This window comes from Haliotis cracherodii, unplaced genomic scaffold, assembly GCF_022045235.1.
Source record: "Haliotis cracherodii isolate W230 unplaced genomic scaffold, xgHalCrac1.p SCAF_7, whole genome shotgun sequence".
Taxonomy (NCBI): domain Eukaryota; kingdom Metazoa; phylum Mollusca; class Gastropoda; order Lepetellida; family Haliotidae; genus Haliotis; species Haliotis cracherodii.
The window spans coordinates 32,808,321-32,927,500 of NW_027266330.1; the positions used below are offsets into that span (position 1 = coordinate 32,808,321).

The 119,180-nt window shown below is 40.2% G+C and overlaps 6 protein-coding genes across 10 annotated transcripts in view; 2 read left to right on the plus strand and 4 right to left on the minus strand.

The window, feature by feature from the left end:
- Positions 1 to 5,323: 5,323 nt before the first annotated feature.
- LOC139448807 (uncharacterized) lies at positions 5,324 to 26,257 on the minus strand. The gene is made up of 4 exons (XM_071230338.1): positions 26,201 to 26,257; positions 11,624 to 11,884; positions 10,168 to 10,848; positions 5,324 to 5,611 (listed from the first exon to the last, which is right to left on the minus strand). The coding sequence occupies exons 1-4, from the start codon at positions 26,255 to 26,257 to the stop codon at positions 5,324 to 5,326; spliced, it is 1,287 nt and encodes a 428-aa protein (XP_071086439.1).
- An 11,874-nt stretch (positions 26,258 to 38,131) lies between these two features.
- Positions 38,132 to 38,590, minus strand: LOC139448808 (uncharacterized). Its single transcript, XM_071230339.1, has one exon. It carries the CDS (start codon positions 38,588 to 38,590, stop codon positions 38,132 to 38,134), a length of 459 nt encoding a protein of 152 aa, XP_071086440.1.
- Positions 38,591 to 45,556: 6,966 nt separating this feature from the next.
- LOC139448809 (uncharacterized) lies at positions 45,557 to 57,687 on the plus strand. Its single transcript, XM_071230340.1, has 14 exons — positions 45,557 to 45,923; positions 49,276 to 49,335; positions 49,876 to 49,976; positions 50,858 to 50,903; positions 51,453 to 51,559; positions 52,192 to 52,243; positions 52,487 to 52,593; positions 53,178 to 53,229; positions 53,564 to 53,670; positions 54,256 to 54,307; positions 54,642 to 54,748; positions 55,281 to 55,332; positions 55,667 to 55,773; positions 57,682 to 57,687. Exons 1-14 carry the CDS (start codon positions 45,557 to 45,559, stop codon positions 57,685 to 57,687), a joined length of 1,323 nt encoding a protein of 440 aa, XP_071086441.1.
- Positions 57,688 to 83,088: 25,401 nt separating this feature from the next.
- Positions 83,089 to 83,742, plus strand: LOC139448810 (putative uncharacterized protein DDB_G0282281). The gene has a single exon (XM_071230341.1). It carries the CDS (start codon positions 83,089 to 83,091, stop codon positions 83,740 to 83,742), a length of 654 nt encoding a protein of 217 aa, XP_071086442.1.
- A 7,328-nt stretch (positions 83,743 to 91,070) lies between these two features.
- Positions 91,071 to 97,518, minus strand: LOC139449094 (uncharacterized). The gene is made up of 6 exons (XM_071230569.1): positions 97,435 to 97,518; positions 94,832 to 94,869; positions 94,252 to 94,372; positions 93,322 to 94,084; positions 92,213 to 92,343; positions 91,071 to 91,148 (listed from the first exon to the last, which is right to left on the minus strand). The coding sequence occupies exons 2-6, from the start codon at positions 94,844 to 94,846 to the stop codon at positions 91,093 to 91,095; spliced, it is 1,086 nt and encodes a 361-aa protein (XP_071086670.1). The 5' UTR covers positions 94,847 to 94,869; positions 97,435 to 97,518; the 3' UTR covers positions 91,071 to 91,092.
- Positions 97,519 to 102,333: 4,815 nt separating this feature from the next.
- Positions 102,334 to 119,180, minus strand: part of LOC139447680 (uncharacterized) — a 35,147-nt gene continuing 18,300 nt past the window's right edge. For 2 of the 5 annotated variants that reach the window (XM_071229110.1, XM_071229112.1), the window contains 24 exons: positions 117,351 to 117,389; positions 116,337 to 116,457; positions 115,143 to 115,917; positions 114,839 to 114,969; positions 114,577 to 114,623; positions 113,911 to 113,953; positions 113,709 to 113,791; positions 113,059 to 113,125; positions 112,327 to 112,430; positions 112,131 to 112,194; positions 111,877 to 111,929; positions 111,483 to 111,531; positions 111,108 to 111,217; positions 110,617 to 110,698; positions 110,264 to 110,310; positions 110,059 to 110,101; positions 108,509 to 108,594; positions 107,862 to 107,916; positions 107,093 to 107,154; positions 106,413 to 106,458; positions 105,969 to 106,078; positions 105,045 to 105,108; positions 104,681 to 104,743; positions 102,334 to 104,137 (listed from right to left, as the gene is read on the minus strand). In XM_071229110.1, the coding sequence (XP_071085211.1) occupies positions 103,446 to 104,137; positions 104,681 to 104,743; positions 105,045 to 105,108; positions 105,969 to 106,078; positions 106,413 to 106,458; positions 107,093 to 107,154; positions 107,862 to 107,916; positions 108,509 to 108,594; positions 110,059 to 110,101; positions 110,264 to 110,310; positions 110,617 to 110,698; positions 111,108 to 111,217; positions 111,483 to 111,531; positions 111,877 to 111,929; positions 112,131 to 112,194; positions 112,327 to 112,430; positions 113,059 to 113,125; positions 113,709 to 113,791; positions 113,911 to 113,953; positions 114,577 to 114,623; positions 114,839 to 114,969; positions 115,143 to 115,917; positions 116,337 to 116,457; positions 117,351 to 117,389 (3,036 nt within the window). In that variant the 3' untranslated portion in view covers positions 102,334 to 103,445. Of the gene's footprint in view, positions 104,138 to 104,680; positions 104,744 to 105,044; positions 105,109 to 105,968; positions 106,079 to 106,412; positions 106,459 to 107,092; positions 107,155 to 107,861; positions 107,917 to 108,508; positions 108,595 to 110,058; positions 110,102 to 110,263; positions 110,311 to 110,616; positions 110,699 to 111,107; positions 111,218 to 111,482; positions 111,532 to 111,876; positions 111,930 to 112,130; positions 112,195 to 112,326; positions 112,431 to 113,058; positions 113,126 to 113,708; positions 113,792 to 113,910; positions 113,954 to 114,576; positions 114,624 to 114,838; positions 114,970 to 115,142; positions 115,918 to 116,336; positions 116,458 to 117,350; positions 117,390 to 118,928 lie in introns of all 5 variants that reach the window. The other 3 variants (XM_071229114.1, XM_071229113.1, XM_071229115.1) reach the window with 3 other exon arrangements.

Genomic DNA, 119,180 nt, shown 5'->3' on the forward strand with positions numbered 1-119,180 from the left:
GATACACACAGTATGGACCAGACAATCCAATGATTGAGTTAACGCGCCACGCACTTCGGATACGATGACTTGCATCAACTAAGTCAGTGAGCCTTACCACACGATCCCGTTAGTCGCCTCTTTCGACAAGCATCGAGTCTGGACCAGACAATCCAGTGATTGACAACATGACCATCGATCCTTGCAATTGGGATCAATGACATGCATCAACCAAGTCACCGAGCCTGACCACCCGATCAATGTTTGTGTCTTTAACGCCGCACTCAGCAATTATCCAGCTGTATGACGGAGGTCTGGACCAGACAATCCAGTGATTAATATCATGGACATCGATCCACTCAATTGGGACACGATGACATGCACCAACCAAGTCTGCGAGCCTGACCACCCGATCCCGTTAGTCGCCTCTTACGACAAGCATAGTCGTCTTTTACAGCAAGCATGGGTTACTGAAGACCTATTCTACCCCGAATCTCCGCGGGTCACAAAAACAGGTAACTACACTATATCAAAAACTAACCGTCAGAAAGATATCCCTTCAACGTTCTGTGGGCATAAAACATTGTAACAGTTTGATCATTTGGAATCAGGAAATAGGGCGATTATTTATTAACGACCAAACCAACATATCACAACAAACTCACCCAACAAGCTAACAGCAATATTGAACCAACTTATCCACGACAATGTTTACACTGACAGCTGGGCCAACATGTAAATTAACCAAAGATCATCTACCTAAAACTGCCGGGTAATAGAAAGTATAAACTTGAAACCTGGATTTGACAAAAAACAACAACAAAAAACCCCAACTCAAACACAACTGGAATGTATAATTTGCCCAAGCACTGCAAACTTAAGGTCCTAAATACAACATTGATCAAAAACATCACCATCGAATAACCATTTCTAGCTATACCATCGACCTAAAAGGACAGTGAGTACAATAAACTACGGTTATAACGAACTCAAAGGGACCACAAATTTTAGTTCGTTATAACCATAGTTCGTGATAAGCATATATATAGCATATATACAGCAAATGGCCGGGACCAAAAAACAGTAAACTACGGTTATAACGAACTCAAAGGGACCACAAATTTTAGTTCGTTATAACCATAGTTCGTGATAAGCATATATAGAGCATATATACAGCAAATGGCCGGGACCAAAAAACAGTTCGTTATATCCGCCAGTTCGTTATAAGCGTGTTCGTTATAAACGTAGTTTACTGTAAATAGTTATACCAAGGATTTCCGTCCGTCATTCCGAGGACATGTGTTTGTGTGACCTAAAACTTGAAAACAACTGAATAGATTCTTTTCAAACTTGGTGAACATTGTTTATACCTACAGGTGAAGATAGAATTCACTTTGTGGATTTTCTGAAAAACATTACAGCTTTTTAACATTTTTGCGACATATAACTTGAAAACTACTAATTTAGGGAAGGGTTTCCATACTGATAGAAGAGTGACTATGCTTGTGCAAGAGGCGACTAACGGGATCGGGTGGTCAGGCTCGCTGACTTGGTTGATGCTTGTCATCGATCCCAATTGCGTGGATCTATGCTCATGATATTAATCACTGGATTGTCTGGTCCAGACTTGATTATTTACAGACGGCCGTCAAATACCTGGAATATTGCTGAGCGCGGCGTTAAACAACAAACAAACAAAGCAAGGTGTTTGTGATGACAATCACAGGATTGTCTGGTCCAGACTCGATTATTTTACAGACCGCCGTCATATAGCTGGAATATTGCTGAGTGCGGCGTTAAACAACAAACAAACAAACAAATATAGCAAGGTGTAATCACACGGATGCTTGCTTAGCACGTGGGAGGTAGGGCAGTTACGTTTGCTTGGCGCTATCGATCCATCGCTTCAACTACTTCCCGGTCAACGCCGAGCAACGAGTGAGATACGGGTTTTGTATCGCAGCGAAAGGAAATAGATGCCTTTCGCATCGACAGGCAACAAAGCTTTACAACTTGCCATGCTTCAAATACCATCAGTTTCATGACAGTGAACGGTATCGTCAAATTGTTCATAGAAGTCACGAAGGTGACAGTGAAGCCACGCGACAATCAAGTGACTTAAAAGTGGCAATCCTATACTCACATCTTGTCTATGAAATAAACCACGGACCTATACAACCCACAAGTCCGTGAATAAACACATTTGATTAAAAAACTCGATAGTTAAAATTTAACAAAAAGGAGCCCAGAGATTTTCTTCGTTAAACTAGACTTGCCGAATATTATAGACTTATTACAGACTTATAGTTACAGGGTCTGTGTGACGGACTATGCTCATCAATAATGTTGGCAGTTGGAATTAAAATGTTGTGTTGTCCCGCGAGGAGCGCCCCGCGGAGCTGTGGCTGCCTTCCTTGTGAACAATGCGTCACCGTCTCTCAGCTTGTGAGGTATTTAGGTCAAGTACTTGCGGCGTGGTAGGGAAGGGAGCTAACTCGTATTGCTACTTTCGTAAACATAGTGTGTGTTTAATTTCTTTTAAAACATTCTTCATTATTTCTTGTACAATTAAACCACAATTCTTAAAATAATGATAAAATGTTATAATCCTTCTGGTAAATTACAATCAGACATGTAGTCATTTAATAAGAAACATATTTGTGTTGGTATTCAAAGTAATATAAGGTATGTCTGAGTACAATGCATTTTAGTTAGTAAAGATACGGCGACGCGTGTTAGAACTGGTTGAAAATTGTGTGAGCTATACTCTTCACTGCTACTCGGCAGAAAGAATTGATAATAGCTGGGGAATGTTGGTCGTCACCCTTCCTTTCATTGCAATGTTTGCAGGCTCTTGAAAGTTTCAAGGGCTTAACGGTTTCCATCGAGTACCAGAGAAACTCTCGGGGTGTGAAAAACATGGGCATGGGAAGATATCAGCTCGGACGCACAAGTGTTGGGAGCTCGTCCGTGACAGGACATGTTCGCGTGTGTGTGAGGGCGGGGATTTGGAGGGGCGATAACTCTTCAGCGAAGACTGAATCGTCCTCGGTTATAAATCTCCATGGTAATAACGAAACGTTAAGATTTTTAGATCACATCTGAGCGGTGAAAGCACAGCCTTGCCGTGTGTTTGTATCCCAACATATTAGGTCAGTGCGGTTGGCAGATGGTAAAACAAAAACTAAAATGAACTTGCCCTTCAAATGAAAATAATTTCGTACCAATAATAATGTTTAATCAATTAAATTTTACGTGTCATTTCACACTTACATATACATCAATTTTACCACAATGTATATATAATTGTAGGAGGTCATATACTGTGTGATCAATTGGAAATATGAATATTTTGATTTAATAGTTAAACAATTAAATTAGTATTCTAAATAGCACAACCTAGAATGTAATACAATATATTGTAGTTACGTAAGATACCCTCTCCGCTGTTGAGCTGGTTGAAAATGCATGAGCTATCTCTCTTCCCTGCTTCTCGGCAGTATGAATTGACGATGGCTGAGGAAAACAGGGTCATCACCCGCTTCCTTTCATTGTAATGTTTGAAGGCTCTTGTAAGACTCAAGGGCTAAAATAACTCCAAATAGGCAAAAAACTTTTCTCAGGCTCGATGTACTCGATAGGTGATTAAGTATATGGTTGGATGGAAGAGTGGGGTCGGGCGGAAGAGAAGGAAGGCTCGTATTTCCAGCTGGATTAGATTAGAAAGAAGTGTTTATTGTAGCCTTACATTATAAATGTTGTATATGTATCAAATAATGCGAAATCCGGTATTTGTTTTTCTATGTTGTAAGATAAAATATTGAAATTTATAATTGAAATTGAATTATGGAATAATCACAGTGATTTAAGACCAATGACACATCAATTTAGGATGCGCATAAATTATGTGCATATTTACTGTGGTAATCACCGAGATTAGGACTATGATTCAAAGACGGAAACCATCCTTTTCAGCAAACCTAGGTGCAGCGGTACCAATGATACATAAATTAAACCACAATGTATATATAATTGTAGGCGGTATATATATTGTGTGATCAATTGAAAATATGAATAATTTGATTTAATAGTTAAACAATTAAATTAGTATTCTAAATAGCATAACCTAGAATTTAATGCAATGTATTGTAGTTACCCATGATACCCTATGCTTTGTTGATTTGGTTGATTAATGCATGAGCTATCTCTCTTCCCTGCTTCTTGGCAGTGTGAATTGACGATGGCTGAGGAAAACAGGGTCATCACCCGCTTCCTTTCATTAAAATGTTTGTAGGCTCTTGTAAGACTCAAGGGCTAAAATAACTCCAAATAAAAGAAACTTTTCTCAGGCTCGAGATATTTGATAGGCGATATGTTTGATGGTGGGGAGTGGTGGGATAGGATAGGGTGGTGGGATAGGATAGGGTGGGGAGTGGTGGGATGGGATGGGGTGGGGAGTGGTGGGATGGGATGGGGTGGGGAGTGGTGGGATGGGATGGGGTGGGGAGTGGAGTGGAGTGGTGGGATGGGATGGAGTGGTGGGATGGGATGGGGTGGGATGGGATGGGGTGGGGTGGGGAGTGGAGTGGAGTGGGTTGGGGAGTGGGTTGGGGAGTGGAGTGGGTTGGGGAGTGGAGTGGAGTGGGTTGGGAAGTGGGGAGGGAAGGGGAGTTGAGTCTGGGAAGAGAAGGAAGGCTCGTATTTCCAGCTGGATTAGATTAGAAACAAGTGTTTATTGTAGCCTTACATTATAAATGTTGTATATGTATAAAATAATGCAAAATCCGGTATTTGTTTTTCTAAGTTGTAAGATAAAATATTGAAATTTTTAATTGAAATTGAATTATGGAATAATCATAGTGATTTAAGAACAATGACACATCAACTTAGGATGCGCATAAATTATGTGCATACTTACTGTGGTAATCACTGAGATTAGGACTATGATTCAAAGACGGAAACCATCCTTTTCAGCAAACCTAGGTGCAGCGGTACCAATGATACATAAATTAAACCACAATGTATATATAATTGTAGGAGGTATATATATTGTGTGATCAATTGAAAATATGAATAATTTGATTTAATAGTTAAACAATTAAATTAGTATTGTAAATAGCATAACCTAGAATTTAATGCAATGTATTGTAGTTACCCATGATACCCTATACTTTGTTAATTTGGTTGATTAATGCATGAGCTATCTCTCTTCCCTGCTTCTTGGCAGTGTGAATTGACGATGGCTGAGGAAAACAGGGTCATCACCCGCTTCCTTTCATTAAAATGTTTGTAGGCTCTTGTAAGACTCAAGGGCTAAAATAACTCCAAATGAAAGAAACTTTTCTCAGGCTCGAGATATTTGATAGGCGATATGTTTGATGGTGGGGTGGAGTGGGGTGGAGTGGGGTGGGGTGGGGTGGGGTGGGGTGGGGTGGGGTGGGGAGTGGAGGGGTGGGGTGGGGAGTGGAGGGGGGTGGGGAGTGGGGTGGGGAGTGGAGAGGGGAGTGGAGTGGGGTGGGGAGTGGAGAGGGGAGTGGAGTGGGTTGGGGAGTGGAGTGGAGTGGAGTGGGTTGGGAAGTGGGGAGGGAAGGGGAGTTGAGTCTGGGAAGAGAAGGAAGGCTCGTATTTCCAGCTGGATTAGATTAGAAACAAGTGTTTATTGTAGCCTTACATTATAAATGTTGTATATGTATAAAATAATGCAAAATCCGGTATTTGTTTTTCTAAGTTGTAAGATAAAATATTGAAATTTTTAATTGAAATTGAATTATGGAATAATCATAGTGATTTAAGAACAATGACACATCAACTTAGGATGCGCATAAATTATGTGCATACTTACTGTGGTAATCACTGAGATTAGGACTATGATTCAAAGACGGAAACCATCCTTTTCAGCAAACCTAGGTGCAGCGGTACCCCTGATACATAAATTAAACCACAATGTATATATATATCTGTGGGATGTCATATACTTGTGATCAATTAGAAATATAAATATTTTGATTTAATAGTTTAACAATTAAATTAGTATTGTAAATAGCATAACCTAGAATTTAATGCAATGTATTGTAGTTACCCATGATACCCTATGCTTTGTTGATTTGGTTGATTAATGCATGAGCTATCTCTCTTCCCTGCTTCTTGGCAGTGTGAATTGACGATGGCTGAGGAAAACAGGGTCATCACCCGCTTCCTTTCATTAAAATGTTTGTAGGCTCTTGTAAGACTCAAGGGCTAAAATAACTCCAAATGAAAGAAACTTTTCTCAGGCTCGAGGTATTTGATAGGCGATATGTTTGATGGTGGGGAGTGGTGGGATGGGATGGGGTGGGGAGTGGTGGGATGGGATGGGGTGGGGAGTGGTGGGATGGGATGGGGTGGGATGGGGTGGGGAGTGGTGGGATGGGGTGGGGAGGGGTGGGGAGTGGTGGGATGGGGTGGGGAGTGGTGGGATGGGATGGGATGGGATGGGGTGGGGTGGGGTGGAATTGGGAGCTGAGTAGGGGTGGGGAGGGGATGGGAGGAGGGGGTAGTGTGGGGAGAGTGGAGTGGAGTGGGGTGTGGAGTGGGGTGTGGAGTGGGGTGCGGTGGAGTGGGGTGGAGTGGGGTGGGGTGGAGTGGGGTGGGGTGGGGTGGAGTGGGGTGGGGTGGAGTGGGGTGGGGGGGTGGGGGGGTGGGGGGGTGGGGGGGGGAGTTTAGTGGAGTGGGGTGGGGAGTGGAGAGGGGAGTGGAGTGGGGTGGGGAGTGGAGTGGAGAGGGGAGTGGAGTGGGTTGGGGAGTGGAGTGGAGTGGAGTGGGTTGGGAAGTGGGGAGGGAAGGGGAGTTGAGTCTGGGAAGAGAAGGAAGGCTCGTATTTCCAGCTGGATTAGATTAGAAACAAGTGTTTATTGTAGCCTTACATTATAAATGTTGTATATGTATAAAATAATGCAAAATCCGGTATTTGTTTTTCTAAGTTGTAAGATAAAATATTGAAATTTTTAATTGAAATTGAATTATGGAATAATCATAGTGATTTAAGAACAATGACACATCAACTTAGGATGCGCATAAATTATGTGCATACTTACTGTGGTAATCACTGAGATTAGGACTATGATTCAAAGACGGAAACCATCCTTTTCAGCAAACCTAGGTGCAGCGGTACCCCTGATACATAAATTAAACCACAATGTATATATATATCTGTGGGATGTCATATACTTGTGATCAATTAGAAATATAAATATTTTGATTTAATAGTTTAACAATTAAATTAGTATTGTAAATAGCATAACCTAGAATTTAATGCAATGTATTGTAGTTACCCATGATACCCTATGCTTTGTTGATTTGGTTGATTAATGCATGAGCTATCTCTCTTCCCTGCTTCTTGGCAGTGTGAATTGACGATGGCTGAGGAAAACAGGGTCATCACCCGCTTCCTTTCATTAAAATGTTTGTAGGCTCTTGTAAGACTCAAGGGCTAAAATAACTCCAAATGAAAGAAACTTTTCTCAGGCTCGAGGTATTTGATAGGCGATATGTTTGATGGTGGGGAGTGGTGGGATGGGATGGGGTGGGGAGTGGTGGGATGGGATGGGGTGGGGAGTGGTGGGATGGGGTGGGGAGTGGTGGGATGGGGTGGGGAGGGGTGGGGAGTGGTGGGATGGGGTGGGGAGTGGTGGGATGGGATGGGATGGGATGGGGTGGGGTGGGGTGGAATTGGGAGCTGAGTAGGGGTGGGGAGGGGATGGGAGGAGGGGGTAGTGTGGGGAGAGTGGAGTGGAGTGGGGTGTGGAGTGGGGTGCGGTGGAGTGGGGTGGAGTGGGGTGGGGTGGGGTGGGGGGGTGGGGTGGGGTGGGGGGGTGGGGTGGGGGGGGTGGGGGGTTGGGGGGGGAGTTTAGTGGAGTGGGGTGGGGAGTGGAGAGGGGAGTGGAGTGGGGTGGGGAGTGGAGTGGAGAGGGGAGTGGAGTGGGTTGGGGAGTGGAGTGGAGTGGAGTGGAGTGGGTTGGGAAGTGGGGAGGGAAGGGTAGTTGAGTCTGGGAAGAGAAGGAAGGCTCGTATTTCCAGCTGGATTAGATTAGAAACAAGTGTTTATTGTAGCCTTACATTATAAATGTTGTATATGTATAAAATAATGCAAAATCCGGTATTTGTTTTTCTAAGTTGTAAGATAAAATATTGAAATTTTTAATTGAAATTGAATTATGGAATAATCATAGTGATTTAAGAACAATGACACATCAACTTAGGATGCGCATAAATTATGTGCATACTTACTGTGGTAATCACTGAGATTAGGACTATGATTCAAAGACGGAAACCATCCTTTTCAGCAAACCTAGGTGCAGCGGTACCCCTGATACATAAATTAAACCACAATGTATATATATATCTGTGGGATGTCATATACTTGTGATCAATTAGAAATATAAATATTTTGATTTAATAGTTTAACAATTAAATTAGTATTGTAAATAGCATAACCTAGAATTTAATGCAATGTATTGTAGTTACCCATGATACCCTATGCTTTGTTGATTTGGTTGATTAATGCATGAGCTATCTCACTTCCCTGCTTCTTGGCAGTGTGAATTGACGATGGCTGAGGAAATCAGGGTCATCACCCGCTTCCTTTCATTAAAATGTTTGTAGGCTCTTGTAAGACTCAAGGGCTAAAATAACTCCAAATAAGAAGAAACTTTTCTCAGGCTCGAGATATTTGATGGGCGATATGTTGGATGGAAGAGTCTGGGGTGGGGTGGGGTGGGGTGGGGTGGGGTGGGGTGGGGTGGGGTGGGGTGGGGTGGGGTGGGGTGGGGTGGGGTGTTGGGAGCGGGGAGTGGAGTGGAGTGGAGTGGGGTGGGGAGTGGGGGTGGAGAGGGGGGTGGGGAAAGGGGTGGGGAATGGGGTGGGGTGGGGTGGGGACGGGAAGGGAGCAGAGTGGAGGGGGGTTGGTAGCGGAGCGGGGAGGGGAGTGGAGGGGGAGTGGATAGGGGTGGGGAGTTGGGTGGGGAGTTGGGTGGGGTTGGGAGCGGGGAGAGAAGGGAAGGAAAGCTCGTATTTCAGCAAACCTAGGTGCAGCGGTACCCCTGATACATAAATTAAACCACAATGTATATATATATCTGTGGGATGTCATATACTTGTGATCAATTAGAAATATAAATATTTTGATTTAATAGTTTAACAATTAAATTAGTATTGTAAATAGCATAACCTAGAATTTAATGCAATGTATTGTAGTTACCCATGATACCCTATGCTTTGTTAATTTGGTTGATTAATGCATGAGCTATCTCACTTCCCTGCTTCTCGGCAGTATGAATTGACGATGGCTGAGGAAAACAGGGTCATCACCCGCTTCCTTTCATTAAAATGTTTGTAGGCTCTTGTAAGACTCAAGGGCTAAAATAACTCCAAATAAGAAGAAACTTTTCTCAGGCTCGAGATATTTGATGGGCGATATGTTGGATGGAAGAGTCTGGAGTGGGAACTGTGGTGGGGAGTGGGGTGGGGAGTGGGGTGGGGAGTGGGGTGGGGAGTAGGGTGGGGAGTGGGGTGGGGAGTGGGGTGGGGAGTGGGGTGGGGAGCGGGGAGTGGGGTGGGGAGCGGGGAGTGGAGTGGGGTGGGGAGTGGGGGTGGAGAGGGGGGTGGGGAAAGGGGGTTGGGTGGGGGGTGGGTAGGGTAAGTGGAGTGGGGTGGGGAGTGGGGTGGGGTGGGGACGGGAAGGGAGCAGAGTGGAGGGGGGTTGGTAGCAGAGCGGGGAGGGGAGTGGAGGGGGAGTGGGGTGGGGTGGGGAGTTGGGTGGGGTTGGGAGCGGGGAGAGAAGGGAAAGAAAGCTCGTATTTCAGCAAACCTAAGTGCAGCGGTACCCCTGATACATAAATTAAACCACAATGTATATATAATTGTAGGAGGTATATATATTGTGTGATCAATTGAAAATATGAATAATTTGATTTAATAGTTAAAGAATTAAATTAGTATTCTAAATAGCATAACCTAGAATTTAATGCAATGTATTGTAGTTACCCATGATACCCTATACTTTGTTGATTTGGTTGATTAATGCATGAGCCATCTCTCTTCCCTGCTTCTTGGCAGTGTGAATTGACGATGGCTGAGGAAAACAGGGTCATCACCCGCTTCCTTTCATTAAAATGTTTGTAGGCTCTTGTAAGACTCAAGGGCTAAAATAACTCCAAATAAGAAGAAACTTTTCTCAGGCTCGAGATATTTGATGGGCGATATGTTTGATGGTATGGTGTCGGGTGGGGAGTCGGGTGGGGAGTCGGGTGGGGAGTCGGGTGGGGAGTCGGGTGGGGAGTCGGGTGGGGAGTCGGGTGGGGAGTCGGGTGGGGAGTCGGGTGGGGAGTCGGGTGGGGAGTCGGGTGGGGAGTCGGGTGGGGGGTGGGGAGTGGCGAGTCGGGTGGGGAGTGGGTAGCGGGAAGTGGAGTGGGGTGGGGTGGGGTGGGGTGGGGTGGGGTGGGGTGGGGGAGAAATGGGGGATGGGGTGGTGAGCGGAGTAGGGGTGGGGAGCGTAGTGGGGAGGGGAGGGTAGCGGAGGGTAGAGGAGTGGGGAGGGGAGGGGAGGGGAGTGGGGAGGGGAGGGGAGGGGAGTGGGGAGGGGAGGGGAGGGGAGTGGGGAGAGGAGGGGAGGGGAGTTGGGAGGAGGGGGTAGGGTGGGGAGAGTGGAGTGGAGTGGGATGGGGAGTGTAGTGGGGTTGGGTGGGGAGTGGAGTGGGTTGGGGAGTGGAGTGGGGTGGGGTGGGGTGGGGTGGGGTGGGGTGGGGTGGGGAGTGGAGTGGGTAGTGGAGTGGAGTTGGTTGGGGAGCGGGTTGGGGAGTGGGGAGGGAAGTGGGGAGGGAAGGGGAGTGGGGTCTGGGAAGAGAAGGAAGGCTCGTATTTCCAGCTGGATTAGATTAGAAACAAGTGTTTATTGTAGCCTTACATTATAAATGTTGTATATGTATAAAATAATGCGAAATCCGGTATTTGTTTTTCTAAGTTGTAAGATAAAATATTGAAATTACTTACTGTGGTAATCACCGAGATTAGGACTATGATTCAAAGACGGAAACCATCCTTTTCAGCAAACCTAGGTGCAGCGGTACCAATGATACATAAATTAAACCACAATGTATATATAATTGTAGGAGGTATATATATTGTGTGATCAATTGAAAATATGAATAATTTGATTTAATAGTTAAACAATTAAATTAGTATTGTAAATAGCATTACCTAGAATTTAATGCAATGTATTGTAGTTACCCATGATACCCTATACTTTGTTAATTTGGTTGATTAATGCATGAGCTATCTCTCTTCCCTGCTTCTTGGCAGTGTGAATTGACGATGGCTGAGGAAAACAGGGTCATCACCCGCTTCCTTTCATTAAAATGTTTGAAGGCTCTTGTAAGACTCAAGGGCTAAAATAACACCAAATAAAAGAAACTTTTCTCAGGTTCGAGGTATATGATAGGCGATATGTTTGATGGTGGGATGGGGAGTGGGGTGGGGGGGGGGAGTGGGGGGGTGGGGGTGGGGTGGGGAGTGGGGGGGTGGGGTGGGGGGTGGGGAGGGGGGGGGGTTATTTGGGACGAGAGTGGGGAGTGGGCAGGAGGGGGTAGGGTGGGGAGTGAGGAGTGGAGACGAGTGCGTTGGGGAGTGGAGTGTGGAGTGGAGTGGAGTGGCGAGTGGAGTGGGGTGGGGAGTGGAGGGGAGGGGTGGGGTGGGGTGGGGAGTGGAGTGGAGTGGGGTGGGGAGGGGAGGGGAGGGGCGGGAGTGGAGTGGGATGGGGAGTGGAGTGGGGTGGGGAGTGGAGTGGGGTGGGGAGTGGTTTGGGGAGTGGGTTGGGGAGTGGGGAGGGGAGGGGAGTGGAGTCGGGGAAGAGAAGGAAGGCTCGTATTTCCAGCTGGATTAAATTAGAAACAAGTGTTTATTGTAGCCTTACATTATAAATATTGTATATGTATAAAATAATGCGAAATCCGTTATTTTTTTTCCAAGTTGTAAGTTAAAATATTGAAATTTATAATTGAAATTGAATAATGGAATAATCATAGTGATTTAAGAACAATGACACATCAATTTAGGATCGGGTAGCCCAGTGGTTAAAGCGTTCGTTCGTCACGCCGAAGACCCTGGTTCGATTCCCAACATGGGTACAATTTGTGGAGCCCATTTCTGGTGTACCCTGCCGTGATATTGCTGGAAAATCGCTAAAAGCGGCGTAACACTCACTCACTCACTCACTCACTCACTCACTCACTCATAAGGTCGCACTCGCCAATATTCAAACTATTTGACGGCGATCTGTAAATAATCGAGTCCGGACCAGACAATCCAGTGATTGACATCTTGAGCATCGATCCATGCTAATCAAATGCGATAACATGCATCAACCAAGTCAGCCAGCCTGACCACCCGATTCCGTTAGTCGCCTCCCACGACATGCACGGGTTGCTGAAAACCTATTCTATCCCGGATCTTCACGGGTACAGTACAGGCTTGTCAGATTGTCAGGTCTAGACTCGGTTATTTACAGACCGCCGCCTTATAGCTGGAATATTGCCGAGTAGGGCGATAAACTTCAAAGAAATGATGTTACTGACGACGGTCGATCGTTGTGTTCAGGAATATTCAATAAATGTCTAGGTGAAGTTTTGTAACAATGAATGAACATGTACAACGAGTTTTATATTCCTCGTTCCGTTATAAGGAAATCATCTCTGAAAAACCTCGCATGTTTCATTGTAGCGTGCTACGGGGATAACGTCTAGATCTGTTGGTTGCGTTCTGTCAGAGTGTACCACAAATACATCGGCAGTAGTTGTATAACCTCATCTCTACACCCTTTAGCACGCCAGATACATGCACCTGTGACTGTGGGTTCGATTCCCGGTTCGCCCCGATTGTATTTAGTTTTGATAGCGACTTACCAGTGATCGCGGGTTTCACCAAGAAAGATTGTAAATATCTAGCAAGACCTACATCACTTCAGGCTTTCCTCCCACATCATGCTGACACGCCGTCATACGACTGTTAAACGAGGCCTTAGCCCCAACTCAAACTCTTACTGAATCAAAGGTTATATCATTTCCTGTCCCGCTCAGTCGATGTTATTTAGAACATATTCCTTCTTTTGAAAAAAAGTTATTGTGATGTTGACCTTTCAAACCAAATATTTAAATTCTAATAAAACCACAAATATATTGTTACACGTAGATACTGTGATTGCATATGATAAACATTATATATATATATGCTTTTTTTCCTAATCGAACATATTTAATATTTAAATGTCCCTATTGCCTGAATCGATGCTCATGATGTCAATCACTGGATTGTCTGGTCAAGACTCGATTATTTACGTCATACATCTGGAATATTGGTGAATGCGGCCTTAAACGACAAACGACAAACAAACAACAACACAGATCAAAATCTTCACGGGTATCTTGCGCAGGTGGTTGGCATTATAAATAATAATAATAATAATAATAATAATAATAATAATATGTACAAGTATTGGGCATAAAATGCTGATAACGGATAACTTCAATATTCACAGCATTTTAGGCAGGAAACCCGACTGCCCGACCGAGAGATTGTATTTTAAGTTTTTGATAACTTCATGATAACGTCGGCCTGTAAATAATTGAGTGAGTGAGTTTGGTTTTACGCCGCTTTTAGCAATATTCCAGCAATATCACGGCGGGCGACACCAGAAATGGGCTTCACACATTGTGCCAATGTGAGGAATCGAACCCGGGTCTTCGGCGTGACGAGCGAACGCTTTAACCACTAGGCCACCCGACCGCCCCCTGTAAGTAATCGAGCCTGGACCAGCCAATCCAGTGATGGATATTGTGAGCAACACACAGTGAGTTCGGGAAACAACATGCTGTCAACCAAGTTACTGAGCACCCGATCCATTGTGTCACCTCTTACGACCAGTATTGGTTGCTGGGGACAAATTCGAAGCCAGAATCCCTGCGGGACGATCCTAGCATGGAGTGAGGCTATCCGCCACTGACAATAGTGGTTGTGTTGCACAACATTTTGATAGTGACAGAAACAAGCAGTGATTTCATGATACCAGGTGACATTAAACCTAATCAAGACATTTTACGAACCCTTCGGTCAATGAAAAGTGATTCTTCTCGATTCATGTCTGATACAAGGAAATTGAATGCTACTGCTAATTAAGGCTAATAATAAGGGCGTGGGCGCCATCGCAATATTTTACATTTTGATGTTGGGGCTGTAAATGAACGGTTGCCAGTTGATGATCAGGAGTAGTGGACAGTGCTCCCCTACCTTTGACCGCTGAATCGGTGTTAATCAATAATCACCCACTGTTTTTCCGCAAGCACAGGGCATCAATGACACCTCTTGCTTCTTGGCGTATGTGACTTGTCAATACAGGGCTCATTTTCTGTGAATCCTTCTTATTATCCCCCGCCCAACAAAGTTGGCGGGGGATATAGAAACGGGCTCTGCCCGTCCGTCCGTCCGTCACGTTTCTTTTCCGGAGCATAACTCAGAAACCGTTCAATATTTTTTCATGAAACTTTGCAGGTCTGTCAAGTACATGCTGAACTGGTGCCTTTTGCTTTTTTTGAAATTTTAGAAATTTATAAAAAAAAATTCGTTTCCATGGCAACAAGATGGACTTAGGTTCCAAACGCTTACTTTTTTACAATTTCTATGACAAGTTCCACCTCGGTTAAAAAAGGTTAGGGTTTGTTTAGATTTAATTATGTCAAAAATTCTGCAACAGGGGCGGGGGATATAGCCACGTTAGTGGCAAACTCTTGTGTTACTTCTGAATTCATCACTTACTGACAATCAATTTTTAGACACTGGGATATCGGCCAAGCAGCACCATCCACTCAGACACGACGAAGGCCTATCACAGCACAAGGCTTATATCTACCAAATGCAAGATACAAGCTGCCGAGAAAAAGTTAAGCCAGGGGCTAATGCTGTCTCCAAAGCAGACTTGAAAACAGACGAATGAACGGGGTTTACCCTTCCCGCGAACACCAGGTTTTTCTGCTTGTTTGTTTAACGCCGCACTCAGCAATATTCCAGCTATATGACGGCGTTCGCGAACACCACCGATTTTCAATGATCCTGGCATACAATTTTCATCATTTGTAGCCTTTTATGCTCAATGGAATCTTGTTCGAATTTTTATTTTTATTGTACATGAACGAACGCCTTGTGGTCGATATAGAGAATACCATAACACAACATACGGTCACAAGGGTGTATCCAATGTGATACAACCGGCTATCCAGTTCAGTAAATAAGGGTGTGGCCAAACCCAGACACCATCCAAGAATAACCTACTTCACTGAATATCTCAGGATTTTGTAATAGTGATGATCTAAAATGCATATTTATCTAGGAAGCTTTGCCATTGTTGGCCTGTCACAAAATAGATTTTTAGCTCGCAAGGCGTATGTCGCGGCCAGATTGCTCGTCGTGATATAAACGTCTTCTCCTAAAAAAATCATCTGAATCATTGAATCTTGAACTTTACATGCTTAGTTATTGCCATTACTCAGCCATTTGAGTTCAAGACCTTCTCGTGTAATTAGTGGGACTCAACCTACATGTGTCGCCTTATGCTTGGTTGGTTGGTTGGTAGGGTAGTTGGTTGTTTTGTTGTTTAACGCCGCACTCAGCAATATTCCAGCTATATGACGGCGGTCTGTAAATAATCGAGTCTGGACCAGATAATCCAGTGATTAATATATGAACATCGATCCACGCAATTGGGATCAATGACATGCATCAACCAAGTCAGTTAGCCTGACAACACGATCCCGTTAGTCGCCTTTTACGACAAGCATAGTCGCCTTTTACGGCAAGCATGGGTTGCTGAAAACCTATTCCACCCCGGAATCTTCACGGGTCGTATCCTGTTATGCGGAATGTAAACTTTTCACCTTTGCACTTCGATCAAGGTGAAGGACGTAATTTCTTAAGACCTTTTTTCGGATATTTTCTTTACAAATTTGATAACATTTGGTAAGCGTGTAGCTAGTAGTGCAGCTGAAATACATACGTTCGTTTATTGCGATGGTTTAATGGTCCACCTATATTTGTTCTCAGCACTAGGACCATGCTTAATTCTAAAAAAAACCAACACTGTAAACATCATCTCCATGGAAGCCGCTGGACCAATGAAGTTGAAATTTAACATGCTTGTACCAACCAATGTTGTCACCTGAAATTTGTTCATTTATTTGAATCCGACTTTCAGTATGGCCCCCACAGCAGCTGCAATGAAATGGCTATGATGGTCATTATGTCCCCCCACCTACCCCTACCCCACCCACCCCGAAATATGTCCATAACTTGAAAACCGTTCGATGTTTTTCAACGACGTTTGTCATATGCATTGCTCATCAGCCTAACTTATGTCTTTTGCTATTTTCCATTTTTTCAAAGTTTATTTGAAATGTTTCCATGGAAACAATTTCTACTTTGTCTCAAATGAGTGTAGAGTTCATTTCCGGGCCATAACTTCAAAACCGTTCAATATTTCTGTCTACAAAACTGCACATATGCATTGGCCATCAGCTAATGCCTCTTGCTATTTGAAATGTGACAAAAATTGTATTTTTTAACGTTTCCAGGGAAACATTTTCAATTTCGTCTCAAACGAGGGTAGGGTTCATTTCCAGGCCATTTCTTAAAAACCGTTCTGTTCTTGTGTTTCTATGGAAACTAGTCTCAAACAACTCCAGGCTTTGTTTTCTGAGCCATAACTCTCAAACAAATGAGTATTTTTGCTTGAAACTTTACTTGTGCAATGACCATGTGCTCAACTATTCCTTTTTCATATGTCTATAGTTTTTAATTTGTTGTCTTTTCTTGGAAATAATCTGGACTTAGTCTGAAACAAGTAGCGTTTGTTTCCCGCCCAAACTCGATAGTTTATGGTTTGGTTTGGTTTGTTGTTTAACGCCGCACTCAGCAATATTCCAGCTATATGACGGCGGTCTGTAAATAATCGAGTCCGAACCAGACAATCCAGTGATTAATATCATGAGCAACGATCCAAGCAATTGGGATCGATGATATGCATTAACCATGTCAGCGAGCCTGACAACCCGTTCCGTTTAGTCGCCTTTTACGACAAGCATAGACACCTTTTACGACAAGCATGGGTTGCTGAAGACCTATTCTACCCCCGATAGTTTATGGATATTTTCGATAGTTTATGGATATTTCTGCATGAAACCATTATCATTCTTGGCTAAATTTGTTACTACAGTTTTTCGGATTGCAAACACGTTTACAGTAGCAACTTGAAATAATATATACAAAGCAAGGAAGGGGAGACACATGTTTTCGAGTAAAAACATATTCTGTTATTTCTTTCACGACGTAATGAAATGTGGATTGTGTGGGACCCAATACTTACATGTACGTTCCAGTTGATATTGTATATTTTAACCATGATTTTACTCACTATGATCATGTTTCGAATTTCTCTGATCTTGAAATCCATTTACCTGCTCCTATGTGGATCAGTGAAGCTGTAACATCACATGATTATTTCCACGAACACCCGAATTTGTTCAAGAGGTTCGATTTCGATTTTCAACATGGCCACCATTACAGCCATATTGGAAAAAACTATTTATGGCAAGTACTCAGCTGTTTGTAAAGTACATAATACAATTTTGTATTTGCTTAATTAAGTATGGGACTCAGCATATATGTTCCTTTGTTTAATGCTATATTTTTTTAACCTTTTCAGACCATTCTCTATTGTTTTCAAAATCCATAACTGACTGTTGTAAACTTCCTCTTCTCTCAAATTTCCAGACTTTGGTGAACGTTGGCATGTAAATTTCCACTTACGATGACAACATATTTTGTTATTTGATATTTCAGTCTAGTCCTCAGTACTATGCAGACATTATTGGAACAGCTATGATGACAACAACTTTGTTCAGTGTCTGACCGCCCCCGTGGTCTAGTGGTAGAGCGTCCACCCAGAGAGAGGAAGGTCGATGATGTGATCCCCGGCCGCTTCTTCTAAGACTCACTGACTTATTTGCTTTATGTCATCGTATCCCAATTGCGTGGATCGATGCTCATGATGTCAATGACTGGATTGTTTGGTCCAGGCTGGATTATTTACAGACCGTCGTAATATAGTTGGAATATTGCTGAGTGAAGCGTTAAACCGAAAAAGAGCTTTGTATCCGAAAGTCAATATATGGCCATCTGCCTATCATATTTAAACACCTATATACTATAGTATTGCTTTGTATCCATGTGTTGAATCGAACTCGGATCTTCGGGGTAACGAGCGAACGCTTAAACCACTAGGCTACTCTACCGCCACGTTTAGTCAGTAGTAGGACAACACAATGCGTTCGATTGTTGGTGATATTTGTTAATTTGATTTGGCTTTAACACTTGTCTAAGGTCACTGGAGTTTGGCATGTATATTTCACATGATTACACCCCATTCTGTTCAAATCATTTAAGTGTTGAAGTAAAAATTAACGAAAACCCAAACTGCTTTCCTTAAGAATCGCGAGGCTCATAATGTATCTTGCTTGCAAGGAGATTCAAGGACCCGTGGATCCTGATTAGAAGAGGTCTTCAGCAAACCATGCTTGTTGTAAAAGGCGACTGTGTTTATCGTAAGAGGCAACTAACGGGATCGGGTGGTCAGGCTCGTTGACTTGGTTGATGCGCTTCAGCGATCCCAAATGATATTAACCACTGGATTGTCTGGCCCAGACTCGATTATTTACACACACATAGCTGGAATATTGCTATAGCGATAAATCAACCAACCATTCTTCATTTTACCTCTTCGAATATGTTACTAAAACTCTACATAAATATTTAGCCCACAATAAGTGAAATAAACCAAAAAGATATAGAAATTTGAGAAAACGTTTTTGTTGAAGATTAAGACACATTTTTGCAATGCAGTTGTTTTTCGTGACGTTGATATCAGTCCTCAGTATTGATGAAGACAAAGATCAAAGCTGACAGGAACTTTTATTGCCATCTTTAACATTTTTGTATTATCTATTGCCTTAAGGGACGCCATGTGACGTTACATTTTTGCATAAAGACCATACTGGACCATGTATGCAAAGTCATGTAGAATAAATGAAAATGCTATTTTCTTTGAACTTTAATTGGAAGTTGTGCTAGAGACTAATATGTTTGACCTGAATCAAGACGTTTTACTATTTTCACAACATTTTGTCAGGACATTAAGAGAGGCAGTGATATCTTGCGATACATCGCTCCCAGAGATGTCGCCACGGCTAGTGTGAGTGAGTGAGTTGGGTTTCACGCCGCTTTGAACAGTATTCCAAATATACCATGGTGTTTCGGGTTGATGTGTAGGGAATGCTCGAAGCGATGCAGGTCTCAGACGTTTACCACTTTGGTACGGGTGCTGACAAACCTAGAAATATAGTCGGGGCAAACCGGGACTTCACGATGATATACTAGTATTTCTGGAGTGCCCAAGGGACACAACTTTGTAGAGCGAACTACAGGGCCCGGGACGCCTGGGCGTAATTATTTGAATAATTAATACAAAATCATCGATCGTAATAAATAGGATGCATAACTCGTTCAAATGCCATATCAAGCATGAAATTCATTTTCTGTCGGTCGCTTACGCACAGGTCAGGTAAATCCACTTGGAACATAAACTTCATATGAAATGGAGAAATTACCCTCAAGATTCTGTCAACATTCCATCTGAAACTGGCTGTCTGATGAAGCAGAATCTATTGCTGTCCCAGACTGTGAACTTTAATTCTATTAATGTTCTAAAACTCATAAGCTGACATGATTGTTAGCTGATCACAATTATACCAAGGTTGGCAACAAGTTGACTGATCCCCGAGCAAGGATATAGCTGTTGGAAACACAGGTGTGTGTTTTTTAATTATTTGTCAGTATCGTGTGTAGTAGTCGCGTACTTGTGTTGACAATATATCACCAAATGAGTTTATCATAGCTCTACGAATTTGTATACTCAAACGTATATGACACTCCAGAAATAATGAAGGTTGAGGCAGAGGGTTGAGGGGCGACTATGTGTTTTAGTGGAAGATACAGTATGAAATCACAACAGTCATCTCATCTTGATAACATTGGAGTGAGTGAGTGAGTGAGTGAGTATGTTTTTACGCGGCCGTAGACCGGGGAACATCACGGCGGGGGAACCAGAAATGGGCTTCACACATTGCACCCATGTGGGGATTCGAACTCCGGTGTACGGCCGCGGCGGGACGAGCGAACGCGTTAACCACCAGGCTAAACCATGGCCCTTACTAATCATTGGAACAAGGCTTCAAGAGTCTATATGTGATTATATTGTGAACTTGTTTCAATCTTAGTCAGGTGGTTCCAGGCAACATGGTATCGTAGCTATGATTGACATGACAAGTGAAGTAAATTCATTTATTACCATATGTGTTATTGGGGAAAATACTGTAACCTTTTCTGCAACTTATTTCTAATTTAATATTGTGGCTTGTTAACAAATCATGACAAACCCTATCGTTGATAGCATTACTACAGTTTGTCATATGAACGTACGACTAAACCAATTCTGCAACAGGTATCTCACTGTGAAGAGCAATTAGTAGATGAACCAATCACAATTCAGTGTTTTCCAATATCAAGATATAATTAATGGCATCCCCACAACACTAAGCAATTGAACATCAAACTGATCCAATCCTCCTTAAACTTCGTAATACTTGTCTAAACATCACAACATACTTTGAAACATTTTAACCTCGAAAGACCTTCGCCAGAAAACATTAACTTTGCAATGCATGGGAACTTCACCGTATGCAATAAGGGCTTGTTTCTACCAGCATCGTCAATTCTACATTTTGTACATACCATGAGCTACTTGATCAGCCTGACATACCCACATGAAATCACCTGAAGATAGAAAAATCAATTTATGCAGAACCAGTGTTAAATTTGAACATATGTTTCGAATGTCCTGGAAATGTTCTGTGAGCGGAGGGTCGGGGTTGTTGTTATATACCCTGCTGACACGCAACAATAAGGGCGTACGCAAGGATTGGCCCGGCTCGGGGTATACTGTGTAACTATATGATTGAAATAGTCTTAAACACTTCAACCTCATTTCATCTGCGTGAGTGAGTGAGTTATAATTTTACATCGCATCGGCAATATTGCAGCCATATCGCGATGAGTACAAGTTTGTTACAGTAAACTACGGTTATAGCGAACTCAAATTTTAAAGGGACCACAAATTCTAGTTCGTTATAACCGTAATTCGTTATAAGCATATATACAGCATATATACAGCAAATGGCAGGGACCTAAAAACCAGTTCGTTATATCCACCAGTTCGTTATAAGCGTGTTCGTTATAACCGTGGTTTACTGTATTATAAAAGTCGACAAAGGACAGTTTAACAGTGACCGTAATATCACAGTGTAGACATAAAACATAGCTGAGCAATATTAAAACAGAGAAGTTTTCAGTCATTTAGGTAATAGAGAGTAAACCCAGGCTGTAGACCACTGGCAGCCAAAGCTTGACCACCTAACTGGGGATCATGGGGACTTACAGTGCTTTGTTACAAACCTTAATGTTAACAAATTACTCCTTATGTAAACATACTTTACATCAAGGGTTACGGGTTCACCCTTGTTACAACTATTTTACAAAGGCTATTTTTCGATACTCTGCAAGGTAACCTCGTTACTATCCTAATACCGTAACGATTGAAAGGGGTACTCCGCCCAAGCAGCACAGACCAGGTTGTAGATGGTGGTGAGTTGTTAGAATGGTCCATTAACAGAGTTTTAGGCGTAAAATAATGGACAGTAATACGGATATGACAGGTAAGCATACATAAGAATCATATGCTATTACAAACGACAGGGATTCCAATGCAATGATGTTTGGTTAAAAAAACGTAGGTTTCCCAAGTACCGTGCCGTGTCAAACATACGGCCTGTAGAGTATTTCATGTCAGATAGGAACCGACCATTCGATCTTCTGGTGGAGCTGACATAAGTTCACAACGGAACTTCGTACCAGGTGAGCTGTAAATGCTATCTTTCGATACATTTTATGAATAAATCGTATTGCATTGTGAATAGATTCCGCATGACGGGTGACGCACGCCGTACAAAGACGAATGGCAATACGTCACATAAGCCTTTCGGACATCTTGCATGTATGGATAAAAATTAAGCCAAGTAGAACTGTCTGGGGAATTAATGAAGGCATGTCGTACAGTGTCCGTAGCTACACCTACGTACATATCTGAAAGAAATCGATGTAGTTTTTTAGAAGTTGTCCAGACAAATTGAAATGTCGAAGTAATAAAAGGCAATAACCCCGCCGAAATGAAAAAAAACAACAATAATATATATTATACAATATATGGCCATCTGCCTATCATATTTAAACACCTATATACTATAGTATTGCTTTGTATCCATGTGTTGAATCGAACTCGGATCTTCGGCGTAACAAGCGAACGCTTAAACCAGTAGGCTACTCTACCGCCACGTGTAGTCAGTAGTAGGACAACACAATGCGTTCGATTGTTGGTGATATTTGTTAATTTGATTTGGCTTTAACACTTGTCTAAGGTCACTGGAGTTTGGCATGTATATTTCTCATGATTACACCCCATCCTGTTCAAATCATTTAAGTGATTGCAGAACAATAATTGCAGTGTGCCCAACAACATGTTGAAGTGGCCACGTGTACAAAGTTTAATTGAAATCAGTCCATTAGTTTGGAAGGAATTGTTCGGAAAGTTACGGACAGACCGACAGACGGGCGGACACGCTGATTCCATTATACTTCGTTGCGGGGGTACAATGAACTAATAATCTAACGATATGATATTCACGAGGGTTTTCAAAGGAAATTCATAAATAGATATGTACTCATTTAGATGTTGAGACCTGTAAATTACAAAATGGCGACTGTGAAACCATTTTGGATTTCTGAATGAGGTTATATTACTGATAGGGTTAACTATCTAAATGTCGACCACTCAGAGGACTCCATTCCGTTGGTATATATATATATCCTTTTAACGAAATCGAACAACTCAATTTTGACCAATCAGATGCCTTGGTTATATTGCCATGATGGTAAGAAAAACCTATTCGGTTGAGTCCTGAAATACATTGTACCTATATACCAAATTTAAACGAAATCTCTGATTATCGATTAATCAGCTCTGCAGATGCCTTTTCCGTTGTCATGGGAGCAAGGTGGTAACGTAAATAAAGTCATATTGTTCAGTGTCCCTAGAAACACCTTTGTAACTAGATATTAACAAAATCGTCAGTTATGACCCATAAAGAAAACCTGTAAATAACGACCAAGTTGTCATTGTTGAGATGGTGTTAGAATATGAAAGGTGCGGTGTACTTACACAAGTTCCATGGCTCTAGGTTTTGTTGTTCCTGAGAAAACGCGCACAGTTGAAGGAAAAATATATTCTTTTACGAATAATTAGTCTTCACTTTATTCACGGGCCTTTATGTACAAACGAAACACAATTTAGGTGCAAACAATAATATAAAATACGACACATTCCTTTGCAATTTTTTAGAAAGCAGTTTTAACATAATTGTATATTATCAAAGTTAGAGCATTTGCGTTCTTACAGCATTGGCGTAAAACAAGTACTTTTCTGTATTCATATTGGTAATAGGGTCTTGCGATGACAGTAGTGTATTAAACTTCAGAATATTTGGAAAGATGTAAAAACTTTGCCTTAGATGGGTATAACATAGAAAAATTAACAAAAAGTGATATTCATTTTCGATATTGTTTAGGTTACAAACTTGACACTTTCTAAATTCACGAGAAATATTGAAATGTCGTCCACGTTCAATTTCTACATTGTGAGAACTGAGCCGAAAACGAGTCAATGTGGTCCTGAATTTATTTACAATTATACTACTAAAATAGTTCTTACATGAAATCGATGTTTAAACTGTGCATAATCAGGCATTTGGGGGCTTTCGCATAGATCACTATGCCAAACCTGAAAAAATTTTAACCTCTGACATAACATAGTAGTATTTAAAAATGCAGTTAGAAAGTACCAGACATCACCAAATCCTCATCTGAAAAATAACAGTTTTAAGTTCGTCACGCAATTTACGTGGCCTCGTTCATAGTACAACTGTAACATATTGTAACATTTCGCGGGTAAACGAGATTCCTGCATATTATAAAGAGAGAGCCAATATTTGACACATTTCAAAACAGCGAGCGACTGAATAGAACATCTGCCAGACTCGGTTCTATGTCACTGAACCCAAAATTTCAGCCTCTTATAAAAGTATTGATGCTATCTTTGTATCAAAACATTTGAATTAAAACTGAGGCGAGTATGGTTTAAAGGAATGTATACTAATTAACAGGACCATGAACACCTTTCTTGCCTGAATTGCAATATTATTTAAGCATTCGGCCTCAGTAATCTATTGCTAAAATACAAGCCAAGAAAACTGTATCCAGTAACAACTTCATACGCATTTCAATCATAATATCATTTTTGTCATAACGTGATAAACGTCCCCTATTTTGGAAAAAACAACTACCCATTGTTTAGAACTCAGCGACGAGAAATAGTCCCCCCAGTCTTGTATATCAATATGGTTGGGTCGTTGCAGTTGCCCAGACACTAACTTTTTGATGTTCCAGAAACTCTTTGAGTCTACCGCTGCTGCATTTTCCAGGACACTCCTTTTACGTTGTACAAACTGGTCTTTCTTGATTCCACACAGTTATCTGTAGTCATTGCAAACCTTGTTTTACTTAATAAGGTATGAGTTATCTTTAGTTTCTTCTCAATGCATTTAAATAATGGCACCGTTCATGTTTTTTTACAGAGACATTCATCATCATCGGGGAACGTGTCATGAGATACTAAACCATTATCTATCACACTACACCTTAAATGTCCAATAGGGGGCACGGGTGGCCCAGTCGTCTAAGGCGCCACGATTCGCTGTGCAGAGTTGTTTCCCTTGGGCACGCCAGAAACCTATGATTGTGGGTTCGAATCCATGTTCGCCTCGATTATGTTGCTAGGTTTGTCAGCACCATACCCGTGCTCGTGGGTTTCACCAAAGTGGTAAACGTCTGAGGCCTGCATCACTTCGGGCTTTCCCCCCACATTAAGCTGACACGCTGTGATATGACTGGGATACTGTTAAAAGCGGCGTTAAAACAAACTCACTCACTCACTAAATGCCTCATAAATGTAGAGTCATCGATTTGGTAGTCAGTTCCAAATCTTCCATTCACAATATGTATGTTCAGAAGTGAACACATTTCCAAAAGAGGTTTTCCAAAGTTATTTAGTAATTTATCACATGAACATCTTTCCATCTCAAATTGTGTAAAAATATCTACTAAGTAATTATTACTTTCAATATGGTGAATAACATCGTTCTCCACATAGTCCCGCGTCACACCGGTTCTACTGTTCATGTAAAATGGACCCGTAAAGTTTCGTGGTAGAATAGGTTTTCAGCAACCCATTCTAGCCGTAAAAGGCGACGATGCTTTTCGGACAAGGCAACTAGCAGGATCGGGTGGTCAGACTCGCTGACTTGGTTGATGCATGTCATCATGTCCCAAATGCGTGGATCGATGCTCATGATGTCGACCACTGGATTGTCTGGTCCAGACTCGATTATTTATAGACGGCCGGCATATAGCTGGAGTATTGCTGAGTGCTGCGTTAAACAACAAACAAACAAACAAATCTAACTACAATGATAGAAAAAGCTGGGTACTCTTTTATCCAACAGAATAGTAATAGCATGTTCTCTGTATATCTTACCAGTGAATCTATTATCAAAAGTATTTCTCCCGAATACCTTCCGAACTGGGAACTTTCTGTGGCTGGTACACAAAAAAGTTTATTTCTGGAAAATGTCACTTAAGTAATTTTCTATTTACTATGTTTCATATAAAGCAACAATGTCATGTTCAGAAACAAAAGAAACAAAGCTCAATGTCGGACATTTTGTTGGTTAAATCTTCTATATTCCTTGCAATGTAAGATATGCTTCTGCATAATCTTTGACCTTGACGGCAGCACCCGCTCCTGATCCACAGTTGATGTTCCACTTGAGTCGCGATCTGAAGCCGACGACTGATGCTCATCACCTACCTGAGTAGTAGCTGGCATGTCCTCAATAACAGGCCTGCCATTCTTATAACAGCACATCTTGTTCCCAGATCTAGCCAAGTAAATTTCTCAGACACACTGTCGCTTATGCAAGAAACCGAGCAAACAGCAAAAAAGTATCCTATATTTCCATATTTCCAATATTTTACATTAAGTGGCGATATGTACGATATTAACCCTTAATGTAAAAAAAATATTTTTGATACTTAGGGTTGCGGGTTGTTACTCTTAATGTAAACTTTTTTACATAAAGAGTGATTTTAACATTAAGGGATGTAACAGTGCTTTTGCTTCCTGCATGATTCCCAGCAGGATCTATGCTGTCGCTTTGGTCACATTGCACTCTACCAGATGCCACGAAACTTTGAGTTCATGTACTTGGGTAAAAAATGGGTTGCCCACTCATTTTAAAAGAATGCACTCTAGGCGTTTCTGTTATTTATCATTGCCTCTCGGTACGTCCGTTCACGTGCCATTAGAGTATTGTCGATAAGCTATCTGAGCGTTATCTTCACATTGACATTAAAAAAGTTGGCGAAACCATTAAGGTGTAACTGAGCTGTATGTGGATTCACCCAAGGGGCTAGACAGCTAACTAAGCGTACGTCCGATGGCCTGTCGTTCACATCACAGTGTGAGTTAAAATTTAACGTCGCATGGGCATTATTTCATGCATATAGTGACGAGAGCAAATTGATATATTCAAAAGTGAGTCATATATGCAAGGTTATATTTAAAAACAAACTTACTTTGGCATAATAATATTCATATAGTTTAACACATGGGCTATAGACCATCAGCAACCAAAGCCAGGCCAACTCGCTGGGGATCGTGTCACATCGTTGTGGCAGCTTTTGACAATGTGCTTTCCCTTTTAAAACAAGGGTGAGTGAGCGGGATGGCTGGTGTGGGGTAGATCATCGGTGCGTCGTGTGAAGCCCATTTCTGGTGTCCCCAGGTGTGATATTGCTGGAATAATGGTAAGAGCGGCGTAAAACACACTCACTCACTCACTCACTCACTCACTCACTCACTCACTCACTCTAAAACCAGGCGTTATTGGCATCCTGACCACCAAGGGACTGAACCTGTACATGTGTGTCGGGGAATCGGGATTTGAGACAGAAATATAGTACTCAAAACAAGTTAAGGAACACCCAGTATTGGAAGGCTGTACGTATCCAATGATAGCCACGATAGGATGTCATATGAAAAAAATAGGATGTTCATTCTTTTGAGTAGTATATAGTTTCGAGATTTTCATTTGCCCAACACATTTGTTTCAGGTGATCAGCGAATTTGAGTGGTGTTTGGGAACTACAGGTGCTAATTTCACGTTGTGACATATCTTCATAATATGAAACTGAAGGTTCTCAGAATTTGCATGAAGTGAGTTAAAATTTTACATCTCAAAGGCAATATTGCTGTCATATCACGATGACAAGTTTTGTTATAATTAAGCATGGCAGTTTAGGTTTCTTTGTTTGTTGGCGGTCTGTAGATAATCGGGTGTGGACCAGACAATCCAGTGATTGTCATCATGCGCATCGTCTCCACGCATTTGGGATACAATGACATGCATCAGCCAAGTCAGAGAGTCAAACCACCAGATCCCGTTAGTAGCCTCTTACGACAAACAAAGTCGCATTTTTCGGCAAGCATGGGTGGGTGAAGACCTATCCTACCCCGCATCTTCACGGGTCGTACCAATTCGGTATGTACGTATGCTTACATGAATGTATGTATTCATGGCATGTATGGCTGTATGTATGATTACATGGTGGTATTTATGATTACATGGGTGTATGTATGATAACATGGGTGTATGTATGATTATATGGCTGTATGTATGTACATAATAGGTTTGTGTGTGTGTGTGTGTGTGTGTGTGTGTGTGTGTGTGTGTGTGTGTGTGTGTGTGTGTGTGTGTGTGTGTGTAAAAATGTACGTAAGCGTAGATTACAAACTTAATGCCTCGGTCGTTTGAAGCCAGAAGGCAGGGGTATTCCGGGAAAGGAAGTCTACTCTCACAGTCGGTCACTAGAGCAGAAACTTCTCTAGCGGAATAAGGCGAGTAGAGCCGAGTAAGCTGGGGGATTATCGGCTGTTGTGTGAAAACAATGCTTCAGAAAGATCGACGTCCTGTCCCTGCGAACAAACCTACAGATTACCTATAGAACGCCAAAAGTGTCTGTCAGGTTTCTTAATATTTACTTACTTTTGCTAAACGGACAACTTTGCCCGTTGTCTAAATAATTGCTGGGTGGCACCTTTGATCTTGTCTCCAACAATGCGTGTAGTAGAAGTAAACGATGATCAGGATGGCCTGGAAATAAACAAGATTCTTTCTTGTTGTATATCAACTGTCATGGAGTTTTGTTCTGTAATTGTATCCCAGTGTATCCACAATTAACTAGAATGTTTCATATCTACAAAAATATATACAAGCTAGAAATTTGCCCACACCAAATATATATTTGCTTAAAAGCGTCAGGGTGGCTTATCAACACATGTATATAGCACCTGAAATTTAACATTATGATAGCGTCAGCAGGAATAATAGAGGTCATAAGCCATAACTTTATTTGCTTATCTGGCGAAAGACGGTGGCATATGAAGATCATACATAAATATGTTAAAGTGACATGGTCAGAAGGCTAGATTATTTACAGCTATACAGTGCAAATATTGTGTCCAATAAAAGAAAACATCGATAAATTTTAACACACTTATTTTTGTACTATTAAATAAACTGTGAACTTTGAAGACATTTTCGCTTATCTTATCTATCTCTGAAATCAACGAGCATAGTTGCAGTCCATCCTAAAACATAATCAGGTCGGCCAGTTTTGACTTAACAATTGCCTTAAAATGAGTTTATTCTTAAACATACCGAAAGCGATTGACCCTATAATATATAGCTTATAGCTGTCTCGCGGATTGTCATGGGTAATTATGTATTTTATTTTATTACTGGGGAATGTTCAAATTAGTTACTGTCATTTACTGCAACTTTATAACTGTCAATCGTCTGAAAAGGACCATAACTTTGGTGATATATCGACTCCCTGTCTCTATGTCTTAAGCTTTTAATCGGGAACTGCGGTCACAATTTATCAACTTACTCATCTGTTGTTGCAAACGTGATTGATTTTTTAACACAATAAAAAATCTAATTGATCATGAACTACTGAGGCAGCCAAGCACCTGTATAAGATATGTGAAAGCAGCCATGTTTCATTTACATGAGTGAGTGAGTTGGTTTTAACGCCGCTTTTAACAGTATTCCAGTTATATCACCGTGTGTCAGCTTAATGTGGGAGGAAAGCCTGAAGTGATGCAGGTCTCAGACGTTTACCACTTCGGTGAAATCCACGAGCACGTGTATGGTGCTGCCCATCTTTTCCGGGGCAAGAGAGTTAACTGACTATAAAAATCCAGTTTCTACCCTTGCCGAACTAGGCTGGTATTATGGAGTTACATTTTGGCTGGACTAACGAGTCTATGCATAATCCAATCTAAATCGCGCAACGAAATCGAAATCCGGTTCGTAAAAACTGTCATGCAGATTTCGATCGATTGCAGGATTTGCAAAGCATGTGCACCGCCAACTCGTTGTCAACAGAAATTTTCAAAATCCTTTCATGTTTTTAATCAAGGTGCTCACGAGATTTGATGCATTTCGCGATTTAAGACCCGTTTTATCACAATGTAGATCTTGATTATCGAGCAGATCGTCCACTACTTGGCGCCGCCATTTTGTTTAAAGCAAATGCAAGTGATACGAGATGTGGAATCTGATTGGTCCATAGGAGAGGCTTAGAAGGGACAAAACTGGTAATAACCACTGGTGGCGCTACGATCGAGCCCAGTAATTCCAGCCTAGTTCGGCAAGGGTGGAAACTGGACTTTTAAAGTCAGTTAACTCTTTTGCCTTGGGAAGATGGGTGCTGCCAAACCTAGAAACATAATAGGGACGAACCGTGATTCGAACCAATAATCATAGGTATCTGGCGTGCCTAATCGCGGCGCCTTAGACGACTGGGCCCCCTATGCCCCCTTGTACATGAAGTCCAAAAAGCTGGCAATTATTTCGTCGCGATATAACTGAAGAAATGCTGGTGTGACGTGACATTTAAACTTACTCACAGACAATATATTTTTCGAGAAAGTGTAGCACAATTTTATAAAGTTTTATTTACAATTTGATTAACTGTAATAATATGAATATCAAAATTCATCATCACTTGTCAAATTTACTAAAATAGTTTGATCGTCTTTGAAAAAGAGGTTTATCCCAACTTTGCCAACACACTGCAGAAAATTAACAGTCACTATAAGTGAATGGGTGAGTGAGTGAGTATGGTTTTACATCGCTTTCAGCACTTACATGTACTGTGTTTATACAAGCACAGAAGTCATGCCAAGAACCCACAGTAATTAGTAATAATGTGTGGATAAACTCATAAATTTAAATAATTAAGGCACTTGCAGTGACCAGTTAACAAGCAATCAGTGAGATAGTATATAAATACATTCAAACAGCAAAACATCCATGTCATGCCATGGTCAACACTCAGTCCTGAACATTCACCCATTGAACACGCCTAGGACGTCATTGGCAGACGTGTGCGTCAACGTTAAAATCCACCCTCCTCTGAACTCTCAATGCTTACTCTTACCAATGAGTGGAACAACACGAGTCAAGCTGAGATTGGTCGACTCTACAGAAGCATGCCTCGAAGAATTCGTTCATGTCTGGGCTACAGAGGTTGGTCTACCCAATATTAGTGACGTTGGCCGCAAAAAATAATTTTTGAATTTGACCCCGATCTCTTCAATCAACTAGTGCGCCAACGTCTCATCACACCATCCTTCAGAACACACTCGATCTGATCGCCTACTTCCCAACAAATATGATGATACCATTTCCATTTGTCTATCCCTAAAAGATCAGAAGATGTGTCTTGATGATTACCGCTATCCTCTGCGTTTTTTGGCATAGTATATATCTGAATTTAAAAGCGTCATGGTTTTCTATATAGAAGAAAGAGGTTGTGGCTGTCACTGAGACAAAGTGGTGCGGACTACTGGATCAACTTCTTAACGGACATTGCATCCAGGGCATTGCATCCAGGTTCTGTTTCACTCAGCTGAACTGAACTTGACCAAAACGGCAATGAATGGAACCAGCACAGGGTTAGGCGAACGGGGAAAGCCAGATCTTCTCTATTTTCTACCGGACGAATATGGTAGGGTTGTGAAGTCATAAACACTTTTGTCCATGTTGTGCGAGGTATTGCATTGAGATAATTTTGCAGGTCATAGGTAGAAAAATGTTACAATATATGTATGCAATATTACGCCAACAATTATTTATTATAAGATTGGGGAGCTTTGTGGTTAAAACATCAGCGCGTCACGCCGAGACCCGGGTTCCGACCCTAAAATGGACAAAATGTATGTCGCTCATTATCGGTGTTTCCGGCTGTGACACTGCGTGAAACCCAAGTGATTCGTTTCAGGCACAGTTAATTACACTACCGAGGTTGACGCACGAGACATCCACGCTATTCAGTTAATGTGCACCATAACAAGTCGTTCAGGATGTGAAGAAAATTCGAGAACGTCTGCCAGAATCTTCTACTGCACAACGGGAAGACAAAACCAAAGGCTACTATGCATGGCTAGTGTCAAAACTCGATTCAGACGTATGGGGGTCATAATGTGATTTTAGAGCAAATATGCCTTTTTAAAGACTTTGATAAAAATACATTTATTTTTACATAAGTTAAGCATTACGCTTTTAAGTTCGACGTATGCCTCTTATATGAATCTGCAGCTGCAGAATGAATGTTATGATTGCAAAGAAAACAAATGCAAACGCATTGGTTTAATGTCGCTTCCGTGTCTATGTAATTCAAAGAAACGAACATTTGTCATCCTCAAAACTATTCTCTCTTTACCAAGTTCTTCTTGTCCGAACTGATGTTATACGCTGACGATTTTTTACTTTACACCCCATCCCTTCCAATACGAATTACATACAAAAGAAAACACGCTGAAAAATAATGAATGCCAAACAACAAGCGATTCAATCGCGCATGTAATGTTATGTGTTAGGTAACCTTCTACACCAATTACGCTTCTGAACAATACACAATCTAACTGATATAATGGATCTGTATACACTGACATGAAGGAAATACTAGTATCTACCATTTCCCAAATGCTAATTGTCATGTTTGTGTATGTCTCTTATTGGTTCTAAATCACTGGTGTTAACAAAGTAAAAGAGAACAATTACTGAAGCCCACCTGATTATTGAGATCCCGATAAGGTTACCTTGGTCTAACTATTCATTTAATATTATTAAAAGAGAATATGTGCATATATCCATGCAATACATAGAAAGACATTAACTTGGTACAGATATACATGTACATGCCATACCAAGATTAAAGAAAGCGTCATACAGCTTAGGGATTGGTCCAATAACTGAAAAGATGACTGACTTATACGACTGTATGATATTTGCTAAGCTAATTTTCATAATCAAATCTTTGGACATAGTCCAAATGCAGAGGTCATATCAACAATATCTGCTCGAAGGCACTAGAAGTGGTTTTCGGGCATTCCCAGACTGAGCGTGGAAGTTTAACAGACGAAGGTCTTTTTGAACTGATTGGGACATTAGGTCCAAGAACGTGTGTGTCTACTTTACTGAGTATCTTTTATTTTACTGGAGTTGTTGACGAACTCATGTCAATGTTAATATGTGAACAATATGGCCAGGAAGCGGAAATTCCTAAATTACTCATATGCAGGTTGAAGTATGTTTAATGTAAAAGAATATAGGCTCATCGTTCATCCTACAGATCGAATACAACTACGGAGTTGTGCACCTGCATCTTTACCCTGTGGTGAAGAGGTGTACTTTCATAGCTGCAATTGTTCCTTTTGAACACATCATACTCTGCAGTGTATCGGTGATAATGTGTTTGAATATTTGTTGGCGAACGGAAAGTTCTCCTTGACCTCGGCTGAAAGTGGGTCACTCTGCTGAAACGTTAGGGTTGGCTGCGGTTGGAGACCAAATGGGGTACTCTATCTGCACCAGTTGCAAATGTCTGCACATCGGTCAGACATATGTCCTAGGCACCCTCTGAAAATAATGAAGTTGTTCAAACCTGTGACACGTAGATTCGAAAGTATAACATTATAAGTGGAAAGCTATTATTTTATCACTGCAATAACTCTGTTTGATACTCGTGTTCAATCAATCAAGTTTGTTTCGTAATTCCCATATGTTCAATGGTACAGTTATAAGAAAAATAATATTTTAGGACACATGTTATATTTGGGATAACACTTTCTTAGTAAAGTACAGATTCTCGTACCTTTTCAGGTTGAGTCCCGTCCGGGATTCGTACCCACTATGCCAAAGTGAGGCACCTAACCGCCAGCACACAAAGTCAGCGATCTAAACCACTCAGCTTCCACAAAAATGAAAGTCCGACAACTGGTAGTTTAGATCACGTACTTTGTGTACCCCTCTGACAAGTGTAAATTGGCACGGCTCCCATGGTCGAAAGCTATGACGAACAATGCCATTTAGAAAGTAGTTAAATGTAACAAATGTTATATTTTGGCTAACACTTTCTTAGTAAAGTACATATTCTCGTACCTGTTTGGGTTAAGTCCCGTCCGGGAAGGGTACCCACACTTCAGAGTGAAGCACCTAATCGCTAGCAGACAAAGTCAGCGATCTAACCCACTCAGCCACTGAGGCTACCAAAAAAGGAAAGTCCGACAACAGGTTGTCTAGATCATGTTCTTAGTGTAATCCCCTGACAAGTGTAAATTTAATGAAAAACTGTTCCTATTGCCTGCTGTACTTGAAAGGCAAGAGTTTCACATGCTTTAAACCATATTAACCGTGAGGAGAACGTAATTCCAAGATATTTATAGTACGTTACCGTCTTTATCTTCAGATAATCCGGTGTCCATGCTTCATACTTGGTTATTATCAATATCATTTGATTTATCACCATTTACACACAACTCTCAGACAATATGTATTTAAGACATCTAGCTGTCACTGCAAGTCCCGAACAGTATACGAGAAAAGTACAATGTGAACGGCAAATAAGAGTAACATCAGATCTTCAATATTTTGGGTAACAAATATACCATGATCGCCATACATTTCCACTACAAGCTCATTTATATAGAATATAAACAAGACAGGGCTCAAACGCAGCCTTGTCATGTCCCACTAGAGTTGTTAACAATTGAAGTTTTATAGCAACCAATCTTTAACCTGCTTTTACAGATGCATACATACTTTTTAACAAATTGTACATTTTACCATGGCATCCTTTTTGTAGGAGTTAATAAAGCATTTGTTTCATGTCAGCATAATCAAACGGCTTCCTAAAATTAATGAATGCACAATAAAATCAGATTTTGGTTTACAGAGATATTTAGAATATACATTATTTATCAGAATAATTCGATGGTTTCAGTGACTAAATCGCAACTGTATGCGTAATTTAAATACGTAACTCTAGATTTTGACTTGCAAAACATAGAAATTATCTACAGGTAGATGATACTGGTATTAAATGTTAAACATCAACAGACTTTCATCAGGCAATGCATAATAAACGACGATCACACCTTAGTACGCATATAGGATATAGAAAGTAAAACACACAATATGGTGATTCACGTGCTCTATCATTACACTTGTTGTTGTTAAAATAGTCATACATACCTGCTCATCGATTGCTGAAGTGTGTAAGTATAACTGTGTGTAAGTATAATTCTTGTTGTATGCAACAAATCTACACTAAAGTCTTCACTGTTGATCTATGCGGAAGCTTGTTACCGATGAATAGGGCCAGGACATATGTTAGACTGATAATGTGAAGGTTTTGAGTTTCGTTTGTACCATAGGGGGAGTAAACACTGATGCCTTTCGTATCAAGTTCTGGTAATGTCAAATGTTTGGGATTCACCTCCTTTGCTTGCACTGACAAGGGTATGCGTGTCATGAAGCTTATGTTTCCATCCGATATGCAATCGCCTCGTGATCGATCTGAGGTCGTTGCGATGGAGGTTTGGCCTCTCCAACCCACCTTAAAACAGAAGCGAAATTATACTTTTGAAACATAAACTTTCCCCAAACTAACAGGAGTAAAATGTGTTACAAAGATTTAACTGTAAATTCTCCAAACATTGTTTCAAGGAAGAAACACAATATTAACCCATGTTTTTGATCCATGTGTGCCCTTTTTGTTAACACCAATTAGCACTAATATATAGCTCGCTGCTGTCTATTCAATGAATTAACAAAACAAAGAAATTGGAATAATACCCGACGTCGACGTTTGGATCAAAAACATCCGGATTTGTTTTACATCCGGCGATTCTGCCATCGACTCTGGAAAAGGTGAAACATCGTCAAACGCTCATATATCATTATAAAAAAAACGCACAGGTCGTATGTACTTCATTGAACCTGATGACACAAAAAATCCGGAAAGTGTTGGTGGCCTGACATTCGATTTGCAATGTCTAAAACGGCATTGTTTTCACACTTGTTCACAAATGTCATTGAGTAAAATGTTATTCAAAATTGTCAACATTTTTCAAGTTCGAAAATGGCGAGATTCAGCGCTGCCGATCTGAACAGCGCCATAGGACGTATCCAAACAGGGAAATCTAAGACTTCTGTTGCACGCCACTTCAACGTCCACCACAGCACCATTTGCCGCCTTTGTGACTGATACACACAGTTCAATTCCACTGCAGACTGTCCGAGAACCTCCCGACCAAGAGTTCCCCCCCCCCCCCCCCCCCACACACACACACACACACCACACCCTGCACGTGATCGCTACATTCGACTGTTCCACCTACGTCATCGCAATGCCACAGCCAGGGAGACTGCAGGACGAATCCCTCGTTTGAAGAGGAACCATCTTCGAGAGGCTAGAGTCCGACCCAGAAGACCAGTTATCTGTTTTCCAAAAGATTCACCGACAGCGACGCTTGCGTTGGTGCCATACCTTACAGCCTTGGAATTTGAGAAACTGGAGACGAGTGTGGTTCAGCGATGAATCACGATTAATTCTTCACCGGCGACATGGAAGACAGCGTGTTTATCGCATTCGAAATGAGCGTTTTGCCCAACATTGTGTACGTGAATTCGTCACACTCGGTGGCAGTAGCGTCATGGTGTGGAGGGCCATGTCCTACACCACGAGATCTGATTTGGTTGTGGTTGAGGGAAATTTGACAGCAAAGCCCTACATGAATCAAATTCTGCAACCTCACCTTCTTCCAACCATTGACCGCCAGAGGGAGCTGTTTCAAGAGGACAACGCTCCGGCGCACACAGTTCTTGTCACGGTAGACTACCTCCATAAAGCCAATATCAACGTCCTGCCCTGGCCGTCGAGATCTCGAAATCTCAACCCAATGGAACACCCCTGGGATGAACTTGATCGACGTGTACGTTAACGTCAGAACACGCCGCAGATACTCCAACAACGGGCACATCGTTACAAGCAGAATGGCCCTGAATTCTGCAGGATAGAATTCGTACACTTATCCAGTCAATGCCGAGGAGATGCAGAGCCGTGATTGCTGCCCGGGGCGGTCACACGAGATACTGAGTTCAGCGCAACCTTTTGACCTCATGTGACATGGCAGTGAACAATTTTCAATGCCTTAGTACAACGACAACATGTGACTATCGAACTCCAAAATGTCATACAATACATTTACTGAAAAAAACTATCTGTGCGTTTCTTTTTTTGAAGAGTGTATATTAGCAAGTATGAATCACGACTAAAGTCTTACCACAAGCTAGATCCTTACGCCACTTTAAGTGCCCTTTCCCTTACAGTCTCAACTCCAAGACTTCTAAATTCCACCTCTGTTTACGAGAGAACCTCTGTACCAACCTGAAATAAAGCATAGTATAGGTCCGATAGACCATAGATCATAGGCGTACGGAAAACGGAAAAGCAAACAAACTGTTCCATACCTGGTTGTCATGGAAGTTCATTTTCAGGCTTGAAAATTGAATTGCATTATTTCTTTCACATAGGAACATCTTTTAACGATAAACTTAATACATTAATTTTGTTGTTCACTGATGTAGGGCTTTACACAATATACGACTAAAGGCTGCTTATGTACATCATTTGTTCGATTAAGTTTCATCTATCACTTGATACTATCATCATCTATTTTGCCTAATATATATATTACACGAATCTATTATGATATATCTATATAATCTAGTTGTATTTCATCCAATTAGCCTACTGTGCAGGATTCGCGATAATTACAACATTTCCATTTGAGCAAATAAACAAATGTCCAAAAGAAACGATACCACGTGTTTGAAAGGATATTACAAAAAAAAACTAAACGATACAGACATTTCAAATTGGTATATGACTTGTGAGTAATGTTTTCACAGTATGTGTACAAAAAATCATTGTAATCAATCCTTTACAATCATGAGGACAGACATGTAAAGACGCGGGGGGTCCAAAATGAAAATTTCATTTGAACACAGTCGCTGAGTCATGTCTAGTGAACATGCCGGCCATGGGAAAACGTGAATGTTAGCCTTTGCTAGGAAGTTCTGGGTCAGCCTTGCCGTGTGAGGCCTCGCATTATCGTGCTGGAAAATGATACCATTAGGCTGTTGTTGGATGAATGGCACCACAACTGGTTGTAAGATATCATCACGATAACGCTGCGCATTCAGGTTTCCTCAAATAACGACGAGTCTCGTTTTGACGTCACCGCAGATTCCACCCCAAACCATTAAACCTCCGCCTCCACATGACCTGACTTGATGGATGCAGTTCGGTGCCAAACGTTCACCTACTCTTCGGCACACACGCTGCCGGCCGTCGTTCCTGAAGATGCAAATCTGCTTTCGTCAGAAAACAAGACACGTGCCCAGTTCCACGGTTGCCACCGTCGAAGTCGCCTGGCCCATATCCGTCTGTTGAGTCGGTGTGGGGGTGTCAGGAACGCTCCGCGGTAGGGGCGACGTGCTCGGATACCATGTGCCCGCAGTCTCCTGTACACGGTTTGTCGACTTATCACGTGTTCCAGTGCCGTCCGTGCCGTTAACGTCGTCGTTACGAAGCGGTTCCGAAGGTGAAGTACCCGGATGTGGCGGTCTTCAATAGGCGTGGTCACCTGTGGTCTCCCGGTTCTCGGCCAGTCTGCTGTCCGAACTGTTTGACGCAACCGCTGCATTAACCTGGTGACGGTTATGCGCGTGCATCCTAACCTTCTGACGACGTCGCGGTGCGTAGCTCCCTGTTGGAGCATTCCTACGGCTCCCCCTCTCTCAGTCGCTGTCAAACGTGGCATTTCTTTTGTGTGCTTTTTGTTGCTGTGATCCCAACGTGTCGGGTCAGTAGTTTTATACAGAAGATATGCACGTGCGTTTCGTGTTACTGGACGGAACGTCATTTGGGCAAATTGCACGCTTTTTTCTCAATTGATCAAATGTTCCCGGTTTTATCGACCGAATACGTTTGTTTTGGAACGTAGGATACGCAAAAGTACCTCTTCAGACGAAATTAACTCTTCATAATGAAAATATTTAGAAAAATGTGTGGTATCGTTTCTTTTGGACATTAGTTTAGATCAGTCGTGTAGGTCGGGATGGAATAGCATTATTACAGAATTACACAATTGTGCCTCGCTTAGGTGCACAATGCTTTCGTGATAGTAAGTACAATATATGAGAGTGCCATCCCCATTTTTGGCCGCTGGCCGCCGGGCCCTGCACATTGCACTGAGTTTTCTTCTTGCAAAGAGTGACACATACCAAAAATAATTACGTGGCCCAAAGCTTAAAATAAGCACGCATGATCATACATTTTATGGGAAAATCCCAGAGTGATCTACTCGTACAAGTTGTGAACACTGATCTGATATATAAAGTAAGTGGTATTCCGGATGCCTCGAGAGGAGATTATGCGTACATTTATCACATCAATTTAACCCCTAAATCAGTCAAAACAATCCCTGAACAGAAATTACTATTATGATGTTACATGTTCATGCTGCTTACTCGCTTTCCTTTATTTTGCAAATGGCGACTGAGCCTCGGTTTGAGCATGCGGAGATATAACAACTAAACATATCGACATATCGTAATATCGCATTACCATATCGCAATATCGCATAAGGGTCGTGTTATCGCCATGTCGAGTCGTGCTATCGCCATGTTGTTGCCTGTTATGGCCATGTCCTTGCGTGTTATCGCTTTGTCGTTGTTGACTGTAACGCAATGTCGTGGCGTGTTATCTCTTCATCGCAATATCGCGTGGATATCTCAGGGTGATATGGCGATGGTCCTAATCAGCCACCATAGCAAAGGTCAACAGCAAGCGACATTTATAGGGTTATGTGCAGAGGTCAAAAGCAAACAACATTGCTTGTGTTATGTGTAGAGATCAACAGCAAGCAACATTGCTAATGTTATGCGCAGATCTAGATGTCAACAGCAAATACTATGACTAGAGTTATATGCAGAGGTGAAAATGCAAGCAACATTACGGGGGTTATTTGCAGAGGTGAAAAGCAAGCTACATTAATAGGTTTATGTTCAGAAGTGAAAATGCAAGCAACATCACTAAAGTACTCACGGAAATGGAAAAAAAATGTTTTTTCGACCTCAGATCTTAAATAAATGCAGTTAATATACAAAATATGTAAATATTCAAACAACTAAATTAGAACTAATTGGGCCGTGGCACAAATACAGTGTATCAAATGTTTCTATGCCTTTTTACACGTAAAAGTGTGTAAACATGTGAATAAAACAGACTATTGTGAAACAGGGCATAACCAGGTGTAAGTAGATCAAGGTGACCTATGACACCTTGACGACAGGTGAGAACAGGTGCATAATGCCTATAGTCTGTTTCTGCTATGTCAATTTGGACTTAGTTTTATTTTTGAATGTTGAAAATGCCGACAAATTACCTCCTGTAAAGCAAGCATCATTACTAGAGTTCCATGCAGAGTTCATAAACAAGCAACATTACTAGGGTTATGGGCAGACGTCAACAGCAAGCACTATTACTAGGGTTATATGCAGAGGTGAAAAAACAAGCAACATTTAATAGCAAGCAAGAATAGGAAGTAGGGTTATGTTCAGAGCTCTATAACACGCTGTACTGCAATAAGCAGCAGCACTTCTTTGGTTATGGACAGAGGTCAATGGCAAGGAACATTACTAAGTGTATGTAAAGAGAAGAGTAGCTAGCAACATTACAAGGGTTGTGTACATAGGTCAATGGCAAACAAGAAAATGAACCAGGGATATGTAGAGGGATCAATAACAAGCAGCATGTCTTGGGATATATACAGAGGTCAACAGCAAGCAACATATGTGTAGAGGTCAACAGCAAGCAACATTGCGAGGATTATGTGCAGAGGTAAAAAGCTAGCAACATGTAACAGCAATCAAGAATTAGAAGAAGGGTTATGTTCAGAGCTCAATAACAAGCAGCACTGCAATAAGAAGCAACACTTTTTGGGTTATCATTAATGATATATTATTAAATTTTCTGTCCCTTTTGACACTAATGTGACTGACAAAATTCAGGAAATGTCGCCGTTCGAAATGTCACGCTTGCATCCCAAGTACCAAGTTGTCCTCCTCTCCATTATTCTCGGTGCCTTAGGTTTGGTACCTCTCAATCTCTAGACTGACATCGGGAGAGTACCCGGGTTTGCTTCAAGGGATACTGCCCTTCTGACAATCTGGGTAATGCAGAATCAAATAATACATCCTACCTCACTCGCTCTTCCCTCAATCGCTTAAGGGCAGTCGGGTAGCCTAGTGGTTAAAGCGTTCGCTCGTCACGCCAAAGACCCGGGTTCGATTCCCGACATGGGTACAATGTGTGAATCCCATTTCTGGTGTCCCCCGCCGTGATATTGCTGTAATATTGCTAAAAGCGGCGTAAAACCATAGTCACTCACTCACTCAATCGCTTAAATTTACCAATCATTATGGGATGACGTGGTTTGATTAACGTTGGGGCTCTTCGTGATAGAATTCTTTTGTGCACTTTTGCACACATTTATTTGTCTGATGATTCTCTTGTGAAGCATGTCAAGACTCATGATGAAAACAAGGCATTCCACAGTTTTCTAAAACGAGCCAAGGATGTGGGACAAAATCTCAATGTCGGTGTTGATTTTGTTGATGGTTCTCTACTGCCGGACGGTACAGAAATGAGTGTCAACCAAGCGAAGTGCCATATCAAATCGGCCCAGACTCAGTTTTTCAAGGAGAGGCTTTCTGAACGACCATTGCATTTTATTATGTTATTATATTATTTTAGTTATGCGAAGTGTGTTGAGAAGATCCTTCGCTTGGATGAAGCCTGAAAAGTGAAACATAAGGATTTCTGTCTGCTGCTCAGGACCAGTCACTCCCAACTCGAAACCGTCAATGTGTGATTTTGCATCAAAATGTGAATATCAAATGTAGATTATGCAATAATTTTAATGAGACTGTCGAACACATAGTGAGTGGATGCCCAGCTTTGGCACATACACAGTATCTTAAGCGACATGATGAGGTGGCTCGATCATTTTATTACCGTCTTCGCCATGCTTGTGGTTTTGAAACAGAGGTCCATCCATGGTACGAAACTGAATATGTAGAGGGCGTCATAGAAAATGATAAATACAAAGCCTTTGGAATAGACCCGTATACAGCCTCAGACATATCCAGGCCAGCAAACCTGATCTTGTCCTTTTTGATAAATACAGTGAATTCATTTGTATCATTGAATTTTCTGTCTGATTGAGGAAAAACTTGTTAAATATGCAGACCTCGCTTTGCTATCAGGAATACAGCCCTTCTGACAATCTGGTTAATGCACAAGCTCCAGTGTTGGGGGGTCTTCACATTCTCCGAAAAGTTCTGGGTGGGTTTGACTAGGCAGCGCTTCCTTGGAGAAGTCCCATTCACTGTAGAGGGGGCAAGGGCCCTGAGCTGATGATGAGCATAACCAGCCTGATTCTGCCAGGATCACCCAAACCCTCTTTACTGCATTTTTTTATTTTAATCTGTAAATAATAACAACAACAACAACAACAATAATAATAATAATAATCGTTCATATTCGAATCCTCAAATGGTTTGCTTGAACCAACGACGTTAAAAGTAAGGCACTGCTTGCGGCATATCGCATATGTCCTAGGGTGTTCTAAAACGCATTTCTAACCAATCATGTTCGAATCATCAAAGGATCTGCTTATACCAACGCCGTCAAAAGGTTTACTTTCCGACATCGACTATGTTCGAATCCTCAAATGGTTTGCTTTTAACAACGCCGTCGAAAGTAAGGTACCGAAACAATTGGCAATTGGGAAATGAAGAACCAAGTCAATGAGTCCGACCACACAATCACGTTAACCGCCTCTTAGACAAGCATAGTTACATCTTAAGACAAGCATGGGTTGCTGAAGATTAATTGTAACCCCGACCTTCAAGGGTAGTATACATAATACAGAAGACATTTGCAACAATACTGTGTATTTCGCTTTTGTCCCTGCAAAGCAAGTGAATTGGGGTTAATCGTGGATTTCTAGGGCGCTTCCTTCAGTATTTGCACTCGCATTTGGTTTTCATATAACCAAATATAAACACCAAGCAGTGTTACTTTTAACATGCAACTTGGAACAACAAAATGAGATATATATATAGCAAAAAAACTTGATGAAACTTTTAATAGGTTCTGTGAAGAACCTAACAAGATATGATGTTGAAAATATAATTGATTAGAAAAAAAATATCAAAATCAAAATCCAATATGGCCACAACTAAGAAAAGATATTCAAGACCTTTTGTTATTTGACAGCGTAATATATTGTTAAACAATTACTGTAACAGTATTATATTCTGTCCCGTGAAGATCCGGGGTAGAATAGATCTTCAGCAACCCCTACTTGCCGTAAAAGGAGATTATGCTTGTCGTAAGATGCGATTAACAGGCTCACTGACTTAGTTGATGCGTGTCATCGCATCCCAGTTGAGTGGAGCGAAGCTCATGCGATCAATCACTGGATTGTCTTGGTCCAGACTCGATTATTTACATACCGTCGTCATTTAGGTGTAATATTGTTGGGAGCGGCGTAAAACAACAAACAAACAAAAACACTACCATCAATCACGGCGGGTACACAACGTTTCTGCTGGGTGAACAGAGGCATATTTTGAAAGTCAAGTGCTACACGAGGTTCAGTATGGGACAGGGTCGAAACTCCCCCTAGTCAATCTGCCGAACGCGGTCACCTGTCCAAGTATTCTTCGCAAACGACGTTTTAATTCGCATTTTGTGAGAAATGTCTGATGACTTGCTGAAACAATATAAGGCAAAATGGTTGTCGTGGGTACGATAATGAACAAAAAAAGACCAGAAAAAACAACTAACCCATAAAAGTTTATCCGTGAGACAAAATATCTCATCTTATATTAATGACCTGATAGGCAATTTCTATAAATTATAACATCTAGCCTTGCAGTCGTTTTACTAAAAGTTGTCTAAAGGGCACAAAATGCATGGAAGCGGACATAATGTTGGTTAATTGTCCATACTTGAACGATTAGACACATAGGTGCTTCAACCTTAACTTTAGGACAAGAAAGATCATAGAATTCTTGGATTCTGTGTTTATGGGGGGCACGGGTGGCCCAGTCGTCTAAGGCCCCGCGATTCTCTGTGCAGGGTTGCGTCCCTGGGGCACGCCAGAAACCTATGATTGTGGGTTCGAATCCCGGTTCGCCCCGATTATGTTTCTAGGTTTGTCAGCACCATAGCCGTGCTCGTGGGTTTCACCGAAGTGGTAAACGTCTGTGACCTACATCACTTCGGGCTTTCCTCCCACATGAAGCTGACACGCCGTGATATAACTGGAATACTGTTAAAAGCGGCGTTAAACCAAACTCCCTCACTCACACAGTGTGTTTATGACTCCACTCCCACCCCACCCCCACCCCCACAGACACACATATACAATCGTTGTGAAATCAGTAAATGACCACACAAGATCAATTCATAATCAACCAGTAATATTGAAACATACATGTTTATGTCTACACTGAAAAGAGATATCACAATGGGTCAAACATGTTGCAGCATTATTGGCACACCTGCAATGTTCTTGACCTACCGGTTGTGAATAGACCCGTGACGATCCGGGGTAGAATATGTCGTCAGCAACATATGCTTGCTGCAAAAGGAGACTTGCGGGATCGGGTGGTCAGGCTCGCTGACTTGGTTGATGCATGTCATCGATCCTAATAGCGTGGATCGATGCTCATGATATAAATCACGGGACTATCTGGTCCAGACTCGATTATTTACACACCGCCGCCATATAGCTGGAATATTGCTGAGTGCGGCGTTTAACAACAAACAAACAAAAACCAAGCGTGAATACGAACTACAATTGCTTCAACTGGACCTTTTACTGGTATTTCCAATATTATGGTGCCACCGTCAACAAAAACAAACAGTTTCTTCCGCCACTTATATTACATACGCATGGCACAACACGACGGGTCATAGAAATATCTGCGTTTCTAAAATCTTAAAATAATACAGTTCGAGCAGAAAAATCAAAAGAGCGTATTTCATGTTTTAGGGAAAACCTTGCAATTTTGTGTTTTTTCTGTAGATCATTGCGGTGACGTCTTCTCGGCCTGACTAATATTTGACAAGCACAACAACAAAAACATTTGAGCTATATTATACAGCAGAAAACCGACTGTCTTGGGAGCAACCGGTAGGGCACGACCCTGACTCTTTTGCCAACACCTAATGTCACCACTGATTTTCAATGATCCATTCATACAATTTTCGCCGCTATTTTGCCTTTTAAGTCCAAAGGATTTTGTTTAAGTCCAAAATTGGTTATTCTCTGCTGTTGACGTTTAATATCTAACGAAATGACTATTTGTGAATATAATTTACCAAAGTCCATCTAAAAACAAGTTTATAATAAAACATATTGTTGCCTCACATCCCCATCCCCAAACGTTACCGTCACACTGATATTATCCCCACTCCCTATCATCCTTAGGATATAGCTACTTATCTCTTTAGCATTTAATGCAGTGTTTATCTTTATGGCTTCAGGGGAGTGTTCACGTGGAACAAAAAGCTAACGATAAAGAGTGAATTCCCCTTGGGTACAATATAAATACGAGTCGAGCTAGTATGGTATGTAGCATTGCCAGTGACTCCAGACAAGACAAGGATGTTGAGCCTTGGCCTTTGGCTGACTATCCTAGCCTTCCCCATTGTGGGGGCACAAGTCCTTACCGCACCTGAACTCAGAGCTGCTATCATCAGCAACTGTGATGCGATTGAAACGGCTTCTTCGACCATATGTCTAAATGATTCTCTAATCACGACATGTACCAACTTTTTCGTCATGGCCGAAATCTGCAGGTGGACACGTTGTAACTTTATTCCTGTCTACCCCGACTTTGCCTTGCTCGAAGTTGTAGAGCCTCGTGACTTGGCCGCGTATCAACTACTAGTCGACCAATGTGCCGGGGATACTAGTCCATTGTGCATGTATGCACGACAAATACTTGCCCTGACACAAAGACAAAATACAGGTATGTTCTATTATCTATTATTCTATTACTTACAATGTAAAGCGTCAACGTAAGAGAATAATCTGTCTTGAATATACACCGAAAAAAGATTCCGTTGGGCGTAAAATTATATGAATGGATCACAGAAAGTCAATGATGACACCAGGTGTTCGCGAAAAGGGAAAGAAGGACATCGTCCTGCCCTCCCTATAGAATAGGCGACTCTGACAATCTGCAAAAAACGAAGTGCCTGTTGCTTGAAAATGTGCAACAAGAAATGACATACGCTCTTCACTTTCGAAGAACAATCATTCTCAAAATGGCATTTACTCCTAACACAAGGATCCGCTTGTGCAGTAAGGAATCTCCTCGTTGAGGTTTCGGGCTTGTTAGGCCTTGTTGTAAGTTGTCGGTTTGCTGTTTAACTCCGTACTCAGCACTATTCTAGCTTTTTTATCTGTAAATGATGCAGCAGACAATCTAGTGATTGAGCACAGATCCACGCAATTGGGATACCATGACATCCACGGATCCTGACCACCCGATCCCGATAGTCGCTTCTTACTACAATTTGTGGTTGCTAAAGACATACTGTAACTCGAATGGGTCAGGTGTCATGTTTGGTTACTTGGTTCCTTGTGTGTCATGGCACCCTGACGACGACCGTCGAGGGTAATAATACCACAGATATGAAAGAGTGAGTGAGTGAGATGGGTTTAACGCCGCTTTTAACATTATTCCAGTCATATCGCGGCGTGTCAGCTTAATGTGGGAGGAAAGCCCGAAGTGATGCAGGTCTCAGACGTTTACCATTTCGTTGAAACCCACGAGCACGGGTATGGTGCTGACAAACCTAGAAACATAATCGGGGCGAACCGGGATTCGAACCCACAATCATAGGTTTCTGGCGTGCCCAAGGGACGCAACTCTGCACAGCGAATCGCGGCGCCGTAGACGACTGGGCCACCCGTGCCCCCCACATATGCAAGTGAATAAATAATCAGTCTAGAGTATCCACCGAAACAGATCCCATTTGGCGTAAATGGTAAAATAGCGATGAACGGTGTATGAATGGACCACTGAAAATCAGTGATGACACCAGGTGTTTGTGAAAAGGTTAACATGTCCTGCCCCACCGGTAGCACTCGCCTCTCACACAATGCAGCACAGCAGTTTTCCTGCCAAGTGACGGCCGCCTCTAAACAAATTAAACAATCAAGTGACTGATGATCAAGAAAATCCAGTGATCGAGTGAAAATTTAAACACGCAAACAGAGAACTGTAATTAAAGTAAACAATCTGTCACTAGTTGAAACAGGCAGCGCTAGTTAAGATTTGAGAAAATAAGAGATGTGTAATGTGTCACACGACACGTTGCACCATATGGATTGGAACTTGGTTGATATGCCATCTTGAACCATATGGGAAATATAAAACGTCAACGCCAGAGAATAACTGGTCTCGATTATACACAGAACCAGATTCCATTGCGCATAAAAGGCTAAATAGCGGTGAAAATGATGTGAATCGATCACTAAAAAGTGATGAAACCAGATGTTTGCGAAAGTTGTCCATCTGACCCACAGTCCTGAAAGTGTCTTCTCATTTAGAAAGTTATTTTCTCCACAATACTCACGGGCTAAGGGGACGTATAGATCCTTGCAGTCGTAGTACATGCTGAAACTTCGTTGTCGTTATTGTTTTTAGGTGCGCTAATTGTACTTCATATATCTTTGGAGCTACACGTCCATATAGTTTTTATAAACTTCACCTTTGATATTTATCTTACTGTTTGACATGGCATGATTTATTTTATGAATGTGTAACTTGCTTTTGCCAATGGATGATATATACTGAACAACAAAAGTTCCTGTGACATTGAATAACATTTAATGCAAAGTTATGTTTTTTACCAAATCTAAAACAATTTCGGTTGGCAACAGATAAAAGACTCCTGTAAGTGTTCAAATGGTTTAATTTGCCATACTGACTTCAGAAAATGCGTGATTTCATAAAAAAAAAACATGAACCTGCCAAAATGTCAATTTACAAATCAATAGCGTGTGTGTCCACTTCTGGTTGCGATGCAAGCAATACGTGGTTGACGTCGAAGGCGCCGATCCATCTCATCCCACATGTGCTCGATTAGTGAGAGATCAGAGGAGCGAGCCGGCCAGGAGATGAACTCACGTTGTTTTGTTGAGGAGAATCCTGAACAAGTCGAGCAATATGAGGCCGGGTGTTGTCATGTTGAAAGGTAATGCCTGGAACATGACGACGCAAAAACGGTAGAATAACAGGGCCGCTGTCCATTGATATTTCCCTCTACCACTATCAAACGGGTCCTCTGTCTTGCTGTAATGCCATCCAATACCATAACACTGTCGCCCCCGAACCGGTCTTCTTCCATGACACACTGATTGACGTAACGTTCACCTCGACTTCGGTACACTCGAATCCGCCCATCGCTGTGGCTGAGGTGAAAACGAGACTCGTCAGTGAATAGAACTCGTCCCCACTGCATGGCCGTCCAGGGTAGACGCTGCCTGAACCACTGTAAATGTGCTTGACGGTGGTTTCCTGTCAAAATGGGACGTCTGGTGGGCCTTCTAGCGACAATCCCTGCACATCTGAGGCGACGACGTACGGTTTGTGAAGATATTCGTCAAAGGCCGGAGATGCCTCTTGCAGCCAGTGTTACTGGCTGGAATCGATTTCGTGGGTGTGTTGTTCGAATCCAGTTATCTTGTCGATGATTGGTTACGCGTGGCCTGCCACTCCAAACATGGTCTCTGGCTGCATTCGTCTGTTACCAACGTTGCCATAAACACCAAATGGTGTTTTCTGTGGACGTTAAATTGTCTTGCAACATCACGTTGACTCGATTCTTCTTCAAGCATACCAATGGCTCGCAGACGCTCATTTTAGGACAGGCGTGCCATTTCGTAATGCTGAATAATTGTGTACTTTTGTTGTTTTACTCAGTGGTTGTTGTCAGCTCGATGCTCAACAATGCATGTGGAATCCCGTTAACGCACATGTTTTTATACCCATTCTTGGGTAGTGAAATGCATGGGGTTTGCATAAAAGTCAAGTTTTGCATGGAATGCATGCTTCTCTGTAGCAGTTGCGTTTTTATGACTTGATTCTATACATGTACTACAATATTGAAAACTAAACTTTACTTGTTTGAAAAATACACTAAAATATTGGTGTTACAGGAACTTTTGTTGTTGATTATAAGTAGTTGCCTTTCCCTCGCTCGAGGGTTTGCATTTCTCGGAGTCGTGTTTTAACGCTTACATAACGTTTGGAAATTGCTGTTCATGCTTCTAATGTCAATTTCTTAACCCACTTACTCACCCTTTTTCAGGATCAACGGCTGCCCCGGTCACAACTACCATGGCCACCACAACGACCACAGGACCAGGCAGTAAATAGTCATTTTGTACATATTGCCTGAAAGTATAATGGTTCATCAACAAATGTATATGTCTGACTGAAAATGCATATGTCTGACTGAAAATGTATGGATGTAGACTTGAGCCCTAGCTGAGGCACGATGAAAACAAAATGGCGCTTGAATGTCAAGGTCATGATAAATATTTGTTGGTGACACAGGTGGCTGTGCAGAGTTGTGTCCCTGAGGCATGCCAGAAATCTATGGTCTTGGGTCGAATCCAAAATTCGCCCTGATCGCCTTGGTTTGTCAGCACAATTCCTTTGATCGTGGGTTTCGCCAAAGTGGAAAACGTTTAAGACGTTCATCACTTGGTGCCTCCCTAACGCATCAAACTGACACGTGAAAGAACTGAAATAGTGTTCAAAGTGGCAGTGTCCATCATCATCAATGCACGCCTCTTCACCTTGCTCGCCTAAAACCCAGGTTCGATTCAACAGACAGGTGTTTCATGATATGGCTGAACTATTTAAGTTTTTTAGGACCATGTTCAATCACTGCTCTTTCTTTCAGTGTGCCCGGTAGGACAGGGAACTATTGCCTGTGTTACTGCAGCTGCATGCACCTTTGTTCTGGATTCCTTTGCCTGTATGGGCAATACTGTGTGCTGCGCAGTAAGTTTCACATATCTATGATTTTCTAGTTCTAAGTATAAGGAGGAACCTATATACAGAGCCATCGGGTATAGTTTAACGCCAGTCGTCTTCCCATGGTTTGTAGCTTTGTACTTATAGAACACAGAATAAACAAATCGACTGTGTTGTCCCGAGAAACATTTCACTACCCATTTTACAACTGTATTTTGAAAAGTGTGAAGTGCAGTAGGTCATGTCAGTAATATATGCTTTCAGACAGACTCCATCACAATGGAAGATATGGTAGTTGAGCCTTATTTATACTTTTTACCCATAGGCTTTGAAATAACCGAGTTCATAATTTTTATCTTATCTGCATTTGTGCAAATATCATTTTACGCGCACCAGTGTAATGTTTACATCATCGGGACGACATTGTTGACGTCATTCGAATCGAGGTATGGTTGGATGAACACCACACTAGCTGAAGATTGTTGCCGTTGTTCGACACTTGTGGCTTTCTAAGACAGCGCTCGTGATCAGTGCATTTTTTCTAAAGGGAATCTCAAAAGGATTAAGAATGGAGGGTAATACATAAATTATTACACTCGCATGTGTTTACACTTGCTCTCGTTCGGGAAATGCATGAATTCTGACATTGGTTTCGCAAAATGCGTTTCACGGTTGCTCGTATAATCCCGTCCACATTTCTGTGCAGAGAGTATTCACAAATCACAAATTCAGAACATTGTTGGTTACGTATTGAACACCGCACTGAGAAATATTCCAACCGTATTACAGCAGACCATAATCGATTTTGGACCAGGCAACCCTGCGATTTAATTTTTTTAATCAAGAGGTTTTGTAGGTGGATTCGACAAATGTAAATGTCATAAAATGTGTTTTTCGTTTGTATTCAGTCACCAATTCCAACCACAGCTCCGACTACGACTGCAGCACCGCCACGTAAGACTAGCTGTATTTTATATTTGTTTCATAGTTTGTTGTTTAACGCCGCACTCAACAATATACCAGCTATATGACGGCAGTCTGTAAATAATCCAGTGATTAACATCATGAGCATCGTAATGTGGATACGATTACATGCATCAACCAAGTCAGCAAGCCTGACAACCAGATCCCGTTAGTCGCTGAAGACGAATTCTAGCACGGATAGTCACCGTTCTTTACAGTTAAAATGAGAGGTACCTTTTGACAAGCCTTCTGGATTTGCATGCGGTATTGCAGGTCTGTTGCTATCTCAAAATAACCTTATGAGAGGTTCTACGTTCAAGCGACACCTACTGAGAGGTGTTACATGTGAATTGTAGGACCTACGTTTTAGTTAATTGTATAAACAACCTTTTTGGACTTTTAGAGTCCACATATCGCATGTGCTGTTTTCGGTCTACCGTGACATTAAAGGCGTTCAGCTTTTACCATAAAACTACACATTTCATAGCACACATTTGACTGCCATAAATTGTTATGATAATTTCCATTCTTCAATTTCAGCTTGCCCAGTCGGACAAGGAAGTATCGCCTGTGTTGCTCTTGCTCAGTGTCCTGGGGCTTCCATTCCTTCAGTGTCCTGCCCGATGGCCGGTGCCGTGTGCTGTGTGGTAAGGAAGATTTATCACACGCAATACACACTTTTCCATTCGTCAGTCACTTCATGTCCGCTCTGAAGTTGGCATAAAAATACAACAAAACTCATTCCAAAGCCACAAGAAGTTTCTGCCAAAAGCTGAGTCGATTGCACGATTCCAACTGCGTCATAGGAATTTGCCTATGAACCACTATCAAATAGTGATGATACCAGGTGTTTGCGGAAAGTTGAGCGTATCTTGCCTAATCGGTGGTACCCGTCAAAAAAAACACGAAAAGCCAAATCAATTGTTCACCCGAAAAACCCATGGGAACATATGTCAAGATAAGGATTTTCATCAGAAATTATTTGGAAACGTTCACCACACGTTTACCATAATACTTTTTGAAAGATCTACTCAGACCTTGAATGCAGTAACTATTGAGCAAGCTTCGTATGACGCTCTTTGAAATCTTCGTAAAGAGCATGTTCGATTGTACCACAGAAGTTGTGAGTCACTCAATTTGATAATTCTAGTAACATTTCAGTGTCGTTTTGTGTTATTTGTCATTGGGATATATACTTTCTGTGGGAATGTGGGAATTGTATATTCAAAACATTTACGTATCAACTGTCGGATTAAAACGATTTTATTTTGCATTTTAGGCTCCATTGACAATGGCAACCACAACCATGGCACCAACCACACCTGCACCAAGTGAGAAAAGATTGTATTTTACATTTATTCATGATAACAACTGGTTAGTCCATCCCCCACATCCATGATAGATAAAATGATGAAATAAATCTGAATGCAACGAGAAAAGAACAACAGCCAATGAACGGCGGCGACATGGCTTTTATTTTTTCGAGAAACCAAATGACCGGCAACTTTAATCACAACCATCGTTACAAATGTACACATTTAGTAGAAACATACATGGCAACTTTTATTTTCTAGTGTGCCCTGTCGGACAAGGAAGTATCGCCTGTGTTGCTCCTGCTCAGTGTCCTGGGGTTAACATCCCTTCAGTGACCTGCCCGATGGCCGGTGCCGTGTGCTGTGTGGTAAGGAAGATTTATCCCACGCAATACACACTTACCCATTCGTCAGTCCCTTCATGGCCTCGCAGAAGTTGGCATAAAAAGGCAACTACACCCATTCCAGAGCCAGAAGAATTTCTGCTTAAAGCTTAGTCGATTGCACGATTCCGACTTTGTCACTGGCATGTGTCTTTGAATCACTATCACATACTGATGATACCAGGTATTTGCGAAATAGTGAGCGTAACCTGCCAAATCGGTGGTACCCGTCACAAGCACATGTAAAGCCAAGTCAATTGTTTACATGCAAAAGCACGGGAACATACTGTACATGTCAAAATAAGATCTACTGAGGCCTTATATGTTGTAACTTTGATCTAACTACTTTTGAGCAAGGGACGTATGGCGCCCTTTGAAATCTTCGTAAAGAGCATGCTTAATGTACATCACAGGTTGTGAGTCGCTTAATGTGATAATTCTAGTAACGTTTCAGTGTCGTTGTATGTTATTTGTCATTGTGATATATATTTTCTGTGTGAATGTGTGAATTGTATGTTCAAAACATTATGTAACAAATGTAGGGTAAACGATTTCATTTTGCTATTTAGGCTCCATTGACAACGGCACCCACAACTATGGCTACAACCACACCTGCACAAAGTGAGAAAAATTGCAATTTTATATTTCTTAAAAAAAACAGCGACTTCTTTATCTGTGCCTGACTCGACCATATCCCGGATAGCTGTGAGGACGAACTATTTCTGTATTCAACGTAAATATAAAACGTCAAAGCCAAAGAATCTCCAGTCTTGATTATGCCCGAAATTAGATTCAATTTAGCGTAAAGGGCAAACAAAGAAGCACAGTTGTAGGATCTGGGGTGATATGGCTTTTATCATTTCGAAAGACTGAATGGTTTTAAGTTTAATCCTAACCATCACTACACTCAAGGCCACCTTAAGTAGAAACATACATGTCAACTTATTATTTCTAGTGTGCCCTGTCGGACAAGGAAGTATCGCCTGTGTTCCTCTTGCTCAGTGTCCTGGGGCTAACATCCCTTCCGTGTCCTGCCCGATGGCCGGTGCCGTGTGCTGTGTGGTAAGGAAGATTTGTCCCACGCAATACACACTATCTAATTTTGTCAGTCACTTCATGGCCTCCCAGAAGTTGGCATGAAAAGGCAACTAAACCTATTACATAGCCAGAAGAATTTCTGCTTAAAGCTTAGTAAATTGCACGATTCCGACTGTGTCACTGGCATGTGTTTTTGAATCACTATCACATACTGATGATACCAGGTTTTTGTGAAAAAGTCAGCGTATCCTGCCAAACCGGTGGTACCCGTCACAAGCACATGTAAAGTCAAGTCGATTGTTTACATGCAAAAACACGGAAACATACTGTACATGTTAAAATAAGATCTACTGAGACCTTATATGTTGTAACTTTGATCTAACTACTTTTGAGCAAGGGACGAATGACGCCATTTGAATCCTCGTAAAGAGCATGCTTAATGTACATCACAAGTTGTGAGTCGCTTAATGCGATAATTCTAGTAACGTTTCAGTGTCGTTGTATGTTATTTGTCATTGTGATATATATTTTCTGTGGGAATGTGTGAATTGTATGTTCAAAACATTATGTAACAAATGTCGGATAAAACGATTTCATTTTGCTATTTAGGATCCATTGACAACGGCACCCACAACTATGGCTACAACCACACCTGCACAAAGTGAGAAAAATTGCAATTTTATATTTCTTAAAAAAATCAGCGACTTCTTTGTCTGTGTCCGACTCGACCACATCCCCGATAGCTATGAGGATGAACTATTTCTGAATGCACCATAAATATAAAACGTCAAAGCTCAAGAATCTCCAGTCTTGATTATCCACCAAAACAGATTCAATTTAGCGTAAAGGGCAAACAAAGAAGCACAGTTGTAGGGTCGGCGGTGATATGTCTTTTATCATTTCGAAAGACTGAATGATTTTCAATTTAATCTTAACCATCACTACACTCAAGGCCACCTTTAGTAGAAACATACATGTCAACTTATTATTTCTAGTGTGCCCTGTCGGACAAGGAAGTATCGCCTGTGTTCCTCTTGCTCAGTGTCCTGGGGCTAACATCCCTTCAGTGTCCTGCCCGATGGCCGGTGCCGTGTGCTGTGTAGTAAGGATGATTTTTCACATTCAATTTACACTATCCCAAATCCTTGCTGCTAAGCGAATACTTTTCACGAATAGCCATGAATGTTGTTTATTTATTATTGTGTAAGTAATATGGCATTCAGCTCAGAGTATGGACTTAACTGTGCACCTGATGGTGCATGTTACATGTAAATTGCATAAACGAGATAGATAGATAGATAAACATATAAAAAACAAGTGCCCCGTTTACATGCAAAAGCACGGGAACATACTGTACATGTCAAAATAAGATCTACTGAGGCCTTATATGTTGTAACTTTGATCTAACTACTTTTGAGCAAGGGACGTATGACACCCTTTGAAATCTTCGTAAAGAGCATGCTTAATGTACATCACAGGTTGTGAGTCGCTTAATGTGATAATTCTAGTAACGTTTCAGTGTCGTTGTATGTTATTTGTCATTGTGATATATATTTTCTGTGGGAATGTGTGAATTGTATGTTCAAACATTATGTAACAAATGTCGGATAAAACGATTTCATTTTGCTATTTAGGATCCATTGACAACGGCACCCACAACTATGGCTACAACAACACCTGCACAAAGTGAGAAAAATTGCAATTTTATATTTCTTAAAAAAATCAGCGACTTCTTTGTCTGTGCCCGACTCGACCACATCCCCGATAGCTATGAGGATGAAATATTTCTGAATGCACCATAAATATGAAACGTCAAAGCCAAAGAATCTTCAGTCTTGATTATCAACCAAAACAGATTCAATTTAGCGTAAAGGGCAAACAAAGAAGCACAGTTGTAGGATCTGGGGTGATATGTCTTTTATCATTTCGAAAGACTGAATGATTTTAAGTTTAATCCTAACCATCACTACACTCAAGGCCACCTTTAGTAGAAACATACATGTCAACTTATTATTTCTAGTGTGCCCTGTCGGACAAGGAAGTATCGACTGTGTTCCTCTTGCTCAGTGTCCTGGGGCTACCATCCCGTCAGTGTCCTGCCCGATGGCCGGTGCCGTGTGCTGTGTAGTAAGGATGATTTTTCACATTCAATACACACTATCCCAACTCCTTGCTGCTACGCGAATACTTTTCACGAATAGCCATGAACGTTGTTTATTTATTTTTGTGTAAGTAATATGGCATTCAGCTCAGAGTATGGACTTAACTGTGCACCTGATGGTGCATGTAACATGTAAATTGCATAAACGAGATAGACAGACAGATAGATGGATAGATAGATAGATAGATAAAAACCAAGTGCCCCGTTATTCTTTCTGGGTGAATGAAATAGATAGACATTCAAAATTATACTGTTATTGACACAACGTTTCTTTACCAATTTAGGCTCCCGTGGTAACCACTTCAACTATGGCTCCTACAACTATGACCGCATGTAAGTCTGAAGAGTTTGATCAAGGTTATATCATCCATGCACGTGTAAAAGTTGCATAGGTTTACTGAAACATATTTGAATTGACCATTGTATTAATTAAGTCATTCCAAATAATTATTTGTGGTGTTTGCGTTATGTGGGAAAAAGCAAAAACAAATTATAAATGATTTTTGGAACATTTTAAATGGAATCTAATTCCTGAGTTCGTATTCTAGACGTGGATACGTTTATCATCAAAATTCCAGCCACAAGTCGAACAGGTGCAAAACCTAATACGCGAAAAGTGAACTAAAACCTTGACAGAATTGTATGCAGAAATATGAATTTATATTTTTCTTGCCACGGAATACAGCGAGTACTGCAGTATACCTTCATCCAGGTGGATTGCTGGATTCGCAAAGACAGAACAGTAATATGAACTATTCACTGTTGGATATATCATTCAACTCTGTTGATTCACCTCGCCCCTTCGGGACGATATCAATTCCGAAGCCTGCTGTAAAAGTGAGAACATTCACTCTGTTGTGAAAAAGCTTGGAACCATTGCCCTGGATCGTTAGGTACACGGACCTTTAACACTGGGTCGTTTACACCAGGCCCAAAGGGAATACATGTCTACGTCACTACGTATCATTCATTATTTTTTTCAGCTCCGTGTACTACTGCTGGCTTGAACTGTAGGGCTGTCTGTGCTCCTATTTTCGCCATTCCTGCAGCTTGTCCTAATGGTTCTGGACTAACGTGTTGTGTTGTGAGTTGGGATTGATGCGTTTTGTCTTCTCGTGTTAACGACTTATCGTATATATTTCTCGATATCTTCCAGTATTGTTTATGGCCTTATTCAATCATCCTAGGCGCCACAATTCAAAATGACCTATATGCGATGGAAGGTTCAGTCCAGGGATGACTTTGGACCCTTTGGACCCTCTATTTAAATATTCATTGGGCTTGTATTTAGAGACATGGTACCTTTCTGTCCCTGTTTGAAAACACGAAATTTGGTTCTGGAAAAGGACGATGATAAAACTGAGTATCCAGTGTATCCAATATACATTTGCAACTTGATTTGTCTTGATACTTTGACCTTTCCCCCAATGCCTCTGAAACTGCACATCCTATTTGACTGTAAACATCTCAAATTTTTATGCTTAACCTCGCAATTGATTGTCATCCTAATTTGTTAAGGAAAAATCAATCAGAGCCCCCATACACATGCATGGCCATTCCTGTAATTTTCGTTCAGAATTTACAATGCAATTTGGAACATGTTTAGTAGTAGTGGGCATCAAAACATATACATCGGTAAAAACGTAAACGACGATAATTTAACGTACAACTTAAGTTCTGGTTTATTGTCTTTTAAGTGACATTTCGATGTTGATTCTTGCAGCGTTATCAAGCTGGAGTGACGACTTGAGGGTGTAGGAATCGTCGCTAAATGCAATTAACCAGAAGTTGTTATCCCAAAAGCTGTACCCTTTTGTACTCGTCAACTTCTAGAATGCCAATTGTTAGTAACACATAATGTTTTCTTTTTTCAGGTGTAAAGGAGCCATATGGTGTCTGTTTTATACTGAAGTTCCCGCTACTGTCAATATCTATGTACATATATGTTGTTGATGAAATAAATATGATGTCCCATATGTTTGTTATTATGCCATGGTTGAGTATCGATTCAGTTTATTCACATATAACATAGGCCCGTAGTACAGAATACACAACAATGTGAAAGCAGTTAAAATGTTACGAGAATTCATTTCTTAATAACATGGCATAATAAATTAACCGACATAGATTACGTTTCGTAGCTTTGCTCACATGTGATATATAAACTTTGCATTTATTTGGATGTACATAGTATTTTTGTCAAAATATTTTTTCTTTCCTTAAATTATCATATTTTTACAACATACATGCAAAACGTGAAATTCGTCTTCGATGACATTTAAGGAACATTGTCTACAACCATTAACCTGTGTGAGCTGCATCCCAATTGTACAAATTTTATTCTGCATGTTGTCATATTTACATCAGATAAAAGATTTATAAGCACAACAGCTAAAATGTTCAAACGTTTGTAAAATTCCCAATAATATCCTTTTAGCTTGGGTGACGGCATTACACATATGTCGGTTCAATGCTAATGACTTGAAAATATTACACCAAGATACTTATAGTCACATCGGCAATATTTCATCCATATCGTGACTAACAAACGTTATACACAATACATACATTTAAACAATAAAAAGGTAACAAGTAGCAGAAGCATTGAAAATCCCCACGACGAAGCCCCCTTGGTTTTTCTCTCTCCCCAGGGCATGCTCTGTCTACCAAAACCGAGGGAAAGTGTTTTTCCATACTTATAAACCGAACAAAAGAAACTTAAAACATTTATCAACATTTTTATGTTTCGAATATACTTTCCATGAACCTTAGGAAACGCGCGTAAAATATCTGTTGCTGGCGTACGGTTCTTGAAAAGGACATTCTAAAAACCAGTCTGTCTCATCAACACCTCTGTAGCCTCGTGGTACACTAACTGAGCTACAGATACGGAGGTTGCGAGTTCGAACCTCGGGAATAAAAATAAATAAATTGTCATTTGATTTTACATTCATTACATGTTACAATGTAAACGGAAGTTACATTAATAAAATACCCAGGACATTATATAAAATCCCTGGGATATTATAGCAAATATGACTTGAATATCCTATAAAATCCCTGGGACATTACACCGTCCCTCTTTATGAGATTTAACAGTACTGGAAAGTAAAACCTCACAATAGGTTTTAATGCCTATAGAAAGAATTTTATAACTTAATAGCGATGCCAATGTATAGGTTTATAATTTTGCATCAGACCTCGGATGACAGGTTTGATATCGCTGTATGGGATAAGGAGTGGGGTCACAGATTTGTCGAGTGTTGATTTTGCAGCAGCATCGATCATTGCGTTCCCAGTGATTCCAACATGGCTGGGTAACCAACAGAAAACGATGTCGCGTTGCCAGTAGCAAGATCATTTAACAATTCAACAATTTCAGGTCTTTGAGTGAGTGAGTTAAGATTTAACGTCATAAGGCAATATCACAGCCATATCATGACGAGATGAAGTCAGACTTTCGATAACAATGATATTCATACAAGTCAAATACCTATCGACAAAGGACAGTACAGTAACTAGAAAATCACAGATTTTAGTTAAAACTAGTTTGAGAACATATAAAAGAATAAACTACAATTCAAAAACACAATATAAAAACGGGTTATAGATCGCCAGCAACCAAAGTTAGGACACCACACTAGGGACCGTGGGGACTTTCAAAGCCTCTGCTACTTGCACGGCTCCCCAGCAGGATTTACACCATCCCTTCAGTCGCTGTCGATTGTAGCCAATATTAACCACCAGTTTAAACTAACAAATATACTACGATTTAAAATGTGATAGCTCTGAATTTACTGTAAAAGAAGTGGAACTTAACCTCTCAGGGGGAGAATAATTTTACTGTTCTTTAACCCCCTTCAAGGATATAGCCACTAACAATCGCAGTTGTTAATTTGCAAACCCTGATTCTTTCATCACAATACTGCAGAGGATCTTCACCTGTCAATAAATATTCATGAGTGTAGCGTGAATTGCCAATACGTCATCGTCGAATTATGACCTCTTCAAATCTGGACTGACAACCCAAGTAGGTGTAATAATTGGTTTAATTTCATGTAATTTATTTATACCTACCTGGGTGTCCCACTATTTTGCATCAGATCTCGGGTGTAACATCTCATCACAGGTTTATAATCACTGTATTGGATTTAAAGTGGTGTCACAGATTTGTTGAGTGCCGTTTTAGCTGCAGCATCGGCCATTGTGTTACCAATGCTACCAACATGGCTGGGGAACCAACAAAAAACGATGACGCATTTGCCGGTAGCAAGAACATTTAATAATTCAAAAGTGGACGTTTACAAGATTGATCTTAAATTGTCTGAAGACAAGAAAGTGAGTCAAAAATGTATTTAATATATATCTAATATATTGCTTATGTTGGATTGTTTATTTATATACTCTTATACTGTTCATATGGCCTTGAATTCGGCCGTAGAAATGGAACAGTTATTTGGAAGTCTTAAAGATATTGTCCTGGATCCAGTTATGGTGGCGCTCTGGCAACAGCGTCACCATCCTTAGATCCATCTGTATATATAGATGTATACGTATCATATTTGTTTCTGAATTCATTATATTCTTGTTGATAAATAAGCTGATTTGTTTCAGATTTCTTTAATTAAGTTAATGATAGATCTACCTCTGGCATTACCAATTGCCATGGCGTAGAAAACAAAAGTTCTGTAGGGGCTATATTAACGGAATCTATTTTAGCAGTAGAAATATGAGGTTTTATTCTGATTCCAAGGGGTGGAGTAAGAAATGTTTTTTTATTATAGAGTTCTTCATAGAGGGGATTGAAAACACAGTCGAAGGCTGGATTGGAGTCATTAGAATGCAATTTAGAAATGTACTGTTAAGATAACTTAATGTGACGTTGTTTAAATGATAGTTCATCAGCCTCTAGATAAGGCTATGAACTGGATACGATCTAAAGGCTCCAAGGCAAAGCCTCAGGTCCTGATGATGAATAGAATCAAAAAATTTTCAAATTGCTTTTGCATGCTCCACCATAGATAATGGAGCCACAATCAATTTTAGGGCGGATAAGCGTCCTGTACAGTTGGAGGAGGGTTTTCTAATCCCATCCCCATTGAGAATTTGAAACCACTTTCAATAAATCCAATGCTTTCAGGCATTTAGTCTTTAAATATTTTATGTGTGGCAGAAAGGTCATGTGAAATTTGGCCTCTTTGACAACTTTGATAGGACAACGTCCAAAACTAAATCAGGGTCCATATGCGGCTTATACTTTCTACAAGCATGAATGCAGTTTGTCTTGGCTTTTGAAAACTTAAAAACATTTTCAAGAGACCATTTGTGAATTTTATTTAAACATAATTGAAGTTGAATTCAACAGTATGCATATTTTTACCTTGACAGGAAATGTTAAAATCATCCACATACAGAGATCCGTCAATCGAATCAGTTGAAACTTTTGATAAACTATTTATCTCTATGCTGAATAATGTGAGAGGCAAATACTGCCTTGTGGGATATCCAGATCCTGATTATAATGATCAGACAGGGTGGAAACCACGCGGACTTGAAATTGTCTGTCTGTTAAGAGTTGGATATAAACTGAGGCAAACGACCTCGCAATCCAAAGTGATGTAAATCTTTTGAAATACCATGTTTCCATGTAGTGTCATATGCTTTTTCGAGATCGAAAAAGATAGACACTGCATGTTGTTTGATTATTATCGAATTTTTTACGTATGATTCTATGCATACTAAATGATCGATAGTACTTCTGTTCTTGCGGAAAACACATTGTATATTAGTAACTAGATTATTGAATTCTAGGTACCAAACTAGACGATTATTTAACATACGTTCCGTGGTTTTGTAAACGCGGCAGCTTGCCAGTGAGATTGGTCAATAATTTGATGGATCAGTATGATCATGTCCTGGTTTGGGTATTGGAACAACAATGTCATCAAAAGGGGGAAACTATTTAACAGTGATTGTAAACACTTCTTGTAAGTGCTCAGGAGTTGATAATGTATGTTATCAGCTCCAATAGCAGTATTGTTGTCCTAGGGCAGTATCTGGTTCATGAATAGAGACTTCATTACAATCTTCCCTATTATCTGAATTAAAATTAATAGGTATCTTTTCCTGCTGTTTTTGGTATTTTCATCCCCCGCCCACCAAAAGTGGCGGGGGATATAGAAAAGGGTTCCGTCCGTCCGTCCATCCGTCCGCCCCGTTTCGTTTCAGGAGCATAACTCATAAACCGTACAATATTTTTTCATCAAACTTTGCAGGTCTGTCATGTACATGCTAAACTAGTGCCTTTTGCTATTTAGAAATTTAAAAAATTACCTTTTTACGTTTCCATGGCACCAAGATGGACTTAGGTTCTGTGAGGGTAGGGTTCGTTTCCGGAGCATAACTCATAAACCGTTCGATATTTTTTCATCAAACTTTGCAGGTCTGTCAGGTACATGCTGAACTGGTGCCTTTGGCTTATTAAGAATTTTTTTTTTAATTATTTTTTTTTACGTTTCCCTGGCAACAAGACTTAGGTTCCAAGCATTTATTTTTTTCCATTTTCCATGACAAGTTCCACCTCGATTAAAAAAGGTTAGTGTTTGTTTAGATTTAATTATGTCATAAATTCTGCAACAGGGGCAGAGGATATAGCCACGTCAGTATTGGAATTGAGGTACATAATTTGATGAGGAAGAATGTTCAGCCAAAGTTTCACCCAGTTTATAAGCAATATCTCTTTTAACAGTTAATAATTCATTCCAATTTTGAAGATACCAGATTTAGATCCCTTACCTTTGATTTTTTTAATCATGTTCGATACCTTCGTCATGGGCGTACGTGAATATATTTTTGAAACGAAAGCTTGCCCAGACATCCGTTTATTTTGCTTAAATGAACGCCACGCTTTAGCATTTACGATTTTAAACTTATCTAGGTTATGTACCATAGCATGGTGACGGAAATACTTTTCAGCTTTCTTCCGTGCTTTCCTAGCTTGTTTGCAAGCGTGATTAAACCATGGTTTACGGATGTGTGGACTGGCAGAGGACTTGGGAATACATTGTAGCATCACTACCCCAAAGCGGATTATGCCCATTTAGATCTCCCATAATGATACAGGTTCTTGGGGGAGCTGGTCATATAGTGCTAGAAGGTCAGAAATGTGAAGAGTGGAAGATGGTGGTACATATAGATAACATAATGTGAAAACAAAGGTTAAAGTTAACTGAACAGCCACAGCCTTAAGTGGCGTATGAAGAGGAACAAAGCTGTTTATTAGACCCTGCCTCACCACGACAGAAGAACCTCCAGTGGCTTTAACGGCTGGAGGTGAATAGTGAGTGAGTGAGTTAAAATTTAACGTCGCATCAACATCATGTCAGCCATATAGCGACGAGACCAAGTTAATATATTTACAATTTAGTTTTTTTATGCAAAGTTTTATTTAAAATCAAGTTGTGAAACATATTTGAGCATAACGATGTTATATATATAGTTTTAAAATAGCATCACACCAAATTTAAAAATAGGCATTCATTTATTCACATACATATATAACATTTTTCATACAGACAAATTTCTTTCAAATACCTGATAATATTCAGATTTATTCTTTGATAATGTGAATCCCTTGTGATTGCAAAGTTCACACAGTCAAGCAATATATGCTTGACGGTGAACCTTTTATCACAAGCTATACACTTAGAAGGTTCGACTGTGGCCAATACGACATCGTCTTAAAACGACCTCGCCATGTCTTGACTGACAACCCAAGTTGGTATGACCGATCGTTTGTTTAATTCATGAAGTTTATGGGTCTCCCACAGCTTTTGAATGAGATCCCGAGTAAAACTTTTAATAGTTGGTTTGAAATCGCTGTAAGGGATAAGTAGAAGAGAAAATCGTTTGTCAAGAGCTGCTTTAGCTGCAGCATCGGCTTTTAAGTTACCTATAATGCCTACATGACTTGGTAACCAGCAAAAGACGATGTTGCATTGGCCAGAAGAAACATCATTGAAGCGTTCTCAAATGTCTAAGATTATAGGATGATTTTAAGAGACACTTTTAAGTGCCTGAAGGCATGACAATGTATCAGAGAAGATGATGAAATTTTTAGATTGTTTTTTATATAGATTGTTTGATATAGATCAAAGCCATAAAGATAGCTTTGGCCTCAGCAGTAAAACTTTAACGAGAATCTGGTATTCTTGAGGAGACAGTTCTGGATTCAATGAGGGTGGCACTAGCAACTGTGCCACCATCCTTGGACCCGTCTGTAAAAATGGACCCGTGAGAATTTATTGAGTTCGCAATTGATTGTACGCTTGTTGATACACCAAATGATATTTTTCGGATTCTTTGAGTTGGGTTAGAGTTAGGTCTACCCCTGGCTTCAATATCTGCCAAGGAGGTGACGTCAGAAGAATGTAAGGTTATATTTAGGTCAATTGTAGCTGCGTTGATGTGTGTTTGAATTCCGATTCCAAGTGGTGGAACCAGGTTTGATAGATTTCGAAACAGGTGTTCATACTGAGGCTGGAAAAAACAAATGTATGCTGGATTGGATTTATTCGAGTGCAATTTAGTGATGCATTGCAGTGAAAGTATAATGCAGCGCAGTTCGAGCGGAGGTTTATCGGCCTCCACATTAAAAACTCTCCACGGGAGAGATCCTAAAAGCTCCTAGACAGAGCCTTGGTGGTGTATTGTGTCTAATTTTTTTAAATTGCTTTTGCAGGCTCCACCATAGACAGTGTAACCATATTCTAGTTTGGAGTGTATTAACGATCTGTACAAGTGAAGGAGAGTGGTCTGATCCCCACCCCACTCTGAATTTGAAACGACTTTGCCTTGAGGTATATGATGTGTGGTAAGACTGTGACATGACGGTCAAATATGAGGCCCAGGAATTTGGCCTCCTCTACTACCATGATAGGAGTGCCATCTGGATCCTTGTGAGGATTGTATTTACGACAAAAGTGAATACAGTTTGTTTTGGTTTTAGAAAATTTGAAGCCGTTTTCTTTCCCAATTTTTGAATTTTGTTGAGACAGAGCTGTAGCTGTCTTTCTAGTGTATTCATATTCTTACCTCAACAAGAAATGTTGAAATCGTCCACAAGAAGTGAACCATCAACACAATTGTTTCATAGGTTAGTGAGACTATTAATTTGTATGCGGAAAAGTGTGAGTGATAGTATGCTGCCTTGAGGGACGCCCTTATCTTGATCGAAATGATCAGACAGGGTAGAGCCCACTCGTACTTGAAATTGTCTGTTATTTAAAATTGAGATATGAACTGAGGTAATATGCCCCTCAATCCAAATTCATATAAATCTTTTAAAAGGTCATGTTTCCACGCTGTGTCATATGCATTCTCTAGATCGAAAAGGATTGATACAGTAAGTTTGTTGAAAATTGACTTTTTAATAAATGATTCTAAATGCACCAAATGGTCAACGGTACTTTTGTTTTTTTGGAAACCACGCTGGATGTCACACAGGTTATTGGTCTCCAGGTACCAGACTTATCGATTGTTGACCAAGTGCTACATGGATTTACAAACACAGCTAGTTAATGATATTGGACGGTAGTTGGATGGATCTGTGTTATCCCGTCCAGGCTTTGGAATACGAATAAAAAAAGCATTGTGCCACGAAGGAGGAAAATTTCCGGTTGTCAATATTTCATCAAATATATTCAATAACGTTTCCAAACATGAGTCGGACAAGTGCTTCAGGAGCTGATAGTGGATGTTGTCGGCTCCTTGTTGAAGGTGGTTCGTCAGACGGATTTATAGTTGTAAGTATTGTTGAAAAATGGTCACTTCCACAAAGGTCATCATGGACCGACCATTCGAATTCATTTAAAATACTGGATCTGTCAGTGAAAGGTCGAGGGCAGAGTATGTGCCAGTGGCGGGATGAAGATAGGTATTAGAACCATCATTGAAGATGCATGAATCATTGTTTGAGATAAAATCTTTTTAATTTTTTTTTTATTATTATTATTATTATTATTATTATTATTATTATTATTACATCCCCTTAGGGGATTATGACCATTTAAATCGCCCATGATGATACAGGACTTCGGGAGCTGATCATATCAACTCTGAAGATCTGATTGACGGATAGTTGAGGAAGGTGGAAGATAAAGTGAACACCTTGTAAACACCATGTTCAAAGTAACACGGACAGCAACAGCTTGTAGAGTAGTATTGAGTGGAGCAGGGCTATGGATAATGCCCTGCCTCACCAGGATAGATGAACCTCCAGTAGCCTTATCACCAGGAGGGGAAAATGAGTTGTAAGAACTGTACTGATTGATATCAAATAGATCTGTGTTTTTTACATATGTTTCTTGGAGACAAAAAGCTGACGGTTTAAAATGTTGAATTAAACATTGTATTTCATGAAAATACTTCTTAAGACCTCTGCAATTCCATTATATTACGTTTTGTGGATTCATGGTGGTCCATCCGAAGGAAAAATTGCATGCAAACGTGAGGAAGAAATTGTGGAGATGGAGTTACCTCCATGTCCATGTCCAGAGGACCAAAGGAGTTATGGACCTCTACTGGGACATCTGAAGGAGAGGTAGCCTTTTGTGTTTGCAGCTTTTCTTTTTGCTGCTTCTTTTTCAAGAATCTTTTTTTCCTTGTTAGAAAGTTTGACTGGCTCTGGTTCTGTTTTTTGCTCAGTAACTGTTCGGGTGGAGTCACAGACGAAGGTATCACAGCTGGTTTCACGAGTGAAGCAGTCGGAAGTGGCTGGACAGACCTGACCCATGTCAGATCCGTCTGGCAGTCGATAGAGGCAGTGGAAACAGGAGGACGAGGGACAGCAGCAGAGTAAGATAGAGTAAAAGTGGTTGTGGTAAGACCTACAACCCTCTTGCATGAAAAATAATCAGAGAAAATTATGAAGTGTTTACACAAAGTTTGTTTCTGAACATTTGTCAAGGCTGTTTAAATAGCTTTAGCTTCAGCAGTAAATATTTAGCTGTTATCTGGTAATCTAGAAGAAATAGTTTTTGAATCAATGATGGCAACTTTGCCTTCTTCCCATCTGTGACGATGGAGCGATGAGAATTGTATTTAGAGCGTAACTGGACATATTCTTGTCAAATTAATTGGTTTGTATCAGATTTTCTACAATTAGTAAGTGTAAGTTCTTCCTCTGGTTTTACTAATTGCCAAGGAGACCCGTGAAGATTCCGGGGTAGTATAGGTCTTCAGCAACCCATGCTTGCCGTAAAAGGTGACTATGCTTGTCGTAAAGGGCAGCTAACGAGATCGAGTGGTAAGGCTCGCTGACTTGGTTGATGCATGTCATTCTATCCCAAATTGTGTGGATCGATGCTCATGATGTTAACCACTGGATTGTCTGGTCCGGACTTGATTTTTTACAGACCGCCGTCATATAGCTGTAATATTGCTGAGTGCGGCGTTAAACAAAAAACAAACAAAACATGAATCTTATTAAACAACTATCATTGATGTGGAAGGAAAGTCGCCTTAGTCCACGGTATATGTACGTCAAACCTACAAAATGTTCTAACTTTATAATGATTGTTACTTAAATGTTTTTTTCAATGCACACACTCCAAATACCAAATGAGGAATACAGTGAAGTAAAAAATAAACTAAGAAATTATATGTCCATTTCAAATCTAACACAATTTAGTGTTCCTTTGGTGGCACAAGAGGAAATGAGCTAATATTTCGGTATAGAAGGTTATACAATTTATAATAAAATTAATCAAAGTAACTTATTGATTTGATCATTTACAAGAAATTAATGATTGGAACATTAAATGCATTTCATTTAAGATCACTTTGAAGTATTTCAAGAGGGAAATCAAATATAATTTTATAACGCAGAGGAATCCAGAGAAAAATACATTTGAAACTTTCTGGTTTAGAAAATATATATGAGTAAATAGGTCAATCACAGCTTACGCGCCCGCGAATTATTATTTCCACTTATATCAAAATAGTTCGTTGTTTCAAAATAAATTTAAAACTGGATTGGCAAAAAAGCCGAAGACTCATTTGAATGCCTCTCCAGAAAACATGATACAATTCTCAACAATGACACGGTGATTTAGGTATGTATTACCCAAATGTGGTCTCTTATTATCATTTAGGCGTTTCATTAAACTGAACACAAAAATATCAGAAGAGTAAACAATGTCACACATCATTGTCAGTCAAATTTTTTAACATTCAAATGAAATGATTTAGTGATGGTACAGTTCTTTTCGTATACAGTGTAGGTTATATGCTGATGCTTTCAAAATCTTAGACTTGCCCTGTAAAATAAGATAATGAGGAATAAGAGAGAGTTGAATAAATCTATTTTCTTACACACCTGTGGGTGAGAAACCCATTTGCGATAACTGATATCAAACATTTGTGTGAGATCAAATTCCAGGCCAATGATTGGCTGCTCAGTGGTGATGGCCTGAGGTAAGATTATGACGGACTACTTTCCAGACCGTAGGTCATTGATAAGTTGCTCGTGCTTCTGTCGAGTGTCCACCTACGTCTATTGAGCGTAAAGGTTTTAGAGTGTCAATAGATATATTCCCATGGGTTTTCGGACGCTTAATAAACATTCGCTAATCACAAGAACCGTAAAACATCTCATTCACTTATCAAAGACAGCTTGATCTAAAAATGAAGCCATCATCTGAGTATTTACTATGTCTGTTGACACCACAACGCTCGTAACAGCGACAGTAATTCGCAAAAAACATAAATATAATAAACATAAACATAATAGGCCGTCTGAAAACGTTTGTTGTCCGAAAACATATGATCCGACGATATATGTCACTCTTCTTCAACCCACACTTCGAAGTCGACTAAAATTCGAACTACATCACGCACACTCAACGTTTTGAATTCTGTTGGAAATTCCTCTTCTGTGATATCATGCACTGTCATTTTAGACAAAGCAAAATTACTGTGTGTTTAGATATCTAAATATCGGATATTTAGTCCAAGGATTAACTTTCAAAAATAACATATTAGTGATCACGGGAATCTGTTTTTCACCAAAATACCAGTGATAATTCTGAAACGTCGCCGAGGAACCTGGAATCGTTTAGAATGATTTGGAAAATACGCAAACTCGAACGCCGAAGTGCACTTTCCGCCATATGTTTACAAAATCACGTTTCACAATGCGGGTTATGAGACGCCTATTCGATCAGGCATATTTCAAACTCAGCTGCTATACATGCATCCCTGAATTCATAATACATCTAAGAAACAAATGACAAATGGTATTTGTCACCAATACAAATTAACAAGATGACATCAAGGGAAATGAATTAGGTGTGGAAACGAAGACTGTGCTCGAAAAACTGTACTTGTTGAAATATAAACAAAGCAAAATTCAAATTTTACACTCTCCTATTTTGAGAGATCAATTCGTCGAATTGTTGCATACATTGACTGACGCGTTTGAGAATATTCGTTGGAAAAGTAGCGTACCACGAATTATTGAATTAAAAATATATACATTACAATGATCAGGTAAATGCAACAGAAATCGGAAAAGTTTCCGTCCTGTGTGACGCCATGACTGACGCAAGGTCACGCACGACGAAGACGGTAGTTATCTGCATTTCTGACAAATTCTCTTTGTTACATTGGAAAACATAAACACAAATAACAGTACGCAGATTGTCTGATTGTTTCTGATTACTTACATGACACATTTATGTATATACCATCCCCAGATCAACGAAAACCCTCATCTGGAAGTCCCGCGTACTGTTGTCAGTGAACACGCCATTTGTAGAAGTCAGTCACCAGCACATTGTTGTACATATTTGGTAATTTCTTTGAGGTGAATTGTTTTAACTTGGCATCATGCGGGTTCTTGGATCTTATCTAGTTTGCACTATCATCATCGCCTTTGTAATCCACAGATGGAGGAAACGTTTTTAGCTTTAGGTGTAGGGTCGCATTATTTATGAATACTAAGCAGTACATGTACGTCGGATGACAGACTGTTGTATTATGTATTAATGCGCCAGTGCGATCATGAAAACAGACAAAATGCATCAATTCGATGCTAAAAAGGTGCGATTTTAGGGTGTGTCAGAAACAGATTACTGCACTCGTGCTTAACAGATACCATTTATCTTACAACTCGTTGTTTCAAAGCGTATGTAACTCGCTTTCGATCGTTTGATACGTTCCGAAAGTCTCTATGTAAGATAAATGGTATCTGAGAGGTACTCGTGTTGTGATTTCTATATATACAATGACCAAATATAATATATCATTGTAGAGTATAGTCAACAAGCAATATTCCTTAATACTTATAATAAGATTTCTGTACTGCAATGGGAGATGAACAGGCACTATGTTATTTTAATTTATTTCTGAAAAACACCCATGTACAATAAGAATGAAAAAAGGGGCCTTCATCTTCCAGAAACCCACAATCACAATATTTACATAACCTCTCCGATAGTGGTACAGAAGGCTTGGAAACAAGAAACAAAGGTAAAATTCCATATCTAAACTTGGCTAAAATATGGCGATGGTCTCTATACATAACATAATTAACATAGAATTCCTAGTTACATTAGTGTGTAAAATTCAATTTCTCCGACTTAAACAGTTTTTGAGAAAATATGTCCCCTTTTAGAAGCGGACTGATGGACGGACGGACGAACTCCGTTCCTCTATCCCCCGCCCGACGTCGTGGCGGGGTATATAATATCAGTCCATATCCTTTCAACTTGCATGAACAGTTGCATGTATGATTACTAAGAAACCTTCTGCAGCCTCATTCGGGGCACAAATTCAACTTCTTTAAACCTATGTCAGTCCCATATGCATGCATCATAAAATAAAACTGGTATCCGTATTATCAGTTGTTTAATGGTTTTTTTATTCTGGAGTAACTGAAAGACATTTGAGAGAGAACTCGGGAGAATGGGTAGCTAAGCTTCTTAAAAAATGTTGTTTAGTCAAAGGGTTCTTCCCCTTATTTACTCCCAATCTGCTCCTGAGCAAGCTATTGAAATTATTCGGGTTTGTTTCAAGTTTTAATTGTATTAAAAGGGGACAGTTCGTCGACGGTTCTGTGTTTTTAAATCATGCATAAAATAATTTCCGAGTGTGGTGTCACATGCCCGCCCGATTCAGTTCTCAAACCAAACCAAATGAGCTCCGTACAGTGAAGCCGAAAACGCAAACGTTGCGCAGAGTAAACTGGCTTCAGTCTTGGTAAATTGGAGAGAAGGTTCGTGTATCTTTCTTATGGATGAGTTACAAAATACTAATTGCCAGCTTGAGTAGATTAGAAGCCTGAGTTTATCGACGCCTTGATTACATCACAAATATGTCTCGGTCGTATGAAGCCAATGACATTCCTACCCAGGCTTCCTTGCGGCCACCTTTGTCACATCGTCAAATCTTATTCAGTCCATTCATGTGCTTTTCATCTTTTGATGTGTCTTCATTTTTGGAGAAAAAAAACCCCAAAAAACTTCAGTCATGATTTGTTCAACTTTCATTGAGAAAAAATATTTTTGTTAGTTTTGGGTAACGGTTGAGAGAGGTATGGCGTGTTACGAAGGGCTAAGCCTATGTGTATCTGTGTGTGTGGTATTGTCAATTGTGTCTCTTGATTTCTCCGAAGATTTATATACGTACGTACGTACGTACGTACGTACGTACCTACGTATGTACGTCCACTAAATGTACAGATTGTTTCATCCTGTGTTCATGAATTAGTTTTAAACTTTTAGCACGTGTTTTCCCTTGTGAAAAAGAATGCAAATAAAGAAATATAAAACAACAGTTTGCATTTACATAAGTCAAAAATATCAATAAAATCTTAATATGTCAATGAGTCAATTTCTTGTCACTATATTTACAGTCGATGCTTGTTGACTTTGTGAATACTATTAAGCAGAGCTCAACTTGATTTCAATACAGTAATGATAAGCGAAATTTCACGGTGATTGCATTAGAACATGATGACTATTCGTATATTCAACAACAAAAGTTCCTGTAACACCAATATTTTTGTGTATTTTTCAAACAAGTAACGTTTGGTTTTCAATATTGTAGTACATTTATGGAATCAAGTCAGAAAAGCATGCATTTCTTGCAAAAGTTGACTTTTATACAAGCCCCATACATATCACTACTCAAGAATTGGTATATTAACATGTGCGTTAACAGGATTCCATATGCATTGTTTAGCATCGTGCTGACATCAACCACTCAGAAAAACAACAAAATTACGTAATTTTTCAACATTACGAAATGCTACATGTACGCCTGTCCGAAAATGAGCGACTGCGAGCCATTGGTATGCCCGAAGCAGGATCGAGTCGACGTCCACAGAAACACCATTTGGTGTTGATGGCAACGTTGGCAACAAACGAATGCAGTCAGAGACCATCATCGGAGTGGTAATCAATAATCGACAAGATAACTGGATTCGAACAACACACCCACGAAATCGAATCCAGCCAGCAACACTGTCTCCAAGAAGCGTTCCTGGCCTTTGACAAATATCTTCACAAACCGTACGTCGCCGCCTCAGATGTGCAGGGATTGTCGCCAGAAGACCCACCAGACGTTCCATTTTGACAGGAAACCACCGTCAAGCACGTCTACAGTGGTGCAGACAGCGTCTACGCTGGACGGCCATGCAGTGGGGACAAGTTCTATTCACTGACGAGTCTCGTTTTCACCTCAGCCACAGCGATGGACAGATTCGAGTGTACCGACGTCAAGGTGAACGTTTCGTCAATCATTGTGTCATGGAAGAAGATCGGTTCGGGGGCGGCAGTGTTATGGCATTGGGTGGGATTACAGCAAGACAGAGGACCCGTTTGATAGTGGTAGGGGGAAATCTCAATGAACAGCGCTACCGCGACGAGATCATAAGCCCAGTTGTTCTACCGTTTCTGCGTCGTCATGTTCCAGGCATTACCTTGCAAAATGACAACGCCCGGCCTCATATTGCTCGACTTGTTCAGGATTCTCTTCAACAAAACAACGTGAATGTCATCCCCTGGCCGGCTCGCTCCCCTGAGCACATGTGGGATAAGATGGATCAGCGCCTTCGACGTCAACCACGTGTTCCACAGACACTCCAGGAACTCGAAACATGCTCCAGCAGATATGGACAGATATCCCATAGGACTTTGTTCGACGCCTGGTCCATTCCATGAGACGGAGATGTGATGTGTTGCTTGCATCGCAACCAGAGGTGGACACACACGCTATTGATTTTTAAATTGACATTTTGGCATGTTCATGTTTTTTTTTATGAAATCACGCATTTACTGAAGTCAGTATGGCAAATTAAACCATTTGAACACTTACAGGAGTCTTTTATCTGTTGCAAACCGAAATTGTTTCAGATTTGGTAAAAAAACATAACTTTGCATTAAATGTTATTCAATGTCACAGGAACTTTTGTTCAACACTTTCAAGCCTTCACCGCCTGTGAAATCCACGTCGTTGGCTAATCTGCTATGTGCACTAGAGCATGTTACTAATCAGATTGCGGCATACGGTACAAACCACTTTCAACTCTTCAAGTGATTATTATCTAGACAGACAATAGATATCACCGCCAGTGCAATCACCACCGTCTGCTAATCCGATATGTGCATTAGACAGTATTCCGTCAAAACACATATTTCGGATTGTATAGAATGACACATACACTCTTTAAAAATTTAAAGGTTTGGAGACAAACATTGTCATATTTCAAACCAAAACGGTTGCAATACAAAATCAGACTAGCATGTATCAACAGAGGGCTAAGAATCAAATGCTGAGAATAAAAGTGACCATTTTTTGTTAAAGTTATTTTTGTCATCTTTTTTTTATAACAATAAATTTCTCGATTGAATATATATTTTTAAGTAGTTTTAAAAGTATATCTATTTCGGTTTGGTTCTTTTGATTCCACTTCCATGAATATGCGTTTTCCCCAAAAAACTATATGATTGATTTAATTATTAGAATAGTTAGAACCAAACCAAACACGATACACTGTGTCAATTCAATTCTTGTGAAAGATAATTGTTAAGCCAAACTTTAAGATCATTCCAAAATTGTTTAGTTTCATTACATTCCCAAAAGACATGACTGTGTCCTCATTACAAAAGCTACAAACACTGTTGTTTACAGGATTCATTGTTAATAGTTCCTTCTTTGTGTAAATTGTTCCAGGTAGAAATCTGAACTGAAAATCTATAGGTTTTACATCCTTCAGTTTACACCTATAAACATTAAATATCTTTATCCAGTTAAAATCACAGTGAAAAATTGATAGCCATTTATCACAAAATTTAGGATTATTTTCCTTTGATATCAACTTATCAAAGTGATTTATCATCTTGACACAGTGAAATGTTTGTGGCAGGGAATTTCTTTTTTTTTAAATAATTGTCAAGTATCTTCGGGACAATTAAGTTCCACCGTGAGATTCCGACGAAATCAAAATCATGTGATTATGTCTCAAATTCAAATAGTGATACCATGTTTACCGATCAGGAGAGTGTATCCCGCCCCATGGATTACCTGTCACAAACAAAATTTAATGCAAAGGCAAGTCAAATATTCACATAAAAAAGTACGGGAATGAAGTCTACAAGTTGAAATGGGAAATTGCATCATAAACCATTTTGATTACTGATGCGTCAAATTTGAAAATGTCTTCCATATTTATTGGTCGACTCTGTTTATAAACACGTTGACGTAACCAGGAAATGTTACTCAGATTAACTAGCTTCGGAGCTTCTATTGTTTGGTAATCGAGAGGTCATCTCAACACGGCAACTCGCAAAAATATCTCGTCGCAGTATTGTCTTTGGTGTGGTATTCGGAATATTTTAACGGCGCAGAAATAAAGCTGTTTACGGTAACTAAGTTAGTGAGTTGGGTTTGATGCCGCTTTGAAAAGTATTCCAGTTTTATCAGGGTGTGTCAGCTTGATGTGGGAGGAAAGCCCGAAGCTCGTCTCAGACGTTTTACACTGTGGTGAATCCCACCTAAAGTTCGGGGCGAACCGGGATTCGAACCCACGATCATAGGTTTTGGGCGCGCCGATTGGACGCAACTCTCCAAGGCGAAATGCGGTGCCTTAGATTACTGGGCCACCTGTGCCCGTACGATGAACTGAACCCAGGACTATTGACAGCAGAGAGACAGACAAGACAGACCACACTCACTGCTGATGGCTTACGAAGACGATTATGCTAACATGCTAGGTATCCTGAATTCACTGATGGAACTGACTAAACTTATATCTGATCCAAACGTTAACATTGCCTCATTCATTGTCATTTCAGGTCAAACTCATAATTTTGGAGGAATCATTCTCTTCGCTTACAAGTGACAACACAAAACTAAAGCGACTGCTAAACTTTTCAAGTATGATCGCATCCAAGACTTGAGTTTTACCCATGGCGTAATAACCTTCTTTCTGTGGTATTCCTGGAGATTCCTGACACCATCACAATGCAAAGGGCATATGAGAACTCTAATGAAGGACAAACAAAATATGACAAATGAAAACACTATCTTGTTGGATACGGCACTTAGTGTGAAATCATGACAGACTTCATATGTAGCGACGAGGAAACGATATACATGTGCTGAGGGATATAGATATAATTTTTAGAGTTTCACATGACTATACAGTTCGACTCCTGACATTACGTAAGTTGTGCATATCATGTACACCAGAGACAAGGGCATATTTGTTGGAGGACAAACGTATCACAGACAACGATGTCTACACTTGGACATTGGCAAATAGGGATAAGGTTGCGTGTTTGCTTGTTTGTTGTTTAACGCCGCTCTCAGCAATGTACAGCTATATGACGGCGGTCTGTAAAATAATCGAGTCTGGGCCAGACAATCCAGTGATTGACATCATGAGCATCGATCCACTCAATTGGGATCGATGACATGTATCAACCAAGTCAGCGAGCGGTACCACTTGATCCCGTTAGTCGCCTTTTACGACAAGCATAGTTGCCTTTTACGGCAAGTATGGATTGCTGAAGACCTATTCTACCCCGGAATCTTCAAAGTATTGATCCTGATCCGCTACATGGTAGTAACAAGGAATAAGTCAAACGATAGTTCTGTGCTCTGTTGGAAGGCTAATGGACAATTTTCTGACTTCATTTCAAGTCAAGATATCTTGTCTTGTAGAAACATGGGCTAAAGATAGTAGTGAATTGGCTACCATCTTGCCCAAAGATATGCATTTTTAATTTATTCGTTAAAAGAAACATACGACAAAAAAGAAAGCTTGTATATCTTTAACGTGTATATACAGATTGAAAAGACTTTTTAATGTTTCTTTGTTGATGTTTTTTTTCGATGAGCCATCTCTTAAACAACGCCGTATTAAGCTATCTCTACAATTTATCACAAAACTATATTCGAATGAGTGTAACCCTGCATACAACTGTGTACTTAATCCCCTTTATGAAGATCTGTACTTCGCCTCAAATATAAGACTTAAACCTTTCATTTGTGCTGTCAATATTGATTTTGAAACTACATCTCCTTTCCGGCTGCTTTCTTATCTTCCTTGGGAATGGGTAAAGCTGCAAGAAGACCTCTCATTGACCAAACTAAAGAAATCAGAAATAAATCAGTTACAGTATCAAAAGATATATAATTAGTTAAGAAATACATACAATACTTACACATCCGTATTTACGGATGGGTCCAAGGATGGTAATGCTGTTGCCAAGCCCCACTATCGTCAGCTACTGAACTTTATCAACCAGATTACCCAATCACTCTTACGTGTTTACAGCCGTATCAAAGTCAAGTTTAACAGCTCTATAATAGATCATACAGTCTAAAATCAGAAGTCAGTTATTTTTCAAACTCTCTATCCTATCTTCAGGCCATTCAAAATAATTCGTGTCAACATCCAGTTTTACTCGACATCATTGAACTACATACTAACCTTGCTACTGGCCAATACGACATTGTCTTCTCTTTGCTGCACAGCCATGTTGGAGGCATTGTCAACTCACTGGCTGCTGCAAAAGCAGCACTCAACAAATCTTTGACACCACTTCTGGTCCCATACAGGGATTATAAGCCAGTTATTAAATGCTGCATCCGCCATCTAATGCAAAAGAAGTGGGACACCAACGTGGGTATCAATAAGTTACATAAAACTAAACCAAACATCGGATACACCTACTAGGGTTGTCAGTCCACATTTGAGGAGGTCATTAGGTTACGATGTCTTATTGGCCATGCCAGATATACTCACGAGTATTTGTTGAAATGTGAGGATCCTCCTGTGATGAAAGAATAACCATCAAAATTATCCTGCTTGACTGGGTTCATCTTTAGAGGGATAGGTATTTCATAGTTTCTTCAACAAAGGATCTTTTTAATAGTTTTAGTTTACATTTAATTCTTGGTGTTTTGAAAGAAATAGAATTGTAAAACAAATTATGTTTATATGTCTTGTACAAAAGATGACTTTTAAATTTAGGTGGAATATATTTGTACCTGAGGTGGAATATATTTGTACCTGAGATTGTTATTGGCTGTATCCTCGAAGGGTGTTAAAGTAGTGTAAAATTATAGTCCCCCTGAAAGGATATTGTTTTTTCATTCAATAAATATTTGTATCTCCTAGTCTTTTAGACGTTGAATATTTGTCATTTTAAAGTTGGCTAGAAATGCGCACAATCGCCAGCGACTGAGGATATGGTATAAATCCTTGCTGGGTTCCAAAGGTACTGTGAGTCCCCATGGTACCCAGCATGGCGATCTACCTTCAGTGGTTGACGATCAATAGCCCGTTTGTATCTTGTATTGTGTATCGTTTCACATTTTTATAGTTCCATGCTAGTTCTATATCCATATCTGTGAAAGTCTACTTTGTTTTACTGTCCTTTGTTGACAGGTTATTATATGGTCAAAATGACTTAGTTATTGATGCATAAATTGATCTCTTCACTATGTGGCTGAAATATTGCCGATGTAACGTTAAATCTTAACTCAGAAGGGGGAAAACATAGTCTGGAAGGGTGTCGTACGTCACGGCCCAGTTGCTTTGGGAAGGTTAGTCGACAACCTCCTGAGCATGAAGTTGGTAGATGGATTCAATACATATACCCTACCACATCTTTGATTATCTTAAAACGCAATTTGATAATGTGTAAGAGAAGATTCCAGGCATCGTCAAAGGCATTCAATTTCCCCAGATTATGTTTAAAAGATTCTAGGGATCTAGTGAAACTTCTCTCGACAATAGGGCTCAAATGATATTACATCAACCATCACACCAACTCCCATGCCTCATACAGGGGATTCCGGGTACGCGTATAGATTTTCTCAAGTTAGGCTCGGTGACTGGCTGATTGCAGTTATACCATACTAGCAGGGCGTGGGTAACTGTTTGTAATGTCAATAACTGGATTAGGGGTTGTTGAGTGCGGCGTCAAAAATGAAAACTTCTTTAATACTTCGTAAAGCCTTAGTTCATGCCTTTGAGCCATCCTGTAATTATTATGCTCATCAGCAGGTGGCTCACCTCTGATGAGACATCTGATAAACAGTGTGTTCCCCCTGGGAAGCCTATAAAAATGGAAAATTTGGGGCCAGAATTACCAGACAAGACCAGGATGTTCACATTTCTGTTAACTCTTGTAGCGTTCCCCGTGGTAGGGGCAGTTATTCAACCAAATCAGATCAGATCTGCTATTGTAAGCCATTGTGATATTATTTTTGCAAGTACATCGACTACCCTCTGCACAAACCCTGCTTTAGTTACGGCATGTACCAACTTTTTCATCATGGCCGAAATATGCAGGTGGACCCGATGTAACTATGTTCCACCATATCCTGACATCGACTTGTTAGAGGTAGTGGAGTCCACGGACATAGCCAGTTATAAGACACTGGTGAATTTGTGTGTCGCCAGGAACGATCCATTCTGTCACTTTGCAAGAATCATGCTTATTCTGGCCAAACAATGTCATTCAGGTAATTTTTTTAAAATTCTTATATCTGTAGGTTTGTAGTGAATTTGTGATTTTGATTATGTTGATAAGCATAAATTATCTTATCGAATCTGGTATCTCTCATTTTCTGACAGATTGCAGATCTTAAAATTCCAAAATGTCAAACAATACAGATGTCCATAACATTTAATGAGCTTGGATGATACCATTATATCAACAGAATGATATGTTTGTCCTGTTAAGATTGTGCTTTTCTAAATCCTGAAATCAAAGGTTTCCTGGCACGGTCAAGATATTCCACTACGTGACATTCCTGTCTGCAATATGCTCAATTTTAATGTGAAATGTCAGTTCCAGTGCCAGTTCCAGTTTGTCCTCAAGGAGGACCAATCGCCTGTGTTTTGCCAAGTATGTGTGAAATCGTCTTGCATAAGAAGTTCTGTCCAAAGGCCGGTACTGCATGCTGCATAGTAAGTCATGTCAGTTCACTGCATATCTATGTTGTAGTCAATGTGTAAAATCTGATTCACTAAGGCAATTTGAAGATTGTCTGACACATCTGTCCATTTATTTAACAGAGTGACTAAAACTGCAGGTGTTTATTGAATGAAAGACTATTGGACCAAATAAGTGAATTTACATAATTTAATCGCTTAATTTTATATTACAATTACGATTAATTATTTCTGCTCTTGAAAACATATTTTAAGTAAATCATAACATATTTTGACCAACATTGTTTAAAACTTCAAAAGGCCCTAAAACATTACACATATGTCAGAAGTCGGAAAAGGAGATATAAATATATACTCACACGCAAAAGAAACACAAGTGGTTTTACGCAAATAGGTAACAATCACGTTATCAATATTTTTGGTTTCATTTTGGAAGCCCCGAGTAAAAACTCAACATCAAAAACGAATCGCTAAAACGCACCATTTCAATGAATATGTGGGTATCATGCACCCATTTCTCGCGAAATCGAAAATGCATGAACTGTAACGAACTGTAGTGGGTATAAAACTGTGGCCGATTCTTGGACCTACCACTCCTTGGTCAACAATGCCACGCCTAACTCAAATTCAGAGAAACCAGGCTATCGGACGTTAGGAAGCTGGAGAGTCTGTCCAAGATGTTGCCCGTCATCTCAACGTTAACATAACCACAATTTACCGTCTCCTGCATCGATACAATGCTACACAGACCACAGATGACCTTCCTCGGGGCGGTCGTCCTAGGTTCACCACACCTCGACAAGATCGGCAGATTACCCGTCAACACCCGTTCCTAACTGCAAGTGAAACTGCTCGAAAGACCACGCTTATGGTGGTCACACCAGGTATTGACTGGCATATTGGGTATTGACCCGAAACTGTGTAAACCCTTAACATTTGCAAAAAACAATTATGTCATCTGCCCTTTAATCCATTACACTGTCTTCAGTCAAATTTTTGTCAATCTTGCCCTAATAGTATTTCTTGTCTTTACTGTTGAAAATAAATAACATGTATACTGCATACTCGACTTGCGTTTCTTTTGCGTGAGAGTATACAATGACTCATGTGTTCCTGTCATTTGCAGTCACTTGGTGATAATGAATTTGTCTGTTTGTTCTTTGACACCGCACTCCAGCTATAATATTCCAGCTATATGACGGCAGTCTGGAAATTATCGAGTCCGGACCAGAGAATCCAGTGATTGATATCATGAACATCGATTCACGCAACTGGGATCGATGACATGCATCAACCAAGTCAGCAAGCCTGACCACCCGATCCCGTTAGTCACCTCTTACGACAAGCATAGTCACCTTGTAAGGGAAGTATGTGTTGAGATGAAGACCTATTCGATTCCTCACATAAGCCCAATGTGTGAAGCCCATTTCTGGTGTCCTCCGCCGTGATAATGTTTGAATATTGCTAAAAGCGCCGTAAAACCATACCCACTCACTCCCTTTATATCCAACCAAATGATTAAGGAATGTCTGAAAGACATGTAAATAAAGCAAGACGAGTTATGAAATGAATTATGACTTAGAATACCCCTGTATATGAAATCTTTATTTTGTACCTGGACACACTGATGTCATGCTAATCTTTTGGGATTTTCTTAAGCTTCCTGGATAAAATAGCTTCCTTTTTCCTCGGATATCATTCTTATCAGACACATCAAATATAATGTAACATATTTATTTACAAAAATATATTCACGACCCACATAACAATTTTCAAAATGACTAACGTGATTCACTAAAATTCTTATTCATTCTTGCAATTTTTAAATATATGTTTATGTCAATATGAAGGTGATTACTGGCAAGCAAGGGCTCCTTAGGCAAATAAACAGTCATGCCAAATTATTAATGCTTACTATCATAAAGACTTAGAGAGAAAATTAGCATTAAGGTTTTTTCATTTCCAATATATTTTTAGAAATATATTATACTGATTGAGTTAGTGAACTGTCACATACTCTCTGTTTTATGGAAACTTTAAAAGTTGAAGGTGGAAACACTAATAAACACATTCAAAGATGCATCGATAAATAGATCTCTTCGGGGGTAAAAATATTTAAACACTCTGTACAACATGCTGAATCACAGTAAGTCACTCAATATTTTCTTCGTCTGATGAGTCTTCAAATGATGACGCTCGAGCGCACTATCTTTACACTCCGGAACAGGGACAACCTACATAGGAGAATACTGATGGTTTTGGACAAGAGCACCCAACTTAGACATCTAGATTTCTTGTATGTGCAAACCACATATTTGATAATGTCAGATAATGACGCATTTTCTATTAACCGCGTGTCTTCCTCAACTATTGTCCGTCCAAATTCTGTTGGATGGGGAAGACAAGGCTTACGCAGGTATGCACGGGTATACAGAGGTAGTAGATACGAAACTCGCAACGGATGGACCTTAAATGCATCATGTGTCGGTGGCATCAATCTGAGATCTGATTTGATTGATGCAAACACATGCTTTCTCTTTCACAAAAGAAAGAAAATAAGAAATCTCTAGCTTCATTTTTCACAGATGCTGTGACATTAAGAGATTCAAATGTGCTAAAAGATGCAAGATTTCGAAGGTGTCCCACCATGTAAATAGCAATAATTAATACCCTTCGTTTTCATCTACTGAATGTGTAACTGGCTGTTACCTCTATGAACGTAAAACCTTTGATAGTCACGACATGGCTGAAATACTGCCGATGCAACTTTAAATTTCAACTCAGTCAGGCATTGCACTTTACACAAAATTAAAAGGAACTGAAAAAACTATTATAAATAAAGGAAACGCAACATTTGGTATAAACGTCTAATTAATAATCGAACTTTTTTCTCTTAAAATAGCGGCAAATATACATAATTTGCAAATCTTTATTTTTAGTGTATTACAGAAATTGTCTGATCTAATATTGCAATATTATCTGAGGTTGTTAGATAAAACCTTAGTCTTGCATTCGACGAGAATGTATTCCGTACCATATGAACTGACATATATATTTAAAACGTGTTGTAACTTGATATGAGAAGAACTGTGTATTGTCATATGGTTTAGTATCTTATTGTTAAACAATGGTTGTAACCGCATTAAATTCTTTTTGTTAAGATTCGGTAGAAGCTTATTACATTGTATTTGGACAGTGATTAGCTGTTTAATGTAAGCAGTTGCGAGGAAGTTACTATTATGCTAGTGTGATGTGTAAACTACGGAAGATTGTAATAGAGTGTTAAAGTAACATGTAGCATATTATGTTGTGGTGGCATTGTGTGGGAATTTCCAGTAGCTCGTTAGACTGTATATGGGGAACAAGAGCATAGCTTTCGTATCTTTCACACACAAATTTACATGAGGACCAGCTTTGATATTATTGAATATTTTACTAACACTTTATTGTGTACTGCAGTTGTAATTGTTGTGCAGTAAATTTCATTGATTTGTGAACCTAGTGAAATTTGTATAACACTTGTTGATTGTATACCATTTTGGCTGTTTGTTGGTTTCATACTAGTTCTTTAACGTACATATTTCTGGGTTAACATACTGTTACAATTTTGAAATCGACATGTAACAGTATATCATCAAAACAGAATAACATTGGTTACTCTGTAGACACCTGTTACCGCTATTGCTACCATACACACCACCGCTACTACTACAACCTTATTTTGCATGCTACGAGACTTTGTTCCAGTACTGTTTGTACTGGCGTAAAATGTAAAACTTTCAGCAACTTGATATGAGAATAACTGTTCATGTCATCAGATCAACAGCACATTGTTTACTCCTTAGACACCCGTTCCCGTTATTTCTACAACCATAACTGCTTCAACAACAACTACTACCATTGCTGCGTCTACTCCACTGACGACCACAATTACTCCAATGACAACCCCCATGACTACGACGATATCAACCACAACTGCAATGACAACCCAAACTACTACGACGATGGCTACCACAACAAAGATGACAACCACTGCTACCACCATTCCCGCTATTTCTACAACCATAGCTGCTTCAACAACAACTACTACCATCGCTGCGTCTACTCCACTGACGACCACAATTACTCCAATGACAACCCCCATGACTACGACGATATCAACCACAACTACAATGACAACCCAAACTACTACGAAGATGGCTACTACAACAACAACGATTACAACCACTGCTACCACCATTCCCGCTATTTCTACAACCATAGCTGCTTCAACAACAACTACTACCATCGCTGCGTCTACTCCACTGACGACCACAATTACTCCAATGACAACCCCCATGACTACGACGATATCAACCACAACTACAATGACAACCCAAACTACTACGACGATGGCTACCACAACAACGATGACAACCACTGCTACCACCATTCCTATTCCTACGGGTCAGTTAATATTTAACATTAATATTAACAATTATCGTATTAGAAAAGGGAGGTCACTGATTACAGTTGTTTTTATCCCCCGCCCAACAAAATTGGCGGGGGATATATAAACGGGATCCGTCCTTCCGTCCGACCGTCCGCTACGTTTCGGTTCCGGAGCATAACTCATAAACCGTTCAATATTTTTTCATCAAACTTTGCAGGTCTGTCAGGTACATGCTGAACTGGTGCCTTTTGCTATTTAGAAATTTTAGAAATTTTAATTTTTTACGTTTCCATGGCAACAAGATGGCCTTAGGTTCTGTGAGGGTAGGGTTCGTTTCTGGAGCATAACTCATAAACCGTTCAATATTGTTTCATCCAACTTTGCAGGTTTGTCAGGTACATGCTGAACTGGTGCCTTTTTCTATTTAGAAATTTTAGAAATGTTTATTTTTTTATTTTTCCATGGCAGCAAGATGGACTTAGGTTCAAAACTCTTCTTTTTTTTACAATTTCCATGACAAGTTCCACCTCGGTTAAAAAAGGTTAGGGTTTGTTTAGATTTAATTATGTCATAAATTCTGAAACAGGGGCGAGGGATATAGCCAAACTCTTAGGCAAACTCTTGTTGTATTTGCAAGGAATGTCATTAGTCACGCTGCACGTTTTCGTTAGTGAAACTATTAATTGGCAATACTTATTTCAACTGATTTAATATATCATATGTATATCGTAACTTCTGGTTCTTGCCAATGAAATAAATAACTTGTGAATATTAATTTCCCCCTAATGTGGGCCCATTTTATTTTCTATAGATTCGGTTGTTGTAGTAGGCTAAGTGTGATATGCACACCCTGTTAGGTTGGTTTCGTGCCGATAACCATTCTCTAAAATGTAGGCCACTTTTCCCCCGTTATATATGGGGACCCAAAGTAGGACCCTATCTGGCAAAGCTTCATTACGTTTGCGTTGTGTTGATAATTAATTCTTAAAGAGGGCAGAATTTTTCCGTCATAGTGGTTGCAATAGAAGGGACCACATTTATAAATCGTGATTCTCCGTAACTGATATCCATTTTCTTGTGTCCACATTTGTTTCCGTCGCTAAAGGTGATCGAAACGGTTGGCCATACATTGGTATATATCGCAAGAACAGCGTCGGAACTGGTGTTTGGAGCATAGAAATTTCAATTAAGACAGTGTGTGCGGCTATTTCCAAACTGCAAACTGGACTAAGAGGTACAGGAAAACCAATGTACCAGCCTACAAAGCACAGACCTAAATTTCATGTGTTTGGATCTGAACACCAAGGGACCCTCTGGTACACGCCAATTTCGCAACGGTGATATCCCGCCAGCAGTTACTTACTTTGGACGGTGTTTGCACAAGGAAACAATTTGAGGACTCGAATGTGGACGAATATGTTTGCGTACGTTTGTGTGCGCGCGTAACTTATTTCTGATCATTTACACACTTTTAATCTTTAACTCTGCGTTTTAGCATACATTAAGAAACGTCAAACCGCATATCGTTCACTAATATTCTCGCTACGACACACCCAAGTGAACAAAACGTAGAAATACACAGCCACTATCGTAGTATCGACTCGTGTCTAGATCGACAGTGACAGTCTACATCAATATATGAATTTACCTTGGTATCTATTTGAAACATCTTTAAAAACACCTTTCGATGACATAGTTGTCAAGATTAAAGAGACTAAATGATCCGAGACAACGGTTCTGTATGTATTCTTGCCAGGGAATTCCTAGGGCTTCCCCCAGGAATAGGGAAGTGTGCCAGTGTTTACGTCATTTCTAGAATATAGTCAGTGAGTGAGTGAGTTGGGTTTAACGCCGCTTTTAACATTATTCCAGTTATATCACGACGTGTCAGCTTAATGTGTGAGGAAAGCCCGAAGTGATGCAGGTCTCAGACGTTTACCACTTTGTCAAGAATACAGTCTCGTATAAACACATGAACATAAAAATGTGTCGTTCATACACTTATGAACTTCAGTGTTTCAGTCCGTCAGTGTTTACGTCATTTCAAGAACACGGTCTCGTGAAAAACGTATGAACTTCAAATTTTGTCATTCGTTGTGAACGTTAATTTCGCGGTCATGTGACCGACCTCTCGTCCATTGGAAAAGCCGTATATCGTGTAAACGTCAAATTAAAAAAAAATGATTCACGAATGAACAGCATTTCATCAATCCAAGTGTAATATCAAACTGGGGGCACGGGTGGCCCAGTCGTCTGAGACGCCACAATTCGCTATGCGGAGTTGCGTCCTTTGGATACCAATCCCCGTTCGCCCGGACTAGCCAATCTTCACTTCCCGTGCTGCTTCATGTACAACATATGAACAGTAAATACAACACAACAAAGCTTTTACTTCTTTTAGTAGAGATTTCTTTTCAATATGGAAAGGGTTTTGTCGCTTTTACAAATTATTGTCCCCCTGAGTGGCTATCATAAGACCATGTCATTCAAAGAAAATTTATATCTACTACTGCCTTTAATCGTAGTCGGGGCACGGATGGCCCAGTCGTCTAAGGCGCCTCGACTCGCTGTGCAGAGTAGCGTCCCTTTGGCACGCCAGAAACCTATGTTTGTGGGTTCGAATCCTGGTTCGCCCCGACTATGTTTCTAGGTTTCTCAGCACAATGCCCGTCTTCGTTGGTATCGTCACAGTGGTAAACGTCTCAGACCTGCATCACTTCGGGCTTTTTTCACATATTAAACTGACACGCCATGGTATAACCAAAAAACTTTTAATAGCGACGTTAAACCCAAACTCATTCACTTAATATGGAATAAGGATGAAATAGGGAAGCTTTTTTCCATTGGTAGTAATGAACTATCTCACATTGAGGCAGTTTGTTCTTCAGAGAAACGCGCCTCTCGTTGAAGAGATATTTATGATTGCGCAGGTTCGTTGCTTTTAGTGTAATTATTTCCTTGTTTAAGGTACATGTACTGGACCCGACAGAAGCTGTGTTGCTACATGTCTTCCGGGCAACAGACTTCCTATGCTCACCTGCCCTGCCTCCACTGTTGGTCAAGTTTGTTGTGTAAGTACACAAAGAGTATGAGTGAGTGAGTGAGTGAGTATGGTTTAACGCCGCTTTCAGCAATATTCCAGCAATATCAGGGCGGGGGACACCACTAATGGGCTTCACACATTGTACCCATGTCGGGAATCAAACCCGGGTCTTCGGCGTGACGAGCGAACGCTATAACCACTTGACCAGCCCGCCCCAGTGAGTGAGTTAATGTATTGTGTTTACATCACGTCCGCAATACTGAAGCCATACCGCGATGAAAACATGTTTATCTTTTCCAAATTCCTGTCAACAAAGGACAGTAAAACGGTATCGTAAGTATTCATTTCAATTCTTTATTTCAGTATAAATGTCATAGGCCCACGTACAAATACTCATTGAAAAATACAGTATGAGGCAGATGACAGAGGGTATTAAGTGACAGTATTTCGGATTGCAAGCGCTTCCAGTACATACTGAACACATTTAGTTACAATACTAGTGCGGTTACAAGATAATAGTGTAATATATTTAAATAAAGTCGGTTGGAAGAGTAATAAATAGGTAAATACTTATTTCTTAAATATCTGTAACATGGGAAGACAAGCATAAAATGAAACTCATCTTCAATTTCCTGTAAATTACAAAATCTGCATTGCCTATTACAATACTCTATACCGCATCTTCTACCTAAATTTACCATCAATGGCAACTCGCCAACTCTTAGCAAACAAAACATACGTCTATAATGACGGCTTGTGATTTCACAGATATACTTTTCAACTGTTAGCAATTACTTATATTCCTTATATATTGATAATTTACGTATTTCACAAACTTTACAGTACCAGTCCTGTTGGTTACAGTCTTTTAACCTTTGAATAAATGCATTAATAAAGAGGGTCTCATTACCAACTTCCTGCGAAATCCAAACGTGGCCAAATCCATAACTGAAAATAATCTTTGGACACAAGTTACCCATGTATTGCGATTAACTTCATCTAAAGATTTCAGCATTAGATAACATTGCTTAAGATATCTATAACTGGGTAAAGATAACAATTTCAACCAAGTATCACAGTTTAGGATAAAACAATCCAGATCAATCTAAATACACAATCATTCTAAATATTTAGTGGAATCAATTAAAATAGGCCTTGGACCACCAGCAATTACCTTACCAGATACTACCTTACTAGGGATCATGGGGATTAACAGTTCCCATGATTCCTGCATGATTCTCCAGCAGCATGTATGCCATCACATTCGTCACAAGTGGCTGTGAGGTGAAGGTTTAACGTCGCGTCCAAGGTTATTGTACTTATATAACGACGAGCATGCACGTGTTTGTGTTTGTATGGCTGCTTGTACTATTGCTAGAAACCTGTGATTGTGGGCTTGAACAACGGTTCGCCCCGATTATGTTTCTAGGTTTGTCAGCAGAGTACTCGAACTCGTGGGTTTCAGCAAAGTGGTAACCGTCTGAGGTGTGCATTACTTCGGGCTGACCCGTGAAGATCCGGGGTAGAATAAGTCTTCAACAACCCATGCTTACCCTAAAAGGTGACTATGCTTGTCGTAAGAGGCGACTAACGGGATCGGGTGGTATATATTCGCATAGAGAACATAAATCACACCCTCTATATTCATAGAGACGTCTCTATGTATATTGAGGGTTGTGATTTTTGGCTATACGAATATATTATGTAAACCACGCTATCATCGAGTTCCTGTGGTTCGGTACTTTATTAAATATCCTTATGGACCTTCTATACAAGAAATCCCTGTTCTGTAGACCTTTCAATTTCAAGTGTTAATGTTAATGTTAATTACTTTCAGCTTCTAGAATGCTAATAAAACAGTTACGTGTATAGGGACGTGCATGCACGAGTATGTGACCGTGACCAGTCACTGTTTTAATCCCTTGATATCAAACATCAGGCATGGTACCAACAAGTGCCATCTTTTGGTTTGGCACATACCTTATAATGAAACACTCTGAGAACCATATCCAGTAACATGTCCAATAACAACTAGATGACATTTTACAGATATTATCTTTTATTAACAGAACGACAAATCCCCAGACAGTACAACTATGTGAGACATGGTTCACGATCCCTGCTGCCGGAAGGGTGGTGTGGCAGCCTAGTGATATTTTAGAAGACCATGTTTTTTTCCCAACATGGGTACAATGTGTGAAGTCCATTCCTGGTGTCCCCAGCCGTGATATCGCTTGCATATTGTTAAAACCACACTCACTCACATGGGATGACGCGATAAGGTCACATGATCAACATAAAAGGAATCTGTTGCATCTCCAATCTCTGTTACAATGGCGAGGGCCCGTGACAATCCGGGGTAGAAAAGGTCTTCAGCAACCCATGATTGTCGTAAGCTTTATCCATGCTTGTCCAAAAGGCGATTATGGATCGGGTGGTCAGGCACGCTGACTTGGTTGATGCATGTCATCGTATCCCAATTGCACAGATCGATGATTCGATCATTTGCAGACAACCCTCATATAGCTGCAATATTGAAAACTCACAAACAAACATTGTGTTGTTCAGATATACGGTGGTAGTAACTGTTTGTTTGCTCACAATGTATCTGAATCTGTCAACTATACTTCGTCGCATAGTACTTTGCTAGTCTATTAGGCATAAAAACATCTCCGACAACACTTAGCACTGTCTGTCTTATACGTGCACATAAGTTTACATTCTCAGGAAATTTGATATTCCATATTTCTGCATATTGTTTCTTGCGCAACTTTAATCTTTCAGAACGTCTAAAAATGAGCGTTAAAAATAACACGTCATCGGTTATAAGGACGTTACGCATGCACACTCATAACGGTACAGATTTCAGCCATTTTTGGTCGTCCATCAATTTTGGATCAGACTTGAAGCCACTGTAAACGGCTATTTTTCGGCTATTTTACTGTTGCTTCAGTCAGTTAGCCTGCATGTACCGGAGTTATGATCAAGTAATTATTGTTTTCAATGTAGAGCTAGCTCACCTGTTGAATTAACCGCGCTGAAAAGAATTTGGATCCGAACGCGCAGCGCTCTACATTGAAAACACGGTATGTTTGTCTCCATTCTACCGTGGCTAAATAAAACACGAACTCTTTGGTGTTATTCTTATTGAAGGAAGCTGTCTGGGTTGAGTCCAGTGTTCTGAGTGGGTTGTCAATCAGAATTTACGGAATCACCGACAACATCTATTAAACAAAATATGGCGCTCTGTATGCTCAAGCAGTTTGTTTACACGGTAATACTTCACATAAACTTATAACAGGCACTGAAATAACGGCAACCTCGTAAGCTACAATGAGGTGGGCACCCCTAATGAGTGAGTGAGTGAGTGAGAATGGTTTTACGCCGCTTTTAGCAATATACCAGAAAGGGGCTTCACACATTGTACCCATGTCGGGAATCGAACCCGGGTCTTCGGCGTGACGAGCGAACGCTTTAACCACTAGGCTACCCGACCGACCCTGCATCCCCAATGAAAACTGAGCAAGCCTTGCAAAGGTTTCGTTCTACACCGCGCGTCACTTTTATGACGTCATATCTCACATTGTGACGCAACAAATATGACGTCTTAGTCGTAATATCAAATTGTCAAATAGCATGCTCTCTGTTGTCCACAAGACTTGAAATACATTCTCTTTGCAGATGATGACGAATTCAATAACGAGGTGAATACAGAACGTCCTGTCTACAACTGTTGTGATAAACAGTGAGAAGCCAACATTACTTGCCCTGAAACAATAACACAAATGTTATTAAATACTAACATTTATATAGTGCATGAGTTTTGCTTTGCTTCGATTAAATAGTAACGTGTCAAACTGTGATACAATGAATTAAAACCTGTCTTAGGTGTTTGTTTTTTTGACGAAATGATGAGCACAGGTATATATTGTGCACACAGGTCAAGACTGAAATCGAGGAAAGGATCGCGACAAAGGGACGCAACTCTGCACTGAATCAGAATTTCTTTATTGATTGAGTGATTGATTGATTGAGTATGGTTTTACGCCGCTTTTGACAATATTCCAACAATGTCACGGCGGTGGACACAGGAAATGAGCTTCGTATATTGTACTCATGTCGGAAATCGAACCGGTGCCTTCGGCTTGACGAGCGAACGCTTTAACCCACCTGCCCCATTTTCGTTATTAAAGTTATTAAAAAACATAGTTTCTACAAAGGTAGAATTAAAGTACAGTTGCCATAAATAGTTACAGACAATGCAACAAAATCTTATATGAGATTTTGTTTCTCAAATGAAGAAAATCTGTACTAACAATGTGTTAGCTTCCTCCTCTTCAGTGACAAGGCACGACATGTTCTTCGAACTCGTATGGTGACTGGCCGTGTTGAGCTGGAAAACGCGATTAATTCACGTGTTTCAATTCATGCAATTCTTTTCAATTAATGTGGAAATAGACATTGCAATTACAATACAACATATATGTACAGATCCGACTCATGTGTTATGCAGTCAATATCATCATAAAGACATGTCCGTGCGATTGTTCATATCAACCCAGACAACATATCTTTACAGCTGCTCTTTGTACTTAGCATTTACGTGTACACTGGTAACTACACAGCACCTTTGGGGCATACTTCAACGTGCTCGTAAGATATGACGGGTGCCCAGTATCAGATCGTTCACGTGAGAGACATACTCAGTTAAATGCTGCTTCATCTCCGACCAGAAAAAAAGTACTCAGGCTAGAAGATCGTCTAAGATCGTTTAAACGTTAAGCATCTATCACAAGAGGGTAACACTACTAATTCATGACAATTAAAGCAATTTTGAAATATCCTCGTATTCGGCGTTACAGTGAGTGAGTGGGTTTGGTTTAACGCCACTTTTAACAGTATTCCAGTTATATCACGGCGTGTCAGCTTAATGTGGGAGGAAAGCCCGAAGTGATGCAGGTCTCAGACGTTTACCACTTCGGTGAAACCCACGAGCACAGGTATGGTGCTGACAAACCTAGAAACATAATTTGAGCGAACCGGGATTCGAACCCACAATCATAGGTTTCTGGCGTGCCCAAGGGACGCAACTCTGCACAGCGAATCGCGGCGCCTTAAGCGACTGGGCCACCCGTGCCCCCTTGGCGTTACAAACATAATACATATGCTCAGGTGACATAACTTGAAAATTATCCCGTGAGGATCCGGGTTAGAACTGGTCATCGGCAACCCATGCTTGTTATGTGGGATCAGGGGTTCAGGCCCGCTAACTTGGTTTATGCATGTCATCGTATCCCAAATTTCGTAGACCGTGGGTCATGATATCAATCACTCTATTGTCTAGTCCAGACTCGATTGTTTATAGACCGCCGTCATACAGCTGGGATATTGGTGGATGCGGTGCTTATAACAAACGAACAGACGTAATAATTATCAGATGAATAGACTCAAACTCACCTGTTAGAAACTGCCAGTGACGACCTCGTGGTTCACACTGTATTTCATGAGTGTCGTTGACAACATTCTCAAATTTGGACAGATCCCAGTTTCCAACATCGTACATCGATATTGTTGATGGGTAAACGGACCTGAAAATACCAGCCAAATGCCAACAGTAATCATTATACTATGATGACATCATGTCAAAAGTATGTGTCGAATCCATTTCTCTGACTACAGTTTTGTAACTACCAGATATTTATATTCACCTAAGTCGATCTCTCTCCTCCCGTGACCTACACACCAGGAATTTGTCCCCAAGCATGCTCATTATACAATGATGACATTATGTCAAAAGTATGTGTCGAATCACAAACTACAGTTTTGTAACTACCAGATATTTATATCAACCTTAGTCGATCTCTCTCCGCCCATGACTTACACACCAGGAGAATGTCCCCAAGCCTGCTCATTATACAATGATGACATCATGTCAAAGGTATGTGTCGAATCCATTTCTCAGACAACAGTTTTGTAACTACCAGATATTTATATTCACCTAAGTCGATCTCTCTCCTCCCGTGACCTGCACACCAGGAATGTGTCCCCAAGCATGCTCATTATACAATGATGACATTATGTCAAAAGTATGTGTCGAATCACAAACTACAGTTTTGTAACTACCAGATATTTATATTCACCTTAGTCGATCGCTCTCCCCCCATGACCTACACACCAGGAGAATGTCCCCAAGCCTGCTCATTATACCATGATGACATTATGTCAAAAGTATGTGTCGAATCACAAACTACAGTTTTGTAACTACCAGATATTTATATCAACCTTAGTCGATCTCTCTCCGCCCATGACCTACACACCAGGAGAATGTCCCCAAGCCTGCTCATTATACCATGATGACATTATGTCAAAAGTATGTGTCGAATCACAAACTACAGTTTTGTAACTACCAGATATTTATATTCACCTTAGTCGATCTCTCTCCCCCCATGACCTACACACCAGGAATGTGTCCCCAAGCCTGCTCATTATACCATGATGACATTATGTCAAAAGTATGTGTCGAATCACAAACTACAGTTTTGTAACTACCAGATATTTATATTCACCTAAGTCGATCTCTCTCCTCCCGTGACCTGCACACCAGGAGTGTGTCCCCAAGCCTGCTCAGCCTCCTGGCCACCTCCAGCATCAGTGTCGTGGATCCACTGCTTGGCTCGCATCTCACCTGAATATGCTCACTGTTCATGTTCTCCACCAGCACGATACACTGTTCCTTGGTGAGAAACCTGATAGTTCCACCTGTCTCTGTGGGTACAGACTTGGTCTGTGCAATTGCTGCCCAGAAGGCAGTCATAACGTGGTTGTATTTTGTTCTACTCATCGAGAAAGAAGACTTTGGAAGGAATAACGACGATAGCGTTGCATGGAGAAGTAACTTTGAGTGGAACATGCGACTGTCTTTCAAATCGTGTCTGCAGATAACCCCATGCACAATATTTACGCTCTCGCTAGTGAACACTCGCAGATTTGAAGTCATTTCTCTGGCCACAGAAGCATTATATTCTCTAGCTTCTTCTGTCTCAAGCGAATCATCTGTCAATGTAAGCACAATGAGAGGTTGCTGCGGCATTGCTATGAATATGTCACATTTGTGTTTAAAGGTTTGTGGCAACACAGATGGTGTGAATGTTGATGCAAATGATTCTGCCAACATTACAAGGCACGAACTGTCTGTGCATGGTTCAGAAAAAGCTCCTTTCACAATATTGTCACATGATAAAATACAATCTTCCTCCAAGAGCGACAACAACTCAGCGTTAATGTCCACCAGGTCCTTGTTCAGTCCGTCAGGCATCATGTTGATGACCCCTGCAATAAAGAGATTGACAGTCAAATGACAGAAACAACACATGGCGCAATAAACCATTGGTCATGACTTCTGTTTACTTCCAGCAACGATTTTGAAATCGATTTTAGTGTTTGTATACATCGCTTGCCGTCGGGAAAATTTCCATTGAGGTAAGCCATACATGTACCTTTCTTTTCAAAATAACTTCTGATATCCGCAATGCTGTTTCCTATTTGTTTCAAATGCGGACGAAGGAAATCCTTGGTGTTCAAATGAAACCTTCTCTCCTCCTGCTTATGTACCTTTCCCTGAAAACAAAGTTGTCAAAGTTATTATATAGTTATACCAAGGTTCCGTCCGTCCGTCCGTCCGAAAACTTTGTCCGCGCGATTTCTCTTAAACTATTCAGTGCATTCATCTCAAACTTAGTTCATATACTCTGTGTCATATGGAGGCGTGCAGTCAAAAGAAAGAAAATGTTTTTTTATTAATTTTCCATAATTTTATGAATTTTTCAAACCCTAACCCTATCCATTATTTAATTTGAAACTACTGACACACTAGGCGGGCCGTGGGTATTAGTGAGCCACGCTCACTCTTGCCCTTGTTACATATGTTTTACACATACGGGATAAATTGTTACACATCAATTCAAAGGGATGGTTTAAACTGAAACCCCGTAATTCAACGATTCTGGTACATTATGTTGACTTAATTCTTATGCATAGATATAGTTATATAAATACAAACATGAATAAAATACATACCCGCAGCAATACCATATCTGTTTAGTTTCTTAGCAGTTCTGAAAATAAGATCATGCTGATAAGTTTTAAATTATTTATGCAGGTGACGAGGTATCTGATCGGTAAGCATCCCTTTTTGCTCCTGTTTTGTATGTAGTGGTGGGGGTGTCACCCACTTATTAGTCCTTTTTGTTTGTGTATGTTTGGGTGATACGAATATACAACCGCATCCGTAATCTTGTGGTAAAGTGTTAACCCGGAAAGCGAAAGGTCCAGGGTTCGATCTCCGACCACGTCATACTAAATACGTTAAAAGATGGTACTTGTTGTTTTGTTTTATGATAGGGCTAAAACAAGGACTAGTCGACTCGGAGTCGGTATACTGTGTCTGAGTGGGGTATTCATGTTAAACTGCGGCATGCTATTTCAGTGTGCTAGCACTATAAATCGGCATCAGTCCGGACTATTACAAGCGGCCACACACATGTGCATGCACGTCGCTATATAAGCGCAATAATCTTGGACGCGACGTTAAACCCCATTTCACTTCACCTCACTTAAACGTACATACTTTATGGGTTTATTTAAGATAGAGAACAACGTTGAGGCCGATTTCTAATATTATTGCGTACATATGAAGTGCAAAGGCTGTCTTTAAGAAACCCAAATGTTCTTTGCGTATATAAATGAGTGAACGTTAAGCTAACATTTGGTTATAAATGTAGTTTTATTCGAATATTGGTACCTGACTTCGTATAAGGTCTAAGGTCTACTCACCGAGGACATATGCGGGGAAAGGTAAAATACTAGCAGATAAACAACACTTCCTGGTATGGTGGAGGCTTCTGTGATAAGAGTCCTTGCCTTGTTACAGGGAGCACTTCCTCATTGGGAAGGTAGGGTACTGCTTGACCCATATCTGCTATAACGTCAGGGGCAGTGGGGTGGCCTGGTGGTTAAAGCGATCGTTCGTCTCAACGACATCGGTTTCTCACCTGGGTACAATGTGTGCAGCCCATATTTGGACGTGCAACAATGCTCACTCATTCACTGTCAAACTTCCTATGGCGAATTCTTACAGTTTCGTATATCACTTTTTTTATAAGGACTTTTACCTAGATCTATACACAGTTATTTTTAGCAGTGTGACTTCGTGTTTACACTGACAGCCATACAACAACCAGCTGTATCGTGGAATGAAATAGTTCTTCAAAACGAGAGGTGATATGAACTTATGTACGCTCAACTTGCTCTCCAGGAACAACCTTCCGCAGTTTCTTTACAACAAATGTATTCAAATAATATCGTCATTAGAAAGGTCGGTTAAGGAGTACCCCAGTAGGTCAGTCACAACGACAGCGTGTCGTAATCTGGTACAAGACAAGAAGTTGTCAATGAACCTGTAGCTACTACAATTGTTACTCATCAATGATAAATTGGCCGACCATTGAAAGGTGATTGTAAAGATGTGTCAAATACATCCTAAGGTAAATTCATAGAATGCTGTAGACTGTCACTATAGTCTAGACGCGGATCGAGTCGATACTACGACAGTTTGGATGTGCATTTCTTCGTTTTGTTCTCTAGGATGGGTTATAGCAAGGACATCCTTGAACGGGCAATCCAGTCAAACTCTCTCTCCCATCCCAATAACTTCACGATTAAAGTGTCTAAATGATGAGAAACAACGCTTCAGTTTGTATTCATGCTAGGGATACTATTTTCAAATGTTGCTGAACACCGAATACACACAACCATGGAAACACATATATTAGCATATATATGCATGCATGCATGTACATATTTTAAGAACCAACACATAAATGTACTTCGTTTCTTAAAAGGAAAAACACGGCATACATGTACATCAGTCACGCTCACTAAGAGCTAAAAGGAAATTATGGAAATAGTTCACACGCTGTCTTTATTTCCAAGTTAAACGTTTCGCAACATAAATAGGCATTGATTTTCGCCCTCATAAGCCACGAAACAGTATTGACAAACGCGGATTAAGAATCAGACACTTCACTTTATAACCTGTGTGTAGTGAGTGGTCGTTGTTCCGTCATATTCATAATAGACGGAGCATTGTTGAGGTCACACCGGAGGCAAATATGGTGTCTCTGATACAGAATATTATTAATGTATTACTGGCTACAGTAGATGTTTGAGTAAACCCTTGTTGTGAATTATATGAAACGTGACAATAGTCTAGCTATGTCACGGCGACCTCCTAAATAAATAACAAGAAGCCAGTCAAGCCAGCTGGAGGGATCACCGTGACCTATAGCAACCAGTTCACACTCTGCCAGCCTGGCCTGCGATACAATTAACCGACTCTCAATACAAGCACGGGGTACTTGGCCTATTCTCACTCGGTTATAACGATTATAACACTAAGTGGACATGAGCTGTCCACGAGGAACTTTGGACCGCGAACATATTATATTCACACGTACATTTAAGAGGGAAGACGTTAAACAGACTGAAGTATAGCAACAACACAAGGCGTGCCTTCCCGAACTCCGGTAAATAATATACATAAGGCAACAGTTGTCTACGCCTACATAGTTTACACATTTACACAGCTCTGAGAATTATAGGAACAACTACAATCTACTCACTCAGAGGCCTGCGAGTATATTGTCCGCCAGGTAGTGTTACCTGGTTGTGGGAGATTATTGTTATGACCCGTTGTCTGCGATTCACGAGCTAGGTGGTATGTAAAAGAAGTTGATATAATACTTTCAGTGGACATATTTCTCACTATATATGCACCCAGGGCTATATTGTTCAATCCGCTATTATAAATTGACAGTTCCTGTGCAACCCACACATCTTCCTCCGTGAAACCGAATGCTAGGTTCAATAAAGGAAGTTGTTTATCACGGCGCAGATAACCTTATTTATAGAAACAGGGAACATATCCTCCAGTGTTGTATACAAGGCGGTATAACTCGTATTTGCGTCACCGTCTAATAAGTTCCATTGAGGAAGTGCGTGTTCTCATCAGGAACTTTCTCTCCACTCATTTATCACAATGGTAGAATGATAGGATGGGTAGTGTGACTTTTAGGACTGGTCGAAATAATGTATTCAGTTACACATTTTATCATTTTTAATCTCATAAATGTACAGCTGTAAACCCAGATGTTGTCCGGATATTTTCGTGGTTTGGTCTGTAAGGTGTCACGACTTGTCGGGATTCAGGTCACTCTCTCATTTATCCAAGGTGCAGGTCATACGTGTTTCGAGGGTCGGGGTGTGTTCGATTTCGAGTGGCCTTGCCTTTAAAGGCAAATCATTTTACTGTGCCGAGCTGCCTTCCTAGGGCGTGACGAAAACCTGTGGCTCTGGGTTTCAGTGAGTGAGTGAGTTGGGTTTAATGTCGCTTTTAACAGTATTCCAGTTACATGTTAGCTTAAAGTGGGAGGAAAGCCCGAAGTGATGCAGGCCTCAGACGTTTACCACTTCGGTGAAACCCACGAGCACGGGTATGGTGCTAACAAACCTAGAAACATAATCTTGCCGAACTGGGATTCGAACCCACAACTATGGGTTTCTGGCGTGCCCAAGGGACGCAACTCTGCACAGCGAATGGCGGCGCCTTAGACGACTGGGCCACCCGTGCCCCCTTTGTGGGTTTCAAACCCAGATTATGTTTCTAGGTTTCTCAGCACCATATCAATGCTTGTGGATTTTACCTAAGTCATAAACATCTAAAAGATTCAGCACATCGGGCTCACCAGCCGCATCAAACTGACATATCGTGTATACAATGTTATACATTTGTAACAAAAATATTGTTCAAAACACTGCATATTTGATCATCGTTGTACTGTATGTTAGTTGGTGGTGAGAAATAAAAAACATATGATTCATCAAGTAAAACCATACATGTTTTACACGATCTGTCAGAAAAATGCAGAAATCAATAATCAACATCCGAAAAAAGAAGAACTAGACTCTTCTAAATAACGTAATTATGCATCGGGCTATCGGAACTGTTTACTTGCTGAACCTTGTGTTATATACTTTAAACTAGCAGATCTAGTTACCTTAATGAACAAGGGACAGTCTCCCATTCACACAGTAAACGTAACGTAGACTTACTCATACCACACAGACGTGTGATGTAACCCTAAAGATACAAAGGTTGCTCCGCTCTTGTGGGTCTGGTTACCCAGGCGTTGTATACAATGCCATACATATTTACCCGTCGTCTCCTTTAGAGATCTCGTGATAACAACACCACAGACAGTCATAGTCTTTGGAGGGGGTGTTGGTTTCTGGGTTGTCTTGAGAGGATTGGGTGTCAGAGGTACGGGGTGTTGGGGTATTTCGCAAATGTACACATTCACAAGTTTCGAACACCATTTGTATTTGTCAATCGATAGCAAAACAATATAACAAATGTCTTCTTTAGTAGATATATATCGGGACGGCCTGTAAGTATTCGAATCTAGACAGATCATTCAAACTGCCTTTGACAAAGATGTATTCCCCATACCAATACACTTCCACCCCCAAACATTATCCTGGAAGCTTTTAGACCATCAGAGTGAGTGAGTATGGTTTTACGCCGCTTTTAGCAATATTCCAGCAATATCACGGCGGGGGACATCAGAAATGGGCTTCACACATTGTACCCATGTCGGGAATCGAACCCGGGTCTTCGGCACTAGGCTACCCGACCGCCCCTAGACCATCAGAGCTAAGCAGACAAAACCTAGACTCATATGTGCACAGTGTACTGTCCCAGTCTTGTCTTCCGAACCTCTGAGACCCGTGAAGTTCTGGGGTAGAATAGCAACCCATTCATGCTGTAAAAGGCGACTATGCTTGTCGTAAGAGGCGACTAACGGGATCGGGTGGTCAGGCTGGCTGACTTGGTTGATGCATGTCATCGTATTCCAATTGCGTGGATCAATGCTCATGATGTCAGTTACTGTATTGTCTGGTTCAGACTCGATTATTTACAGACCGCCGTCATACAGCTGGTATATTGTTGAGTGCCGCGTTTAACAACAAACCAAACCAAACCAAACCAAACCAAAACCGAACCTCTGATGTCGTCTAGGCGTGCCTAACGGTAATGTAAAATCAACATTGGGCATCGATGGATGCCGTGGCCGATTGTTGAGCTCTCTCAACCGGTTGCGTGTATTTCTGCCATTAATTTGTCTCAACCCTTGAATTGTCCAAGCCGTTAATGTGGCAGTTTGGTATCTATTCCGAAGATGAACAAACTATATATGGTTGTCTTGTTGACGTGACCTCTCACGTTGACAACCGTCCCGAGACAAGTCTTGAATTTCGTCCTGCTGTACAAAAGGTGTCTAAAGAGACGATGTTGTGTTTCGATGAACATTAACATGATTGGCAACTTCGTTTTTGCGCCATTCCTGTTTTCTGCATATCAAGGTCGCGCAATTTCGGAATCAATTGGTATTGCGTAAGCGTTGATTATGTTTAAATAAAAGTGACTGCATGAGCACCTGTGGCTGGTGCACAGTCGACTTTTCGGTGCAACTGTTTCATTAAGTTTAGGGTTATGGTATCTATTTTGTGTAATCTGTTTTAGCTGACACCCTTGATACTCAGAGAATCACGAACGTTCATCTGAACATATCCCACTGTGAACATGTTCTTATTATTTCCTCTTTACCAAGTATACAAATAGAGATGGGTCTGTCTTGTCTTCATATGATACATATACCATTTCGTTGCCCTCTTCATTTGTTGTCATCTTCTGTTGGTGACAATTTAGACTATTCAACACACCTGCACATGTGTTAGAACGTACACATTAGCTGATACCATACAACATGACCAAGTACATTACACAAATCAATTTTAATGAATACTGATATTCCATACACAAGTGTAGAACTTGGTATCCCGGAAGTTGTAAAATGATCAACTTTGTCAGTCCACTCAATGTGGCAAAATGACGAGACAATACAAATATCCTCCAGGTCTATATATTTTTAATAAAATTAAATTGTTCCAATAAGTTTACTGGTTTAATTGTCATATTTGATAAGAATTACTTATTTCTCGATAGTAAATACTTAACATATAAAATAAACCCTTTTATGTTAAAGATACCTTGAATGAATACCTTCATGATAGCAACCTTAGGGACTTAAGGCTGGATGGGATCAACCTAAGCTTTGGGTGGTAACTTAAAGTTGACCTCAGTTGAGGTTGAAATCTCAGAACTTACGATCACCTCAGCCCTGAGGTTGTTTCGTGGAACGTGACAGTGATAGAAACATGTTTGACAGACGGTGTCTGTTATATGGATGGTCATTTTCCAAATCTGTCATAAATTACATCAACTACAACTACATCAACAACAACTGCGGTAACAAAGTCAGCTTTTACAACGTCTACAATCACATTATGCTAATCTTCTGATGCTCGTGGTGTCGAGTGTCAGTGGGGATATTGTTGCATACAGATAGCAGGATATAACCCAAAATTGAGGACTGCTTAATTCGCTATATTGCTCGAGCACATGTCAACTATCACATCTTAACTAAGCTACTTCCCTTTCATAAACCAGACAAACAATCTGGACCAACCACGCCTTTATACTTAGGACACAACCTCTGGCACTGGAACATACACTCCTTTACATGTAACAATATTACATGGGTGTGTGTAACCGTCATAGCAAGGTAGTACAGACATTAGGTATTAGAGAGTGGGTGAGTTTATATTTAACTCCGCTTTCAGCAGCTACGTATACGTTCAATTAAGATAAAATGGCGTGTTGGAACAACGTTCCAGTGTGATACAAACGTTTCTAATCTTTCTGTTGTCATTATTGTACAATTTGTCCCGAGTAAGAACGATGAATGAAATTGAAAGTTACAAAAACTGGATTTTAGAATTCCTCTAATCCGCCCTTCCCACACATATTTTTAATGCTTCATCTATTGTTTGTTTGTTGTTTAACGCCGCACTCAGCAATATTCCAGCTATATGGCGGCGGGATTGATGACATGAATCAACCAAGTCAGCGAGCCTGACCACCCGATCCCGTTAGTCGCCTCTTACGACAGCCATAGTCGCCTGGCTCATCGATTGATTATAACGACCAGTGACAGTTGTGTACACATAAAATGATTATATGATACGATATTATATATATATATATATATATATATATATATATATATATATATATATATATATATATATATATATATATACATATGTGTATATATATATATATATATTAAAGTTTAAGGTTTTTGGCTCCCAGGTTCGACCGATCCTGTAAGTGAAACTTTAAGTGAAAGTAGAGTCTGACCATGAACAGGTAGGTTATGAGAATCGTCTGATAGATAGTTATATTAGCCCAAGAATGGGCGTCACAGATTATAGATGTGTGACAAGCGAAAGCTTTTGCCTCTAGGTTTTGAACTGAAATCACTTCAGAATAATGGTATTCTCGAATTAATACACTCTCCAAGTAAACTGAACAAAACGCTTCAAGGCAATTACAAACTCTTTTAATGGAATATCTTGAACGAAGCATTACACAACAACTCATTTTCAAGAGGCGATGTTACCAAGACATTATTTGACCTTTGGTTAAAGCTGCTGAAGATGCGATGGACCTTAACAGAATAAATGTGAACGTAAATGAATCATCAAATGAATCCCTACACACATACTCATTCACACATAACACTATCATTTAGCAAACTTTAGTACAATGAAATACATTTTAACTTAAATGAAGCATCATTTTAACAAATGTATTCATGTGACATTAACACATCGGTATGAACTCATCTAAGTGATTAAACACAATGGCTTAAAATTAATTCTTTTCGTCAACATGTTTCATCTGTCATAAATGCCAACGAAATAAAAGTACAACACTCAAACCTTTACAGCTAGGGCTGTACGACATATACCAAAATTGATGAATATAATGAATAAGTGATATTTGAATGAAAAAACATCATTGTGCGTATTAACATTAAATATCACATACTTTTGAAGAATATTTCTACTTGAACCGGAAAGCAGATTTCCTCGCAATACAATAATTGAACATATACAATGGTAAAGATAAGTAACGCTCTGACAAGGCAGACATTTGTTGCATCATGATTTTTCTCGGACACCTATATCTTTTAGCTTCTTCCAGGTTATGATGTCCCTGGAAACGTCAACTGTCTTTCTGTCTGTGACAGACTGTCTGTCTGTCCTTCAGATTCATATTTGCATGCATTACAGTAAACACAATCTGACAACTCTTCATTCTTGGACGTAAAACTACACGCACAAGACAGGATTGCACATATGTAATCGTTCTACTGTTATACTGTACAATTGCTAGACTGTTCCTGGACAATGTTTTTGCAGTGAGTGGCGGATGCTGCCAGTAGGGCAGGACATGCTCACCCTTTTCGTTAACACTTTGTGTCATCACTGATTTTTAGTGATTCATTGATATAAGTTTTCACCGCAATATTTCCTTTCACGCACAATGGAGTGTGTTTCGGTGGATAATCAAGACTGGTCATTCTCTGGCGTTGCCGTTTTAAATATTTTGATAAGATTGCATAGAGTAAACAATCAGTTGTTCTGACTGATTAAAGTTTCTCTGCTATTGGAGACTTTGGCAAATAAGAGACCTCTTTGTGTCGGTCATTGTGACGTCAACCCCGCTGATCAGTTTCATCGCTACTGAAAAATCTTCAGACCTTCGCCAGACACCAAACATGGGGTAAAGGGTGTCCCGAAATTGAACATCATACTTGGCCACAACAACCTTCCTGTTCAAATCAATGAATGCGAGTCTCCCTCTCCCCACATCAAGCACAAGGCCATAGTGGAGGGTGGCCTGTGTGCCGGGAATGTCAGACATTGTGTCACTCATACAGCCTCCAAAATCCCCTTCCTCATACGATCGGGTACATATCTTTCCACCATGTTTCTTACATCTCCATACAGCGACGCACCAGGAGCGAGGCTGATTACAAACCCAGGTCCTGCTGTCAACCAGTCCTGCCTCGGAGAGACCCATCTCCAGGATCGGCGGCCACCCCTGTCCCCCGACAATTCCCACATGAGAATGTGTCTCCCAGTATTGGGCTGTATGGGGGATGCCGAGAGATGTTGTTGTGAGGAGATCTGGAGGAAGCAGAATAGGAATATGGCTGCAGGTGCCACTATATTCCTCTAATCCAGTGTTATCCTTGCGTTGTGTTGATGGTGGTGCATTCACTAACTTTCCATCTGAAGTGACATGCCATCTTCTTTGGTTGACTCGCTGGGCGTCAAGAAAAAGTACAGGACCTAAAACAAAATCATGTATTGTAATTTTACTCGTAGTGAATATACTTATTAGCTTCTAATGCTTCATTTAATTTATTTCTCTGTGGTAGTATAGTTCAGACATAATTACGAATGAGTTTTTTACGCATGTGCTCGTGACGGGTGCCAGTGGTGGGGAAGGATATGCTGGCCTTTCGCAGCATTTGATAGTGATTCATGATTCACTCTGCTTTTAGTAAAGATTTCTTATCGTATTGGAATTTAGTTTTTTTAACAATTACATTATATCAGGTATTATCACAATTTTCATTATAGTCGATAAACGGATAATTAACTTGGTTGACAATCTGTCTTTTGGGCTTATTGGCGGCAAGAAGGCCGGAATAACATCAATGACATCATGCGGAAATATCAATAGAAGTTCCGAATACAATTTAGTTCAAAATTAGTCTCAATGAACAGATAATTTCCATTTTCAACGTGGATATGTTAAATCAGGTTATATAAACATACTTAATTATCTGAAACATTCAATGTGGGGTGGAAATGTAGTAACACTCTTACATGAAACAGGATAACACTGGGTCGAATCCAGTTCTCCCACAAGGTGAAGAGGACAGCCAAAAGCTGAAATGACATAAAGGGGATGTGGTGAGATTTGGTATGATTATGTGCTTAGGTTACATTTCTGTGAAGAGTTCCAATTACCTAGATCTTCCACTGACAATGCATCTGGTTCGTTAACAGATTTTTGTGAATGCCGAGTTTGTTGTCCAAACACATTTGATCCCAATATTTCCATAAAGAGAACCGCATGTTCACATTTGTTTAGATTAGTTGACAATTAATACAGTTAGCTTACAATAAACTTTTGCAGTAAAGTGACATTCTTAGCAACGGCTGTTGTGCTATTTAATTAAACACAAACCTTTTTCCATATGTCCACTTTTGTCTTGTAGATAAGCTATCCTAGTATTAACCGCGGTTGTCATCTGATAAATATAAATATAAAATACATAATTAGTGTTGGGATATCAAATGTTTTCAATGTTTGGTAACAGTTTGTCACAACACGATGCATATTTCGTACAGACGAAGTGAAGGTTCGTTATGTACGTTATGTAAAATGATCCTCGTTTACATGAAGTTGTGAGTTTAATGGCCTTTACATGCAAGGAGTTGTGAGTGAAATGTAAAGTGTTCCTTATGTACATGGAACTGAGAGTAAACTGTTCCTCTTGCACATGGAGTTGTGAGTAAAATGTAAAGAAGTTCCTCTTGCACATCGAGTTGCGAGTACAATGTTCATGGAGCTGTAAGTAACGTGTACCTCGAGTACATGTACATTGAAGCTGTTGGTAAAGTGTTACGCGTGACATGGAGCTGTTTGTAGAGGGTTCCTCGTGTGCATGGAGCTGTTTGTAAAGTGTACCTCGTGACATGGAGCTGTTTGTAAAGTGTTCCTCGTGATATGGAGCTGTTTGTAAAGTGTTCCTCGTGTGCATGGAGTAATAAAGTGTTCCTCGTGTACTTGATACTGTGAGTAAAGTGTTATGCATGACATGGAGCTGCCAGTAAAGTGTTCCTTGTGATATGGAGCTGTTTGTAAAGTGTCCATCGTGACATGGAGCTGTTGTAAAGTGTTCATCGTGACATGGAGCTGTTTGTAAAGTGTTCCTCGTGATATGGAGCTGTGTTCCTTGTGTGCATACAGATGCGAGTAAAACGCTCCACGTGTAGTTGCAGCTGCGAGTAAAGTGTTACGCGTGGCATGGAGCTACCAGTAAAGTACATGTGTTTTTGTAAATTTAACACTTTCAAATTTACCACATTTGATGATGAGTGAACATACCCGTCCCAGCATTTTATAAATGCACATAACATCCAGTCTTCCCAACTGAAAATTCCTGAGCTGATGAACTGGACTGTCATGCTTGCAATGTTGTTGCCCGATGAGTCGTGCTAGAAAAGGAAATGTCAGAATAGAATGGACGGTTAGAAAAGAAGAAACATTGATTAGGAATATAATCATATTATTGACAGATAGTAACAGTATGTCATAAACGATAACGTCACATGACACTTTGAAACCCTGGGAAATGTGACAATATTTGCAACAAATACACATATGTGGGAATTAGACATATTACCCTGACCATTGTGATGAAAAATCAACATTCTGTTTCTTTGAGGCTTTTCTGACGCCTAATGTATGGCAACAACTACGTATTATTAGGAGTAGATATCTCTTATGAGGATGTTACGGATGTAAGCAACTGATCCTTCATTCACTCACAACTGAATGGTGATCTTGTGCTGTCATGACCCTTTGGCACTGCAACCTAAAAAGGAGAAACCATGAACTAGAATGGCATTTATTACATACCTTCAAAGAATATCCTAAAGGTTGAAACCAAACAATTATGACTATAACACAGCAGGGGATACATTTACGTAAAAGATGAAACCGAGGAGACTAGTGACAACACAAAGCTTTATACATAAGTGAGTGGGGGATGCTGTTTAACTTTACCGCACTATTCCAGTTACATGACGGCTGTCTGCTGTTCTTGACCATACAAACTGTTGACAAAGCGGTTGATATAATAAAGAGTATACCCCTTGCCGTGAGGACACACAATCAAGCAGGTCAGCTAGCCTGACCACCCGACCAATGTCAGTCGCCACTTATGACAAGTCTGGCTTGCTGGGTTCGAACCCAGAATCTGCATGGGGATCATGTAAAGAAAGAAAGCAAAAAAAATTTTAAAAAAAGCAGATCAACATTATGTTTTGTATTTTTGAAGTGCCATTAAAATTACTTGCGTGTTAGGAAAACGTCTTTAGAATACGATAACGATTCTCACTCGCTGCTGCTATACTTGTACCAGTTATATGCAATCGTTACACATACACACTATTGTATTAGTGTACGTCTGAATGCGTGTGTGGTTTCTCAAATAACATAAATCTTACCTCTTTTGTATCTGAATGGAATCCTTTCTTGCTTTTAGTGTCAATTTGTGGACCTTCCTGATCTGCAATGGAGCCACAGACAAGCTGAATGTTAAACTTTGCTTTTTGTGTTTGTACAAACTCGAGCATATATATTCTTTTACTTCAGAACAGTTTCGTCTTTTTTTCAAAGGCATTAAAAAACTTTCTATATTTGGTCATTAAGAGATTTCACTTTTCCAGTTTGACGGACCCATTTTAAGGAAATGTAAGAATAGAAATTATAATGGCCAATATGACTTGGGGATTCTTTTAGACAAATCCAAATCTTACTATCATTCTGATAGCTGTACATGATCGAATCTAGAGAAGGCAACCGAATGACTAAAAACATGAATGATTGAGGGATTTAACGACCCTTGTAACAGAATTCTAGTTGTATCACGGCATGTCAGTTTGATTTGGGAGGAAAGACCGAAGTGATGCAGGTCTCAGATGTTTACCACTTCGATGAAAGCCACGAGTACGGGTATCGGGATGAACCCACAACCATAGGTGTCTGGTGTGCCCCATGGACGCAACTCTGCATGTAACCGAATTGCGGGGCCTCAGACGACTGGGCCACCCGTTTCCCCCACCTAATCCATTCCCTTTCAAACATGACACAAGAGAAATGAATTATCAAGCAAAGGTGAATTCAACGCCCTTCTTGTTCAGCAAATTAAGGAAAAGCCTTGCGTAGATAATTGCCCCCACTCTAACTGCATTTTAGAATTTCCTTGACAAATACCTTCCTGGTCAGAATGTGTTTCGTGCACCAGAGGGCCATGTCGGTCTAGCTGATCCTAAAACAGTGAACCAAATCCATAAATACAGTTATTTAATGCACGAGTGTAATTTGAAGTAATATGTTTCCATCTCTGGATCCAAGTGAGTGAGTGAGTTGGGTTTAACAGTATTCCAGTTATATCACGTCGTGTCAGCTTGTTCTGGGAGGAAAGCACGAAGTGATGCAGGTCTCAGACGTTTACCACTTCGGTGAAACCCACGAGCACGGGTATGGTGCTGACAAACCTAGAAACATAATCGGGGCGAACCGGGATTCGAACCCACAATCATAGGTTTCTGGCGTGCCCAAGGGACGCAAATCTGCACAGCGAATCGCGGCGCCTTAGACGACTGGGCCACCCGTGCCCCCCTCTGGATCCAAAGCAAATCTAGGATGAATCTAACAACACTGATCTAACAACATATTTCATTTTCAATGGTGCTGGTTATTGCACATAATATATTTATATCATCTATTTCCCATGAATACCGTAATTTATATAATTATTGAGAATTAGGGTAAATAAGTTCCACATTAATGCTAGTTTAACTCACTTGTCCTTACAAAGTCAAATTTTGTGCATCGGTCATGAAGATATGTATACTTACATAATCGAATCTTTTCGTGTCTTCGCCGAACCAGGCTAGCGTGACCGTATTTCTTTTCAGGAAGCCCAGTGTGTTCTGCCACTCAACTAGGCAACAATAAATATCAGCATACAATTCGAGTCAACATAATTACGAATGTAAATATTGAGGGTGCTAAAAGGAATAAATCTGCTTTGAATATTCAAGAATGGAAAAGGTCACTGTTGTATGCAGTGGAGGGTACTCTCCTTTATACTGGAATGTATGCCAAAAGAATCGGAATTCAGAAATGGACACCAGCTTGATAGTGCACGGCACTGGGCCATTCGAGGCTGCAGGCTTGCATTGTCTATATTTTATTACCATTTTCGTCCAATGGTGCCAAGCTGCCTATGCCAAAAAGGTACATTTGTGTATTCCATAACACGTCAGTACATAGAAGTGTACCTGGGATACATACTTGTGCAACACCATACCACGACCCCTTTAGCGGGGATACGTACGTTGTTTAACATCAGCGGCAGTATGTAAACTGTTTAACATTAGATGGTATACTTACCAGTGGCAGTATGTAACCTGTTAAACATCAGGTGGAATACGTACCAGTGGCAGTATGTAACCTGTTAAACATCGGGTGGTATACGTACCAGTGGCAGTATGTAACCTGTTAAACATCGGGTGGTATACATACCAGTGGCAGTATGTAACCTGTTAAACATCGGGTGGTATACGTACCAGTGGCAGTAGGTAACCTGTTAAACATCGGGTGGTATACTTACCAGTGGCAGTGTGTTACCTGTTAAACATCGGGTGGTATACTTACCAGTGGCAGTGTGTTACCTGTTAAACATCGGGTGGTATACGTACCAGTGGCAGTATGTAACCTGTTAAACATCGGGTGGTATACTTACCAGTGGCAGTGTGTTACCTGTTAAACATCGGGTGGTATACTTACCAGTGGCAGTGTGTTACCTGTTAAACATAGGGTGGTATACTTACCAGTGGCAGTGTGTTACCTGTTAAACATCGGGTGGTATACGTACCAGTGGCAGTATGTAACCTGTTAAACATCGGGTGGTATACATACCAGTGGCAGTATGTAACCTGTTAAACATCGGGTGGTATACTTACCAGTGGCAGTGTGTTACCTGTTAAACATCGGGTGGTATACTTACCAGTGGCAGTGTGTTACCTGTTAAACATCGGGTGGTATACTTACCAGTGGCAGTGTGTTACCTGTGAAACATCAGGTGGTATACTTACCAGTGGCAGTATGTAACCTGTTAAACATCGGGTGGTATACTTACCAGTGGCAGTGTGTTACCTGTTAAACATCGGGTGGTAAACTTACCAGTGGCAGTATGTAACCTTATTAACATCGGGTGGTATACGTACCAGTGGCAGTATGTAACCTGTTTAACATCGGGTGGTATACGTACCAGTGGCAGTATGTAACCTGTTAAACATCAGGTGGTATACGTACCAGTGGCAGTAGGTAACCTGTTTAACATCAGGTGGTTCACTTACCAGCGGCAGTACATTACCTATTTAACATCAGGTAGTATAATTACCAGTGAGAAGAGGAAGCAGTTGCCTTATGTTTTCATCTCTTGCCTGAAACAAAACAAAACGTTCATAATAATCTATACGACATTAACCGATTATTTTGAAAATATGTATTCATATAATCAGAAGTTCTTTTGACCGCAGAATATGTTTGTGTCTTGAATATAATATAAATAAAAAGCAGAGTACGATTAAAATTGGTTGTGTTACCCTCTCAAGACTCTCCAATCTTTCTTTGAGTTTGTCAGTTCCATCAACTGCAGAGGAAAAAGAGTTCTTATCTGAATAGAAATTCAGATGAAATAAGACTTTGTAAATCAACTTAATATTTCAATGAAATTTTGATTGATGAGTATTGATAGATTTGACAGTGTGCAATACTAGAATGTGAAAGCGTTTAAATTAGACACTACTGGGGTCACCCAGGGAGGAATTAATTCTCTTGGGAAAGTAGAGAAAATATCAGCATATTCAAAGTTAGGTGAAACTGGTGCATGAGGAATGACATTGAAATATGTGACACACGTAAAGGCGTCAATGACGAAGGACGCTGTTATGCTTACACCATTGTCTTTCGTCCGCTCCTGTGTTCTGAAGTTGACCCTGCGTTTCTGAAATAGCTGGGGGATGTTGTTTAGATACGTCCTGGGAAGAAGACACAAAAACAGATTTTACCCACCCAATATCTTTGAAGACATACAATACAGTTTGTAAACATATTAAAGATTCACTGTGAACTGTGTGTTTTCCTATACACACTAATGATGCAATTATATTGAATTAAATGAAAAAATATTGTATTAGAACCATCTGAAAGTACGCATGTATTGACGTAAATGCTTAAGTTATATTACTTGGTTGATATAAATCATTTGTTAGGGCGCTATAACTCATTGTAATATAATTAGCCAGGCTTCTCAGAAAAAAACCCACCCCACTGCATTCATGAAATAATTTGTACAAAAGAGTAAAGTGTCATCTTTTGATATAAGACAGATTTACAGTCCTCTTGAACAAAGGGAATAACGTAGGAAGATAACAAACTTCAACTAACAGGTGAAGCACAGTTTTCATCCTCTTCTTTGGAGCTGCGTCTGTGCCTCGGCTTCTGATGGTGTTTCTTCTTGTGCTTCTGTTTCTTCCTCTGTTTCTCCCTCTCCTCTGCTATGGGATATAAGTTGACATTTGATTGATTTCCCTGACCGTCATTCATTTGACCTCAGAGCATTGCTGGGGAGATGTCTTTGTGAAATTAAGTTTCGAAACAGTATGGCATCCCATGCATAGTATATGAATGTTGCTATTATAGTTGGCTTGATGATGAGAATGTTATTACTAAAATGCATTCAGTATCAAAAGACCGAAATCACATTTTGAAGTGAATAACGTTACATAATCAATTTATATGTCCGTATTGACAACAACAAACCTTTCTTGGTGTTTAGACACTGTTGTACGTTTTTGCTATGGTTTTTCTCCTGAAATGGAATAATAAATAATTAAAACTGATACAAAAATGCTCTCAATAACATCATATGAATAAAAGCGACACAAGGCTCTCATACTCATACGAAATCTCTCAAATCAATTCACAATTCCTGCTACATTATAAGCATGAAGATCCTGGTTAGAGTAGTCTTCAGCAGTCCATGCTTGCCGTAAAATGCCACTATGCTTGTCGTAAAAGGCGACTTACCGGATCGGGTGGCCAGGCTCGCTAACGTGGCTGATGCATGTCATCGTATCCCAACTGCATAGATCGATTCTCATAATGTCAGTCGAGATGGGTATTAGTTAAATAAAAATATTCACTGTGTACATACTTGTAGTGACTCCTCCTCCTTTGTATGATGTGTATCCCCAGAAGCTTCGGTAGCTGAATAAAATAGTTGTGACATCAATATATAGACATAAGTGTTATTATTGAGTGAAGCTGATATAAAAGTTTTATCTTTCTGTGTAATACATGTGAAATATTCATCATTTCATATATAGACACCATACTGAACAATTTCGTGATTTTATGTAACTGATCTCATGACGACGAACTAAATTAATAACATCGATCAGTACATACCTTTTTCCAAGAAGGTCGTTTTGGCTGTGAGGTACATCAGTTTAGTCTTCCCTTCAATGAAGGCCTGGACAATAGTAATAATATTGGATGAAAACAATCAATTTAAAATTAAGGATAATTGAAAGAGGGTATTCAAAATGAATTAAGAAGCACAAATACAACTTATTTTTTAAACTCGTATAAAGTCTTGTCATACCAGTCTCAGAATAGGGAAAGGGTCTTTTTGATGTTGTATTCCTTCCATAAACTTCACCAGATGAGGTTCCTGTACATCCGGCTCCAGAGCAAGGTCCAGTGATGCTACAAAACAGATTTATTACCAATGATGAGTAAACTCTATGTGAAAAATTGTGTTGAATTAACACAACCATTGAGGTTAATCTTTGAATTTATACGGATCATAAAGTACATTGACGCAGATACAGAATAACTTCAGATGAGAATTGAACCGTGAAGATCCGGGGTACAATAGGTCTTCAGCAACCAGTGCTTGCCGTAAAAGGCGACTATGCTTGTCGTAAGAAGCGACTAACGGGATAGGGTGGTCAGGGTCACTGACTTGGTTGATGTATGTCATCGTATCCCAATCGCGCGGATCGATGCTCATAATATCAGTCACTGGTTTGTCTGGTCCAGACTCGATCATTTACAGACCGACGTCATTTAGGTGGAATATTGCTGAGTGCGGCGTTAGACAACAAACAAACAAATCAGATTAGAATTGATTTTGGTGACAACACCATTATATCGCCATGGTCAAATTGCAATATTATGAGCACAGGGTACAGATAGTAGAGTAATATACCATATCATTTATTCTAACGTTAAAACAATGATGGTTACTACGAATAGAAACCAGGTTAGAGAGTTACACTAAATTCCATTGAGCACCATCAGGTTTAAATTCGACACAAAACGTCCCACTTACGGAGTGAAATGTTGTCTTTTGAAGACTTTTCAGGTAGCATATTCATTTTGTGGCTGATAGTGTCGAGCTGAAAAAGGAATAATAAAATGTACAATGTTTAAAATTACCCGTATTCAAATAATGATGACTCCCTGAATACAATCGTACCTCGGCAATGTCGGACACGTACATTTTATGAATAGGAGGAAGTATTTCCCGGATGTTCTGACAATTTGCAAGTCGATTATCAAGACCTTTTCTCCCAATATCGGTTCCCATATCCCCACACTTTGCGATGCGACCCTTTGGTCGTTGCGTTTATCTACGTTGCCCAGCTACATGTATGTAAACAACTCACTAGACACTTCCCGCTAAGCAATTACGTCGTCCAATTTACGACGTCATCAAGCAAAACACGCTACGTTCTTCATTGTTCTTGCGATTTATCGCGAAGCTATGTTATACTCGTAAATATACATAAAAGCGACTAAACCCTATCCATAAACATAAAAATTCTGCTAAGAGCAGAGTCCATTGTATTCAGACTATGTCATACGAAGTTAGATAACAGCTAGACTGATGTGTACTTCATGGGGCGTTTGGGGGATAAAGGCTTCAAGAACCAGAATATATTGATTTTGCAATCTTTTCCCCAACACAACACAACTTACGACATGAGAGCCTGTTAGTTGATGGAATAATCTGAGAACATCCATTTCACACTGCATGTAATTCATCTTTTGTTTCCACTCCTCTGAAAAGGGAATAATATTCATGGAATTAGGTGTTCTCCCTTAAAATATTTATTGATAAAGGGTCGTTATTATACGTCCTTCATTTCTCATTTTACAACGCATTCCCTAAATAACATACCACTTTTCATTGCCTCCAGTTGACTGTCCATCGCGTTTACAACCTGAAACATATATTGAATGTTTTTCACTGTAACCACTGCAACCACAATTTTGAGAAGAACAATTCCTTTGAGGGGTTTTCATTATATGGATCTATTGACCGTGTTGCCTTGTTTGATTCGAAAGAAGTCTAAAACAAGAATCCCTTTGAATTAAAAGGTTGAGCACACCACGAACATGAACATTATTTGAATATGAATACACAACAACTTTGTTTGTTGGTTGGTTTGTTGTTTAACGCCGCACTCAGCAATATTCCAGCTTTATGACGGCGGTCTGTAAATAATCAAGTCTGGACCAGCAAATCCAGTGATTGATATCATGAGCATCGATCCACGCAATTGGGATCGATTACATGCTTCAACCAAGTCAGCGAGTCTGACCACCCGATCCCGTTAGTAGCCTCGAACGACAAGCATAGTCACCTTTTACGGCAGGCATGGGTTGCTGAAGGCCTATTCTACCCCGGATCTGCACGGGTCTTCTGTTAATGAACCAGATCATATTTCCAAACATTTGCCACATATACATTATGCCCAGCTAACTGTATTCATTTATTAATGCACGTATAAGAAGGTGTGTTGTTGAGGAAAGCGATTGTTAGATGGTGAATATTTGAATTTACCGTCTCTACAGAAGCCAAACTCTTCTTCAGGTCTGCAGTACTTGGATCTGTGAAAAGAAATGATGTGCAATTTCCATTTCCCTAACTAGGAACAGCACCCCTTTTTTAACTAGGACATTTCATCAGCTGTAAACCCTGTAGTATAACAATATATACTTACTCACAGAGCTACCATTTAAAGTATAGTTTCCTACACAATTAGGGCCTTTGTGGTTTGAATGAAAGATGGATGATATGAATTGATCCCTAATCTAACACTCACCTTTTAAAAACTGCCAGTGACGACCACTTGTTTCATGCAATATAGCATGAGTGTCGTGGACAACGTTCTCAAACTTAGAGAGATCACAATTCCCAACATCGTACAGTGATATTGTTGATGGATGCACTGACCTGAAAAATGGATCCGTACATAACATAACCAAGAATCGGATGAATTTTACAGATGGGTAAATGTCATATGTATCCAAACATAAAATGTTTCATCTGAGAATGACTTGTCACATATATAAGCTGTTGGAGGCAACCCCTCCTCCATGATTTCGTTTACAATGATTTATATTTACCTCAGTCGGTCTCTCTCCTCCCTGGACCTGCACACCAGGAGAGTTTCCCCCAGCCTGCTCAGTCTCCTGGCCACCTCAAGCATCAGCGTCGTGGCTCCACTGCCTGTTTCACATCTCACCCGGACATGGTTATTGTTCATGTTCTCCACCAAAACGAGACACTGTTCTTTAGTGAGAAACCTTATGACCATGTCATTAGGATCCCCATTTCCTGTGAACACTGACTTTGTTTCAGCAATAACTGCCCAAAACGCAGTCACAACTTGATCATACTTCTTTCGGTTCATTGAGAATGAAGACTGTGGAAGGAAGAACGAAGATAACATTGCGTGTATTTGCAACCTCGTCTGGAACAATCCACTATCTTTCAGATCGTTTCTACAGATTATCCCATGTACAATGTTAAAACTCTCACTCGTAAACAACCGCAACTTAGCAGTCACCTCTCTGGTTAAATGCGCATTGTAATCCCTCACATCCTTTGTCTCCGGAAAAGCCCCAACAACTGTAAGCAACAAAGGGGGTTGTTGGGGCACTGCCACGAAAATATCACATTGTTGTTGCAATGTTCGTGGCAACGTAGATAAGTTGAATGTTGGCACAGCGGATTTTGTCAACAGTACAAGGCCAGATGTGTCCCTGCTTGTTTCAGAACTTGCACCTTTCACTATGTTTTCCTTGAATAGAAATCCATCCCCTCTAATTCGTGACTCCAAATCATCATTAATGTTTACCAAATCTTCGTTCGGTCTGGATGGCACAATGTTGATGATACCTGTAATATGGAGTTCAAAATAATATGTGAAATGAAACGATGGTAATTCCTCAAGAAATAGGAACATATGAATTTGAACTCAGTGTCATGTATTTTGTTCAAATGAAAATTTGCCACAGGACGAAAACAATAAATCAAAGATTTTTTCGTTCAGACGCATATTAGAATAAAACACAACTGTTTTCATGTACACTAATTGATCACTGAAAATCAATAACAATATGTATTGCAGGACCTTTGACGTTGAACAAGAAACTGAGCTTTTGTTGAAAACAACATTGTTTTTAATTTATTTTTGTACATTTGTTGTACGTTAATTCAGTGATGGGAAACTGATCATAGTTTGATTTCACTATATGTGTATATATGGACGTGTGTACAAGTATATATTAGTGATATGCATGAAGGATGCAGGGTACCTTCTTTCCCAAAGTAACTTTTGATTTCAGCTATGCTTCTTCCTATTTGTTTCAAAGGAGGGCGAAGAAAATCTTTACTGGTCAAATGAAAGTCGTTTTCCTCCTCTGTCTTCACTTTTCCCTGAAAAATATTCCAATCTGTTGCAGTTATCCAATCTAACACCTTAACATGAATACATATGGAGTGAGTGAGTATGGTTTTACGCCGCTTTTAGCAATATTTCAGCAATATCACGGCGGAGGACACCAGAAATGAGCTTCACACATTGTACCCATGTCGGGAATCGAACCCGGGTCTTCGGCGTGACGAGCGAACGCTTTAACCACTAGGCTACCCGACCGCCCCGAATACACATGGAGTGTTTGAATCAATGACACTATCATCCTTGATGACCCAGTGTATCATATATCCATTCTCTTAGGATACATACCAAGGAACTATTAGCTTCGTCTTCAGATATGTTTGGATGACACAACCAAACAAATAGACGTCCAGTCAAATTTCATTGTCATAATTTAAACTGGTATTCATATCAACCTTTGCTTGCTTTTACAAAAACAATAGGAACGTCTTATCGTACAAGGACTTCCCTTCACGTCTCCAGCTAAACAATAATCTATAACAGTAATCGTGTAATTACACCGAGTGCTCGGTCACAAGAGGACATTTGTGATGTAGATCTTTTTCTCAAAACGCATTCTGAAGAGGCTTCTTGATTTTTGTTGCTGATCTCAATCGCACAAGCGTGCGTAATTCTGTGCAAAGTTAGTGATAAAAGAAAATGCGTTTGTGACATTAATTCCAAACCGAGGCTATGATGAAAATATCACAATAAAATCGAGATACAAGACAATGAGAAGTCGAGGATGTAAAACTTATGTCCTTTTGCAATCAAATTATGCCAGACACAGTTGTATCATCTATACATACTCACAGCATACACTGTACATTGGATTAGATTCAGAGGACTTGATATCAGTAAATGATGAAGAGTTGATGATGAAAATGTTTACCTCAAGTTTCGCCATTATCTGACTAGTTGACTTGCTGATCTGAAATAACATGATCATTTTGCTAACTAAATGTACTCAGTTCAGAATATAAATGTATGATCATATTGTACGACAGTGATATCACGAATCAAGGAGCGCTCACTTGATCTTTATTTAACTGGTGCTCATGTGTTATCAGAATATAGTATTTAGTTAATTATGACTTACAGAAAAGGAATATGGGTTGAAAATATTGTCTATGGCCTATTGTATTTGTGTCTTCCTTTTTATTGCTTGTAGGTGGCGACTAAATCGGATCTTGTTTTCAGATTATGTGTGTGTGTGCTGCAAGCTCGCCATGACAGAGATAGAATGCGACGTGATATAAAATTCAAATAGAAAGGAGTGAGTGAGTAAGTTTGATTTTACGCCGCTTTTAGCAATGTTTCAGCAATATCACTACGGGAGTGGGTGGAGTTGAACACCGCTGTGAACAGTATTGCAGTTATATAACGGCATGTCGGATTCACGTGGGAGGAAAGCCCGAAGTGATGCAGGTCTCAGATGTTTACAACTTTGGAGAAGCCCACGAACACAGGCACGGTGCTGAGAAACCTAGAAACATAATCGGGGCGAACCGTGATTCGAATTCACAACCGCAGCTTTCTGGCGTGCCCATGGGACGCAACTCTGCAGAGCTAATTGTGGCGTCTTAGACTACTGGGCTACACTTGTTTCCCTGATGTAAGGGAGAGCGGGTGATACAATATTTTAAATTCATTGCGCCTCAAAGTGAGATTGACCAATCATAGAGAAGAACACCTAACCCCGTATACCTTCAGTTAAAATCCAAGATGGTTGTTACTCACCTAATGTGAGACCGTATACCGTTAGTCACAGCCATTTTGGATTTTCCAACACCCATCTCACATCTTTCACATGACAATTCTGGTTCAGAAATTCGTTATTCGACACTGTTTGTGTTTCAGTATCATCGATTGTGATTTGCAAATACATTATTTGTTAAAGAAACCACGTTCATGACTTTATTAATAAATACTATAGAGAGAAAAAGCGGGGGTCAATGAATTAGAAATAGCAACGTCATAGAACATAATGTAGAATGACGTCACAAATAAGAAACGTGACACCAATGACGTCACATAGCAATAGAAAAGATAGCAACCCGTCGTTAGGGAAAAGCGGACTGCTATCAAGTTACATTAGCCTCCTCATTTCTGATAACATGCAGGCATATTTGTGATAATTCTATCCATGTTTATATAATATTTGCTTAAATGTTCGCGTTTAGTGCATTGCATATTCCATTGTTAACGTTTTATGTTTACATTAATCGGAAACACATATGTAATGGTCCTTTAATACTGGTCTTTAATACCAGTTGTAAGTATCAAGTTTTTATTTTGACATGTGCGATAAAGATACCAAAGAGTCTCAGCTTTTCGGCATATAAATTCGCTCACACCTCGCCCAATATTTTTCTCCCCACCTATTATGGTACCGTATACGGCAACTAAAGACACCATATATAATAATATATGAAGGATATAAGCAAGGTCATGGATATGATCATATTACCTATGCAGTATTGTTAAGGAGAGAAGACCTGGGATGACGCAGCAATTGCCCGGAACCACTCCTCGAGCGTGTATGTTGTGACAGTGTTGTTGACTATTCTGTGGGCTAATGGTCCTTGTCTGTCATAGAACACGATCCCACTGACTGGTTTGATGTTTACATGTATTACAAAGTTTCCTCCTGTCGTATTTAATGTACTGTCTGTCCCGGTGCGTGTCAGTGAGTGAAGGAATTCAACCTTCACTAAATCCA

What these genes read in the sequence shown, in the direction of transcription:
- LOC139448809 (XM_071230340.1), top strand. Translation starts at nt 45,557, where the DNA reads ATGTTGAGCCTTGGCCTTTGGCTGACTATCCTAGCCTTCCCCATTGTG. An exon ending in TACGACTGCAGCACCGCCAC is followed by an intron (nt 50,904 to 51,452) that starts GTAAGACTAGCT and finishes CTTCAATTTCAG; the next exon opens with CTTGCCCAGTCGGACAAGGA. An exon ending in CCGGTGCCGTGTGCTGTGTG is followed by an intron (nt 53,671 to 54,255) that starts GTAAGGAAGATT and finishes TTTGCTATTTAG; the next exon opens with GATCCATTGACAACGGCACC.
- LOC139448808 (XM_071230339.1), bottom strand. Translation starts at nt 38,590, where the DNA reads ATGCTCCAACAGGGAGCTACGCACCGCGACGTCGTCAGAAGGTTAGGA.
- LOC139449094 (XM_071230569.1), bottom strand. An exon ending in AAGTTATTTTGAAAAGAAAG is followed by an intron (nt 94,085 to 94,251) that starts GTACATGTATGG and finishes TCTTTATTGCAG; the next exon opens with GGGTCATCAACATGATGCCT. An exon ending in GAGGAGAGAGATCGACTTAG is followed by an intron (nt 92,344 to 93,321) that starts GTGAATATAAAT and finishes TGGTATTTTCAG; the next exon opens with GTCCGTTTACCCATCAACAA.
- LOC139448807 (XM_071230338.1), bottom strand. Translation starts at nt 26,257, where the DNA reads ATGTGCTGTTATAAGAATGGCAGGCCTGTTATTGAGGACATGCCAGCT. An exon ending in ACATGCCAGCTACTACTCAG is followed by an intron (nt 11,885 to 26,200) that starts GTAGGTGATGAG and finishes AATTTAATCCAG; the next exon opens with CTGGAAATACGAGCCTTCCT. An exon ending in CTCCACTCCCCAACGCACTC is followed by an intron (nt 10,849 to 11,623) that starts GTCTCCACTCCT and finishes TTCTCTTCCCAG; the next exon opens with ACCCCACTCCCCTTCCCTCC.
- LOC139448810 (XM_071230341.1), top strand. Translation starts at nt 83,089, where the DNA reads ATGTCATCAGATCAACAGCACATTGTTTACTCCTTAGACACCCGTTCC.